We start from the raw sequence: 144,179 nt of genomic DNA, 5'->3' as shown, positions 1-144,179 counted from the left end.
AGCCCTGAAGGGAGCAAACACTTGTAGAATTTGCTCATACTTCTCTTTGTGGGTTTCTGTTTAATGAATTCCACGTTCCCAGGAAGTTTCAGTAACGCAACAGCTCTTGTTGGCTATGGGTGGGGTGCGGGGGGGGAGAACCGTGTAAAGCACCTGATTGACACAGTGACTAGGAAAAGGCAGTCGGACACCATTCCATCCCAGAATGTGCTGTGTTACCTGGAGCTGGTCTGAGTGGGCCAGCCCTGGGCAAGGGGGCACGAGAGGGCAGGAGCTGGAGGGGCAAACAGCTGACCCTGCCCTCATAGGCAGGCCTGGAGTTGACCGTGATCCTCAGGAAAGGCCCGAGCTTCCAAAGAGGCCTGAAAGGACCAGAATCATCTGCTGTCCCTTAGGCCCCGGGGGCTCCGCTAAATTGTCAGGATGGCCTGGACCACCAAGCCCACTGTCAATGGGCACTTAGCCAGGTTTGACCTGTTCAGAGCATGCGCGTCTGTAGATTAAAACCCTAAGTGCTTTGAGGTGGGCAGTGGCAGGTGTTGTGTGTGTCCCTAAAGCAGGAATTATTGAGAATACCTTTCAAAAAAATCTATCTGTGAGATATGGAGCCAATTGAAAATTTGGCAGCTACAGTGTCTTGCAGATGTAATCGAAGTAGATGAAGTATATTTTCTCGCCTAAATTATCCGGTATGGTTTTGAACACTGAATACATTAGCCGTGTAGATTTTAACTTTCACTTCTCTCTAAATTGTATGGATCCGCAGCAAACATTTGTTAGAGATGACTTGTGTTCTTAAACATTTTACAGGAAACATATATACACTTAATATATATTTGCTTCAGTTTTGAGGATTCATCCTTGCAGAATTTTACAAATGTTTTCCATACTCCTGGCCTGTAAAGCAATGCAGAATTTCCATTAAATAATGAAGTGCCTTAAGCGCACTGTTTAGAATGGTAAAGATGGACTTTATCATTGTGCCCATGTGGAAGAGGGTAGAGAAGGAGGAGGGTAGAGGAAGGAATTTGGGGAGGAGGGGGAAGAGTTCAGTGTCTCAGGCAGGCAGTGTAGATAGCCCCAGACAGCCAGAGGCCCCTTCTGAAACAGACGGGAGTGGGCAAGACCACCTTTTTTCAAGCCCATGACTGGTCTCCAGTTGTGGCTGTCTCCAGGTGTCTTTGGCAAAGAGCTACTCTGTCATGTGGGTAGCTGAGGCTCCGTCTTGTGCAAGTTACCTTTGGTGGTTTTACTCGCTCATAAAGGTAAAGGGGCCACCTGTGTCTGGGGCTCGTTTGTTCTGTTGAAGTCATGAATGACTCACATTCTCTCCCCCACCAGTGAGATGCAGACTTCACCGCCTTCACCTCTTTCTTCCAGTTGCCAAAAGAAGATCTGGCCTCTTCTGTGATTATGCGTTTGCATCCTTGTCTCAGCATGCCGTCTCTCCTTCTGGGGTTGACGAAGAAACTATTTCACAAAGTGCAAAGAAGTCACGGCATCCCCATCAAAGCCGTGGGGATTCTGGCAGATGGAAGGTGCGTGGAGGTCCAGGTTGCCCTGGGTGTTGGTGGACGCCTCTGAGTCCTGATGGCAGTGGTAGTGCACCTGTGAGAGGGGTCAAGGGGACCAGGAGCAGGGAGCAGAGGAGCCTGGGGGGTGAAACAAGTAAGGGGAGCATGGCTTGGGGCCATTCCAGGGCTCCAGGCACAACCGAAGCAGGAGACAGGCAATCTCCCTATGCTGAGCATTTGACCAAACCATGGTGGATTTTCTTTATATCATTGCCTTTCACTTCGACCACAGAGTCATACTCTATATATCGCCAAAAATATTATTAGAACTGAAAACATGTGATAGTGGACTCTCAAAGAATCAGGAAAATGAAATTTCACGTGCCATGTATGTTGTTTATTGCTGCACAACCAACTACCTCCAAGCTAGGCGGCTTAAAGCAAATATAAACATTTATCATCTCACATAGATTCTGTAGGTCGGGACTTGGAGAGCAGCTTGGCTGGGCTGACCCAGCTCCAGTCCCTCATGAGTTAAAGCTGGGGCTGCAGACATTCCAAGGCTTGGCTGAGGATAGAGCATCTCCTTCAAGATGATTCACTCACATGGCTGTCGTTGGTGCCGGCTCTTGGCAGGAGACCCTATCCACTGCCACACGGGCCTCTCCATAGCCTCACGGTGGAAGCTGCAATGCCTTTTATAATTTAGTGTTGGAAGACACACCCCATCCCTTCTGCAATAGCCCACTGTTTACATAGGATTGCTCCCCTATTTAGTGTGGGAGGGGACAAGACAAAAGCATGATTAGCAGGAGGTGAGGGTCACAGGAGGCCTTCTTGGGGAACAGCCGCCATACCAGGGAAAACTCATGTCTATGTAAGAAGACGACATATACACAAATACATTCTTGGGGAAAATGAGAACTGAAATCCTCAGAAAATCCCATTGTGTTCAAGTTTCCAATCTGTCCTGCATTTGAACCAGAAATACCTGTGGCAGACGTGACTGAACTCCACTTTCCTTTCAACTTTCTGCCCACCCCTGAGAGAAGAGGACTAAGGGCTTCATGAAACGCTCAAAGGTGAGACCTGCGGGGAAGAAAAGTGGCAGGAGCTCTATTCTTCTCTTTCCTTGCAACTCACTGGAACATATATTACCACACGCTTGAAAAGTGCCACCAGGGTAAAAGACTGCTCTTAATCAATAAATCAAAGTTAAGAAATAATTGAAACCCAGTGAAATGCAGTTCTAATATAAAGACCAAAGGGACAATTTGCTAACATGACACAGATGAGAAGTGACAGCATCAAACTCAGAGAAAGGAGCACAGACAGAGGATGAAACAAAATGTTTTGATGTTAACAAAGTCACTTCCACACAGTGTGATTGGGAATCCTAAGCCATGGTGGACAGAGTGACAAGGGGTAACATTATTATCTTTTGTTAAGTAGCAAGGCATTCAAGGAAACTTTCCTTTCTCTTAATTGCATTCAAGATTTATAACCCAGGGCTTCCCAGTGGTTAAGAATCCTTCTGCCAACGCAGGGGACACGGGTTTGAGCCCTGGTCCGAGAAGATCCTACGTGCCACAGAGCAACTAAGCCCGTGCACCACAGCTACTGAGCCTGTGCTCTAGAGTCCACGAGCCACAACTACTGAGCCCACGTGCCACAACTACTGAAGCCCGTGCACCTAGAGCCCGTGCTCCGCAACAAGAGAAGCCACCGCAATGAGAAACCCACGCACCACAACGAAGAGTAGCCCCAGCTCGCCACAACTAGAGAAAGCCCACATGCAGCAATGAAGACCCAACACAGCCAAACATAAATAAATAAAATAAATTAATTTTTAAAAACAGTTTTATAACCCAAAGATTGTGTGTGTGTGTGTGTGTGTGTGTGTGTGTGTGTGTGTGTACTGTGTTCATTGCTTGCAGAGGAGATCTGAAGACGAAGAAAACATGGTCCCAGTGGTTAGGGAGCTTATACTTTAGAGAGAGAAATAGACACACATAAATAAGTGAAACATGAGTGCCTGCAGGGAAGTAGAGGCAAGGGATTATGGGAGTGTTGAATGAAGATGACCTAAGGAAGGGTCCCCAGAAGAGGTGGCAAACAAATGGGGCATCGCAGGATACACAAGATGTTGATAGGCAGGACCAAGGGGGAAAGAGAATAGGCAGTAGAGCAATTCGGATAGAAGAGCTTGAGCAATGAAACAGAGGTTGGCAAATGCAGGATTTGTTTAGAGAACAGAAATAATCTAGACTGTAACTGGAGTGAAGGGTTGGAAGTGGTCAGGAGTAGAGGGTTGTCCTTGATGGGAGAAGAGATGAAGAGAGTACACTGGGACTAGAACTGGAAGGGCTGTTAATGCCATGACTTTACTTGAAAGCAATGGAAACCATATTACCAAGCTCAAATCCCAGCTCCGCCAATGCTTACTAGCTGTGTGAACTTGAACAAGTTACTTAAACTCCCTGTATCTCAATTTCTTCATTGGAGAAAGGGGATGATAATCGTACCTACTTCATAGGTTATGAGAATAAAGGACTTCATGTATGTAAAGCACTAGGACAGTGCCTGGAGCAGTGCTCCTCCGTCGTCATCATCATAATCATCACTGTTATCATTTGTTTAGGGAGATAACTATGGCAGCTCTGTGACTGGAAAGGAGGGGCAGGTCTGTGGAATGTTGCAAGAGTAGAATGGAAAGGACTAATAATCAGTCAGATGTGAAACGATGACATTATGACTGCAAATATGTGGTTAAGTTTACACTTCCAGGTGAACTAAGAGATTAGGGATGGTACTGCTCATGATAAGCAAAGTTAAGCTGAAGAAACAAACGACACCCTCCAAATCCCAGGCTTAATACAGGAATGAATTATTTCTCACCTACGAGACATATCCTCCATCGGATGGGGGGAGGTTCTGCTTCACTCAGACTGCCAGGGACCTGATGGAAACCCCACCTTCTGGAACAATAGCCTCCTTGGTCACTGGGACAGGGGATAGGATTGTAGATGCCCACAGACCAGAGCTAGGGTACGGCCCCTCCTGACTGCGGGTGGGCAGGTCTTTCAGGTGGAATTACATGGATATTCAGTGAGCAGTAAACGCCTCTGCTGCGGAATGAATGGCTTTGAACAGGGAAATAATACATTTGGCTTTGGATGTTGCCTTAGCTTGTATGAGTTTGCTAGGGCTGCCATACCAAAGATTGGATGGCTTACACGATAGGAATTCATTTCCTCACAGTTATGGAGGGTAGAAGTCCAAGATCAAGGTATCAGTAGGTTTGATTTTTCCTGAGGCCTTTCTCCTTGGCTTACAGATAGATGGCTGCCTTCTCACTGGTCCTCACATGGTCTTTCCTCTGTGCCCATCCCTGGTGTCTCTTTGTGTACCCAAATTTCCTCTTCCTACAAGGACACCAGTCAGGTTGGATACAAGCTAAGCCTAATGGCCTCATTTTAACTTAATCACCTCTTTAAAGTCTATCTCTAGATTATCACATTTTGAACTACTGAGGATTAGGGCTTCAACATTTGAATTTGTGGGGACACAAATTCAGCCCATAACAGATGTGTTGAGTTTGTCCCAACTGAAGGAATCATCTAAGGTTTGTCTTAAGAATAAATTCCTTTTTTTGTGTATGTGTGGTACGCGGGCCTCTCACTGTTGTGGCCTCTCCCGTTGCGGAGCACAGGCTCCGGACGCGCAGGCTCAGCGGCCATGGCTCACGGGCCCAGCCGCTCCGCGGCACGTGGGATCCTCCCGGACCGGGGCACGAACCCGTGTCCCCTGCATCGGCAGGCGGACTCTCAGCCACTGCGCCACCAGGGAAGCCCAAGAATAACTTACTTTTGTTAGATGTTGGAAAGTTTTACCCTAAGTCAAATGAGTCCATTCAGCTTGAGAAGCAGCAATCATAACTGTTATTTCTGTTCAGTTCAGAACCAACAAGTTAAATATCCTAAACATGAAACAAAAGGAAAAAGTCCTCTTCCATAAAGAAAGAAAAAATCTGACCTCTGGAATATGCAAATATTAACAAAGAATGGAACCCATTCACAGCTGTGAAGTAAGTAATAGATTTAACCTGACATTCATTAAAGAAATGGCAGCCACAGTGATGATCCTAATTAAAATAAAATTAATCTCCATGTCATACAGTAAACACGGACAGAAGGCAACACATCCATGATTATTTCCTTACAGCTTTCATTAACCGTGATTAAAATCTCTTATCATTTGCCATGTTTCAGCCTACATGCTGCCAACATTTAAAAGGACAGATTAAAATTCAATCCTACAAAGTAAGCAAAAAACAGACGATTGAATTTTTCTCTCTTCATACCCATGTTTCATCATCACAGAAAAATAGCCAGTAAGTACAATTAAAAGAAAAGGTGCCTTACAGACTTTCAGTGAAACCCCAATCAAGACAAATATGTTCTCACCATACTATTTTATGAAAACCAAACAAATACACTGGATATGTTGTGAGCTGCAGTTCTAAAATACAATATAAGGCCCAGGTGGTTCCTTCATAGATTTTTTTCCATTCTTGGCCCTTCAGGATGTTGTAAAATCTTCTCTAACAGCCTCCATCTCTGCCCCATACAATTCAGCACTTGGTTCTCTGACCTTGTACTAATGGTCCATGCATATAAGTTGCCTCCTACATTTTGAGAGAGATATATCTTACATGTTTTAAGTCTGTCACAATGCCTCTCACGAGACTGAACACAGCTGGCCCATGGGAAATCTTTATTACTACAGCATTAGGGGATAGTTTATATGTTATAAAGTACAGGGCTATTCTAGGTCAGCAGTTTTCAAACTTTCAAACAATGCTTTCCAATAGGCACTCAATTAAATTTTCCCTCTTCTCCCAGGGAGTCTGACAAAAATCATCTTTTTTTTCTCCCTAACCAGCAAGTGAGACAGGAAACCAAGGCTGGGTTATGAGTCAGGAAGGCCCTGCTGGAAAGTGACTTCTTGACATGCACCTTCCTGTGGTATTTGTATGAAGATTCTGTGTTGTAGGTTCAAAGTCAGCCCCAGACCTCCAACCACTGAACACATAAATGCAGCCACAGCTGCAGCATGTCATAAACACTTGCTTGTGGGAGGTTAAGAACAGTACTGAGTGTCTAAGAGCCCAGCTCCCGGAAGATTACAGGTGGGGAAACCATGGCAGGAAAGAGGAGCAGGAATCCCGTCACACTTACTGATGGACTTGGAGTCCAAAATGGGAAAAACAATTTTGTTAATTGATAGAAAAGCCTCAGGTCCCACCTAGACAACTTCTTTATTTTGTAAGTTGAGAATTACCAGACCGTTGACTTCTCATGTCATCCCCTAGTCTCTGGGCAGTCAGTGAAGTCTTCTCCGAGGATTGGTGAAAGAGAAGACCAAAGGCAGAGAAACAAGTTAGGAGGCCTTTTGTGGCTGCAACCCAGGCAAGAGGAGATGAAGGCCCGAGCTAAGCCACCCCAGTGGACAGAAAAGAGAGGACAGACTAGAAGATTAGAAGGAGGTAGAGTTGACAGGATTTCACAGCTGGTGGATTGTGAGGAGGAAAGGGAAGAGTGAGAGGTGACTCCTACCCAGTTTTCTGACCCCGTGGGTTACATTTGTAAGACTGAGAAGGCAAGAGGGGAAGATTTCAGTGTTGATTTCTGTCTTGGATAGGTTATATTGGAAATTCTTATTGGAAGAATTCTTAAAGGTAATAAAATAAATCGACCCTCATCTCAGAAGAGAGGCTGAGATGGAAATATAGAGTTGGGTATCGTGCAGATATCCAGAGTATAGATAGGATCTCTTGGGGAGAATGCATGCCTTGCAAAGCACTACTGGATAGCATTCAAAAGTGAAGCCTGCTGGTAAATCTTCATACAACTGAAACTTTGCATTCTCTTTCCTAGCTTTGAATAGTTATATTGAGGAGACCATCCCCTACTAAGATCTTTACTAGAAAAAATCCCAAACCAAGGCTGAGGCCAACATCTAAATATTTTCATTCTCTATCGCTATATTGACCCAAAAAATAACCGGGTGTGGTGTCACTGCTTCATCATCTCTTATTTACCACTTTGGATCCCCTCCACCTCACTTATCTCTTATTTCAGCCTTATTTCAGGAGCACCAGCTCTGGGACAGCCTAGTTTGTTTCACCTACACCTCAAGACTCTCACCACCCAAGCCAGAACCTCTTTGTTGACACTACAAAATGGGATGTCTCAGGAACCCATGGTGCCTGCACATCTCCAATCTGGAAGATGGGAGAGTTAACAACTTACAGGACAAACCTATGATCTACAGGGAACAGAAGTTAATGGACAGTCCTTTCCCCTTTCTTCCCCTGATGGACAGTTCTGAGATGCAGTTCATATGGCTCCTCAGGTGGTCCCACATGATCAAGGAATCAGTGACCACTGCTGCCAGCAACTCAATAATACAACCTTCCTCCTTTCCCTGGGATCACACTCCCCAATAAGATCCTCATACATAAATAAGACTTTTATTCAGCCTCTTCTTTCTGCAGAACCCAAGCTAAGATACAATGGAAATGAGCAAGTAAAAAAATAAAACAATCAACCTGATTTTAAATATTCACCTAAGCGGGAAAAGCAAAGAAAATGACATACTTTGGGGGGTATGTAGTACTAGCCCGTTCTGACAGTTTTTATAACCTACGTCAAATTCCTTCCAGCAGAGTCAACAACATGGTTTGTTTTCGATTTTATATTCTAACACTCATGATTTCAGAATGTATTTATCAGGAAACCAATTCAATACATCCTGCCTAATGACCCGCTTTATAGAATGTTAAGGCATCTCCAGTCATTGTCAGGAGTTTTCGCATCTAATATTCCAATCACTATTCACTGATACAGTAAATAGACTCCCCTTTTCCTTCACTTTGTCTTGTTCACAATAATCATCTAAGCTTTATTTTTCTTTCTCTGTCAATTTCTTCTTTCCTCTCACTGGTCATACTAAGAGTCAGCAGCTGCCACAAAGTCTCTGGAAATAGGATCCAGGTAATCACATATTCTGGGGGCCCACCTGTGAGGCTCCAGCCCCTGGCCCTTTGGGAAAGAAGCAGGTAAGGTAGGAACCCAGAAACAGGGAGACTGACCACCAACCAGCCCTGGGCTGGGCCCTGACCTGTCTGAGGATGCTCAGAGAGGACTTCTGGGCAGGGGGAGACAAGTCAGGACCCCTTGGTGACAGAAAGGTCATAGTCTTTCATTCGACAGATACTTTTGTGTACCCACCACGTTGCTTAGACAAAAATGACCAACATCTCCCTGTCTTGGCTAATGAGTGGAGGCCGTTTTTTACCAATCACAGCTCTAGCCTCCTCTGTTCTTTCTACCTTCTAGATAAGAATTATTAAGATAGCCAACCATAGAATTTCCCCATTTCCTGACAGCATCCAATGTGAAGCAAAACTATCCTCCCTCAAACTCTCCCTGATAGCGCTGAACACAAGCCCAAATCCTATCATTCCTTTCTCACACCCTCTTTTTTTCTTTTTTTTTTCTCACACTCTCTTAAGGACATGCCCTTGATTCTCTGTGGTGTGCGTCCTTCCCCACTGCAATGAGTAAAAAACCCAATCGACTCAACTATAGATGAGTTTCTGATGGTCTTTGGCTAAAAAGGGACGTGCTTGTCTGCTTGCCTTCCCGTGTCATTGAGAAGTAGCATAAATTTATTTATTTATTTTAAAAAATATGAATTACTTTATTTATTTATTTATGTTTGGCTACGTTGGGTCTTCGTTGCCGCGCACGGGCTTTCTCTAGTTGCAGCCAGCGGGGGCTACTCCTCGTTGTGGTGCGAGGGCTTCTCATTGCGGTGGCTTCTCTTGTTGCGGAGCACGGGCTCTAGGCACACGGGCTTCAGTAGTTACAGCACATGGGCTCAGCAGTCGTGGCTCGCAGGCTCTAGAGCACGGGTTCCGTAGTTGTGGCGCATGGGCTTAGCTGCTCTATAGCATGTGGGATCTTCCCGGACCAGGGCTCAAACCCGTGTCCCCTGCATCGGCAGGCAGATTCTTAACCGCTGCGCCATCAGGAAAGCCCCAAGGAGTAGCATAAATTTAGAAAACAAGATAAAACATACTTCAAAATTCAGAATTCATAAGTCAATTAATCCTTTTTAAAGATTGAGACTTCTATGTAACTATATTATAAACCAGCGTCTAACGGTGTGAGTGAAAAGGCAAGTGCTTTTACCTATGAACACATATTTCAATGAGCACCTATTTAAGCAGGCCCTACTTCTGGCTTTACATTATTTCATGATTAACATAAGATGATAGGCAAGTTGGCTGATGAAGAGTGTTCACGCTCGGAGGTCAGACCCAAGGAGGGGCATGCAGAGGGCCTGACCCAACAAATGGAAGGAAAATGTAGGTTCCCCACTGTTCCAGGCATTAACACAGCAGGAGCAGATGGACCAGTGGATTCTCACGAGGAGAGACAGATAACCAAGAAGCAAACAAATAAACAGGGGCTTCCCTGGTGGTGCAGTGGTTAAGAATCCACCTGCCAATGCAGGGGACATGGTTTCGAGCCCTGGTCTGGGAAGATCCCACATGCCGTAGAGCAACTAAGCCCGTATGCCTCAACTAAGCCCAGGTTCCACAACTACTGAGCCCATGTGCCGCAACTACTGAAGCCCACACACCTAGAGCCCGTGCTCTGCAACAAGAGAAGCCACCGCAATGAGACACCCATGCACTGCAACGAAGAGTAGCCCCTGCTCGCCGCAACTAGAGAAAGCCCACGTGCAGCAAGGAAGAACTAATGCAGCCAAGAAAAACCCAAACCGAAACAAAAACAAATAAACAGGATAATTTCAGGTAATGAAAGGGAAATTAGATTAAGGAATAGTGAGAGAGATGCTCCCTTCCATGGGGTAGGCTCATAAAAGGTCAGAAGTAAATAGCTGTAGTGTTATCAAAAAATGATGAGCTGAATCTTTTCCCTATGATGCATAGATACTGGCCAGATGCCACCAAATGTCTGGGAATTTCTATGAAGAATCAGCAATGCTTTTTAAAGCTGTGGCTTGTCACATGGCTAGTTTGAGCTGGCTACCCACTGGAAGCTCAGCTGGTGCCATCAGCCGGGGACCCAGACGGGTTGACCACAGTCCTAATACATGTGCTGTCCACCCCTCCTCAGAATGAGTATAAGAGATGATAGCATGCTGAACCGCCATAAGGTACACACATATTCGGCTGCTGGATAGAATTTATTGTAGCTACAGGATGGCTCACCGGGGGTGGCAGGGGTGAGGTCGGCGGGGGCTGGGAGGGAATAACACTTCAGTGCTCAGATGATTTGATCACGATGATCTGGGGCTGTATTTTTTCCACATATTTACTGAAAATCTCTTCACTTAGTTCTTTAGAAATCAGTGTGGAAAGTCAGGGTGATTGGGATGGCAAAGCTGCCACCCCAATATCAGGAACTATTTGTGTATGTTTAAAGTGTACGTGCTACCAGGCAATTCCTTAAGCTTCATGTGCAAGCTCTCCATGAACGGGGTTGTTCACCTTCCAAATGAAAAGAGAGTGAAGCATGAGCTGGGGCTAGCAGGATTCAGAGTAAATCACAACTGAGAAACTGTTGATGCGAGCAGAAGAGTGCATCATTTACCATCACACAGAACTGCCTTGCAGCATCCTTGACTATTATAACTTCTTTCTCATCCGTAGTTCTTTTCCCACAGCAGCAGCCACTGCAGCCTGAAGCAGGTTAACGGTGCCTGGTTCCAGACAACGTCATCATTTTCAGTAAGCAGGAGAGGGGCTTTGCAGTCACCCTAGACCAGATCATCACCCACGGTCCGCACACCACTTCTTCCAGCCGCCTACTGACAAGCCCAGGGCTGCCAATGGCTCCCAACTGACCATAAAGGAGTTCAAGAACCTCCACGCCTTGGCTCTGAACTTCCTCCAAACACAATTTTCTCCCAGTCCGTGTCAGGCCTCCTTTAGCTCACACATTTTCCTCTTATTGAGCCCTGCACTGCCCCATTCCGTGCTCTGGTCCGAGACCAAATCCCACCTGCCATTCTTCATGTCCTAGTCCTCAGGCTTCTTTCTCCCCAGGCCTTTGCTGTACTGTCCCAGCTGAGCTAGATCTCACCTTCTCTGAGCCCCATGGCACCGGCTCTGGATTTCCATCTTTCACTTATTACCATCTACCTATATTACATAATTCAGTTCCCCTAACAGACCCTGAGTTCTCCAAGTCTAGTTTGTGTATGTTTCATCCAGAGCAAACGCTGTCGCTCCTCATCATGGTAGAGTATTTAATAAATATTTATTGAATAAATGGGAGACTGTAAAGTCATTGCATGTGATAAGACACGTGATATTGGAGTAATGTATCTGTGTTCTCTCTTTACTACTTCTTTTTCCTTCTTTCTTAGTTTGTTTTGCTTATTTATTTGTTGTTGCCTGCCTTCTAAATTGAAAGCTTCTGTCCTCAAAGCTCCTCCTTTAAAGTCCACTTGTTCCAAGAAATCTGTTTCTTCTTCCTCCAGTTTGTTCCCTCCATATAAAATAACAATGTTTGACTAGAACAGACAAAAATATGAGGAATGAAAAAGGCACCACTCAGGAGGAGGTGTGATTTTACCAGGGCTATGTCAGGATGCCATGAACTTTACTAATAGTTTGCAAATGTGTTAAAGACCCTGGTAAGATTCCTATCAGTTCTAATGGGGTCTTTCTTTTTTTTTTTTTTTTTTTTAATTTAATTTTATTTATTTATTTTATACAGCAGGTCCTTATCAGCTTTTCATGTGCTTCTTGGCCATCTGTATGTCTTCTTTGGAGAAATGTCTATTTAGATCTTCTGCCCATTTTCGGATCGGGTTGTGTGTTTTTTTCATATTGAGCTGCATGAGCTGTTTATATATTTTGGACAATCCTTTGTCCATTGATTCGTTTGCAAATACTTTCTCTAATGGGGTTTCTCTACTGCTCAATGTCACCATCCTTTCTGAGGCCCCAAATCGCTCCCCAAGCTTTAATCTCTTTGCCAGTTGAGGTGGCTGAGACTCAGGCTGCATCCTCCCCTGACAGAGCAGCCCCTCCCCCCCACCCCAGGGCTGTTCTCCCCCAGTTTCCTAAGTCAATTCAACCATCCCCCTGCTACCTCCCTCCTCCTCTTTTTGCTGCCCAGGAAGCCTTTCTTTAAAAGTGTTCTCAAGATGGGAAAACAGGCACTAGCTAAACACAACACATTTACAGAGATTCCGGAAGTTGTACGGGGTCGTGGTCCCTGATCTCTAGAACTTAAGCTCCACTTCCGAGCTTGAGCATAAGGGTGAAGGGAGAAGTAAGCCTTATGCCCTTCACCCTTCACCCTTTCATGAAAGCCAGCGAGTCCTTTCCTCCACTGCAGCCAGTGTTCCTAAGACAATAAAGCAGCACAGGTGCGACCCCCCTCTATCAAGTGGGCAAAGCTTTGTCCATTTCTACCTGAGGAAACATAATTAGAAATGAATTCCAGATTGCCCGGTGGGGAAATGCGATTCACTATTAGAAATATTTACCCAACTGTTACATACCAGTTACAGAGAACAGTGGAATCTCCTTCTCTAGGAAGCTTTTCAAACTAGTCGAATTCCATCTGTCAGGAGCAATTAGCTGTATCTTTCCAAAGCCTGGGAAACAAAGGAACCAGGCGCGCAAAGTCCTCCCACTTCACAGCAGCCACCGTCTAGGCTGACGGTTTCCTCTTATTTATTTGAATATTCATTCCTTCTAGCCCAAGGAAGCGTCCTCTTCAACCACTAATTTGTCAGAACATGTGTCAAAGCAGTTGGGACTATTCCAAAGAAACACCTTTAAGAAACCAAGAGTCACAAAGCGATCAATTCACGCTGGCAGAGGGGCCAGCGGGTGGGCTGTCAGTTACTGGGGAAACCGTGCTTTACCTGGAAGGCTTCCAGGGAAACCAGGAAACCAGGCAGAAAAGCACAAAAGGGGGGCAGCCTCCACCCCTGAGAATGGGAGGCTCACCTCACCCCTGAAATGTGGATTAAAGGCTATACTTCCTGGGCTTCCCTGGTGGCGCAGCGGTTGAGAGTCCGCCTGCCGATGCGGGGGATACGGGTTCGTGCCCTGGTCCGGGAGGATCCCACATGCCGCGGAGCAACTAAGCCCGTGAGCCGTGGCCGCTGGGCCTGCGCGTCCGGAGCCTGTGCTCCGCAATGGCAGAGGCCACAACAGTGAGAGGCCCGCATACCGCAAAAAAAAAAAAAAAAAAAAAAAAAAGAAGGCTATACTTCCTGCCAGGTTGAAAGGAGAGAGGGGCTCTGTATGGTGAGGGTCAGTCTTCTCCCCTGTGAGCAAACATTTGGACATTGTTTTAGAAAAATTCGTCGTAGGAACAATGCATTTTAAAAGGAGAGAGAGCTTCAATAGCATAATACCTAAGAGCAAGAAGGCTTTGGACTCCAATACCCTTGGCTTGAATTCTGGCTCCAACTCTACTGTGCACCTTATCCCAGTGATTTAACCTCGGTAAGTTTCATTATCCAAGAATAAGACAGTACCCAGCTCACAGCATTGTTATGGGCCTTAGTAACAGAAATCCATATAAAGTGCTTAGCCCAGCTGCCGGCACATAGTCAGGGATAAATAAATGTTGGCTATTATTATTACCGTGATTGGTATGATTATGATTTTGTCATGTATATAATGCTCAAGTAAATGTAGACCACTGGGATTAGTATGATTGTTATGATTATTACTGTGTCATATATATGATGCTCCCAGGAAGCTCTGCCTTGTGGAGGGTGGTGAGAAAAGAAGGATTTGTCCCTGGACTAAACTGGGAAGTGGTAGTGAACTAAGAAAAATCGAAGTGGCCACATGCGCTCACGTACAGGTCACCGGTGTTTCAGTCCATACATTCCATAGACTTCTCAGGATTCGTGGTGTCGTCATGTGGCCATAGGAAGGCCTGGACAATAGCCCCAAACCTTACAAGGGCTTTCTAAGCCTTTTCCTCTCAAGGCACTAATTCTCGAGGTTTAAAACAATAACACAGTCCTTATGGAGCACAGCATTGAAAGACGTGCATTAAACTAGACTTCAAAGTCTCAATAAACAACCCAACTTTGCCCTACCCCTTTGAGATGCTAGCAAGCCTCGGATGAAGTAGCCGTCTCTCTCTCCAGGGTAAGCACCAAACCCAGCTTTGCCTTAATAGAAAAATAAGAACATTCTCTAACACCATATAGAAAAATAAACTCAAAATGGATTAAAGACCTAAATGTGAGACCAGATACTATAAAACTCCTAGAGGAAAACATAGGGACAATACTCTTTGACATAAATTACAGCAGTATATTTTTGGATCCCTCTCCTAGAATAATGGAAATTAAAGCAAAAATAAACAAATGGGACCTAGTTAAACTTAAAAGCTTTTACACAGCAAAGGAAACAATAAACAACATGAAAAGACAACCTATGGAATGGGAGAAAATATTTGCAAACAATGTGACTGACAAAGGATTATTTCCAAAATATACAAATAGCTCATACAGCTCAACACAGAAAAACCAAACAACCCAATCAAAAAATGGGCAGAAGACCTAAATAGACATTTCTCCAAAGAAGGCATACAGGTGGCCAATAGGCACATGAAAAATGTTCAACATCGCTAATTATTAGAGAAACTTCAATCAGAACTACAGTGAGGTACCAACTCACACCAGTCAGAATGGCCATGATCAAAAAGTCTACAAACAATAAATGCTGGAAAGGGTGTGAAGAGGAGGACACCCTCCTACACTGTTGGTGAGAATGTAAATTGGTGCAGCCACTATGGTAAACAGTATGGAGGGTCCTTAAAATCTAAAAATAGAGTTGCTGTATGATCCAGCAAGCCTACTCCTGGGAATATATCTGGAAAAGATGAAAATTCTAATTTGAAAAGACACACGCACCCCAATGTTCATAGCAGCACTATTTACAACAGCCAAGACATGGAAGCAACCTAAATGTTCATCGACAGATGAATGGATAAAGCAGATGTGATATATATATATATAATATTTTATTTTATATATAAAATGAAATATTACTTAGCCATAAAAAAGAATGAAATAATGCCATTTGCAGCAACACAGATGGAGTTAGAAATTATCATACTAAGTGAAGTAAGTCAGAGAAAGACAAATACCATATGATATCACTTATATGTGCAATCTTAAAAAAAAAGATACAAACAAACTTATTTACAAAACAGAAAGAGACTCACAGACATAGAAAACAAACTTATGGTTATTAAAGGGGAGAGGGGTGAGGAAGGGATAAATTAGGAGATTGGAATTAACAGATACACACTGCAATGTATATATGATAGAAGAAACAGGGACCTCCTCTTTAGCACAAGGGACTGTATTCAGTGTTTTGTAATAAACTATTATGGAAAAGAATCTGAAAAAAAGACATATATATAAAACTGAATCACTTTGCTGTACACCTGAGACTAACAGGACATTGTAGATCATCTATACTTCAATTTAAAAAAATTAAAAATAATAATAATAAAACAAACTCAAACAAAAAAACAATACAACAGTTGGACATGTGTAGACTTTCGGGCATCTTCCTCCCTGTTTCCTAGACTGAAAAGAGTTAGGGTGTCACTGGCTCCCTTTGGGACCTTGTGAGAAATATTTCCACATTCCACATCATTTTTGAAAGTTTAACTGTGAAGTGTGTGGGCAGATTGAAATGGAGACCCGAAACTGGTTGGTTTCCAAAGAAAATTACCATAAACTGGAAACCTGAATATAGCCATTCATCCTCTGGCCTTGGGATATGAATGGATCATTAATTAGAGCCAGAAAAAAAATGGTGCGGTCTCAGACAGGATGGCCAAAAGGAAAGACTCTTCCTGACCAGCGTGAGTTCCTTGCAGGCGAGAACTACGGCCAAGACATGGATCCCCGGTGCCCAGCACCGCTCCAGGCACACGGTAGATGATCCACAAATGCGGAATGAATGAATATAAGGCTGGTGGCAAAAGATTTGCGTTTGAAGCCCTGCTTTACTGTTCCCAGACAGCACAATCGTAGAAGAATTCTTTCCAAATTCCAGATTTCCATCTCTGGAAAGCAGAGATTAAAAACAACACACCTCTCTTCAAATCATTGTGAGAATTACATAAGCTAATTCAGATGACAATTTGTTACAAGCCACCAAAAGAGTTTCTCTAAGAAAGGGAGAGGAGAACTTAACATTCCCTTAGTACATGTTATTTGCTAAGCAGATGGACAAAGATTTTTTCATACCTGTGACCTCCTGTAATAGAATACAGTGTGGATTACTATTAGGTCTTCATTAATGAATATGATTTGATTGACTTTTTTTTTTTTTTTGCGGTACGCGGGCCTCTCACTGTTGCGGCCTCTCCCGTTGCGGAGCACAGGCTCCGGACGCGCAGGCTCAGCGGCCACGGCTCACGGGCCCAGCCGCTCCGCGGCACGTGGGATCTTCCCGGACCGGGGCACGAACCCATGTCCCCTGCATCGGCAGGCAGACTCTCAACCACGGCGCCACCAGGGAAGCCCGATTGACTTATTTTCTAAGTGGCTATGGTTGCCATCATCACTTTGCTGGTGAAGTGGGTTACTCTGGACTGATGTCACTCAAAACCTTCCTGTGGTTCCCACTGCACAAGATGAGCAGCACCCCCAGGATGAGGAACATCTCCAGGAGCAGGAGCTCGGGGGCGTGCTCAGAGCCGTGGGCCTTGCCTGAGCGTTTCATGCCCCTGAATGCCAGGAGCCCAGGAATGACACAGCTAACCCAATCCAAGGGAATTTCATCGTGGTTTATCCTAAGATGCTGAGCGTCCCTGGTTTATAACAGCCTCTTTTAAGTCCAAATTTGTCTTGAGTATTATGGCAGATCAGATGAATAGGTCAAGGTAACTGTTGACTAACAGTTCAATCATGAACCGAAAACAGACCCCCACATGACATCTTAGGCCCGGACAGAACTTTTATAAAGAGCTGTGTGGTTTCCTCCTCATCTCACCCTCTCCTCACCCACTCCCACAGTTCCCTTCCAGAACAGGGTAAGAGGATATGCCAACACATAAGATTCCTAAACTTATTCAAGAAAGGACAAATTCAGTATTGCTGTGAGAAATAAACTAGGCAACATAATTAAATAAAAATAATAACTCCCATCTACTAAGCACTCACCACGTGTCAAGCACTGTGTGAGGCGCCTTATTTGGGCTGCTTTGGATCTCTGTGAAATGAGTATTATCCCTGTTTTACAGATGAGGAAACTGAGGTCCAAAGAAGATAAATAATTTTTCCAAGGACACAAAGGTATATTAAATAGTAGACCTAGGACTGAAATCAAATCTGTCTGACTCCCAAACCTGTTCGTAACCAATACATCGCCTCTGTAGCCCACTGATTACCTCTTACGCTCACCGCCACCCAGTGGATGTCACACCTGCTCCCCTCCTTTGGAAATGCCAGCATCAGTGTGTGACCACTTATTGATCTAGTTGATCACTGCTCTACGTGTAAACCTATTTCCCATGAAGGCTTAAACTACAAGATTTGGCAGTCACTCAGATTCCAGTCCCTTTTTTGGGTATAGAAGAATAAATAACGGGTCTCTCACAGACCCAGTTCTAATCCTGATTCTACCTCTTACGGGCTGCATCAGTTGGGTTTTCAGTTGCAAACAACAGAAACCATCTTTAGCAGAAAGAGTCTGTTGAAAGAAAGTCTCTCAGGATAGAGGGCAGGGCGGGAGATCCAGGTTTACAAACTGCAGGAACCAGGCCAAGCAAGACCCAGCCAGGATCACCCCAGGAGTCGTCTGCTTAGGAAGCCATCAAGGAGGCCCACTGGGCCTTGCTCCACGCAGCTGCTCCTGAGTAATCCCCGACTCTCCCTGTGCGTGGCCACGCCATCCGAGTCAGAATCCCGGCGGAAGCATCCAGGCAGCAGGCTCAGGCCACAAGCCAGGGAGCTGGAAGAGAGACTCTCTGCCTTTATTGGTCCACTCCTCTCACTACGATGCTTAAGGGAGGACGGTGTTTGTGTGCCGTAACTTTAACTCCCTTCTCTCCCCTCCCCTTCCGGCCCCACCACCGCTGATGTCCCAAGGCTCACTAAGCCTACCAGATTCCTGCAAACAGCCCAGACACTGACCCGCCTCTGAGAAGTATAAGCTGGTTGACACATCGTGACACTTCACCCGCTCTTTGCTAGAGTGAGTGCTTTCCTATGGCCACAAAATGTAAGATTTTCATAGCCTCTGAACAGTTCTAAACCACCAGGTCACAAAAGATGTTAACACTCTGCTGGAAGTTTAATAATGGAAAGGCAGCAAATCAGTGCAGGTTGTAGTCTGAGAATTTGCTTCAGAAGTAACAAGGAGGGCTTCCCTGGTGACGCAGTTGTTGAGAGTCCGCCTGCCGATGCAGGGGACACGGGTTTGTGCCCCGGTCCGGGAAGATCCCACGTGCCGCGGAGCGGCTGGGCCCGTGAGCCGTGGCCGCTGAGCCTGCGCGTCCGGAGCCTGTGATCCGCAGCGGGAGAGGCCACAGCGGTGAGAGGCCCGCGTACCGCAAAAAAAAAAAAAAAAAGAAGTAACAAGGAATGCAGAGAGAGCATTTCATTGGACATCAAGTGATTTGGGTTCAAATCCAAGGTCTCGGGCTTCCCTGGTGGCACAGTGGTTGAGAGTCCGCCTGCCGATGCAGGGGACACGGGTTCGTGCCCCGGTCCGGGAAGATCCCACATGCCGCGGATCGGCTGAGCCTGCGCGTCCGGAGCCTGTGCTCCGCAACGGGAGAGGCCACAACAGTGAGAGGCCCGTGTACCGCAAAAAAAAAAAAAAAACAAACAAAAAAAACACACAAATCCAAGGTCTCTACGAACCAATGTGTCCCTGGGCCCGCCGCTCCACCTCTCCATGTCTGTGTCCTCACTTAAGAAACGGAGTAAACAATGTTTCCTGACCAACCTGCAACACAAGAACCAACTGGGAACCATGGGAAGAGCTGCCCAAACAGGAGTTTGGCTTTGTGAAGGAGAGACTGGTTGTGGGAGGGAAGGATGGAAAGGAGAAAGGCATTGAAGCTTCCATCTCAATCTTCTCGGCTCAGTTCGAAGGCAGATCCGGTATAGATTTCCCCGGCCATGCGCCCTCCCTACAAACAGTGGAGCCAGGACAGAATGTTGCCTCCTTAACCTAGATTCACTCTCTCCACGGAGCTTTCAATGGCTTGTTCGGATACATAAGCTCTAAAAAAGTGTATCCTTTCGGTATTTCTTTTCCTTTTGCTCTGGATATATCATACAGGGTCTCACTGTGGATAGTTAGTGCAGCTAATACATTACTAGAGAACTTTCGCTTAATCCCAGATGACCATAGGTACATTCTCATCCATTCGCACATGAACAGAGGGGTCATCCTGTAAGAAGAGTGAATTTATGCCCCCCTCCCCACCAGCTTGGAATGATGTAAACATGTTCACAGAAAAAAAAAAAAAGGCACAAAAATAAACTTTTTTAAAACTCACAATGTCAACGTGTGTTTCTTTCTGAAGATGGGAAGTAGTTTGAGAAAAATGAATGGCAGCTCAAATTTGAATTGGAGAAACAGCATGGTTATTCCTAAACACACATTGTAGTGGGGTAAAATATTTCTTCGCTTCTTCAGATAGTCCAGACCACCTTTTTCTCAGAAGTTGTAACTTTTAAATTTAAAAAGATAATAATTTATATACTCATCAACATTTCTTAATTCCAAGATGCCATGTTCATGCTTACATCCTCTCCTAAGTTTTCTACGGGAAATCAAATAACTGGCCAGTTGCATATCAGAAAGGAAATACAAAGAAAACAAAAAATCACAACTGTTACTGAATATCCATTGCCACTCAAGTGACTTTTTATAAACAACTTTTAACAATATAAATCTTTTCAAAACCCAGACTTTAAAGATCAACAATGACCTATTTCTGATAATGACAATATAGAGATGAAAAAAATCACTCATTGAACAATAATTTTATATAAATCATCTTCAGAGAAGCTCTACTATAAAACTTAGCTTTAGGGCTTCCCTGGTGACACAGTGGTTAAGAATCCACCTGCCAATGCAGGGGACATGGGATAGAGCCCTGGTCCGGGAAGATCCCACATGCTGCGGAGCAACTAAGTCTGTGCACCACAACTGCTGAGCCTGCGCTCTAGAGCCCACGTGCCACAACTACTGAGCCCGCATGCCACAGCTACTGAAGCCCGTGTGCCTAGAGCCCATGTTCTGCAACAAGAGAAGCCACTGCAATGAGAAGCCTGTGCACCACTACGAAGAGTAGCCCCCACTCTCTGCAACTAGAGAAAGCCCGCACGCAGCAATGAAGATCCAACACAGCTGAAAATAAAATACATTAAAAAAAAAAAACAGCAGCCCAGTAATTAAAAAAAAAAAATTAGCTTTATACATGGAATCATACTTTCAGAGCATAAAGACGCCTTGCTCCATCCCCTCATTTCATATCCAGATGAGCAAACTTGGCTTGTAGAGGTCAAGGGACTTGTCCAAGGTCCTAGTGATCAAGAGAGAAAAGGAACCAACCCACCTCTTCTGACACTGGTGTCCTTTCACTGCCCAACCTGTATATATAGCAAGAATTAATTTGTTACCACCCAACTTGCTACATGGAAGGTGGAATACATAAGAGGCACTATATCAGGACAAACAAAGCTTACCTAATAAAAGAACGTCAGGAAACATTTGGCAGGAAGAGAGTCCTTTCAGGTGGTGACAGATTTTAATCTAATTTGTTTTGGAGCTAGAAAGGTGTATCGATTCATCCTTTCTCTCAACCCAGTCAGGCCACTAGCTTTTCATCGTCACACATACCCATTTATTAAATGTTCTCGCCAACCATACATTTTGTTTATAAATATTTCATCAAGGGACTTTCCCTGGTAGCACAGTGGTTAAGACTCTGCACTTCCAATGTAGGGGGCCCGGGTTCAATCCCTGGTTGGGGAACTAGATCCCACCTGCATGCCACAACTAAGAGTTCGCATGCCACAACTAAGGAGCCCACGAGCTGCAACTAAGGAGCACGCCTGCTGCAAATAAGACCTGGTGCAACCAAATAAATAAATAAATAAATGGGTTGTTTACTTAAAAAAAAAAATTTCATCAAGATTTAAAACTTTGATTTGAATCCAAAATCATTATCATTATTATTACAACCTGAGCTTACAGACAGGTTGCATTCAAAAGTCCATTTGCCTGCCATTTTAGAGCCTAGAACTTGCTTTCTATGAGAAACAATTCCACCCATGGGAATTTGGCCCCCAGCTGGTTCTTCCCAGGGGTGTAATTCATAACACCCATAAAGCAGCTCAACAAACAGGCAGGATTCTGGGATAGGAGGCCCTTTCTTCCTTATTCCTCTGTCACTCCTACAGAAAGAAAACTCTTCCATTCCTTTCCCTCTCCCAACCCCCACTAAAAAAAAAAAAAATTGAAATTGAAACACTCTACAAGTAAAAAAAGAGCCAGCTCTGCAATTTTTTTTTCATTTAGATTTCTCATGCTGCTGGGTGAGAAAAATCACAGACCCTCCCGCTCAGACCAATGGGCTGTAGGCCTTTTGCAACCAAAATTTAGGAAAATTTTGCTTTATAAATCTAGCTGACATTGAAAGGTCCTGAAAGTTCTACCACTTTTCTCCAAATTCAAAAATACTTAGTGAAACAGACTAATACATGCCTCAGTGTCCACAGGTATACATACATGTACACATGCTTTGGAGTCAGACCAAACACTGGTTGAAATCCCTGCCCTACCACTTCCTAGAGGGCCGCCTGTGGAAGATATTTCACCTTTGGAAACTTTTAGATGTGGTATTCGGTGCTCCCCAAGGATGGCCCTGATCTCCTTTTCCAAGTTCACCTTCCATCACTTTCCTGCAGCAGCTGTTACAAGCCCTTCCCCAGACCCCCCGTGCCTGCTGGTATCGTGTCTTCACTCTGGCAGGGACCCCTGCCCCATCACATCTCTTATCCTCCAATTCCCACTTCACCTCTCCCTCCCCCGTGCAGCATTTCTGCCCTCAGATGTGATTTCAACAAGGTTCTGACTGCACTCTAGTTGTTGATGTTACCTGTGTTGTCTATTTACTAAAAACAAAAGCTCCTGAAGGCAGAGCCTGTGGCTTGCACATCTTGTACTTTCTGCTGTGGCTCCCACACAGCAAATTTATGCCAAGGATGCTCACTAAATATTTCTTGAATGAATCGTGACTCCTAACTTAGACCAGCTGGTAAGTGCCCTGTCACCCATAAATTCACTCCCATCAGGAAGTAGAGGAAGGTAAAGTAAGAAATACTAACCAAACGAAGAACAGTCTTTCAAAGATTTCTTCTAAGTCTCAACTGTTCACAGTCCCATGGGGCAGAGAGAAGCAGGTGGTGGCTCTTTCATAGGAAGATGGAGCAGGAATGAAGCAAACATTAAGCGCCTAAGGTGTGCTCACCACTGTGCTGAGTGCTGGAAATACAGTGCTGAGCAGGACTGACATGGTCCCTGCCCCCACGGAGTCCATGTCTAGTAAAAGGTAATGAATGATGTACAGGTTTGTAACTGGGAGATTTAACCATGTGCCAGGACTCAGAGCGGGCATCTCTCAGGAAGCCATGTTTTACACTGTTTCCTGCCCATCTGCTGCCCTTGCCTGTTATATCTACAATCACGGAGATTGGGAACTAGGGGCCCCATCTACCTGTATGTGTTAAAGATAGGGATGTATGTCAATAACATCCTGACCTCAAAGCCTGGCACGCGGCAGGAGCCAGAAAGTGAAATGAGTGAACCAGTTCGGTGTCCCAGTCCTGATTCGGGAAGTGACGTTAAAACGGTCACTTGGGGGCTTCCCTGGTGGCGCAGTGGTTGAGAATCCGCCTGCCAATGCAGGGGACGCGGGTTCGTGCCCCGGTCCGGGAGGATCCCACGTGCCGCGGAGCGGCTGGGCCCGTGAGCCACGGCCGCTGCGCCTGCGCGTCCGGAGCCTGTGCTCTGCAACGGCAGAGGCCACAACAGTGAGAGGCCCGCATACCACACACACACAAAAAAAACAAACAAAAACCAGAGCACAGAGAGTTAATTAGTATGAAATTAATTATGGGAAAAGGAAAGACAATTGCCAACAAATGAGCTGCTTTAAACTGGCCTATTCCTACACAAACCGTGTGTTTCTTCACAAGACCCTACTCCATCACGGAGCTACGAGGCTGAGCAACAACTTCAAAAGGGTTGACTGGGGGGCTTCCCTGATGGCGCAGTGGTTGAGAGTCCGCCTGCCGATGCAAGGGACGCGGGTTCGTGCCCCGGTCCGGGAGGATCCCACATGCCGCGGGGCGGCTGGGCCCGTGAGCCATGGCCACTGAGCCTGCACATCCGGAGCCTGTGCTCCGCAACGGGAGACGCCACAGCGGTGAGAGGCCCGCGTACCGAAAAAAAAAGAAAAGAAAAAAAAGGGTTGATTGGGTTGGAGCCAGTAGGGTCAAAACAAGTTTCTAAATATTGTCTCGGTGATAGTTGAACCCCTGCCAGCTGGGACAGGGCCAAGGCTGTTAATAGCTGTGAAGAGGGAGACTGGATAAGAAATTCCAGGGACACATAAGCCAGAATGAATTTCTCATCTGGGGACTTAGTACCTTAAAATATTATTTATTCATTCATGCACTGATTCTTTTATTCACAGATTTCTCGAGTCGCATAGGCACAGCTCCTAGTCTCTCAATCCATCTCAGGAGGCAGAGGCACAAATACTGGGGAGGAAAGAGAGAAAAGCACATGTGCCACATGACAGGAGCACCAGGAGGGTACCTAAACTGCAGGGCTCCTGGAGAAGGTGACACAGAGCTGGGCGTAAGGGAGGGGCAGGAGTTCACTAGCCAGAAGTGGGGCAGGCATTGCAGATTGAAGGACACACGAATAAGACACTTAACTTCTGTACTCCTCAATGTCTTTATCTATAAAATGAGAGGAGGCACAGCCGAACCTAATGAAATTTCTGAGAGCATTAAGAGCAAGGCACAGCACGGGGCCTCACAGCCTCCCACACTCCCAGGGCTTACACACCAGCAGATCTGGGTTCCCAGCAGTGGGGGGAAGGATTGACGGAGATTCCATCTTGCTCTTCCTCTTCCTAGGGGCCTGGGTGTGAATTTCTAGCTTCTACCAACCAGAATTAGGAGAGAGTCCGTACCCAAGGGACAAAACAAAACTTAACAGTGGAGGCAAATTGATGAGTTATGAACCACAGACCTTGCAGACAAAACAGCATTCAAGTACACTTGCCTGAAATTAGAATAGCTCATGGTAAGCCCACTTTCAACCCTTTTCTTTTTTTTGAATTTTATCTTATTTATTCTTTTATACAGCAGGTTCTTATTAGTCATCAATTTTATACACATCAGTGTATACATGTCATTCCCAATTGCCCAGTTCAGCACACCACCATCTCCACCTCCCTCTGCTTTCCCCCCTTGGTGTCCATACATTTGTTCTCTACATCTGTGTCTCTATTTCTGCCCTGAAACCGGTTCATCTGTACCATTTTTCTAGGTTCCACATATATGCGTTGATACACAATATTTCTTTTTCTCTTTCTGACTTACTTCACTCTGTATGACAGTCTCTAGATCCATCCACGTCTCAACAAATGATTCAATTTCATTCCTTTTTATGGCTGAGTAATATTCTATTGTATATATGTACCACAACTTCTTTATCCATTCATCTGTCAGTGGGCATTTAGGTTGCTTCCATGACCTGGCTATTGTAAATAGTGCTGCAGTGAACATTGGGATGCATGTGTCTTTTTGAATTATGGTTTTCTCTGGATATATGCCCAGTAGTGGGATTGCTGGATCATATGGTAATTCTATTTTTAGTTTTTTAAGGAACCTCCATACAGTTCTCCATAGTGGCTGTATCAATTTACATTCCCACCAGCAGTGCAAGAGGGTTCCCTTTTCTCCACACCCTCTCCAGCATTTGTTGTTTGTAGATTTTCTGATGATGCCCATTCTAACTGGTGTGAGGTGATACCTCACTGTAGTTTTGATTTGCATTTCTCTAATAATTAGTGATGTTGAGAAGCTTTTCATGTGCTTCTTGGACATCTATATGTCTTCTTTGGAGAAATGTCTATTTAGGTCTTCTGCCCATTTTTGGATTGGGTTGTCTTTTTCTTTAATATTGAGCTGCATGAGCTGTTTATATATTTTGGAGATTAATCCTTTGTCCATTGATTCCTTTGCAAATATTTTCTCCCATTCTGAGAGTTGTCTTTTTGTCTTGTTTATGGTTTCCTTTGCTGCAAAAGCTTTGAAGTTTCATTAGGTCCCATTTGTTTATTTTTGTTTTTATTTCCATTACTCTAGGAGGTGGATCAAAAACGATCTTGCTGTGATTTATGTCAAAGAGTGTTCTTCCTATGTTTTCCTCTAACAGTTTTATAGTGTCTGGTCTTACATTTAGGTCTCGAATCCATTTTGAGTTTATTTTTGTGTGTTAGGGAGTATTCTAATTCTTTTTACATGTTACTGTCAATTTCCTCTTTTACAGCTGTTAGCATTTGCCTTATGTATTGAGGTGCTCCTATGTTGGGTGCATATATATTTATAATTGTTATATCTTCTTCTTGGATTGATCCCTTGATCATTATGTAGTGTCCTTCCTTGCCTCTTTTAACATTCTTTATTTTAAAGCCTATTTTATCTGATATGAGTATTGCTACTCCAGCCTTCTTCTGATTTCCATTTGCATGGAATATCTTTTTCCATCCCCACTTTCAGTCTGTATGTGTCCCTAGGCCTGAAGTGGGTCTCTTGTAGACAGCATATGCATGGGTCTTGTTTTTGTATCCATTCAGCGAGCCTGTGTCTTTTGGTTGGAGCATTTAATCCATTCACATTTAAGTAATTATCAATATGTATGTTCCTATTACCATTTTCTTAATTGTTTTGGGTTTGTTTTTGTAGGTCCTTTTCTTCTCTTGTGTTTCCCACTTAGAGAAGTTCCTTTAGCGTTTGTTGTAGAGCTGGTTTGGTGGTGCTGAATTCTCTTAGCTTTTGCTTGTCTGTAAAGCTTTTGATTTCTCCATCGCATTTGAATGAGATCTTTGCTGGGTAGAGTAATCTTGGTTGTAGGTTTTTCCCTTTCATCACTTTAAATATATCGTGCCACTCCCTTCTGGCTTGTAGAGTTTCTGCTGAGAAATCAGCTGTTGACCTTGTGGGAGGTCTCTTGTATGTTTTTTGTCATTTTTCCCTTGCTACTTTTAATAATTTGTCTTTAATTTTTGTCAGTTTGATTACTATGTGTCTTGGTGTGTTTCTCCTTGGGTTTATCCTGCCTGGGACTCTCTGTGCTTCCTGGACTTGGGTGGCTATTTCCTTTCCCATGTTGGGGAAGTTTTTGACTGTAATCTCTTCAAATATTTTCTTGGGTCCTTTTGCTCTCTCTTCTCCTCCTGGGACCCCTATAATGCTAATGTTGTTGCATTTAATGTTGTCCCAGAGGTCTCTTAGGCTGTCTTCATTTCGTTTCATTCTTTTTTCTTTATTCTGTTCCATGGCAGTGAATTCCACCATTCTTTCAGGTTGCTTATCCATTCTTCTGCCTCAGTTATTCTGCTATTGATTCCTTCTAGTGTATTTTTCATTTCAGTTATTGTATTGTTCATCTCTGTTTGTTCTTTCATTCTTCTAGGTCTTTGTTAAACATTTCTTGCATCTTCTCGATCTTTGACTCCATTCTTTTTCCAAGGTCCTGGATCATCTTCACTATTGTTATTCTGAATTTTTTTTCTGGAAGGTTGCCTATCTCCACTTCGTTTAGTTGCTTTTCTGGGGTTTTATCTTTTTCCTTCATCTGTTACATAGTCCTCTGCCTTTTCATTTTATCTGTCTTTCTGTGAATATGGTTTTCATTCCACAGGCTGCAGGATTGTAGTTCTTGCTTCTGCTGTCTGCCCTCTGGTGGATGAGGCTATCTACAGTGTTTTGTCTTTGTTACTTGTTTTTGTTTTATTATTGTGACCCTTTAAGCTTTATATCAACAATCCAGATAAGGGTAAAAAAACTACACAACCACTCTCCCATGTCATGCACATCCAGAGCTGAAGATGAAATTAAGTAACATTTTTCACTTGGTTTTCATGAACGACTAATATCCTACTACTTTCACTGGAGGCCTCTTGCTCTCACTTGCTTTCTCACCCCCTAAAAAGACTATCAATATTTAGCTTTGCTTTCTTCCACCTCACTCTTTAACTCAAGTGCCCTCTGGTGTTATTCTTGATTTTAGCAACTAAAGTCATTGGCCTCTGAGTCCTGTTTAAATGTTGCTTCATGGTGGTAGTTTTAGCATCATGTTTCTCTTAAGTAGCATCTAGCACTAAACTGTAATTATAAGACTTTGTGAGAAAAAAAATAAATTAAAAATTAGAATGTCTAGGTGATAAATTCTGCAACCTACTTGATTAGTATGCCAAGTAATAACTTTTTTCAGTGCTTCACTTTCTCCAGTCATGGACTTGGAGATTGTTAGCTCAGAAACTCACCTTACAGAGCATGTAAGACAACGTCCTCATCTGAAAGACAAAAAAATCAAGACTCAGAGAAATTAAGAGACTTGCCAAGGTGACATAATGAGGGTTAGCCCCTAGATCTTTCACCACCACATGATGCAAAGAGTTAAAATTCTCTAAGTACTTAACATGAGGTCTATTACAGGCTTTATCTTATGAGCCCCACAGCATTGTATTGAAGTAGATACAATCGGTATACCTATTTTACAGACAGAGAAATAGAAGTTTGAGAGAGAGAGTGTGTGGAAATGGGTGTACTCCACGTCACACAAATACAGGTTTTTAAACCAGGCAGCATGACTCCAGAAACTGTGCTTGAAGTCACAACTGATCTTACTGCCTTTATAGAAATTGTATACATAGATGCAGATACAGAGGTATATAGATGGATATGTGTGTACTTATGGATATATGATATATCAATAAGCAAAATACAGAATTATTTTGAATATCTTAAAATTTAAAATAAATAACATAATATTTTAGAATGAAAAAAGAAGGGAGAGAAACAAGTGAAGGGGAAACCTATGGACTGAAATGGATTTGGAAGACATAGTTTTTTTTTTTAACGAGTGACTCTAACCTGTAGTGTCTAAGAACGTTTGCACTTGGGTGCCAACAAGGTGGTGGTTACTGTGGGATGGGACACTGATGGACCTGTTGGGGTGGCTACAAAATTCTGCTTCTTAACCTGGATGGTGGGTACATGGGTCTTTGCCTTATAACAGCTCATTGAACTCATTAAGCAGTACCAAAAAAAAAAAAAGCATCATAAATTTATCTACCTGGGGTGTATAGAGGAAAGAGGCACCTAACATTCATGCCATCCTCTTTCAAGTGTAGCTTTCTGTACTAAGGAGACATAGAAGCTAAAAACTACATTTCTCAGACTCCTTCCCAACCAGAGTCCTGGATGTGATTTAGCTTCTGTCAATCCAGTCCAGCAGGATTGGAGCACAACGCCAGGCTTCGATTGCCCCCGCGGGCAAGCCCAGCTGTGAAGACATTTGGTTTTTCTGCAGCAGCATTAGCAGAGGTTCTGGGCTCTGTTCACTGGCCTTGAAGTGTTGAAAGCAGGGCCTGTGGCATGTGGCATCCATTTGCGTGGACCACAGCCTGCCCAGTGTGGTTCTAAGAGCCCACAGTAGCAGCTGTAGCTTCTGATTGCGGTGACTTCCTGAGTATGGTAGTTTCCTGTTCTTGGTGGCTTTCAAATTGTGGCTGTAGTGATATGATAATAGAATCAGCAGCTTTTTGATGCTAGAAGAAACTTTTCTGTCTTGGTGCCTTATGCAGGCTTCGGACATGGGGCGAAGCAAACACATACTGAAGTCCAGGGCCTGCGAAGGGTGCAGGCCCTGGTAGCCCCCTGCTCTTTGGGTAGAGGTCCTGAGGGACTGCACCCTAGGGCAAAGGTCAGCTACAGGTAACTAGTCCTCAAACAGACTGCAGTCCCCCTTCAAAGCTCTACGCAGCCAAAAGTATCTAACTCCTGCAGTGTAGCGGAAGTGATTCTTGATTGATAGCTACCAAGTGCCTGATTACAAGCAAATGGAAGTTATTTCTGGAGGAAAGAATTATCATCTTAGACTTCTAATTCTTTCAACAGCAATTTAAAAAATGCAATACCCAGCACACAAACAAAGCAAGCATATGAGGAGATTAGACAGCAAGAATGAGAAATATACAGTAGAAGCAGAAAAGCACAGAGAAGGTCTAGACCAGTGCTCTAGAAGAAGTATAATGGAAACCACAAATGTGAGTCACATTTTTTAAAAATTTATTTATTTATGTATTTTATTTTTGGCTGCATTAGATCTTCATTGCCGCGTGCAGGCTTTCTCTAGTTGCAGTGAGCAGGGCCTACTCTTCGTTGAGGTGCGTGGTCTTCTCACTGCGGTGGCTTCTCTTCTTGCGGAGCACAGGCTCTAGGCGCGTGGGCTTCAGTAGTTGTGTCATGCAGGCTCAGTAGTTGTGTCTCCTGGGCTCTAGAGCACAGGCTCAGTAGTTGTGCACACGGGCTTAGTTGTTCCGTGGCATGTGGGACCTTCCCGGACCAGGGCTCGAACCCGTGTCCCCTGTATTGGCAGGCTGATTCTTAACCACTGCACCACCAGGGAAGTCCCGTGAGTCACATTTTAATTTTTAAATTTTCTAGTAATCACAGTGAAAAAGTAAAAAGAAACAAGTGAAACTAATTTTTAAAATATTTTAACTCAGAATATTTTAATTCAAGTTTTAATTTAACCTAAATTATTATTTCAACATGTAATCAATATAAAATTCATAATGGGATATTTGACATTTTTTATACTAAATCTTCGAAATCTGGTGTGTATATTACACTTACAGCGCATCTCAGTTCAGACTAGGCATATTTTAAGTGCTCAAGGAGCCAAATGTGCCTAGTAACTCCCATATTAGATCTTACAGCTTTAGATTTTAGAATTATCAGGCAGGAATTTTAAATTAACTATACTTAGTATGTTTAAGGAGCTAAAAAAATGATGGAAAATTTCAATAGAGAACTAGAAATTATACTTGATATGTGGAATAATAGTTGGATACTTGTTATGTGGAATAATCTATAAATGTAAAATTGAATAAGTAAAAATAAGAATTCAATAGATGTGTCTAATAGCAGGTCACACATGTCTGAAGAGAGAACTGGTCAACTGGAAGGTAAATCAAAAGAAATTATCTGGAATCAGGTACAGAAATTCCAAAGGGTGGAAAAATACAGAAGAAAGAGTAGGAGACATAGCAGGCACAGTGAGGTTTACCCCACATTTCACTTGAATCCTAAAGGGAGAGGTAAAATAAAACAGAGAAGTCATATTTGAAGACATAATGGCAGATAATTTTTCAAAACTGACTAGAAGTCAGTTGTCAATTTGATTGTCTTTTCATTAAAGATAATCTATATTTTATCAATAGTTGCTTTTAAATTTTTTCTCCTGTAAGTTTTTCTCTTTTAAGATCTTGAAGATATTTTGCAATTTCACTACATTGTGCCTAATAATGAATTTATTTTCATATATCCTACTTGGGATTTGTTGTTTCCGAAACTGAGAACTAATGTCTTTCATAAAATCTGGAAAATTCTTAGCCATTAGCTCTTTGAAAATTCCCTCTCATTTTCTTTCTCCTCAGCTTTTGGAAGTCCTATTAGATGTGGTTTGAACCTTCCCATTGTATATGCATATCGTTATACCTTTCTCTCCGTTTCAGAATGAAACTCTCTGCTGAATTTTGATTGATTTCTTCAGCTCAATCACCCAGTTCGGTGAATCTCTATGCTACTTTGTCTAATATGCTGGTTTGTCAGTGTGTTGAGTTTTTAATTTTAGCAAATATGTTTTTCATTGCTAGATGTTCTGTTTGGTTCTATCAAAAGATAACTGAAAAAAAAAAAAAGATAACTGGTTATTTTGATAGTGTCTCGTTATTTACAATGATTTTTATTCTTTCCTGTATGTCTTTATGAGTTAAATATATATATTCCAGTTTTATTGATAGTTCTAATACCTGTAGCTCCTACTGTGTTGGATTGGTTTGTTTCACTTCTTGTGGTTTGACTCTTGACGTGTTCTGTAAGTTTAAACCATGAGATTTTCTCTGGCCAGGCTTTATCTATGGGAAATGTCAGCAGCCTGCCTGAGACTGTGCTCTTCTGAAGGAGTATTATGTTTGATTCTGCTAGACACAGATGGATCTCTACTAGCAGGAATCATTTTTATGTTAACTTAGTGGCTTGGAGACCCCTGAATGGGTCACGCAGAGCAAATTCTAACCTTAAAGCCAGTCAAGGACAGCCTATAGTTATTAATTCTCAGGGGAGAGTTTCTTATCTTTGCTTTTATGCAGAGCACCCAAGCCAAGACAGAGGAGTGTGTGTGCCTGCTGTCTCTTTTTATTGTTGTCTGTCTGTGCCCCTGAATTTTTTTTTTTCTCTAATTCACCTTTTCACTCTATCTCAGCTTTATATGGTGTCTCAGTTCCAACTCCTCACCTTGATAGAGCCCATAGGCTGGTCTCTGGTCCCTGAATAGTAGAATCTAAACTCCTAGCATCCGGAGGCCAGCAACCTCCACCTGCCTTACCTGCCCTTCCACAGTGTTCCGCCTCGGCTTACCACTTGGCCTTTCAATTCTCTTTTCAGGTTTGGCCCTCGTAAGTTTTCCTCTCGTGTAAACTCAGCTTTGCGTTAAGAAAGGAGTTACATGTCCCTGTTGCTTTGGAGACTCAGAGCCCAAATTCGAAAACTAAAATATCCCATCTCTCAGTTAAAGATGGATAATTCATCGTGAATCTTAACCAGTTAGAACACATAGGAAGGGCAGCAGTGAATGGTTCTCATGTGTTCTTATCCAGCTCAAACTTCAAGAGAATAAAATCTACTCTGACCTGTGTCCACTGAGTGGGCTTTACTATAGCAACATAAACATTAGATGTTGCCCTGTATGTTTCCATCTTCCCTTCTCCCCATCTGAGCAGGTAGCTTTCTGGGTTCTTTCCCTCCTGGGAAATTCACAGCAAAATAGAAAATAGAAAAGACTCCTTTCCACCGCCACCCCCCTCCCCAAATCCTCAGCTCTGAGAGAAAGTCTTAGACAATGTCCTCAAGAAACATCAAGGGAAGATTCCCCCCACACTGGAGAGAGCCCATGGAGATGGCATTAAACCACTCAAAGAACTCCTGGGCAAGCATTCTTCACGTGAGTAACAGCAGTGCACCACCTAAAACCTGTTTTTGACTTACAGGATTCTATTCCAGGCTTCCTCCTCTTCTTTCACTTTTCTTCTCCTTCTCCTCTTCTGTTCCAGGGCATGCCTTGATTGTTCACGCCGCAACCCTATCCATTCCCTTTCCCACCAATGGCTACAGAACAAATGAGTAAACCTGGTTTTGTGAGAAAGTGAGCATTACTTGCAGTAAACTCAGCCATGAAGTGCCAGTGACCAGCTTAATGTTTTCCAGGAGGGGAAGCAGAGAAACTGAGCATTATAATCGCAAAGATGAATCTTATGGCTCAGAAAGAAGACCAGGAGGAGTCCTCACCAAAAGAGAGAGAGGTAAGGGAGAATTCAAATGACCTTGGGTAAAAGGAATCTTTCGAAGGAGACTTTGAGAAATCAAGCACATTCCTTTGAGATAAGGTTTACTTTTATGAAGAGTTAAGAAATATTTTGATAGTAATTAAAATGGATGGCATTCTCTGACAGGAGCAAATTTTTTAAGCATTCAATATTGTGGGAAAAAATAAGAGAAAATGTCTTGTAATGTACACAAAAAAACGGAAAACAAAATTATCGTCTGGTTAGTTAAATACAAGGGCAATTAAATGCTTAGCACATGGGGCTTCCCTGGTGGCACAGTGGTTAAGAATCCACCTGCCAATGCAGGGGACATGGGTTCGAGCCCTGGTCCGGGAAGATCCCACATGCCACGGAGCAACTAAGCCCATGCGCCACAACTACTGAGCCTGCGCTCTAGATCCCAAGAGCCACAAGCACTGAGACTGTGCACCACAACTACTGAAGCCCACGCGCCTAGAGCCCGTGCTCTGCAACAAAGAGAAGCCCCCGCTCGCCACAACTAGAGGAAGCCCGCGTGCAGCAACGAAGACCCAACACAGCCAAAAATAAATTTTAAAAAAAATGTTTAGCACATGCCTGTTAATAAAGCAAAACACTTTCATGAAAAGTGTGTATTACTAGCTTTCCATTTTCTGGCCATACACCTTTTTCTTCCCAGATAAATATTACTTCTTTCTATTGACAATTTTCATCCATTATTGCAGAAACCAGAGGTTTAAATGTTGTTCGTCTTTGTTGCTATTCCTCGTTTGTTCCTTGTTCCTTGTTTGTTAGTTCATTGGGGGTGGGTAGGTAAAGGTACACTTCTCCTGACTTAACATGTTTTCCTATGGTGCAACTCTGTATGTTAAATTCAAAATTAATGATTTCTCCTCAAAGGCAGAGTGTTACTATAATTCACTGTTTAGGTATACTAGAAAAATGTATTTTGAACTATTTTAAATTATTCATTAAGCTTCTGTGAGAGTCCTAAAACTATCTAGTAATATCTCATTAATTCAGCTGAGTTCAGTTTTTAAAGGATGCTGTTTTCTACAATGTGGCTATTTTTTATTTAATTATCAATATTTTTTTTAGTGAGTTAACCTCTTTATTTTTTCTTCCAGTTTTATTGAGATATAACTGACATACAGCAATGTATAAGTTTAATGTGTACAGCATAATGGTTTGACTTATAATACCATAAATGATGACCACAATAAGTTTAGTGAAAACACATAATCTCATTTAGATACAAAAGAAAAAAAGAAAAAAATATTTTTTACTTGTGATGGGAATTCTCAGGATTTACTCTCTTAACAACTTTTTGTTTTAAATAAATAAATTTATTTATTTATTTATTGCCTGCGTTGGGTCTTTGTTGCTGTGCACGGGCTTTCTCTAGTTGCAGTGAGCAGGGGCTCCTCTTCATTGGGGTGCGTGGGCTTCTCACTGCGGTGGTTTCTCTTGTTGCAGAGCACCGGCTCTAGGTGCGCGGGCTTCAGTGGTTGTGGCTCTTGGGCTCTAGAGCGCAGGCTCAGTAGTTGTGGCGTATGGGCTTAGTTGCTCCGCGGCATGTGGGATCTTCCTGGACCAGGGCTCGAACCCGTGTCCCCTGCATTGGCAGGCAGACTCTTAACCACTGAGCCACCAGGGAAGTCCAACAACTTTAACATATAACATATGGCAGTGTTAATTACATTTATCATGTTGTACATCACATCCCTGGTACTTACTTATAACTGGAAGTTTGTACCTTTTGGCTAACTTCATCCAATTCCCCCTCCCTTTTCCCCTCCCCATTTTCCCATCCCCTTCCTCTTGTAACCACAAATCTGATCTCTTTTTCTATGAGTTTGTTATTTTGCTTGTTTTTCAAATACAACTGACCTACAACACTATGTTAGTTCCTGGTGCACAACATAGTAATTGAACATTTCTATATATTTCAAAAAGATCATCACCATAAGTCATTAAGTCGTTACCATCTGTCGCCATACAAAGATGTTACATTACTACTGACTATATTCCCCACACTGTATTTTTCATACCCTTGACTCATTTATTTTGTAACTGCAGGTTTGTACCTCTTAATCTCCCTCCCCTACTTCTTTCATGCTTCCACCCCCTGTGGCAACCATATGTTTGTTCCTTTGAGTTTTAATTAAACATCAAAGTGTTTAATTAAACCTCAGACAGCTAAAGGTGAGGCAGGACTAAGGATGCGGCAGATGGAGGGGGTCTGGGATGGAGACCTCTCCCTCTGCAGCCGGGTCCCTCATGGGGAATCTCCGGGGACACACCTGTGTTTTTCTCTCATGGATGCTCACTCTCTCTGCCTCGACCTCACTGTCAGATCTCGGTCCAGACCTGGACAGCCCTGGTGTGAAGTCCAGGGCTCAGTGGACACAAAGCCTTTCCTCCAGTATGACAGTGATAGAAACAAGGTCAAACAAAACAAGGTCAAACCTTTGGGTCTCCCGGGGCAGGAGGTAAATGCCACCAAAGCATAGACAGAATTGCGCCAAATGCGGGGAGAAGTGGGGCGAGAGCTCAGGATGGTCCTGCGTGTCATCACACTGGACAAAAGGGAGACCAGGGGTAAGTATGGGAAGGGGGTGGGTAGCTGGAGACACAGTCAGCACGAGAGGGGAAGGAGCAGAGCACGTGCAGGGAAAGAGCTTCGTGTGAAAGAACGGAACACGGTCCAACCTAGAGACCTGGTGGACCTGATGGGCAGGAGAGGGCAAGTCATGGACAGAAGAGCACAGGCCTCTAGATGTGCAGAGACGCACTTGAGCTACGGGGGGGAGGACGGGCTGTGGACAGTCCAGGATGCTTCTTTGTGTAGGGGCACAGATCCGCCCCCCCTGCAGGTCAAACTGTGTTGTCAGCGCCGTGAAGCTGAGCGATGCGCTGGTGCATCCTTGCATTTCAGCATCAGCAGACACACAGCCCCCCCCCTTGCCGTGATGAGCGTGAACCGGACAGTCATCGCTCCTGGAGCCACAGGGGTCAAGGAGGAGTGGGAGAACAGCCAGGAACTGGCAGAGTGTTTTAGGAAGGTCTCAATGGGAGACTGCAGGCACTGGTTTAGAGAATTCCTAGCACACTGGGAGAACATGCTGGATGGAACCAGAGCCCACGGGTGACTGAGCAGGGTGTGGAGGAGATGGTAGCTCTCTTCAACGGTCTAGTGCCTTCCCTGTGTGGATGTGAGCACCTATGTGTGTGTGATTGAAAATATGGTGGATGGATGGAGTGATGGATCTCTTGGTGGACTTCCTGTCTGGAGAATTCAGTGACGGGCATAGCATAGGATTTCCCAGCATCCAACTCTCCTAGCCCACCTCCCTCAGCACAGGAAGGAGCCCCCTTCCCCGTTACCCAATGACCCAGTCCCCCTGCCCTGCTAGATGGTCCCCAGATCTATATACATATTGTGCTTCCAGGCCTTCTCTCCTTCCTGTTGTAGTGATCCTTTAACCAGCTCAGATGTCACTTAATGAAGCCCTCACCCCTCCCCAGACAGAATCCAGCACCCCCAGATGTGTCCTCCTCAAAAAGGACTCCCCACAGTAGACAGGGCCACCTGCCTGATAATCAGAGGGACACTTGCTGTCTCCCTCAGCAGTGATATGAGCTCCGTGAGGACAGGGCACAACCCCTGTTCATCTTTCTACCCCAGTGGTTTCACATAATGGGTCAGTAACTTTGTGGGGGGGACATGTGCTGTCTGGGGACGGTAGCTGCTGAGGAAGGTGTATTCTTAGGTTTCACACGGCTTTTGCTTTATTGTTTGTTTTAGAACCACCATTAAATGCCCCAGATAATGACCAGTCTGCATCCATCCAATTAATGGAATGGATCATCTGTTGATTTTCACCAGCTTCGTCCTAATTGGCTTCATTGTCATGAAACTTATGAAGAAATCAGGGACCACAGCAGGTGAGAATCCGGCTGGCCTCTGGCTCCTGGGCCTGTCCTGTTCTGGTAAGGACTTGGGAGAGGTGAGCCATGGGTCTCACCCAAGCGCCTGTCCACTGATCCATCTCTACGTAGAAATGCTGCACTTTCTCAGTCTTGGGCCCCCGCACTTCCCAGTAGGGCTGGGAATTACTCTGCTGTTGGGGTACAAGAGGCTGGTATGGGCAGCAGGACAGTGCAGTGAGGGGAGGGGAAACCAGGCATCCACTCCTGTGGGGGGGAGGGGGCGGGCCGGGTCTAAGATCTCAAAAGGCTGGCAGTGGGGGGGTGTTGTCTTGCTGAGATGGTACCCAGGCCCCCCCCCGTCCTCTGATGAAAACATTTTTTGTTCTCTGATGATAGAGTGATTTAGTTCAACAATTTACCTGATGTTCTAACAGCCGTTCCATCATCTGATGTTTCTTCCCCGGACCAGGAGAAGGTGGAAATGTTAGACCAACCCTTGGTGGAAAAAACTGACCCTTGATGACAGTCTGGCTGCTGATCTAATATATTATCTTCCACTCAGAGGTGGGCTTACCAAGAAGGTAAAGAACCCCTTGCTTTCCACGGCTGTTAATGAGCTCTTACGGCCAGAGTTAGGTGGAAAGGAAACGTGTCCAACCACCTTCCTGTACCTTTGGGAGGAGCCTCTCCACTGTATCTCATAGGCCTTCCCGTCAAAGGGAGGGTCAGCACCTGAAATAAAAGAGAGCTCTGTGTGCCCAGTTGTACCGGACCGTTACCTAACACAATACACAAAACTTCATTCAGAATGGACAAAAGACTTACATATAAGACCTAAAACTATAAAATCTTAGAGGAAAACATAGGACAAAAGCTTCACGACATTCGATTTGGCTATGATTTCTTGGACATGACACCAAAGACATAGGCAACAAAAGAAGAAAATAGACAAATTGAACTTCATGAAATTTAAACATTTTGCACGTGGAAAGGCAGTATCAAAAGAGTTAAAAGGCAACCCACTGAAAGGGAGGAAATGTTCGTGAATCATATATCTGATAAGGGATTAATATCCAGAATATATGGAAAACTCCTAAAACTCAACAACAAAAACACAAACAACCTGATTGAGAAATGGGCAAAAGACTTGAACAAATATTTCTCCAAAGAAGATATACCGTAGGCACATGAAAATTGCTCAACATCACTAATCATTAGGGAAATAGAAATCAAAACTACAGTGAGATTCCCCCCCACACCCATTAGGATGGCTTCCATTAAAAAAAGAGAAAATAGCAAAAAACGTAACGAGGTTGTGGAGAAATTGGAAACTTTGTGCATTTTTTGATGGGGATGTAAAATGATATAGCTGCTATGGAAAACAATATGGCAGTTCTTCAAAAAATTAAAACTAGAATTGCCATATGATCCAGCGATTCCACTTCTGGGTATGTACCCTAAAGAACTGAAAGCAGGGTCTCAAAGAGATATCTGTACACCTATGTTCATAGCAGCTTTATTCACAATAGGTAAAATGTGGCAGCAACCCAAGCAAGTGTCCACTGATGGATGAATGAATAAGAATAATGTGTTATGTAGACACAATGGAATATTTTTCAGCCTTAGAAAGAAGAAGATTCTAAAAAAAAAGAAGAAAATTCTGACATGCTACAACAGGGATGAACCTTGAGGACATTCTGCGAAGTGAAATAAGCCAGTCACAAAAAGACAAATACTGAGATCCTTAGAGCAGACAAAATCATAAGATAGATTTTATGAAAATAGAAAGGTTGTTGCCAGGGGTTAAGGGGAGGGGGGGATAGGAGTTAATGTTTAATGGGTACAGAGTTACAATTTTACAGTGATGAGATCTATGGAGAAGGATGGGGGTAACGATTGCACAGCAGTGTGAATGTGTAATATCACTGAGCTGTATACTTAAAAATAGCGAAGATGGTAAATTCTGTTATGCATATTTTATCACACACACAAAAATGTTAAGGGTGTCCACAGTTCCTGGCTCGTCCGTGGTGCTGCATTCCTGGCAGCGAGCCTCTTTCCTGACCCCTGCTACAGGGCTCTGAGTGAACCACTTTACAGCAGGACTGGCTCCAGAGAGAGGTGACGCTAAGATGACGATGAAGTGGGTGTCCATGGCTGAGCTGGGTTGGTAGGGTAGGGAAGGGTGGAGACAGCTCAAGAGTGCCTGCAACAGGGAACTGAAAATGTGAGCCTGGGACCTTACCTAAAGCTGGAAGATCCCTGTTCCTGGTGTGGATTCCACAATAGGTCTCCCTGGTCTTCAGAGCCTGAGAAACGGGAGGAGATTGTGTGACTGATACTTTGCCAGAACTCCCAAAACTTTGGGCAGCGGGGACTTCCATGGTGGTCCAGTGGTTAAGACTCCACGCTGCCAATTCAGGGGGCCCAGGTTCGATCCCTGGTCAGGGAACCAGATCCCGCGTGCCGCAACTAAGAGCCCACACGCAGCAACAAAGATCCCATGGGCCACAACTAAGACCCAGCGCAGCCAAATAAATAAATAAATAAATAAGTAATTTTTTAAAAAAAACAACTTTTGGCAGGGACTGGAATTAACTCTTGGTGGAATGGAAGAGAAAGATAGTACAAGTCAGTGAACAGAGAGGTGATGGGAAGACGAAGTGAGTCTCTCCCTGAAGAGGTAAGGAGTCCGGCTCTGGGCTGAAAACCTCTGTGATCTCTCTGGCCGGCCTCACAGCCTCACGTGGAGAGCTGCCCTGCCCACCCCAGACTGGTGACAGCAGGGCACTGCAGTCTCTCTCAGGGCCATGCCTGTTATGCTCTTCAAATATTCACACTCCCGGCCCCAGAGCCCTCCTTCCTAGGTCTTATTTTCTCAGGCCCTGGGCCAAGGTTTTCTTCTGGTGCTTCTGCTGAGGCCTCCTTAAATGAAGAGGACAGAGAAACCTGGAAGACCCTTGTTCCCCCTCTGACTCAGACCCAGGTCTCTCTCCGAGTCCTTCCCCTGCCTCCACCTCAGGGTCTTAAAGCTGCTGGAGCCTTTCACTCCGGTCTCTGAACAGTGAGGCCACCCTACACAGGCCATTCCATTGGGGAAAATGGAATAGGGGAGTTGGCACTGCCTCTGGGTTCAGACTCTGGCTGTGCTCTCACAGTAACTGATCAAAGGCTTAACTCTTTCATTGTAGGCTTGTCGCTTTAATCAGCTGGAACGTCTCCCAGCTCCGCTGAGCCCCTTACGAGGAGCTGTGGGGTGTGGTCTGAGATCTGGAGAGACTTGTAACAAGCCAACCATGTCATGATCTGACCCAGGTTGCCTCAGCTTTGAGACACCAACAGGAGGCAACACACGACTGGTGTGAGTCACTTGTGCCCCTGATAGCTGAGGGCCTTGGCTTCTGGCCATTGCTGTCTCCCCTAAGACCAAGAGGGGCTGCACACTCCCAGCCAATGTCAGAGGGCGCCATCGGCCAGGCGAGCTGGGCGCAGTCAGGCTGCGGCTTGGCCTGTCACAGCTGCTCCACTGGGCCTGTCCGGAGCTTCCAGGGCGTCCAGAGAGATTTCTCCCTGAACTAGCCCCAGCTTCACTCTCTCCGCTGGTGCTCATCCACACTCATCCGCAGCAGGGACTTCACTTCCTCCCTACATTACATGGCATACTGTCTTCCAGAGCGGCCGAGTAAATAACCATTTTACTGAAATAAAAATCGGGCCACAGTCAGAGGTGCCCACCCTGCCCTCACCACTCCTTTCTGGGTAAGCTGGCAGCCTCCCTTAACCTCAGTTTCCTCGTCAGTCGCTCAGGGAGAGAAGCAGGACACTGTCACTAAGCAGTGAGGAAAAAGTGAGATCACATTTGCAAAGCACTTGGTACCCAGAAGATGCTCAGCAAATATCAGTTCTCTTCATTGATTGGGGAAGGCTTCTGTTACTTTTAAAATCTCCATGAACCCCCAGAGAGAAGCCCTCTACTCCCTCTTCTGACTAGAGAACCCCAAATCCTTCCCTTTACAGAAATTCTGATTTCCTTTCCTTCACTATTTTTTTTTTCTTTATTCACCTTGGTGCTTTTTCTTCTTGGTGGACTTGAAATACATTATTATAAATATCATATTTTAAAATACTAAATGTGCACATGGTAACAATGCACTGTTTCTTTGTGCTAATAGTAGCTTTTATTTTATTTTTTTAATTAAAAAATTTTTTTGAAGTATAGTTGATTTACAATGTTTTGTTTCAGATGAATCACTGAATAAGTGATTCAGTTACGTGTTATATATATGTATATATACCATATACCATATAGATTATATGTATATATACCATATACCAATCTATATACCATATAGATTATTACAAAATATTGAGTAGAGTTCCCTGTGCTGTACAGTAGGTCCTTGTTTTATCTATTTTATATATAGTAGCATGTATATGTAATAGCTTACATTTTAAATGGAAACTCTGAGCTCAACATGAAAGAGACATAGTAATTTTTTTTTTTTTTGGTTGTGCCACATGGCTTCTGGGATCTCAGTCACTGACCAGGGTTTGGGCATGGGCCACGGCAGTGAAAGCACGGGATCCTAACCACTAGGCCACCAGGGAACTCTGGAAAATTTTTTTTTAATTGAAGTAGAGTTGATTTACAATATTGTGTTAGTTTCAGATGTACAGCAAAGTGATTCAGTTAAATATATATATATTTATATAACATACAATAACCTATAATGGAAAATAATCTGAAAAGCTATATATATATTATAGACATATAATGTATATATAGTTATATATAATGTATTTATATTTAGTTTTATATATATATATAGATTTTCAGATTACTTTCCACTATAGGTTATTACAAGATATTGAATATAGTTCCCTGTGCTACAGAGTAAATTCCTGTTGCTTATTTATTTTATATATAGTAGTTTGTATCTGTTAATCCCATACTTCTAATTTACCCCTCCCCTGGAAATGTTTTCTGGTCACCTTTTCTCTCATCCCTAAACTAGATTGGATAAAATTTTTGATATCTTTTAAAAATTAGCAAGTAAATAACACTTAAAATGTCTTTAGTTGTTAAACACAATTGGTTGTATTTTACATCCTCCATTACCTTACTACACTGTCCATCTTTGCCAGAACTCTTTTCATTGTTTCCTTTGCAATCCCTGTTTGCATATGTATAATAGTTTCTAAAAATAGGGGTACATGCAAATCAGTCTTTCCTTCCATTGTGGTTTTCAAACATGTATTTCCAACCATAAATAGAGAAACAAACTTAATATAGGTTATAAAAATGCAATTTTCCCTTTAAAAAAAGGAAGGAGAGTATGTATATTTTTAACAAATGGGATTCCACTGTGCATACATTGCTGCCTCCTCCCTGTGTCACTTAATGATGTATCTGGGAGATACATACACAATGCAAAGTATTCCACAGCATGATTATACCAAAATTTATTTAACCAGCTCTCACTTGTGTAGATTCAGGGTGTTTCCAGCTATTGCTTTTGCAAAAAAAATCCTGCAATAACCATCTTTACATACATCTTTCCAAACTTGTGTGAGTATATTTGCAGAATAAATTCCTGGAGATAGAATTACTGGGAAAATGAGTAAAATTTTTAATTTTAACAATTTCAAAAAAATTTCAAAATTGACCAAATATTATAAAATGTGAATCCTTATTTGGCGGAGTATGGAGGAGCTTTAGTCGGCAGGAGTAAAAACTGGTCCTGGAGGATAGTTTGGCAAGGCATATGAAAAACCTTAAAAATGTCCAACCCTAACCTACAGACTATAAGTTAATAAATTTCTGTTATTTTGAGCCACTACATTTGTGGTAATTTGTTACAACAGCAATAGAAAACTAGGCAGACATTATCAAAGGTGCTCAGACAACAGAAATGGACAAAAGCCCATCTAACTTTCAAAAGGCAGATTTTGCAAAACTTGTACCTAAGAACAATCCTGGACAAGATTCTACAAGTAGCTTTTAAGGGCCTATTTGGAGAACTCTGACAGGAAAACAGTGCTCATCGGGATGGTAAGGTAAGTCGCTTACTACATTTTCCAAGCAGTAGTGCCCATCTGTTTAACTGGGCGTTGTAAACTGGGAAGTAGGAGAAGACGATGTACTGCAACTCCAAGCTACTTGACAAGATCTCATGATATGTTTGCAGAAAAGATGGAGAAATCCAGCTGAGAAAGAGCACCTGGGTGGATTGATGACCTAACACTCATAGTCAAAGGGTTCAAATTAATGAATCCATGTTAACCTTGGGGTTAAGTCTTTAAAATGGGGTGCCTCAACACTCCCTCCTTGGCCTTCCCAGAGTCCACAATTTAAATCAATTTCTTGGACAAAGACGTAAGACAGGATCGTCACTTAACAGATGATACAAAGCCAGATGCAATAGAAAGTGTTAGGTTTCAGGGTCAAGGTCTAAAGGCTTCATGATAGGATGGATGGATCCGTGGACGGAGAGCAGGGCACAATAGCCAGCAGTTGTGGACCCTCTACCTCGTGTTTGCCATTGTGGCAGGTGCTTTCACTTAATCCTCATGGCAACCATGGGAAGTCAGGTTATGCAATTGATTCTGTATTACAGATGAGAAATCGGGGGCTTGAAGAGAGTAGGTGGCTTGCCCCAGGGTCACAGTGCTGTTAACACTGTCGAATTTCGCAGGCTGAGTTGCATGCACGATACAATGGCAGTTTTTAAATATATGAAGGACCATCCCTGGAGAGAAAGTGTAGCTTGCTCCAAGAGACCTCAAGAAAATGAACTACAAAAAATGCTCGGAAGCTGCAAAGCAGATTGTAACTGAATATAAGGAACAGAGTTCTCGTGAAGAGTTAAAGAGTTGCCCAAAGACGGAATCGCTCGGATGTGTGAAGTCTTGCATTCCCAGCCAGGATAACGCGGGGACTGGACTGGTACACAGTGTGTGAGGGTGTGGTAACTCAGTGCTCAGTGTTTGTGCAGAACTCGGAACATTTACTGGCATCCAAGCACAGCCCTTTTTAAAGCGTCTCTTACACTTGCAATAAAAGTGAATAGACGTATTTAGGCAAACGCTAGGCATTGCCTTAGTCAAGTAGAAGATAACTTCTGGGGCCTCCCCCCAGCTCCCCGTCACTCCCTCTCTCTCCTTCTGCCCTCCACGGGGGAGGAGAGGGAGGCAGTGCTCACAGCCATGCTTGTACCTCATGACCTCTGTACCTTAGTAACAGCCCCTGGGGGACACAGGACCCAGCTGCACTCATCAGACTCTTCAGAAAACGCCAGATCCTGAGAGAAACAGGAATCCTGTGACCAGAGGGGTGGAGATGCAAGACCACCTGGCTCGGAAGGAAGAAGTAGCACCTGGGGACCAGCGGCTCTGGGCCGAGGGCCTCCGCCCTTGGGTCCAGGCCCTCCTTCCGGCCCGGCTGCTCTTCCTGCCCTGCCCCCGAGTGACACGTCTCACGCGCCAAAGCACTGTGGCCCTTTCCCCTCATGCCACTGTGAGATGGGTTTCTGTTGTTTGCAATCCACAGAGATTCTACCAGGGCAACCCTCCATCACTCAGCTGCAAAAAATACAAGCCCGCGCAGAGCATCCAAGGAGGAGGCCAGGGAGGCCCCCCCGGGGAGCCGCTGGGACTGGAAAGTTGTCAGGCAGCCCCCGCCTTCACTTGCCCCCTCTCTCGGCGCCGTGTGTAACCCGCGCTCTGTGGGCCCCTGCCGCCTTCTCCTCGTGCCCCGCTGCTGAGCGGCTCCTCTGCTCCATCGCCCCTCGCGGGGCTCTGTGGCCCCCACCTGGCTTCCCAGCTTCACTTCCCTCACCGATGCCACTGTTCCTCGATTCTGTGTTCTGTGTTCCTGGGAGACAGGGGCAACGGCTGGGCTCGGGCCAGGTGTTCATTACAGTTCCATCAGCAGTGGACAGGCTGGCTCATCTGGAAGCTGGGGCTGCCCCTCCAGGGATGCGGGCAGAGCAGATGTCCTGAAGTGGGTGAGGCCGGGGAGGAATGTTAGTGTAATGACTGCTGGATGACAGGTTGGAGGAGACTTAGGCTTCAGCTGGTTGCACGTCTTCTAATCTTGTGGAAACTCCCTTATTGCTGTGGGGCCTGGGTTTTTTCCTGTAAAATTAAAAGGTGGAACAAGAAATAATAATAATAATTATCATTTATTGAGCATCTTCCACATGTCAGATGCCCTTGTAAGGATTTTACACGCACTAGTTTAACTTATTGCCTGTAAAGCATTTGAGACAGTCACTAGGAGGATGATCTCGTTCCAGCCTTCAGTAAATTGACATAGAATGTGCAAATCTCAATTTGCTGAACTTGTACCCTTAATGATCTTACAAAACAGAGACACATCTCCATCTGTTCGGATCACAGTCCTGACATTTGTATCCTCACATAAAAAGTCTCCTGTCCGTTCATGTTTAGGCTTTCAAATCAAAGATATTCTATTTCCAAAAAACTGGAAGGAGAAAGAATTAGCATTTAGAGATACATGATTTCCTTTATCACATCATGGTAAAAAATTCAACCCGTATAAAGTCTTATAAAGTAAGAAAGTGAACGCTCCACTGTTCCCATCTCGCACCCCAGAAATTACCACTCTTGATGGTAAAAAAAAATCCCACAACATTAAGTCATTTCCACTTTTCTCAAAAAGTCTGTGAAGTTAGCAAGCTGGGGAGACTTGGTGCTTGAAGGGCTTGGACACGATGGCCCTGAGCCATGCGGGCCCGTCCCTCTCCCCCTCGTGCTCCCCCCGTGGAGCAGGTGAGCTGGGCCTCACTCTGTGCTGACTTTCCTTCACTGTCCCTGAGACGGGAGTGAGGTCACCTGTCCATCTAACAGCTTTGTGAAGGCTGCGTGATACGTGTACGGAGGTGTCTGCAAACTGGGAGATCATATACAATCGTTAGTTATTATAGCATCATACATGTTTATTTTTAATACTAATAATAATAACCAGTTTTTAGAAGGTTTGATGATACCTTCTGGGACCATTCTTATGTGAAAATTTCTCCTCACAACAAGCTTTCTCAAGCTCTGAGGTCTAAGCAAAAGTGGAATTTACATGACTTCCAGGGCACCTGGAAGTGGCTGCAGTCAGTGTGGAGTAAACATCTCACAGTGAAAGAACCTGCAGCCTAAAGCGCTGCATCCCAGACACAGACTTTAGGGTTAAGAGATCATTGTTTTTCAGCCTCAGAATCACTCAGATACACACCCACAAAAACTTTAAAATTTCTCCTTTTCATGGAATGGCAAGAAATACTAGGTTAATTTTTTTTTCTTTTTTTTTTTCTTTCTATTTTTACCTTCTAATTTCACCTCCTACTCTGTTCTGGACCTGAAAACAATGGGTTCCTAAATGTCATCTGTGAAAATAAAAGGTATAGGAGAGACTGCTATTTTCCAATCCAGTTATTTATTCTTACCCTCCTACAAATTACAGACATTTTAAAATGTAAAATTCACAATGCTCGTTTCTTAAAAAAAAAAATAATAATGGATGTGCTAAAAAGAAGGAAATGTGATTCATAATCGTGAGAAAAATGAATCACTAGAAACGGACTCAGAAACAAACAAGATGCAGAAGCTGCTCACGGGTAGCTAGAGCTAGAACTCTCAGGTGCAGCCTTCACTGGATTGGACGTTTTCATATACCTTATTAAGTCACGTAAAACACGATTCCTCTAGAGCTTACAAGACCTCAGGTGAAGGCCTCTGCTCACGCTGTAGAGTGAACTCATCAGGTCCCCATAAGCAACTGTGTTCAGATTTCTAGTTAAGTTTGTGGAAAACTGAGTGAAGGGACTACTAGTTGTGTATTTTCCACAGCACTGCCCGCCTTCTGTTACCTAGGTGCATTTTGGGGACCTAAGATGGAAACAATCAGGGGCGCCGGAGGTGAAGGACTGAACGTGGTGCCTGGTGGTTCCCCAGTCGAGCGTGTCCCTTCGCTAGAGCCGGCCCTGAGGTCACACGGATTTGTGGAGACCCTTCCTCCCCTTCTCCCCAGGTGTCCGTACCCCTTTGAGCTGACAACTGAGCAGGTCTGGCTGGTTAATAAAGCCTGGCGCGCTTAGACACGATCCCCGCGCAGATGCGGAGGGCTCCGGGCGCAGAGCCCAGCTCTGGAGCCCGTACCCCCACTACCAGGCTACTTTCTGGGTCTGCAAATCAGGCGGGTGTGGGCGGGGTCCCTGCGAGCGAAGGGAGGGCCGGGCGGGGCGGTCCTGGGCGGTCCTGGGCGGGGCTTGATGCGCCCCTTCCTCCACGGCCTCTTTTCATCCCCAGCAGGTGATCCTTGTCCAGGTCGCCTCATCCTCGCGGAGCTCGCGGCGGCTCGGGGCAGAGAGTCGCCGGGCCGCCCAGAGGCCCCGGGAAAGGACGAGGAGCGGGGCCGGGCCGGGCCGGCAATGCCTCCAGCTGCTGCGGCGTCCGCTGGTGACCGAGCGTCCGCGGCTTTGGGGTCGCAGCTGGGCCCCGGGGAGGCCAGGCTTTGAGGCGCTGGGGCCTAGCGCCCGCTGCGGCGGCTCAGCAGGGCCTCAGGGCCCGCGCTCCCCCGCCTCCCTCGCTCTCTGCGGCCCCGCTTCGGCTCGCTTCCTTCGCCGCCGACCGCCATGGCCTCCGCCGCCCGGGAGAGCGCGGCCTCCGGGCTCAGGCGGTCGCCACGGCTCCCGGCGCTGCGCGGGCTGCTGCTGCTGTGCTTGTGGCTGCCCAGCGGCCGCGCGGTGGGGTCGGCCTCCGCGCCGCTGTCCGAGCTGCACGCGCAGCTCTCGGGAGTGGAGCAGCTGCTGGAGGAGTTCCGCCGGCAGCTGCAGCAGGAACGGCCGCAGGAGGCGCTGGAGCTGGAACTGCGCGCGGGCGGCAGCCCCCAGGAAGGCTGCCCAGGCGGCGGCGGCGGCTACAGCGCCATGCCGGACGCCATCATCCGCACCAAGGACTCCATCGCGGCCGGCGCCAGTTTCCTGAGCGCGCCGGCTGCCGTGCGGGACTGGCGGCAGTGCCTGGAGGCCTGCTGCCTCGAGCCGCGCTGCTCCGTGGCCGTGGTGGAGCTGCCCCGCCGGCCCGCGCCTCGGGTCGCCGCGCTCGGCTGCTACCTCTTCAACTGCACGGCGCGCGGCCGCAGCGTCTGCAAGTTCGCACTGCACCGCGGCTACAGCAGCTACAGTCTCAGCCGCGCCCCAGAGGGCGAGCAAGAAGGCCTGGAAGCTGGCACTCCGGCCACCGCCAGGGCCTCGCCGCGGCCGGGTAAGCACGCCCCTGGAGGCCCGGGCCGGGCCACTTGGGTCCTGCTGTCGCTGCCCTTGCACCTGTTGGTGGCTGCATCTGGGAGACCCGCCTAGGCAGGGCCGCTGGGCCCTTCTCAGTCAAGTCAGAAATGAAACACCCTCGATCCAAGTTAACGTAACTTAGTTGCGGGCACCCAGAAGAGTGGCTGTGATTTCCTAGTCCTTGGGATGGTTTCTGAGAAAGCCCAGTAGATGAGCAGAAGCGGGCACGATGGGCTGCTTGTGGAATTTTTCTAAGCTTAGGGAGGAATGCTTATCTGAAAGGATTCGCAGAAATTCGATTTAATGGAGAAGAAAAGTTCAGGGAGAAAATCTATTTTAATCTCAGAGGTTCTTATGAGGAAGGCATGGTTTGTGTCAGGTAATTACAAGAGCAAAATCTAATTAGCTGACGGATTGCTCGTAGCCTCACCCCTATTTCCTAGCTTGGCTCTCAGGATTCATGATTCCATCTAAAGTTGCTTTCAGCAGATAAAAATAGGAAGAGAAATGTGTCAGGTTATTTTGAAGTGGGTCCAACTGATTCCCATGAACTATGGTTCTCTTTTTTAAAGAGGGAAAAGAAGGGACTGGATTTGTTGAAAACAAAGTTTAAGGCACCTCTCTTTTGAAAAGGAGCTAAAAATGATGCTTTTCATTTGATGGTTTTACTTTCTGGGGTTGCTCAGAATGAGAAGACCCAAACAGGGGGCAAAAAAAAAAAAAATTGTAGCAGTTGAAGATTAAGGTCCCTGAGGGAATAAAACCTTGCTTGGGCCTACCTGTGGTGGGCTCCGTGTGTTTGCTTGCACTCTGCTGCTGTTTGCTTTATGAAAACAAGAGTGAAACCATAGCAAGATTAGAGGGGCATAGGCTCTGGAGTCTTCATGACCTTCACGTCCAAAGAGAAGGGTCTGGAAATCTGTGTCCACAATGGCCCACCTCCCTTCCCACCTCCAGGGGAATAAACATCAAAGGTCACCCTGCAACTGCTCAGCCTTGAGGCAGACACTGGGAAGGACCCCAAAGTTTTCTCCCTGAAGTGGAGGCAGGAGGCACTTTCACCTGGACCCTCACCAGCATCTCTGAACCCGCCCATGGGTGTTACACACACATCCGTCTTCTGCCCAAGCAGGGACGCAAAGATCCCAGCACCAAGGAAACAAAATTCCTTTCCCTTTTTCTCACTGCACATCTGGAAGAAACCCACATTGCCAAGGAGAGCATTCTTATAAGCCAGGGGAAACCAAAAGGAAATTAAACAAGGAAAGAATATGCCCATGGGAGAAAGAAACTTTAGTTGACTATAGAAGTTTCTGAATCATTTTTTCTTCTACTTTGTTTTTTTGACCTTCCCTTCCCTGGGGCAAGTTTGTCTAGGAATTCATTTTTGTAGATGTTCAGAGGTACACACAGGTACCACTGGGCTTGGTCCTGATTCTGGAAAAGAACTGCCTTGCCCACAGTTCTTTGGATCTCCAGTAGTATGGACACATGGAAGGATGCTTCTTAGCCCGGTGCGCCAATAAGCTGTCTGCAAGTAGGGCAAACGTTACCCTACCCAAATGTCTTGTGTTTTCCCTGCCCAGGTTCTTAACCTCCTGAAGTTCTCTGTGCTTCTGAGACTAAGTTTTAACTTCTTGAGTGTTTTTTGTTTTTCTGAATCTCGTGAGCATGTGTAGTTTAAGGCTAAAGGAGCATGAAAATGGTTTAGAGAAGCTCTTGCGGAGAATTTGTTAGGGGTGCATTTGAGGTGAATGAGAAGATCATGAAGAAATGGTGGAGGACCAGGTGGGATGGGACAGCACACATTTATAGCGGACCCCATCAGCCCCGTTTGTTGCTGATGTTTACTGTTTGATGAGAAGCACTATTAACAGGCTCCTTAGACAAGTGAACTCACTTTGTCTTCACAGCACCCCACATCTGGGTTCTTTCATAATCCTCAGCGTACTGGAAGGCTTGGTGAGAGAAAGTAACCTGCCCGAGGGTCTCTTAGCACCTAAGTTGTGGAGCTGTGCGTTGTGAGCTGTGTTCTGGGCCAGCTGGAATGTTTTTCTCCAGCAGCATCGGGCCACCTGGAAGCAGAGATACCCTTGGTTGGGTTTCCAGGGTGGGACTGACGAGGTGGCTGCAGGGGATGATGGAAGAATGTGCGAAGGAGTGGAGGATGCTCAGAGAGGTGTGTTGAAATGACAGAATCTGCCTACAGTTGCATGCAAAGGTCAGGGCTGGGGACTTGAGGTCCTGAAACCTGGGTGTGAGAGCCAGCTCTTCTACATGAGGGTCCCTGTTCATCCTCTTGGGACTTGAGTGCTTGCCTTGCCTTCCAGCCGGGCTGTCATGATGATCAAGGCTGGACATGCTTTGTGAATTATAAAGGTGGCATCTTTTTAGGAAAATGATCCATGCTAAAGAAAAAGTAAGAGCAAAGAAGTTTATTACAGCATTATTTATGATGGTGAAAAAAATTGCTAGCAAAATAAAATGTCCAGTAGTAGAGGTTAGGGAATCAAAATGACAACTGTGAAGTTTATGTAGTGACACAGGCAATGGTAGGATATATGAATGAATATCAAAAATAGAAAATAAATTAGTAGGTTAAATTCAGGATGTAACTTTATATTTACTGTAACCAGAATACACATCCAGTGCCCCCAAAGTATAGTGGGAAGGACAGAGCCTTTCAGTTTGACAGATCTGGGCTGACATCTGAACTGAAAAATTTATCACTTGTGTGGTCTTAGGCAACTAAGTTAGCCAGTCTGACCCTAGTTTCCTCATGAGTATGATGCAGGTGACAACAGTACCTCAGAGACTTGTGAAAGTTGAGTGACTTTACGCCTCAAAACACTAATAAGCATGGTGCCTGGTACAAAGAAATCACCCAACAAATGATAACTATTAATTATTATTATCAGCAGCTCAGATGGAGAAAGATAACGAGTACACACCAGAAATGATGATAATCATATGGGAGTTGTGAATCATTTTTTTCCTAACGTGCTGCAATTAAGAAAAACAATGGAAGAGAAAAGACCACAAAAGCCAACAGAAAACTCAAGATGGGTTTTGACCTGTAGTATCTAAGCCTCTTCCCTTAGTCTGGCCCTACTTCCATGACCTCAGCCTCGCCTGTATCATTTGTACCCCCTCAGCAAGACCCAGATGCCAGACCTCTTCCTTGCCGTTAAGGCGTTGGTCAGAGCAGCGTGTTGTAAATCAGCGTAGCTAACGGTATACTTCTCAGTATGAAATGCCACCTTGATGTGCTCCATCAAAATTGGTATGAGTTTTATTTTGCCTCTGTGGATCTTACCAAGTGTGCTTATTAGTCTTCAGAAGAAGAAATCAGTGTTTCCATAGTACTTAACATTGGCTTGTTACATTTTTATAACAAAAATTCCAAGTTACATTTAATCTTGTTCTTCATCGGCAAGTCAAATTTTTTGAATGATAGCACACTCCTTTCCTCTTCTTGTCATTTGTTTATTTTGAAGACCTGTTTCTGGCTTCAGCCAGCTTTGCCTGGACTTGAACTGAGGAGGAAATATAGCTCTATTATTTCAAATACAGTGACCAATTTAGAGGCTATGAGGATTTCACTGTGTTCATGAATCATATCTTTAAGCTTACCTAAAGAAAAGTATCAAGAAATGACTAACGCGATTATTTTTTTCTTCCGGGAGGGCCAGGATTGATTATTTTTATAATATGTGGGCTATTTCAGAGCTTACCTGATTTTTCCATCTTAAATCTTTCTTGGTTAAATCTTTAAGTGCCTGGGACTTCCCTGGCGGTCCAGTGGTCAGGATTCCGCGCTCCCACCGCAGGGGCGCAGGTTCAGTCCCTGGTCGGGGAGCTAAGATCCGGCATGCTGCACGGCGCCGCCAAAAAAAAATTTTTTAATTAAAAAAATTTTAAAAGATAAGAGAGTGTGAAACCTTAGTGGAAGGTCAAAAAAAAAGAAAAATTAAAAGCAACATTAAAAAAAATCTTTGAGGGCCTAAAAATATATTATTAGTATCACTGCTGTATATATCATATAGGTGTATTTTAGTTTGTTTACTTAAAATGGTATTTTAACCTAAATTTTAAAGCCAATAGCTGCTAATTATAATGTATTACTGCTGAATTATAGGATTCCAGAATTATGTGACTTCTCTGGCTGTCCAGTGGTTAAGACTCTGTGCTTTTGCTGCAGAGGCCATGGGTTCAGTCCCTGGTTGGGGAACTAAGACCTACAAGCCGCATGGTGCAGACCAAAAAAAAAAAAAAAGGTTCCAGAATTATAAAGTGGTAAAACATTGTGTGGAAAGTGATGAACCTCCAGAAGCAAAGGAAATTCTCTATAAAACTGTAAAAGGGCATATTAGTAATGCAGTTGTGATGGCTCCCCTTACCTGGAAAGAGCAGAATAAAGTCAGCAGGCACTGGATCTTTGCTCAGGTGGAAAAAAGCAGATCAGATGTCTTCTAAGGCAGGGGTTGCTTATGTAGCTTATTTAATTCAGTTACTAGTCCTCACTGGTTTTTTTTTGTTGTTGTTTGTTTGTTTGTTTTTGCGGTACGCGGGCCTCTTACTGTTGTGGCCTCTCCCGTTGCGGAGCACAGGCTCCGGACGCGCAGGCTCAGCGGCCATGTCTCACGGGCCCAGCCGCTCCGCGGCACGTGGGATCCTCCCGGACCGGGGCACGAACCCGCGTCCCCTGCATCGGCAGGCGGACTCTCAACCACTGCACCACCAGGGAAGCCCCTCATTGTTTTAAATGACTGTAAACATGGGACTCACCTTCTCAGTGGACATATGTACCCTTTGGCCATAGCAAGTGTGCGTATTCCTTGTAAACTAGCTCATGAAAAAAAGAAAGTCATCGCTCTTGGAGGCTTGCAGCCCCATTCTCATTCAGAAAAGCCACAGCTCTAAGACCTGCAAGCCCCTAATGTCCTCTGTTGCTGGGCGTTGAGAGGAACGATAGATGAGAAGATAGAGCTGCACAGGTAGGTCAGGTAGGTCTCTGAACAGCCCCTGAAGCAAGGAAATGACCCAATCAGGTTAGCGTTGCGGAAGAGTCCTTCCAGCTGCAGTAACCACCCTTTGTTGCCTAATAAGAAGCTATTAGGTTTGCCGCTAGCCCCAGACCTCAAGCACTGGACGTCTGGATTGGCCCTTAGAAGTTTCCTTGGGAGGCACCTTCGGCTGCGCAGAAAGAGAGCAATGTCTTAGCAACATCATTCAGAACAAGCTAAGGAAGTCCAGGCCAGAATTCAGACCGTTTTGGAGCTGGAGGAGGGAGGAAATAGTGGATGCCAAAAAAGATGTATTACAAAAACCTGTAGGGTTTTTTCCCAGCTAAGTTACTAAGTTTCTTTAAAATATATGTGCATTTGCGTAAGCTTACTAATAAGATGCTTAAATCCATTAAAATATTCACAATTCTGCTCTTAGAAATATTTTCTATATCTAATGGCTTCTGTCAGTCACCGCTGGAGCAGTGGTCAGTCACACATTAATATTTAGTGAACACAGTGAGCCTTAAATTTAGTACCACGAAGAACAAAAGGTAAATACATACTCGTTCGCTATTTTAGGACATCTCAAACTCTGTGCCGGCTTCTCTTATAAAAACTAGTTAGAACCTGTGAACCTCTTTGTGTTTTCCTAGACGAAAAATTGGATTCCAGAAAATTTCTATGGGAGTTTTATTTTATGTGAATCCAAGAACTTGCCTTAACTTTCCAAATTTAATTTATTACATTACAATGAAAATAAGAAAATAACTTTCAGTTGCTATTCATCCTCTTGGCAGTTCTTTGCTGGACTACAGCTATTCTAGCAAACAAGTTACCTCTCAATAAATTAGAAAAAAAATAGAATAGGGAACATATGTCTTGTGAATTATTTATTTTCTTTCACAGAAAAGGACGAGCCTCCACTTAGCAAGGCCGGGCAAGATGTTGTTTTGCATCTGCCCACAGATGGAGTGATTCTGGATGGCCGTGAGAGCACAGACGACCACGCCATCATCCAGTATGAGTGGATACTGCTGCAGGGTGACCCGTCAGTGGACATGAAGGTAATTCATGTCGTAATTGTAATGAAAACTAGTGTTTCAGTGCAGTGGTCTTTCTACTTATGTTCCCCAAATGTCTGTAAGTTGGCAGAAGTATAAAATGGAGAAAGCATAAAAATGATGGCTGAAAAAATGTTATATGAATTTACTTTTCTACTGAGTAAACAGTGATCCTGACCACGTGTTTTTTTATTTTTATTTATTTTTATTTTTTGGCTGAGGCTCGTGGCTTGTGGGATCTTAGTTCCCCAACCAGGGATCGAACCTGGGCCCTTGGCAGTGAGTGCATGGAGTCCTAACTGCTGGACCACCAGGGAATTCCCTGGCCATGTGGTTTGAAGCTTACCCTCGTTCTTGCTGCTTTTTTGTTGACTTCTCCAGAACACAAAAATGCTTCAAGGAAAAAGAGTCATGCTTTGTTTTGTTGACTCAGATTACTTAAAAAATTTTTTTTTACGTCTTCTTTTTTCAGTTCAAATCCAAGTAGAAAATTTAAAAAATACAAAGGAGCATAAAGAGGAAAATAACAATAGAATGAACTTATTTTTCACATGATCCAGAAAGCAACCATCTTACCTCACGTTAGGCCTGCCAGAGATAGCTGAGTTAATTAAGTGAGGTGGGGTTTGGAGTCCAGGGCTCCTATTCAAGCACTCCTCACTGATTTTCATCAGGCTTATCTGGGCTGGAATTGCTGCCAATGGGAATGTGCCACTTACCCAGTGGCTGCCTGTACACAATTAAGATATAATTGACATGTAACATTATATGGGTTTCAGGTGTATAACACAGTGACTTGATACATGTATATGTGTTGAAATGATCACCACAGTAAGTCTAGTCAACATCTGTCACCACACATAGTTACAGTGTGTTTTCTTGTGATGAGAACTGTTAAGATCTACTCTCCTAGCAACTTTCAAATATACAGAAGTGTTATTAACTGTAATCACCATGCTGTATATCATATTCCATGACTTATTTATTTTATAACTGGAAATTTGTAACTTTTGACCTCTTTCACCTGTCCCTTACCTCATCTGTTCTCTGTACGTATGAGCTCAGGTTTTTGGGGTATTTTTGTTTTCTCAGATTCCATAATAAGCAGAAGATCATACAGTATTTGTCTTTCTCCGTCTGGCCTATTTCACTTAGCATAATGCCCTCATGGTCCATCCATGCTGTTGCAAATGGCAAGATATCCTTCTCTTTACCCACCATATTTCCTTTATCCATTTATCCGTTGTTAGACCTTTAGGTTGTTGCCATATCTTGGCTATTGTAGATAAGGCTGCATTGAACATGGGAGTGCATATATCTTTTCGAATTAGTGTGTTTGTTTCCTTTGGATAAAGACCTGGAAGTGGAATTGCTGTATCAACACAGGGAGTCTTGAGTCGTGAGGAAAGTGGCTTTTTATTAACCCTGCCGGGACGCTTTGTAGTATTTCCTGGCTTAGGCAGGTAAACTTCATCCAAATCGCTTCAGTCAGAGGAGGTGGGGAGAATCTGTGTTGGTTTGCCAGGGCTGCCATAACAAAGTACCACAGGCTGGGTGGCTTAAACAACAGAACTTTCTCACAGTTCTGGAGGCTAGGAGTCCAAGATCAAGGTGTCAGCAGGGTTGGTTTCTTCTAAGGCCTCCCTCCTTGGCTTGTAGTTGGCTGTCTTCTGCCTATGTCTTCGCAGGCTCTTCCCTCTGTGCGGAAGCACTGACTTCTATTTTCTTGGGACAAAGACAAGAACAATAATCAGCTAGTCCCTCAAGACTAATTTAAACACACTGACTCACCCAATGACTAGACAGTCTTAGAAGTGGACCAGGGCTTCCCTGGTGGCGCAGTGGTTGAGAATCCGCCTGCCAATGCAGGGGACACGGCTTCGAGCCCCGGTCTGGGAAGATCCCACATGCCGTGGAGCAACTAGGCCCGTGAGCCATAATTACTGAGCCTGCGCGTCTGGAGCCTGTGCTCCGCAATGGGAGAGGCTGCGATAGTGAGAGGCCTGCGCACCGCGATGAAGAGTGGCCCCTGCTTGCTACAACTGGAGGAAGCCCTCTCACAGAAACGAAGGCCCAACACAGCCAAATATAAATAAATAAATAAATTTAAAAAAAAAAAAAAAAAAAAGAAGTGGACCAGACCCTTGATCAGCATCTCACCCAGCCTGCTATCCATACCAGATCTCCTGCTCTCACATCCCTTCCAGTGGTCATCCAGTCTCTGCCTGGTATTTCCAGAGATGAAAGCTCATTATTTCACATCACGTCACATGACATCTTTAATCAGCTCTAATTGTTGGGCCAGTGGGGTGTTACTTCTATCCACTGGTGTTGAATCTTCTTTTTGGAAAAGCACTGAACACATCTTTTTTTCTGTGTATCAGCCGTTAAAGTTTTTTTTTTTTTATTTTTTAAATGAATGTCAACACTTGGGATGGTCTTCTCAGAGCTAAACACTCTCAGTTCTTTCAGATGTTCCTCTTATGAATTGATTTTTAGACTGTCCACCATCCAGCCTTTTTTGGATTATCTCAGATTCATCCATGCCCTTCTTTTTTTTTTTTTTTTTTTTTGTGGTATGTTGTGGCCTCTCCTGTTGCGGAGCACAGGCTCCGGATGCACAGGCTCAGCAGCCATGGCTCACGGGCCCAGCCGCTCCGCGGCATGTGGGATCTTCCCGGACCGGGGCACAAACCCATGTCCCCTGCATCGGCAGGCGGACTCTCAACCACTGCGCCACCAGGGAAGCCCATCCATGCCCTTCTTAAAATCTGACACCCCTAATTGAAACCCACACATAAACCGTGGTTCTTCCTGACACAGCCTGTTACATCCTGTGATCCAGACATTGTCTCACTTCTATTAATGAAGGTTCATTTACATAAACTAACTTAGTAGCTGCTTCACACCGTAGGTTCATGTTGAGTTTTCCATTGACAGGATCACCTAAAACCTGCTTCACCTTTCTACATGAGCTGCTGTCCTGATGGCCTCCCCCATCTTCTGTTTGCATAATTGATTTACTGAACCGGAGTGCAAGACTTTATGTTTACCCTTTTTATATCTCAGTGTTCAGGTTTTCAGCTACAACAGAAATAATTTTGAACTTTGAGTGTCATCCATCATATTTATTATTCTCCTGTGCATTGTGTCAGCTGTGAAATTAATGTATCTTTACTGAAATCTCTGAGAACTAAGATTGATCAGGAAAGGCGCATGGGAAGCCATTGATCAGCCTGCTATGAGAGTTCCCTTGAGATGGACACTGACTGTTAATTAATTGGCACTCGTGGGATATATTTCTTCAGGCAGCTGCAACATGAAAATGCATAATGAGAAGGAGCGACTATAAATTGAGAGTTATGCTTTTTTTTTTTTTTGCCGTACACGGGCCTCTCACTGTTGTGGCCTCCCCCGTTGCGGAGCACAGGCTCCGGACGCGCAGGCTCAGTGGCCACGGCTCACGGGCCCAGCCGCTCCGCGGCATGTGGGATCCTCCCAGACTGGGGCACGAACCCGCGTCCCCTGCATCAGCAGGCGGACTCTCAACCACTGCGCCGCCAGGGAAGCCCAGTGAGTCAGTTTAACAGTGAATGAAAGAGATCAAATAGGTAGTACTTCTAGCACAGCTTCTACTTTGCTTTGGTTTTTGAATCCTCGCTTCACCACTTCCTCTGTGCAAGGTGGGAATAACCAAAGCCCTCCTCTCAAGGTGTTATTACTGGGATAAAAGGAGGTAATGCAGATAAGACCCCTGGAACAGTGAGCAGCACATAGTAAACAGTAAAAAAGTACGTTACCATTCAGTTTATTCTGAGATCATCTTTCCTTTGATGGTGTCCATGAGGTCCCTGGTAGCCTTGTCTTGCACCCAGGTGGGTTATGTTGGTGGCTGGGTAATGTTCTCTTAAAGATTCTCCCAAGGAACCCCAAACCCCCAATACTTATTCCATGTGTGCACCAGTGCCCAGAAGGCCTTTAATAGGGCACAAAACCTCACTCCTCCAGTGCCTGCAGAGGAAACCCTTCAGAGTCCGGTCTGAGTCAAAAAAGGACTTTTTAAAAAAATGTATATTTTTGACACTGGAAAACCAGAGGGTCTAGTTGTTTCCTGGAGGCGAGAGCAGAAGGAGAGGGGGAGAAGCAAGAACACCCCCCCACCCCAGGGCACCGAAACGGATTGGAACCTCCGCAAGATTTCAGCTACCTCGCTGCCCGTCACTTATTTCAGTCACCTGACGCTTTGAATAAAGGACAAAAATGTATGGCAGCCCACAGAACGTTTTTGAGACACAGAAGGTTATCAAGGCTGCAAATTTCCTGAGTAATATCTGGGGGTAAGTTGGTGCATATGGGGCTTCCCTGATGGCGCAGTGGTTACGAATCCGCCTGCCAGTGCAGGGGACGTGAGTTCGAGCCCTGGTCTGGGAAGATCCCACATGCCTCAGAGCAACTAAGCCCGTGTGCCACAACTACTGAAGCCAGCGTGCCTAGAGGCCGTGCACTGAAACGAGAGGCCACCGCAATGAGAAGTCCACATGCCGCAAGGAAGACCACACTAGAGAAAGCCCGTGTGCAGCAACGAAGACCCAATGCAGCCAAAAATAAATAAATAAATTTATTTTGGAAAAAAGTTGGTGCATATGAATGAATATTTCGTTGTGGCCTTAAGTATTTCTTTGTATCTTTGCTTCAAGAATGAAGGGTGTGGACTTTCCTGGTGGTGCAGTGGTTAAGAATCTGCCTACCAGTGCAGGGGACGCGGGTTCAAGCTGTGGTCCGGGAAGATCCCACATGCTGCGGAGCAACTAAGTCCGTGTGCCACAACTACTGAGCCTGCGCTCTAGAGCCTGAGCTCTAGAGCCTGCGAGCCGCGACTACTGAGCCCATGCACCTAGAGCTCGTGCTCCGCAACAAGAGAAGCCACCGCAATGAGAAGCCCGCGCACTGCAACGAAGACCCAACGCAGCCAAATAAATAAATAAAAATAATTTTTTGAAAAAAGAATGAAGGGCGTTATTAGGAAAAAAAAAAAAAAACAACAGCAAATCCTAGAACTGTTTCAATTAAGCAGGAAGACACATGAGAGCATAATAGATGAATAATTCATACCAGTTGTGTTTCAGAATTAACCATGAGCCTTGATGTAGACTGCCCTTTAAGCATGAATTCCTTTTACGCAATAGCTCAGGGCCTTGAATGTTTAACTGCATTTTTTTCTTTAAGAAAACTACTTATAAGGAAATGATGAAAAATAATCTCCCTGGGAATAAAAAAAGTACCTACCTCATGAAAAATAAATCTGGGTAGAATGAGTTGTGAAAGCTCTATTCCAATAGCAACAGAAGCTTTGGAGTCTTTTTCCTGTTCAGAAACACTCAGCTTCCCAGACAATAAATTTATAGCACAATAGGCTTCCAGCATCACAGGAATCTGCAGTCAGTCTGGGCTTTCAGGTCCCCTTGGGTTTAAACCTGACTTCCTGTCACTGTCCCTTCAAAGGTCCTGGCACTTCTATTTGGGGGTGGGTAGTAGGGAAGGGATGTGGGCGGGAGAAGCGCTTTTAGAGGTTTTAAAGGACTTTGTGTGTATGAGGAAGTATCTTGCTTTTTCAGACCACAACAGCTAGCTGGTTTGTGTATAAGCTGTGACTCAGTGCTTTCTAGGAAATGATTCTTGGAATAAGGACCTGGAAGGCCTAGAGCTCTGCTAACTTGGAGGTAGAATTCTACAGTGGCTACGAGCATGGAATTTGGAATTATATGGCCTGGATTCAAACCCAGTTTTGCCAATTCCCTCGTGGGGTGAACTTGGGAAAATTACTCCATTCTTTAAACCTCAGCTTCCTCAATTGTGAAGAAAATAATACTACCTGAGAGTGTTCCACTGGGGGTTAAGATGGGAAAATGCAAATAAAGTGCCTCGCACATTGCACAGCACAGAATGAGCTCTCGTGGAGAGGTAACTGTTATAGCTAATTCTAAACATCTTGGGATGTAAACTATTTGTGGAGTCTCTTTGACCAATAGTTTTAAGTGAACTACAGTCAGAAAAAATTTACTCACTTGTATATAAACAAGCAAACAAAAATTATGAGAGCCTTCTACTGGCAAGGAGCAAGGGAGTAAGGCCCTATGAAGAATTTGTAGGGTATCTTGCCCTCAGGGAGCTGCCTCCCATTGAGGAGATTAGATGTGCCCCTAAATAACGATAATACCAAATAGAAGGTGGCAAGGCCAAAAGAGAATGTAGATAAAGTGCCCCTGGAATTCAGAGGGAGGGAGAGATTATAATCTAGCTGAGGGACATCAGAGAAGACTTTGCAGATGTGAGCCCTGTGGTACATGTCTCTGTACTCTTAATAGTTTGACAATAGGACTCATAATTATATTGACGTGAAAATTTCGGATTGAAAAGATCCATATTCTCTAGTGCAAAAATTTTGAACATGTGTGAGGGCTTTCAAGTTCAATGTATATCCTCTGATTACAGTAACCTAGGGCCATGAAAATCAGTATCCTTTTATTTTTTTAACATCTTTATTGGAGTATAATTGCTTTACAATGGTGTGTTAGTTTCTGCTTTACACCAAAGTGAATCAGTTATACATATACATATGTTCCCATATCTCTTCCCTCTTGCGTCTCCCTCCCTCCCCCCCACCCTATCCCACCCTTCTAGGTGGTCACAAAGCACCAAGCTGATCTCCCTGTGCTATGTGGCTGCTTCCCACTAGCTATTTTACATTTGGTAGTGTATATATGTCCATGCCACTCTCTCACTTTGTCCCAGCTTACCCTTTCCCCTCCCCATATCCTCAAGTCCATGCTCTAGTAGGTCTGTGTTTTATTCTTGTCCTACCCCTAGTCTCTTCATGACATTTTTTTTCTTAGATTCCATATATATGTTAGCATATGGTATTTGTTTTTCTCCTTCTGACTTACTTCACTCTGTATGACAGACTCCAGGTCCATCCACCTCACTACAAACAACTCAGTTTTGTTCCTTTTTATGGCTGAGTAATATTCCATTGTATATATGTGCCACATCTTCTTTATCCATTCATCTGTTGATGGACACTTAGGTTGCTTCCATGTCCTGGCTATTGTAAATAGAGCTGCAAAGTATCCTTTTAAAATGAGAATCAGGTTTGGCTTTCCCGGGAGGACAGTTGCCCATTTGCCCAGTGGCCTGTGCGATAACATACTTTTACACGCTTCCTTGGTTTGGAAAGAAGGGAAGGGCAGTAGGAGAAGAAGCCAGAGGGCAGCAGTGCTGATCTTTGGTCTGTAGAAACTGCGTACAGCCGGGTGCAAGAAAATTGGCTCATGCTCTCAGGGAATGTCCTGCTCTCGGTGGGAAGGATGGGAACTTTAGTGTTACTCTCTTTCTCTGCCCTTGTTCCAGCTCTCTCTCATCTTCTTTTTTGTTATTTGCCATTCTGTTCACTCTTTCGTTCATTCATTAATCAAATATTCACTAAGTTTCTAGTCTTAGAACTTAGGTTCTAAGACTGCTGGAGGTAAGAAGAGGAATAGGACTTCCTGGTGGCGCAGTGGTTAAGAATCCTCCTGCCAGGCTTCCCTGGTGGCGCGGTGGTTGAGAGTCCGCCTGCCGATGCAGGGGACGTGGGTTCGTGCCCCGGTCTGGGAAGATCCCAAGTGCCGCGGAGCAACTGAGCCCGTGAGCCATGGCTGCTGAGCCTGTGCGTCCGGAGCCTGTGCTCCGCAACGGGAGAGGCCACAACAGTGACAGGCCCGCGTACCGCAAAAAAAAAAAAAAAAAAAAAGAATCCTCCTACCAATGCAGGGGACACCACGGGTTCAAGCCCTGGTCCGGGAAGATGCCACATGCCACAGAGCAACGAAGCCCGTGCGCCACAACCACTGCAGACCGTGAGCCACAACTACTGAAGCCTGCGTGTCTAGAGCCTGTGCTCCACAACAAGAGAAGCCACTGCAATGAGAAGCCCATGCACCACAACAAAGAATAGCCCCCACTTGCTGCGACTAGAGAAAGCCCGTATGCAGCAACGAAGACTCAACTCAGCCAAAAATAATAAATAAATAAGATAAATAAATTTATTTTTAAAAAATGCATAATAAAAAATTTTTAAAAAGAATAACAGAAGTAAAACATGGTTGGGTTGTAACAGGAAGAGTAAGTTCCTTTTTCCTCTCTGTACTTCCAGAGGCTTCTAATCATGGCTAGTTTTATAAGTGAACCACTATTTACAGAACACATTTTGAGAGAATTTGAAAAGTAGGAGAAAAACCCCAGTCCAAAAATATTTCTCCCTTTGATTCCTGAAACCTCAAGATAAGCAATGTAATTCTATCTTAATTACTGCCTTTTTGGTTCTGTTCTTTTGAGAATGATCCTCCTCTGGTGAGGATGATGAGAGAAATCCCCAACTCTTGAGGAAACGCTCTTTTTTTTTTTTTTGCTGTACGCTGGCCTCTCACTGTTGTGGCCTCTCCCGTTGCGGAGCACAGGCTCCGGACGCGCAGGCTCAGCAGCCATGGCTCACGGGCCCAGCCGCTCCGCGGCACGTGGGATCCTCCCGGATCGGGGCACGAACTCGCGTCCCCTGCATCGGCAGGCGGACTCTCAACCACTGCGCCACCAGGGAAGCCCGAGGAAACGCTCTTAAAATCACCTTCCTGCGCAATTGAGAAAGATGGGCACATCAGAGGTTTTTTTTTTTTTTTTTTTTTTTGGTGGTACGCGGGCCTCTCACTGTTGTGGCCTCTCCCATTGCAGAGCGCAGGCTCCGGACGCACAGGCTCAGCGGCCATGGCTCACGGGCCCAGCCGCTCTGCTGGCATGTGGGATCTTCCTGGACCGGGGCACGAACCCGCGTCCCCTGCATCGGCAGGCGGATTCTCAACCACTGCGCCACCAGGGAAGCCCAGACACATCAGAGTTTTTTGTGACTATGATCTAACTCCATTCATTTGAGCATATATAACTAGGAAAGTACAGACAGTTGAATTCATTTTGCTTCTTTTTTATGGAACTTTGGGTCATATTCATGATGAAAAGTAAATAGAAAAAGGAACATATAACTGAAGAACAGAACCTAAGCATGTTCACCTGAAGTACCTAGACAGTTGTGGTGCCAGTTTCTGTTCTGGCCTCTGCTGATCAGGACAGCTGCCCCGTGTGTCTCCTTCACTCTCTGTGTGTGCGCAGGGAGACGGCGTTGGATTATAACAAGGATCGTAATGGCCTTCAAACCACTATAGAGCTCTCATCCGGTTTTGCAAGCTGGCTTAGTTGACACGAGGCAGAAGGCTAGACTGCGTTTGGGTTCATTGGTTCAATGGAGTTTCTCACTGAAATATTTTGTGCCACGTTATCTTGTCACTACTTTGTAACTGACATGCCCAATGCGTTATATACTTTAGAAGCAATGATGGGGGTAGGGGAATAGACAGGTAGTACTCATTTTGTAACTCAGTATATATAATAATCATGTATGTATGTGTGTGTGTGGTATAAACCCAAACGTGTATTCCTCGCCACTAAATTACTATTTTAGGGAGGTGCAGTTGAGCCGGAATGCAGAGCGAGTTATACATTGATTTAGCCAGAGGCCAGCCATCAAAAGCTCTGTTACTGCTGCACAGGAGATCTTGGGCAGAGATTAGAAGCTCTTTGTTTTATTAAAGGTAATATCTCTCTCCAAGTTACAAATTGGGTATGTTGCATGTACATTTGTGTGTGTGTGTGTGTGTGTGTGTGTGTGTGTGTGTGTGTGTTTATCCTGACACTTGGGAAATGTTTGTAAAATACCTTAAATCCTTTCCAGTGTCATGTAAATGTGAAGAGATGTCCAAAAAGATGACCTGGGTGCTTGAAGGGAAAACGTCCATCTTCCAGTTCTATATATTCTAATATCTGATATTGAGGAAAGATAGCCTTTGTTAGCCAAATACGTAAACTAAAGAGGGCCAGGGAATTAAAAGTATAAATTACTATGTTTGAAATAAATAAGCTACAAGGATATATGGTACAGCACAGGGAATATACCCAACATTTTATAATAACTATAAGTGGAGTATAACCTTTAAAAATTGCTTGAGTCACTGTGTTGTACACCTGAAACTTAACGTGAAATTGTAAATCAACTATACCTCAATTAAAAAAAAAAAAAGGACATGCCAAGCTGTGTTATGACAGGGATTAAAAAATCAAATCAGATTAATGTTTTATCTCTTATGGCTTCAAAACCTGAAAGAGTTTTCTGCATCCAGGAAATAAAAATAGAGGGAAAAAAATATCTTGAAATGATGAAATCCAAAAATCAAAGTGTTTACTTCCTTTTCTCACTGGCTCTGGGAGACAATGTGAAACAGCAAAAGCCTTAAACAAATTACTTCAGAAGAAGGGGAGGGGAGCCTTTTGTAGAAGAAATTTTACAGGAGATTAATAGGATCTTATTGACTTTCAGTTATCAAAATAAGCCTCAAGCAAAGACCTTGGTATTAAGTTACTGTACTTAGTTTCTTTTTTTTTAAACATCTTTATTGGAGTATAACTGTTTTACAATAGTGTGTTAGTTTTTCCTTTACAACAAAGTGAATCAGCTATACATATACATATGTTCCCATATCTCTTCCCTCTTGCATCACCCTCTCTCCCACCCTCCCTATGTACTTAGTTTCTGCTCAGAGAGGCGAGGCCTGCAGATGTGGACCGGTGCCGAACGCAAAGCCCTCTTCGGAGGCCCTTCGGGCAAGATCCATTCTCTGTCGGCGGCTGTCAGCATCTCCCTTTTCTGTTGGTGTCCAAATCCAGCAGCTCTCAGAGCTCTCCCGTCGAGACAGTTGATAGTCATTACACCCATGGATAGCTGAGCCGCAAAACCTGACAGAGCTATCCTTCCCCTATCAGCAGATTGTTCAAACTCTATTTATCTTAAAACGTTTTTGAGACAAACTTCTACACACCTCGGCTATACTTGTTAGCGTGCTTTTACCCCACGAGGGCCAGGTGGAAATTTGGCTCATTGGAAACCATATTAATTCTGTCAAGTGAATAAGCGTGACCAGAGTGGCCATTTAATAAAGTTCATCAGCCAACTCCCCCCCCCACCAAAAAAAAAAAAAAGGCACCAGGGAGGGGATATTTAATTTGAAAAGACCTAAATTTGAGTGCACCCAAGATGTTGAAGGTGATTAGCACGGTCTGGCTCTGGGTACGGTGTTTCCTGCATCAGAGAGGAGGTACCTAGGAAGGCTAGAGGGAGGCATCCAAAGCCCAGGTGGAGGGACTGGCCCCTTAGACGAGGGATGCTCCATCCTTCCAGCCCCAGCATTGGAAAGAGGAGCTTCCCAGGGAAGGCCTGGCCACCGGAGGTTTAGTTTGACACTGGCATGCTGAGTGTTGACACCCAGAAGCCCAGTGCCTCACTCGCCTTCCCAGAGATATGACCGGGGCCTGGGGGAGGACGTGTCTTGTGTGCATGCCCCCCCCCCCAGCCTCCAGCCTCAAGGCTACCCTGGCCTCTTAAAAATCTCCATTAACTTCATCTCAGCCTCACTCCTATGGCCACACTCAGCATCCCCCCGTCGCACCCACCTTCAATCCCTCCTCTGAGTCAGTCCTACCATCTCCCCTCTCCTCTCATACCCCCAGGGCAGCACTCCCCAAGGCTGCTGGCCTTCGGCAGTCTTAGGTCTGTGTTCTGGCACACCAGCTGGGACAGAGGACAGAGATGCGCTCTCACGCCGCCCTGCTCGAGGCTGCAGGGCTTCAGGTCGGCACGCTCCAGTGTGGTCATCATCTGCTCCCACGTTCCCAGACATTCCTGTCTGAGTCCCAAGAGGCGATAAACAGTGGTGTCACCTGTCGCAAAGCTGCCACCTTGCACAGCCTGCCTGACTCTGAGCCAGAGGCCCCCCCTCAGCTTAGCCTGGCACCCCTGTGGCCATAGGAGAGGTCATAACTGACCCTTCCAATGCAACCGTGTGGATGGGCGTGGGAGGGGAAGTTTCCAGGAGAAAGGGGGTGTCAGGCCCCAGTCCCACTGGAGCTCAAGTCTTCTGACCAAGCTGCCAGAATTGTGTGTGATTAGTATCCTGCAACCTTGGACCAGGAGTGGAGACGTGGGTCTTGGGACTGCTCCAAGGACGACACTGATTTCCAGTTCAGGATGATGCTGGAGTCTGTGCCTCAGGTTCTTGACTAAATATGATGTTTCCTATTTGGGTATCAGGTGCCTCAGTCCGGAACCCTGAAGCTGTCCCACCTGCAGGAGGGGACATACACCTTTCAGCTGACGGTGATGGACGCTGCTGGGCACAGGAGCTCTGACAACGTCTCGGTGACCGTGCTTCCCGTGGCCTCCTCCACAGGAGGTGAGAAGAAAGTCCGTCCCTCACATTCACAGTGGCCAACAGAAACCAGGTTATCGATGGAAGGATGGTATTAAATTGGCATTTTATATTCTGACTGTGCATTACAGGGGCCCTTTCATTTTATTTTGGCTGTTGTTGAGTGGGAAAATCTTTACTAAACATATGATTGCAAAAATAGGCTGCATTATATTTTGGGCTAAGCGACACTGCTGAACTGGGGTGGGGGAACACTCCACACCCCAGGAGATGAGAGTAGGCTGTGTGAGCCACGGGACCCGAGGGCTGCTCCGTCTTCCCGTGACTCAGTTTCGTAAAGGACATCTGGCTTTTCCAGGAGAGGATCTTGTTTAAAGGAGGGTGGTCTATTTGATATGTATGTTCAAAGAATGCAGCCAAGGAGTGCATTTAAAACAAATTAAAAGATATGCAGTGCATTTGTCAATTTAAAAGGACTATTTAGGGCTTCCCTGGTGGCACAGTGGTTGAGAGTCCGCCTGCCGATGCAGGGGACACGGGTTCGTGCCCCGGTCCGGGAAGATCCCGCATGCCGCGGAGCGGCTGGGCCCGTGAGCCATGGCCGCTGAGCCTGCGCGTCTGGAGTCCGTGCTCCGCAACGGGAGAGGCCACAACAGTGAGAGGCCCGCGTACCACAAAAAAAAAAAATAAATAAATAAATAAAATAAAAGGACTATTTAAAAACTTTCATGGACACTTTACACAGATGCACAGATACATTAATAACATAGCTCGACATATATATAATGCTTCTCACATTCTGTTGCCCAGTGTAAACTCATTTCTCTCATTTACCTGTTTCTTACTTTCCCAAACATCTACATTTCTAAGATTAGCTCATCAAGTTAAAAAAACAACTTATATGGAACTCAGCAGCGCTAAAGATATGGGGGTATATGGCAGAGGGAACCCCTCCCCCCAGTTCACTCTGGAGAAGTGCTGAGATAGTGTATGTGTGAAGGTCCTGTCACCCGGTCAGCAGATACCTTCCCAGCATCTGCCGTGAACGGGAGCTGTGTGCAAGGCGTGGGCCTGGGTCCTGTGCTCCACAGACCTGATCCCTGTCCGTTGTGTGCTGACCCTTCACTAGCTGTGGCTCTAGCAGACTTGTAGCCTGTCTCCTACATCCTTGATTCCTCAGTATTTGGATGGTAATCAAGCCAGCATTCGGGAGAATAAGAATAAAAAGATTGGAGTTACTTGTACTTTGACTGATCTTCCATCAAAGACAGGGGTCAGTGTGCATATCGGACATGAGGAAGGAGACTTTAGAATCCTAAGAACTCTGCCACCTTGGTAATTTGCCTTCCACAAGGATACAGCGCATTAAGAATGTTCATAGTTAGGTTGGCTGACTCCTGTCCAGCCAAGGTTTAAGTTGACCATGAGGAAGGAAGGGTGACCGCCCATGGACAGGCCAGACCCCAACTCCGGTCCACTCACCGCAGCACCGTGAGTCAGCCATGGGGAGTGAGCCAGGCCTGCAGCCCGGCCCGCATTCAGGCAGCCCCTGCTTGTTGATTTACTGCAGCTGCACAGAAGAGCACACCTTGGAAAGGTGTGCCAGGGCCGCTAGAAACAGCAGAAATCATCAGCAGTGGAAAACTCCTGGGCCCCGTGGGCTGTGCTCCCGGGAACAGGGCTCCCTGGGCAAGGACCAAGTCAACTGCTGGTTCTGGGAAAAAAGTGCTCCTGGGAAGCTGTCATCCCCCGCAGAAATTAGAAAAGGGTTGTTTTTGTACAACTGAGGTGCGTCGGAGGGAGAAACAGCCTGAGCTGATGGAGGCAAAGGGCTGACACCTCACCAGCTGCCCGTTGCTCTGGTTTACTTGCTCAGGCCAGTTTTCTGGGGCTCCCAAGGCCGGTTGCCAGGTATACATTTCCGGCCTTTCTCAAGATGACGGTAAAGTGTATTTGAAGCTGCAGAGAGTGAGTGATGTGATTCACCTTTGGTTACTGAAGGCCAGTTGGGTATAGGTCTTACGTATGTAACTTTATACAGAAAATAAAAAGAATGCTATTGTACTAACCGCTGTCTGGAATCACTCACTGGTTAGACTGGAATAACAAATTATGAATTAAAGTTAATAAGATGCTACATCGACACATTGAAAACAAGAGGTGGAGATTGAGAGAGTTTCTGTTCCCTCTATTATATATACAGATCTTGTGGTTAATGACTAGCTTTCATGATAACCAAGGGTGACACTTTCTGGAGTAAAGAGAAAAGCACATACCCCTGCTTCTGTGATAAGTTGGTTCAGTTTTGGATAGAGAGGCTGCATGTTTTCCAGCTTTGCAAAATATAATCTATTCACAGAGCAAGCCAGCAAACACCTCTAAGATGATCCAGATATGTGGTCTCCATAGAGAATCCCAAACAGACAGTCAAAAGACATTTTTTTTTTGCGGTATGCGGGCCTCTCACTGTTGTGGCCTCTCCCGTTGCGGAGCACAGGCTCCGGACGCACAGGCTCAGTGGCCATGGCTCACGGGCACAGCAGCTCCGCGGCATGTGGGATCCTCCCGGACCAGGGCACGAACCCGTGTCTCCTGCATCGGCAGGCGGATTCTCAACCACTGCGCCACCAGGGAAGAAAAGAAAAATAAGACAGAAAAGAAAATACCAGAACTATATATTTTAATTATTTACTTATTTATTTATTTTTGGCTGCATTGGGTCTTTGCTGCACGCGGCCTTCTCTAGTTCCGGCGAGCGGGGGCTACTCTTCGTTGCAGTGTGCGGGCTTCTCATTGTGGTGGCTTCTCTTGTTGTGGAGCATGGGCTCTAGGCGCGCGGGCTTCAGTAGTTGCGGCACATGGGCTCAGTAGTTGTGGCTCGCGGGCTCTAGAGCACAGGCTCAGTAGTTGTGGCGCACAGGCCTAGTTGCTCCGTGGCATGTGGGATCTTCCCGGACCAGGGCTCGAACCTGTGTCCCCTGCATCGGCAGGCAGATTCTTAACCACTGTGCCACCAGGGAAGCCCCAGAACTTATATTTTTATTAATTTTTAATCTTCTTTAAATTTTCAATCTATTTTATAAGATGTATAATATGTTAATATGGTGGCACATGCATGTGATTTATAGATTGGAGATAGGTATAGTCAAAAAGGTTTGGAGACCACTAATCTAGAAATAGATGGGTAGATTACTAACATGTGTCTAGCTCCAAAACTACCAAGGAGTAAGGAAAACCTCGAGTTAGGATTTTCATGTCATGAGTTTAAGAAATGTAAGCAGAGGCTGCATCCTGCTTGGTGTCCACAGAGTTTCCCTTTACTTTTCCTCCCAACCCCTTCCCTGTGTCCGAAGCAGAGTCTCCTTTCTAGGCCCAAGTTCTCAGCTGTAACTGCTGGTCTCCTGCGTCCTCTTCTTTCTGCCACCATTTCTTTTCTTTACCTCTTCTTCCTCCATAATCAAGGTATCTTTGTATTGCCTTCCCCCCAGATGGACTCCTCTCCCAGCATTTTCATTGAACTTCTTTCCAGTAGAATGTTTCCAAGACTCTCTTGGGCGTGTATACTATGCTTTGCCATTTGTCTCAGAAATATCATCATGTACCACTCTCCCATGAGCTGAGACAATTGTCTAGTCCATCTGTCCCTGGAGAATTACAGAATCCTTAAGACCTACTTTTAGCCTGATACCTTTAGTCTGCATCACCAGTGTCAGCAGTTGTTATGTAGCTAACAAATATAAAGTAAAGCTGGCTTAATCTGGAGTTGGGGGGTGCAGGGGATGTCTTTCAAGAAAATACATGTAGCTCTGAGGGTTAAAAACTCTTAAGAGCTCCAAAATGAAGGGAATTTCATTATTTGTAGAAAATAAATTCTCACCAGCTAGTAGCTAAAGATTCTGTTTATTCTTTACAGCACCACGGATCTATGGTAGCCAGCAAACAGGGTTCAATAGTAGAAAGTTGATCTCAGTAAAAATTATTACTTAGGAAACGTGAATGCAAGAATAGCATATAGAAAGTGGTGTCTCTGATAAAACACAGTCAGCCAGCCAAGTACTGTGCAAGGGGTGAACCAGTGTTAGGTGGCCTGCTGAGGAGCTGATGGATGAACGAATGAATGCAGAGTGGGTCACCTGAGGGAGGAAATCCAGGGCTGGATGGGGAAGACCAGAGCTGCTGCTTCTCTGTTCTCACCTCTTAAGTATCATTGGCTTAGAAAAGGGCCCTAAGATGAAGAGCCGGGGAGGGGGAAGGGTGAGCTGGGACGAAGTGAGAGAGTGGCATGGACATATATACACTTCCAAATGTAAAATAGATAGCTAGTGGGAAGCTGCCGCATAGCACAGGGAGATCAGCTCGGTGCTCTGTGACCACCTAGAGGGGTGAGATAGGGAGAGTGGGAGGGAGATGCAGAGGGAGGGGATATGGGGATGTATGTATATGTATAGATGATTCACTTTGTTATACAGCAGAAACTAACACACCATTGTAAAGCAATTATACTCCAATAAAGATGTTTAAAAATAATAATAATAAATAAATAAATACGCTGGGGAAAAAAAAAAAAAAGACGAAGAGCCCATGGTGATTCCTAAGAATTAAGTCAGGAAGGTCAAGAAGAAATCCCCTAACCTTCCCAGAACCTATTGCTCCAGCACAGAGACTGTTAGGTGTTCCCTCGTTATCTGCATCTCTTTATCCAAATGCCTTTCATTATATGTATAGTCTCCGTTAATCTTGACACGGTGGAAGTCTCTCTTTCCTGCACGCCTGTGACTTGAGACTTGTTTATGAACAGGATGCTCGAAGGTTTGCTCGCGCTACCACTTCTTTTGTGATGACGGCTGTTGCATTGACATCACGCTGGCTTGTGATGGAGTGGAGCAGTGTCCTGACGCGTCTGATGAAGCTTTCTGTCAAAATCGTGAGCTGACTGCATCACATTTGGGGGTAGAAGGGATGTCTGTATTGTCACAATAAATGCAATCTCAGTAGTGCTCTTTTTCTGCCTTGTTTCAGATATAACTTCATGTGAATGAGCTATGCCTTAAATTAAATGAGCATGTACTATGTCTTTAATGCGAGTTACAAATGTCAAATTTTGATATTACTTACGTTTTTAAGAGATTGTTTTCAGTTTTCTAAAAGATTCTTCCCCATCCTAAAAATGCTGTTTAGCATATGCTTTTTTAAAAACTGAAATGAGGGACTCCCCTGATGGTCCAGTGGTTAGGATGCCGTGATTCCCATGCAGGGGGTATGGGTTCAAACCCTGGTTAGGGAACTAAGATCCCACATGCTGCACGGCCAAAACAAAACAAACAAACAAACAAAAAAAACTGAAATGAGCTAAAGTTTTCTTTTGATAGATTTTTTTAGGAAATTTATGACATGAGGGTGTGGTTAGTCAGAGCTGTAAATCAGTCTTAATAATGCCACGTATATAAACGCTCACCGCAAGAAAGGAAGAAGAGCTGTGGAAAGTTTAACAAAGTACTGGTTTGAGCAAGGATGACGCATCTCAAAACCTTAGGTTTAAGTTGTATCTTTGTCTCTTTCTTTATGTGAACTTTCAGAAAGCTAATTATTAGAAGAGAAGTGATTACTCATTTGAAAACAAGAACAAATAATTTTTATGGGGCTCTGATATATCTTAGATGAAGAGGTTATCATACCCAAATGTCCATGACTTTAAATCTACTGCAAATTTAGTGGTTTTCACTAAAGTTCAGAAAAGAAACCCAACAACTGATAGTAGCTCTTTCACCCTCAGTGAGCCTTGACCGCAAGATGGTGACCCACACGGCTATGGCGCAGCCTAGACCCACCGGGCCAAGCAAAGATGCAGGCAGGGCCTCCTTGCGGGAAAAGTCCCAGAAAACCACCGCCCCCAAACAGCCACCTGCATCATCAACCATGGAAAAGAGGAATCATTCTGCCTTTTGGGGACCAGAGAGTCTCATTGATCCTGGGATGCCAGGTAAGGACTTGAGGCAGATTTTCACAGAGTCTCATTTTCTATAATGACACTTGGCTCAAAATAAGGTTCAATTTGAAGAGTGTTAAGGTAATATCTTAAAAGAAAGGATGCAGTTAAAATGAAGAATTTGGCCAAAAAGAAAAAAGCTTGACATTTTCTCTGATTATTTATAGTAAGGAACACCTACCAAATACGTTCATACATACGTACATATATACATACTCCAGAGGTATCAATACATTTATTTGTAAATAAGTTAGAGTTTAAAAGTTTCAACATCTATGTTAAGGAAACTAACGCCCTAAATGTTAAATTTTAGGTTATTTTGAGGCGAAGCAGCGTAACCCCTACCTATTTATATAAATCCTCTTCACACCAAACAAGTGAATGTGAAGAAAATATTGTATTATGTTGAAATGGTTGCATGTGCTAATATCTCAGTATTATGCCTCCAGTTTAACTAAATCTATCATCTTTTGCTTTTTTAAAAATATGGCTAATAATATTTTAAAATACATGCATACTCCTAAAGCATTACAGGATTCAATTGTTTAAAATTTTTTTACACCTTTATATTTGCATGATTTATGACATAGGAGACAGAATATAGATGATCACATTTCTGTATGCTTTTGTGAATGTCTTTCAGTACTCAAACTCTGCATACATTTTACTGAAATAATCTGTCACTATTTCAATAACTACTTTATGAAACTTTTTTGTTCATTATAGAAGATACAGAAGTTGCAAATAATAAAAAAGGAGATGACTTAAAATACCACCCCTTTATTGAAAACAACTTTTAATATTTTGGTGTATTTCCTTCCAATCTTTTGTTTATCTACTTCGTAGATTTTATTTATTTTATTTTTTATTTTTTTTCACACTTTACAAAGAGCATCCTTTATTGTGCATAAAAGTCACTGAGAAAAATAAGGATCAGAGTCCCTGGGATTTTCAAAGAGATGAAATGCACATAAACATAAAAAGGAAGAAAAGCCATCAAATATGGTCTCATATTTCTGTTCTTTAGGAACTATTCTGTTTCTGTCCAAATCAGGAAAGATACTCTAAAAACACTTAAGTAGTAGACATTTTTGTTCCTATATATATTATGTTCTCAAGGCATTTTGTCCTGTTTGATTTAAATTACATATCATGATGTGGTCAAAAACAGACATATTTCTATTTTGAATTTTGAAAGTTAGCAAGGTCAAATAATGTTCAAAAAGAAGCAGGTCAATAGCAGAGTCAGGACTCATAATTAACATTATTAATTCTCTATCTCAAAGTTTGACCATGAATGTTATCCATTATAAAATTTGAAAAAAATACAGTTGCCTTAGGTTGTCCTATTTAAAAGTTAGATCACAAAAATGACTGGTAAAAATTGAGCATTGAGGATGAAATGTAAGATAATTTTATTTCTTCACATTTCTGCTCTTATAAGAGTCATCTAAAGTGAGTATTTCTACAAGTCTCCATTCTGACCAGGGCACGTATTCTGGATAACGTCCCTATACATATATCCACTATATGGTTGTATAACTTACTATTGATTTAGCATTTATTTAAATGTAAGCAATAAAGTACTTTAAATTGTTATAGACAAAAGAAAATCAATAAGTAATCACCAAAGAAGAATATCTGTTCTACTCCCTGAAACAATATATTATCTATAAAATGTATTTATGTTAGAAATCGAAAACTTGAGATGCTCTGTCTCTTCTAAGCTTCCTGTAAAATAAATGTATTAAATTCTTACTTATATTTCCCAACACATGTGCATGCTCACATACAGATGCACTTACAAACATTCAATAAGTAAAGGGGAAAATCACCTAAATAATCACATAAGAAAGATCTTTTTAAAGCCCTCAGAGGGATTCCCTGGTGGCGCAGTGGTTGAGAGTCCGCCTAACGATGCAGGGGACGCGGGTTCGTGCCCCGGTCCGGGAGGATCCCACATGCCGCGGAGCGGCTGGGCCCGTGAGCCATGGCCGCTGAGCCTGTGTGTCCGGAGCCTGTGCTCCGCAACGGGAGAGGCCACAACAGTGAGAGGCCCGCGTATCGCAAAAAAAAAAAAAAAAAAAAAGCCCTCAGAATGTGTACTATCACTACACAGGTTTGTGATTTGTTAAAAATGGATCTAAATTCACCAAGTAAGCAAGATAACTTCATGATCAGTCCTCAGAATACTTCTTAGAATTTAAAATTTCCTATAAATAAAATGACTTACAGATCTCTTTGTTACCCACATCACTTTGTTGTTGGTCAAATCAGTCATACAGTCAACGGGGTCATTCTATCATTGGATGACTTGAATAATTTTATTTTATTTTTTATACAGCAGATTCTTATTAGTCATCATTTTATACACATCAGTGTATATATACATGTCAATCCCAATCGCCCAATTCATCACACCACCACCACCACACCCCCGGACTTCGTAGATTTTAAAGTGCTTCGATACAAATATGTCTACAAAATATCCTACAGAAGGCTTTTCTTTTAGACAGTTTAGGTTCAGCGCCCTTCGGATGCCTGCTTTTGTTTATTCCTTGCTGGTACTGCCACCTAATGGGAGAATTTTGCCACTCCTTCCAAACCTTGGGATTTGTTTGAATCCATTTTCTCCATATGGAATGTCTGTATGGAGAAGACAGTCACCTAAGAAACAGAGTAAGGGGAGACCAGGTGTTTGGGGCAGCAGGGATGAAGTTGACAGAGAGAACTGAGTTCTCGGAGGCCACAATGGGTGAACACTCTTGCTCCGTCACTGTGTACGAGAGGCACACATGAACTTGAATGAATTAGCTGAAGGCAGAGTGGAGACCAAAGGCCAGTCTCCTTCGTTAGGTTCTAGTCATGGCTCTGCCTTTAGAGCTCTGAGTAGTTGCTTCATGTCTCCGGACCTCAGTTTCCTCATCAGTTAATAAGAGCTTCAACCAGATGACCCCTAAGGCCCTTCTAGCCTGGTACCTGTTTGGGGGAATATGAAAAGCCTGACGCTCACGCAGGCCTCCATCGGCCCTTGTCCATGCTAGATATTGCTCTGCGATCCCAGCTTTATCTCCTGGGGGTTGAGGACTCAGCCTCAGAACCCTTTTGTAAATAATGCTCCAGGCTGCCACCACCGGTTAATGATAGTTGACACCCAATCTGAAATATTTTTGCATCTCTATTGTTTTTTTTAAAATGTTTTGGCCTCACCGCATGGCGCAGCAGCATGTGGGATCTTAGTTCCCTGACCAGGGATCAAACCCGTGCCCCCTGCAGTGGAAGTGCGAAGTCCTAACCACTGGACCGCCAGGGAAGTCCCTGCATCTCTATTTTTGTTCTTTTTGATAATAAGCCTTTGACTTGGGCTATGAAGATGTAAAGAATGGGTTTCACAGATGCAGAGAAATTAATATCCAGTTATTATTTATACTATGTATTATTTTTCTAATCACTAAAGTAATATGTATTTACTGTAGAAAATTTGGAAAATATAGAAAACTATAAAGAAGAAAATTTAAATCATCTAGCAAGACTCACCATTAACATTTTGTTGCATTTTCTTCCAGTTACTTTTACTAATATACATACACACATACATTTATTTACTTTCAACAAAATTAGGATATTATTTTTACAAAACTTTTATTTTTCTCACTTATGAGTATTTTCATACGTTGTTAAATGTCCATCAAAACCACAAATTTTGAAAGTCCAGGGTAGGAATTCCCTGGTGGTCCAGTGATTAGGACTCTGCACTTCCACTGCAGGGGGCACGGGTTTGATCCCTGGTCGGGGAACTAAGATCCTGCATGCTGCGCGGCACAGCTAAAATATTACAAAAAAAAAAAAAAAAAAAGTCCAGGGTAAAGAAAGTGGGAAGGAAAGAATAGAACCTTGAAAATGTTAGAAAGGGCTCCTACAACACGTGGTTTCTGTTTGGACAGCATCCCCTTCTCCCTCTTCTTCTGTTATCCCTGAGACCACCAGACTGGAATCCCCAGCCTCCAATTTCATGTGATTTGAAATTATGTTATATTCAGCATAACATAGTAGACTTAAAATGCATTATTGTTTGTGACCTATGCCTGAGTTTTACAAGGATCGTCAGCTAGTACAGTAAATATGAACAAGTTAATTTTTCTGCTGCCTCCTTCCCCCGCAGACTTGTGTGGATAAATAACACTTAACTCATTGAAGAGACGCTAAAGAGATACTAAGGTTAATACTAATAATGTGTACAGGAGGTAATGAGATGCAGTTTTTCATGTATCACATTGGCAAAGGTGAAAACATAATAATAATGCTTATAAGAGTACAGAGAGGGAGATACTGGTGGTCCAGTGGTTAAGAATCCATCTTGCAATGCAGGGGATGCCGGTTCGATCCCTGGTCAGAGAACTAAGATCCCATATGCTACGGGGCCGCTGAGCCCGCGAGCCACAACTAGAGAGAAGCCTGCGCACTGCAATGAAGAGCCCATGCGCTGCAGTGAAAGATCCCACATGTGCCACTAAGACCGGATGCAGCCAATAAATATTTAAAAAAAAAAAAAAAGAAAAGAAAGAGTACGGGACTTCCCTGGTGGTGCAGTGGTTAAGAATCTGCCTGCCATTGCAGGGGACACGGGTTCGAGACCTGGTCCAGGAGGATCCCACACGCTGTGGAGCAACTGGGCCCGTGTGCCACAACCACTGAGGCCCGCGCGCCTAGAGCCCGTGCTGTGCAACAAGAGAAGCCACCGCAATGAGAGGCCCGCCCACCGCAGCAAAGAGTGGACCCCGCTCACCGCAACTAGAGAAAGCCCGCGCGCAGCAACGAAGACCCATCGCAGCCATAAATAAATAAATAAGAATTGACCTTTAAAAAAAAAATCTTTAAAAAAAAAGAGTACAGAGAAACAAGTCTCGCATACTTTTTGTGGGATTCAAATTAGTATAGTCTTCCAGAGGGCAGTTTCTGAAGCTTTGTATGTATGCCTTGACCCAGTTATCCTGCCCTTGGGAATTTATCCCAAGCATGCTACTAAGGATGAAGTTAAGGGTGTGTGTGCATATTCAGTTCCACCAGTGGACAACACTCCGCCCTCTTAGAATCTTCAGAGCAGATCACAGTGTCGCAGCGGGCTTGCGCTTCTGGGATGCAACAGCACAGCAGCTGTGCTGTTGAAGATGGTTGCAGTTGCAGGGCCTGTTGCCCGTGTGGCCCAAGTCATCCATTCACAAGGCTCTGTCCCCTTGTATCTGACCCAGCCGAAGGAAGGAAATCTGGTTTCCAGCTCTGCAGAGTGCTAGAAAAGTGGCGGTGTATCCACACACACACTGAATCAGCTTTTTGCTTGTTTGTTTGTTTTTGTTTTCGAAATGAGAATTCATGTTCAGCCCAGCAGGTTAGCCAGATTCTTTAAGGATCCAGATTAAGGCAGATTCAGGCATGGACTTAGTAGAACAGACAACCTTCTGTATGGAGGTGAGGGTTTCTGCCTGCACTCTCTCGGATTCCCATGCTAAATATGCCAAAGCCTCGCTGTTTGGCTTATCTCTGGAGGTAATGAGCGAGCAACTTCTACCTTTGCGTTACTATGGAGAGTATTTTATTCAGAGAGGACATTCTCACAAAGGATATTTAAAGGGATTTTTTCACATGCCCCGTATTTCATATTTTCATTCCGTTGAACTATCTTTATTCTAATTGAGAAACCATTTTGAAACTATATAGCAACCCTTCTGTGAAGGTGGTTTGAATGTGTTGAAGCCTATTAAGTTAAGCAGCACAGCTGAATAGTCTATTATGTTCCAACATGGTGGCAGGAATCAACTGGATTCTCAAATGAATGGAAATCCAGTTAAAGGAAATGTACTTACCACAAATGAAGGTAATCAGATGGTTATTTCCACAAACTTATTTTTGAAGGGAGTCGTCCTCTTTCGTTGACCTACTCACTTCTTTGGACAATGTCATCTAATGAGCTATAATCAGCAGATGCCTCTAAGCATACCCAAGTATTCTGGGCACTGAGAGAAACGTTGGTCTTGGAAAAGGCACCTCCTACCTTCTTAGCTTTGGTCACTGTAGTGGGGACTACATAATTTTATTATTTGAAATCTATAGATGGTTTATACAGTAAATTCTATTTTGTGACATCTGACCCACTCGGGTCAGTCCCAAGGAACCACTTGGTTTTAAACAAAATGACATGGTTTATTTTATCTAGAAGTTAGTTGAATACCAGCTGAATACCAGTTAATCCAGCATTCTGCTAGGATTAAAATGTTACCCTCCAGCCAAATACAAATATGTTCGTAAACACTGATAGTTTTCTTAGCCTACCTCCAAGAATGAACTTGGAACTCCTTTAAACTCATCTTTGACAAGCTGTAGAGGCTTTTTCAAGGCTGCCTCGTACAAATAATATGAAAACGAGCAAAGAGAATGCCGGTGAGCTTCATGACTATAATGAGGCCTAAATAACATTTGCAGTAGGAGCAGACCAACTGTCACTGGTTAGCTGTGATCTCGTCCTAGGACAATCCAGAGCATTTCCTGAAGAGAGCTTCCTCTTACCTGTTTTGCACACATGCAGTGTGGTCTACCAGTGAATAGTGAGAAAGGACAATTCTGTGGTCTGTGTTAGTTGGCAGGGGTCACAGGAAGCTATAGAACATTCTGGAAGGCAGGCCCATATGGTTGCCACTTCCCCTGCTGGTTTTCCAACTTCCCTCTGGAACATGCCTGCCTGTTCTATGGTGACTGAAAATGAAATTAACATAACTTCCATCCAGCTTCCAACTCTCTCTGTGAATGCATAGCTATGCATGATAAACATAACACAATAGATCATTCAGAAGAGGGGAAAAATAATTTCTTAACCCTTCTAAAAGGATCATTACCAAAATGAATTATTTGCATAAGTAAATGATGGCATTTTCATGTTTTGTTCTGACTGCTGCGTTGGTTAGAGCCTATGATAGGATGTGTGGAGGTGAGGCATTTTTCTGTGCCATTCCGTATGCTGATGTCTAGGAAGAGTGAATCAGGCAGTCTGGGAAATTACGGTCAGTTCCTTCAAAAATGTAGAAAACAGAAATTCACATTTCAAATACCAGGAGGGCAGGGCAAGTCCCCTAGGAAGTTCTAGAGTCCATAACGGTGTCTTCTGAAGTCTCCTGTGTGCTCTGCTCTCTCCCTAATACCTGATCTCTCCCAGATCCTGTATCACTGGCTTTCTCTCCCCAGGGAATGAAGGCATTTAAGAAAATACTTTTCAAATGTGACAACTGAAGATCCAAAATGAACTTGTATAGTTTTTTAAATGAACCCATCTCCAAGGCAAGGTCTCCTTTCCAAGAACAATAAACCTATTTCTCTACTGCGTCCCTAGTAGAGCCTTGTCCCAGACCTTCCTAAGGATACGTAAATTTGTGATTTTGCCTAGATTTTAGTATTAATTTGCTAAGACATGAGTAAATAAATATGGTATCGACTATAAGTTCTCAGAGCTGTGACTTTGAGAGCAGTATGGTTCAGTGGGAAAGCTCCTGCTTTGGATCAGTCCTGGGTTCTAATTCCAGTACCACTGATTACTAGCAACCAGGTAATTAACGTCACTGAACTTCATTTCCTTACCTGTAAGAGGATAATATCTTCTCACAGTGTTGCTACAAGGATTGCATGAGATATTATGTGTAAATACAATTTATGTTTCTCAGTAACTGCTAGCGCTATATGAATTTTTGCTAGAACATTCAAGTCCAGTGGCAAGAGAGCTACAAGCCTATAAGACCGTTAATTCAAATCAAAAATGGAAACAGTGTAGGGGTGGTCCCAGTCCTGAGTTCCTCTCCAGAATTTAGATGAATGATCTCTCATCTTCATTGGAAAGAGACAGAGGGGGGAAATTGTGAATGCAGTTATAGGCATACCTCGTTTTGTTGCACTTTGCAGATACAGCACTTTGACAGATTGATGGGTTCATGGCAACTTTGCGTTTCCAACAGCATTTGCTTACTTCGTGTCTCTGTGTCACGTTCTGGTAACTCTTGCAATATTTCAAACTTTTTTTGTCATTATTATTATATTTATGGTGATCTGTGACCAGTGATCCTTTTTTTTTAGTTGAAGTACAGTTGATTTACAATGTTGTGTTAACTTCTGCTATACAGCAGTGACTCAGTTATGCATATATATATACATTCTTTTTTTTAATATTCTTTTCCATTATGGTTTATCATAGGATATTGAATATTGTTCTCTGTGCTACACAGTAGGACCTTGTTGTTTATCCATTCTTCCAATATATATAAGAGCTTACATGTGCTCACCCCAACCTCCCACTCCATCCCTCCCCCAGCCCCCCCCCTCGGCAACCACCAGTCTGATCTCTATGTCTGTGATTCTGTTTCTGTTTCATAGACAGGTTCATTTGTGTCATATTCTAGATTCTACATATAACTAATATCATATGGTATTTGTCTTTCTCTTTCTGACTTACTTCACTTAGTGTGATAATCTCTAGTTGCATCCGTGTTGCTGCAAATGGCATTATTTTGTTCTTTTTATGGCTGAGTAGTATTCCATTGTATATATGTACCACATCGTCTTTATCCATTCGTCTGTCGATGGACATATAGGTTGCTTCCATGTATTAGCTACTGTGTATAGTGCTGCTATGAATATAGGGGTGCGTATATCTTTTTGAATTGTAGTTTTGTCCGGATATATGCCCAGGAGTGGGATTGCTGGATCATATGGTAATTCTATTTTTAGTTTTCTGAGGAACCTCCAGAGTGTTTTCCATAGTGGCTGCACCAACTTACATTCCCACCAACAGTGCAGGAAGGTTCCCTCTTCTTCACACCCTCTCCAGCATTTGTTATTTGTTGGTTATTCTGACTGGCGTGAGTTGGCACCTCATTGTAGTTTTGATTTGCATTTCTCTAATAATTAACAATGTTGAGCATCTTTTCATGTGCCTCTTGGCCATCTGTATGTACGGCCAGTGATCCTGATGTTACTATCGCAAAAAGATTTCGACTCACTGAAGGAGATCAGGTGATGATTAGCATTTTTTAGCAATAAAGTATTTTTTATTAAGATATGTACATTGATTTTTTAGACATGTGCTTTCGTACACTTTAAATAGACTACAGTATAGTGTAAAAACAACTTTTATATGCACTAGGAAACCAAACAATTCATGTGACTCGGTTTATGGCAGTAGTCTGGAACTGAACCCATAATATATTCGGGGTATGATTGTATTTTATATTTTTCCATTGGATGAAAGACAAGCCAGTTAATCTTCTGAAAAGAATTGGAGACTGGTAAATTTTGGTGTTTTTATTTCTGGCTCATTATTTTTAGAAAATTAGACATGAGTTCTCAGCCATGTGATCTTTCCACGTTGAAATTCATTACTGGTGACAGTAGTCACTGAGTGCCTGTCACTGTGCACTCCTGTGGTCATTCCAGCAGCCTGATGATGTGTTCACATCGTTATCCACATGTTCAGATGAAGTCAGTGAGGCACAGAGGGTTTAAGACCTCAGACAAGGTCACACAGCCAGTAAATGATGAAGCCAGGATTTAACTTAACAGTCTAACACCAGCCCCAGCGGGAGGATGGCTTGTGCAGGAAGCCTTGCTGTGTGCTCGAGGACCTTCTCTCTTAGCTACAGAGCCAGGAAGCAGCTACAGCTCCGTTGAGCCCTGCTTGTATGTACTTTCTGTTAGGGCATTAGAAACACAGAAGAAAGAGATCCATGAGCACTGGAGTAGTTGGGTTGGCTACTTGTTGAGCTGTACTATGACCTTCTGGGCCCTAGGCACTTCATGGGCCCCTTCCTCCATTAAAAAAAAAAAAAAAAATATATATATATATATATATATACACACACACACACATATATACGTATATATATGTATATGTATGTGTGTGTGTGTGTAAAATTACTGTGTTGGTATAGAGATGAATATGACATGGGCTGGATTCACTATTATATATTTATTATTATTATATTCCTGGTTTTTTTTTTTTTTTTTTTTTTGCGGTATGCGGGCCTCTCACTGTTGTGGCCTCTCCCATTGCGGAGCACAGGCTCCGGACGCGCAGGCTCAGCGGCCATGGCTCACGGGCTCAGTTGCTCCGCTGCATGTGGGATCTTCCCGGACCGGGGCACGAACCCGTGTCCCCTGCATTGGCAGGCGGATTCTCAACCACTGCGCCACCAGGGAAGCCCTATATTCCTGTTTTTTGTGATTTTCTTTTTTTGGCCGCACTGCCCTTGGCGGTGAAAGTGCAGAGTCCTAACCACTGGACTACCAGGGAACTTTCCTGGTTTTTGTGATTTTAAAAGATATTAAAGGGAATTCCCTGGCGATCCAGTGGTTAGGACTCGGTGCTTTCACTGCCGTGGCCTGGGTTCAATACCTGGTCAGGGAACTAAGATCCTGCAAGCCTCGCATCGTGGCCAAAAAAAAAAGAAAAGAAATTAAAACCTTTTTGTGGGCCCCTAAAAGTAAGAGTGCCCTGGGCTCTGAGCTCTGTGCCCGTTGTGCCTAGGGGACAGGTCAGCCCTGGCTTCGTGATGGTTGTAAGCATTCAGTCATGCTCCAAGGTATGGGTAGAAGGAATCTAAATAAGTGGAAAGCCAGGATTTCAACTAATGGCGTGAGCAAATGGAATTGGGAATGAAAATTGCTTAAGCAGGGCACCCCAGCTGTCCAAACTGATGAGTGCTTGTCAGGAAGAGAAGGCAACGTGGAGAGCCTTGAAGATTTGACCAAGGGATCTTGTACAGGCTGAGTCAAAAAGGATTATAACAGAATTTAGCGACTTCAGTACCCAAAGCTAGTTGAGAAGGAACAGTACCATCCATGATAAAGCTTTCATCCACCCATGACAAAATGAGAAAAATAAGCACAATGTAGTGAGTTTTTTATAAGGCTAAATTTATTCAGTTTAAAGAACTATCCTTTTTTTTTTTTTTTTTTTTTTTGCGGTACGCGGGCCTCTCACCGCTGTGGCCTCTCCTGTTGCGGAGCACAGGCTCCGGACGCGCAGGCCCAGCGGCCATGGCTCACGGGCCCAGCCGCTCCGCGGCACGTGGGATCTTCCCGGACCGGGGCACGAACCCGCGTCCCCTGCATCGGCAGGCGGACTCTCAACCACTGCACCACCAAGGAAGCCCAACAATTATCATTTTAAATCATTGCTTTTTCTGGCTCTAGGAGGTATCTGGAATAACTTTGCAGTTTTCCATTTTGCAGTTGATTTTGTGATCCTTAGTGAATTCATGTATACTTCTTATTACAAATTACCAAAGAATTTTAGGTACTACTTTTGAGTAGTCTTATTTTAGTTGCAGGTGTTATGAACATTTCTGTTGATGCCATATTTGTAAAGAAGCTTTAATTTTTTTGTTTGTTTCTTCATAAAATTCCTCATGTCAGCAGATCACTTCCAGTTCATTTCCACTAAGCAATATATTTTGCAAAAATCTCACTTGAAATTATACTACGGCCTGAGGGTAACTCCTTAATTATCATACTGTCAATATAATAAGCACACAAATGCTATGAATTCCTAGATGGCAAATAGTAGAATGACACAGCTATGGCTCATCAGAACCTGAGATAAAAATCCTGAGATTTGATCTTTCTTTATATTTGCTCTCAGTACTATAACTGAATAGAACAGGTAAACAATTAACAACCTGTCATTAAATCGGAAGTGCTGGTTTCCACCAACAAGCAGTTAGACACACCTGAGTTTAAATCTCAGCCCTATGACCCAGTGACTACTTGAATGAACCCGGGTAAGCGCTGAACCTCTCTGAGTCTGACCAGAAAAAAATGCAGCTATTAATGCCTGCCAGCAGCGTTGAGGTAAGAAAGTGAAGTAGCATGTCTGAGTGCCTTATCGTTTGCTCACTGTTCATTTTCTAAAGAAAAACGTTTCTGGACTGTTTCTGCATTCCATGGTATAAAGTCCAAGACTACCCTTGACTTCTCTAGCTGAAGTCTTTCCTTCCTTCTCTGGGTCGGGGAGGAAGTTCTGGGACAGTGTGCTTTTCCCCCCATCTCTGTCCAGTGGTTTTTCACTAGTCTCACACTCTGCTTTATTAAGTTGGTCACATTAGTTCTCTCTAGTTTTAGTATCAAACATAGGCCTATGTTTATTGGGGAAATAAAGCCCATAAGTCCTTTCTTTAAGTCCATCCTTCAAAAATAAATAAGGATCTATTTTCATGTCTGTTCCCTGAACTTTCTGACGTACCTTCAATACGTTTTATTTATTTTCCACAGATAGTGGTTCCTCAGGGAAGCACAGAAAAGAGGAAAATTATATTTTTGAGTCAAAGAGCAACCGCGGAGGAGGGGAACACCCAGCCCCAGAAGCAGGTAAGCGTTTACCTTGGAAATTCATTGCAGAGTAGAAACATTTGCAGAACCACATATCCTGTAGCTGAGGTTATTAGATGAATCTGCAAGAGCTCATGACAAGGACAGGGATCTGTGGGTGAGAAGAACTAGGCTATTCTCATCTCCTATATCATGCTTCATCTTGGGACTCTTGAACTAGGATCTTCACATCTTTGGACCTCAGCTTCCTCTTCTATAAGTTGATTGGACGGGATAATCTCTACAGTCCCTTCTTCCAGTTGTAACACTGTGTGGAACGAGTGATACTCAGGACATGGTGGTTAAGAACCAGATGCCAAGGTTCAAGTCCTTCGTCCGTCACTGACTCGATGATCTTGGGCAGGTTATCTTCTCTCTCTGGATCTCAGTTTCCTCATCGGTCGATGAACATGATAACTATACCTGCCTCACAGAGCCGTTAGGGAGAATAAATGGAACAGTCATTATAGAGCATGTAGCATATTGCTTGGCTCATGCAATAAGCCATATAAATGATGGCTATTGTGATTGTTATTTGTGATCAACAAGGGCAGAGGTCTTAGAGTAGCCAGTTCTCTCTCCAAGTGCTCCAGTGACAAAGACAGAAGACAACAGGAATGGTGAAAGGGTGTAGGTGGTACAGGGGGTATTTAGTAAGTGGAAGAAGAATACTGTAATTTCATAATTTTGGTGATTTTTAACTAGAAAGAAAATACTTTCAAGATAGTCCTGTAGAAAGGTAAGTTTTACTCCTAAATCTCATAAACTAATTAGTAAAAGAAGATTTAGGAGAACAAAATATGATTATTAAGCTATGTATCTAAACATTGAGAAAACTTACTTTTTACACTAGAAGTAGTCTTTGTAATATCGGGAACAATAGTCAAGTGTAATTTTTAAATAATAGGTGGCGAAAATAACCCAGGTATCAAGTACCTAGATGCTGCCCAGGCTGCTGGCCTGCTGGACTTAGCCTGTCCCAGGATGTTTGAATAAAAACACCCATGCCCTGTCGACGTACAGAGAGAACCGGGCCTGCCCCTTACCCCCATGCCCACATGTATCCAGAGAGCCTCAGTTCTGATTGCCCCGTGCCTGTCCTAATTGTTACATATTTGAGTGTCACTCCCAGTCTCAGGAACAGAAAACCCAATTCATCCCCTTAGCTGGTTTCTAAGAAAACTATCGTGATGTGTTTTAGAAGGGGTTGGGAGATTTTAAATCTCAAATTACCTAAACTAAAAACACGAAAGAAACTATGCCAACTGAGTAGTTAAGAGTCAAGAATAATTTTCAGTATCCTAGCAAGTACTTTATGGGAGACTTCATCTTCTTTGTCCTCAAAGCATTCATCAGGAATCAGATTTGACAGTTCAGCAACCTCGTATCTGACTTCGGCAAACAGAAAGCTCCCCTAGACTGTATGTGGCTTTATTGTTGCCACAGCTGCCTCTGAGCCCCAGACTTGAGATTGGGGTCTCCAGCCACAGCTCCCTCCCCCTGCAGCCTAAACGCAGGTGTTTGCAACAAGTTGCATGCGCTTAGGAGGGCAGCCTCTCATCATTTCCCTACCCTGAACAAGCAGAACTGGAGCTGGTTATTGGGTTCCAGTTGGTAAGAAACGGTTTGGGGTCCCCAGGGTTTCTTTGGGGGTTGACCAAAGTCTCTTTTGTTGTCTCCAATTCCTTTGTAACATACCCATCTTCTGTGGCCAGTACAGGAAGATGCAGGGCGAACTGGCGCCCTCAGGTCCAAACGTAGCCCTTTCACAGCTTCTTTCCTCAAGGTTGCCATCAGGAAACTGGAATGTATGCGTCAGCTCTGGAATCAAATTATAGACTGTTGGTTTATCACAGGTTTTTATCTTTCATAATTCTCTATGGGAGTACTGGCCTCGCCCCAAAGACTGTCTTGTACCAAGAGTCGCTAATGTAACTTCCTCCTCCCACCCTCCTGAACCCAGACTGAACTCTCCGACTGTTCCTGAGAATCTTCTTCAGGAGTTTGACCTAGGATTCCACAGATAAACCAGAGGTCGAAATGCCATTAGTACGCACTCAGCTCCAGGCCCTCTTGCCTTGGAGAGGAGGCCAGCTATACCTGGGACTGGTTTTCAGCTCAGAAAATCAAAGCTATCAGGAGTGAACTTCCTCAGTTATTTATCCCCAAATGTAAACACCTGTCGGTACCCACACTCTCTTCTTTTCCTCCAGCACTAAAGGAAGAGGTGTCCCCTCTTTCCAAGGTCAGTCTCTCCCCCTGACCTTGATGCAGCTCCTTATCTCCTCAAGTCTGTTTCTCCATCATTTATTAACTCCCAGTGTTTATAATCTCTACTGGTTCATTCCCCTAGACTGGTTCGTTTCCCCTAGAAATTCAGATTTCTAAAAACATATAAAAAGCAAAACAGCATCCCTCAGCCTTCAATCTCCCTGTAAATGAATTCCCAGCTGCTAAGTGCAGCGGCCTCTCCAGGCTTCACCTCACTTGACCTCCCCTTAGGATTTGATTCCGCTGACCACTTTCCTCTTGAAATAGCCTCGTCCCTCTGCCTCCAGGACTCCCTTCTCTGTTGGCTGCCGGCCGTGTCTCTGACCTGTCTCTTCCTGTGCTCCTTGGCTCTCCTCTTTGCCCGCCCTTCTGAAATCTTGGTGCTCCCCGGGGCCAGGGGGCCCCCTTCTCCCTTCCTCTCTGGTGGTCTCACCCACTTTCGTCTCTGCAACCATCACCTTAATGCTGAAGGTCCCCACGCGTTCAGGCCCAAATCATCGAAGAGCCTAGAGAAAATTCTACCTGGGTTGGCTGTCGGCATCTCAGTTTGAAACTGCCGAAAAAGAATCATCTCCCTCACCCACCCCAAGCAAGCTCCATCATACATCTAAGTCACTCGAGCAAAGATCCTAGGAACCAGATACATGGACCACTCCTTTTTATAGCTCTACTTCACATATAATTCTACCATAGTAACTGTAATACTTTATTGTATCTTTTCATGTAAATGTCTATCTACCCAGACTTGAAGTCATGAAAAAACAATCTCATTTAACTTTTGGAGGCGTGGTATACCACAGTAGTTCTGGAACAGTACCGTCTGGGGCCATATCCTGACTCTCCCATATACCGAGAGAAGCCAAGTCACTTAATTCTTACTGCCTCAGTTCCCTCATTTGTAAAATGGGGATAATAAAAGTATGAACTCATATGGTGGTTGTGGGAATTAAATGACTTAATCTATAAAGCGCTCTTTATTATCTTTGATTACCAGTGTCAGGCACACGGCTGTTAATTTATGCAAAATGAATAAATGAAAGAAAATGTTATGAAATCAGCTTATGCAATGGAGGTTTTTGCTCCTCTGGTGCCACCAGTTGGCAAGACCCCTGTAGCTAAAAATAGTTCCACCATATCATCTCCAAGCCTGGCCTGACTGGTCAGACAGAGCAGATCAGACTAAGAATAGACGCTGCTGAGCTTGATAAGAAAGACTGATCTGGGGTACACACTGTTCCTTCCTGAAAGGCTCTAAAAGCTGCTTCTAGTCTAGGTGTCTAGGATCAGTCCCACAGGGAAGAAAACCTCTGAAGGAGAACTAGAGATTTTTTTTTCCTCAAGTTTTCAATCATGGTTCTACTGGCTGAGAGTAGGTTCTCTGGATTTAGGAAACAAAAATTGCTTAAAGCCCTAACCAGAGCCAGAAATCAGGAGTTAGTCCATACTTATTTTAATGGTGAGTGATCATGTATGCATCCATAGATGTGAGCTCTGACTGCAATGAAGATACTTCCTGTGGTCACAATGTCTTTACAGTTGTCTATTTACAGAATGTCTATTGCTGTTGGATATAAGGGTAATCTGACTGCAACGTTTGTACCCACTGATGGCATATCAATTTTATAGGAACCTGGTACACAATTTGGTTTTAAGGAACTCTTGGTTTGAGACCTAGACCTGCAACTTACAAGCTATGTGCTCTTAGGCCAATTACCCAATCTTTCTGCACCTCAGTTAATCTGCAAAATGGAGGTAATATAAGTACCTACTTGAGTTGTTCAGATTACATAAAACAGTGCATGCACAGTGCTTATCATATAGTGGATTGTGGCTGTTACTGGTATTAACCACTGACCTACCCTGTTCATTTCCGACCTTTGCGCAGGTGCAGTGCTACCCCTGGCCCTGGGTTTGGCTATCACTGCTTTGCTGCTTCTCATGGTTGCTTGTCGACTACGGCTGGTGAAACAGAAACTTAAAAAGGCTCGTCCCATTACATCTGAGGAGTCTGACTACCTCATAAATGGGATGTATCTATAATAAGTGTAATTTAAATAGCTGAGGGCAAGGACATGTTTCACTTATAATTTGTATATATTTTGGGTTCTGATATTTATAACCTCTTCTGTTTTTTGTTTTGTTTTAACCTCTTCTGTTTAACTAAGAAAACTACTGAAAACCCTGAAGATTCTGCAAATACTAAACCTTTGTTTTTATTTATTGATTTTCCTTGGGAAGTATGTGAAATATGTTGAAATTTAGAGAGGAGTCCATATGATTAAAGACCTTTACAAATCTAATTCTGATTTACATAAGCTGTCCCTAAAAACAGAAATTTGCAATTAGCCAAGGCAGAAAATTCAGAGTCTCTAGAGGTTCCTGAGAAAGGCAGTGTTAACTCTTTACTTTCTAGAAGCCAGCCATTGGCACTTTATACCACCCCACTTCCCTTGTCCCGTGGCCCCCCCATGTCTCGCTTTAAGCTTCCAGTGTTCTCCTTTCTCTTCTCCTCTTCAAAACCTATTTCCGAGGATGGAGCTCAAGTGAGTGTACACCTTCAATGAGACGTTATCCACGGCAGGAATATTAAGTTATAAACCTAATGAACAGGTCAGTAAGGCCTAGGGAAGGTGAATATGAGTTCTTCCCAGTGCCTGACCTCGTGTCATGTGGGTAGCTGCTTCATTCTCCCAAAGGAGAATGACTCAGACTTTGAATTACAAATAGCTCTAACATGGTCGTGGAAGCAGAGAACGGGGCAGGTCAAAAATTTTCACAGAGACCTGGCTGAGGGAAAAATGAGCAAGGAGGATGATTAGTTCTTGTATCTGCTCAACACTGCCCGATGGTCCAGAACACAGCAGCTCATTTATATAGTCACTGGTTTTCAGCATTAGTAGGTGTTGATGGAAGAGAAAAACTGCATTCAAATTGAAAAACAGAACACTGAATGGGTTTCTGGGTACAGCTTTTGTAAAAATGTCACATGTTTAAGTATCAGCGGTTCTTCCATTCAGTGGAGTGGTGCAGTTTTTCCGTTATTTATTTAATGCTCTAAAATGTTACAACGTGCACGCAGCTAGCGCCAGGCTTAGGTACTCCCAGAGCATAAGGGAGTTTTGCACAAATCCATCTTTACAGAAAACCAGCATCTAGCTTAGCATCTTTTACCTTTTAATCTGTAGGATTTTAAAGGCATATTATTTCCACCATTGCTTGATGCTGGGCCTATGCACATTCTAGAACTTATTCTACTGAGAGGAATGTATAATGTGATGTTCCTATTCACAGAATAGGTTTTTTGTGGTTTTTTTTTTACCATAAGTGGCAAATCTTTTAAAATACTTGAAAACCCTCTAGAAAACTATTTTTAGACTGAACCTGATGTAAGTTGTTCCTTTAGCAAAGACTTAATTTGGGTCGGAGATATACATTAACAAATGGATAGTTAGTTAGTTCTAGGAAAACAAAGAAATTGGTTATTTTTATTTCCTAAGGAACTCAAGCATGAATTTTAGAATTGAGCAAAGATTTAAATTTCTCCTTAAGGAGTTTAGAGAAATGACTGTGTGAATGAACCTAAGATGTCTGTACTCTGTGTGTGATGCTGTGCAGTTTGTTTTTATATAGAAGGATGTCAGCCTGTAGCCGTATATCCAATAAAATAAAAACTGATGAGGCATGTGCCTTTCAGCACGTCTTTCATACGTGAAGAAACGAAACGCACTTTAGTATTGCTGTGGTATTGAAACACTTGATAAAAGATGTCCCATATCTATGTGTACAATATTCTTTAATAAATTTTATTATATTCCTAAGCCTTTTTTACAACTTTTAATATAATCATAGCTGCTAGTACAGATGGTCCCTGACTTACGTTGCTTCGACTTACATTTTTTTTTTTACTTTGTGATGGTGCAAAAGTGATACATTCAGTAGAAACCATCCTGGAATTTTGAATTTGGATTTTTTTCCTGGGCTAGTGATATACTTACTGTACATCCTCTCTCGTGATGCTTAACGGTGGCAGCACAGGTCTTTTTCCCTAGAAAATATCCTTTTTACTACTGATTTAAAACGGATACAGTAGTGTTAACAGGGAAATTCTGCAGGCTCTTTGATCCATAAGGTAATTTCTAGGCAAAATCCTGACAGGATAATCACCTAAAAATGGAAATAAGCAAATAATGCCGGCAAAACAAATTACTCAGTGTGATGCAGTCCTTCAAAGGGCACAGTAAAAAGTGTTCCGGGCATGGCATTCAAATACAAAGGTCCTCAGCTGCCCCAGGCCCTTGGACCCTGCCTCTTATGCTTAAGGTGCCCTTTGGCCGACGGTGTTACTCTGTGATGCGCATCCCGCTGGGACACTCCGCCCAAGTGAGAATGAGTTCTTGAGACGCAGCAGCCACAGCACTCCCTCTCGCGTTAGGAGAGGAAAGAAGGGAGAGGGAAGAGAGGAACAGGAAAAGGGGAAAGAGAGCACGAGGAAGAGGGGCGGGTCTCCCTGGCCCAGCACGGCACTCTGTAGGCACGTGGGCGAGGGAGCGCGTCTCAGAGTCCTGGCCCGGCCGCGCAGTCAGTTAAAGAGATAAAGCCTAAAGTGGGGGACCAACAGCTACCGCTGTAGCGATGATACGAGACGGGTTAAACAAACGGAAATTATCAGGCTTTTTTTCCTTCTTAGTGCATTATAATACATAAACACGAACTGCCTTGGGCCCCACGGGCCAGCCAATTCTCTTCAAGCAGGATTTTTTAGTGGCACTCGGTTTGGACCACCCTTTCAGTACAACAGGGACAAAATATTGTCATCTTCCTGGAAAGTGGTAGGAGAAATTGAGACAGGAATCTGAAATCTGATGAGAACTTGTTTGTCTTACTGAATATAGTTTTTTTTTTTTTTTTTTTTTTTTTTTGCGGTACGCGGGCCTCTCACTGCTGTGGCCTCTCCCGTTGCAGAGCACAGGCTCCGGACGCGCAGGCTCAGCGGCCATGGCTCACGGGCCCAGCCGCTCCGCGGCATGTGGGATCCTCCCGGACCGGGGCACGAACCCGTGTCCCCTGCATCGGCAGGCGGACTCTCAACCACTGTGCCACCAGGGAAGCCCCCTGAATATAGTTCTTTAAGAACACAGTAAGCTGTAGGAAATGATTTATACCCTGAAAGAATTTTACTACTTACCTAAAATAAGTTATTAGCCTTTTGAACCCATTTAGAACATTAAAAAAATAACCCATATTTGTTATTTCATTTGCAATACTAATTTTCAATTACCATAGTCATATGAGTTATTTTAGTGCTATACAAAACTATTAGAAAATTTGTTAACGTTTAGCTGAAAATCAGAAATGGCTACCTCTCCAACGAAACAAAATTAAAGGACCTTTATTCCTTGCTGACAATCAGATGCCAAGAATACCTTCAAAGAATTCATGAGTATTAAGTTATTATTTTAAAATGTTATTGTATTTTAAAATACATTGAACTTTTAAGATGCTTTAGTATAAGTAGCTTATAGTCAATTTAAAAGTGTAATCAACTTTGTTTTTGAACAATGCAGATTTCAAAAATTAGGGCAAAATGGGATTTAAAATATTTGTACAATGTTAATGTATACTTTTAACCCAAATGTCATCTTTAAATACTACTTGGGGAAAGGTTGAAACCCTCGTTAGGAAATAGAATTCTTAATTTAATTCTTAATTGAGAGCTAGATTTGGCTTTAATAAAATCAAATCTGTAAAAATCACCTTGTTTCAACAGGACCTCGCTAGACTGGAACTTTAAAAAATGTTTTTATTGTTGTCCTTCATATTATGTAACAAAGTCCTTTTAATAAGGAAAAATGAAATGATAAAATATTTTAGAAATTATGAATACTAAAGATTAAAGAGACATTTCTTCTCTCTGACCAAAACATATATTAATTCAATTCTTTTCAAGAGAAAAGTTCATAGATAGAATTAAAATTCATTATTTCCATCTTTACCCATTTATTGATGCTCCCCTAAAATCCATTCCTCTTCATTCAACATTTAAAAAGAAAAATTTTTTTTTTTTTTGCCACTCCACGCAGCATGCAGGATCTTAGTTCCCTGACTAGGGGTCAAGCCCGTGCCCCCTGCAGTGGAAGCTTGGAGTCTCAACCACTAGACCGCCAGGGAAGTCCCTAAAACTTTTAATTCAAAAAGTTTAAAGTCCAAGAGCAATGCTTGGCATAGCATTTGTCTGTACCAAGCAGATGCCACTTAGTTTGTCTTATCAGATTTATAAACCGTCCCCTCAACCAGACTGCAAACTTCTTGAGAGTAAGGGCCTTTTTCTATCCCCAAGACCTAACAAAGGGACTTACATAGAGTAAAATGTTGATAATGGCTAGGAAGGATACAGACTAGTGAATAAGTTGAAGAATTCATTTAAAGTCCTAAAGAATATTTGATGTTTGAAACTACCGCCCGCAAATGACAGAGTCCTGGATCAAAAGGGTTCATGGCCTGAGTCCAGAAGCACCACTAACAACAGCAAACTGAAGCCAGCAATGAATTCACAAGTTTTGGCCACCAACTAATGCAAGTTTCCTGTGCCTAAGACCCTGCCCAAGAAGAGACACGGGTAAAAACATGCATGCATAATTTTTTAAAAGCCACTTTCAAAGAAGTAATGTTTAAGACTTTAACTTAAGATGTGGGGCAAGGCGCCGCATCCCCTCACTAAGGATCTGTTTGCCAGGATCATACACACTTGCACACAGCACAGGGAAGGGCTTTGCTGGGCATGCTAGTTCTGCTAGCTCTAGAGCTTATATCTCTTCAAGTTCTAGAACCCTTAGAAAAACTAAGATCCCAATATAAAGGTATAAAATCACAACATTTAAGCAAGATCCCAATGTGTTACTGCAAGATCCCAATGTGTTACTGCCTTCTTAGAAACTCATTTTACAGTCGTTAATATTAATAAATCTATTCATAGGTAATGGATGGGTATTGGTAAATTTATCCTCAACCCTGTTCTTTCTTGACATTAAGCCAGTGCACTCGTTCATTCTTTCATTCATTCAGCATTTATTGTACATCTACAAGAGGCCCTGTGTGAAGCAAAGAAAAATAGTAAATGAGGCGTAGTTCTTGTCCTTGAGAAACGTACTCACATTCCACAAACGTACAGTTAGATTAATGCTCTTAACCTGCTCCGATTTCACAAAATGGAGCATCAGAGAAACAACCTTTTTCTCTGTGATCTTGGCATTGTGCACCCAGTGGACACGCGACTCTTCTATATTCAAACACCGCCAGTGCCTTTCACTTTTAACTTTATTTGGCAAAGCAGCACTGCATCAACTGTTCAGTGACTAGGATGCAGCTTACACAGCATGTTAAATTCATATACATTATGAGCAGCAAATCAGAAACAGAAAAACAATACTGAGCTACAAGTCTCCTAGAATTTTTAAAGAGAGAAAGGAAGAACTATGTCAGTTATGTCCAATCTGAACAGCTGTTTTAAGGGACATCACCTGTCATCTTCTTAAATTTTAATATTTACAAATGCTTAGCTTTAAGGTAACAAAGCAGCCGATTGTATCTACAACATGCTATTCTATGACACCACATCAAAAGCTTTAAAAAGGAAGCTCATCTCTATTTACTTAGTAGCATCTAACATACACCCCAAAACCAAGAATCTTAACTTATGAGTGGTGGTGTTACCTGATGCACAAAAGCAATCTGATAAATTAACATCTGAACAGAATTAAGTGTCTTAAGAAAAGAAAAACCACTCCTCAAAATCAATACACAAACTGTGTTTTCCATTTTGCAGAACCCTTTCTTTTAACATTTAAAGTAAAACGTGGGCATGTTAAAGTAATAATATACAAATTTATATTTGCATCCTTCTACCAATTTGGCTTCTGTGCCTCTTTGAAGAATTAGAAACCCCACAAAACCACACATTTTCATGCTGAAAATAGTGTAAGAAAGTCCAAAACAAGCTGTGATGCTGTTGATTTTCAAAAGCTTTGAGGACTGAGATGAGCAATCCACGGTAATATGATATACTGGTCAAGCTGATGTTGCTTTTACAGTTCGTCTCTGGTGGGGGAAAAGGAGAGAAATATATAAGTAGGAGTTACATATTACAAAACTTGGCTTTCTAATAGTTTAGGTACAACTAATAAATCAGTAAAAATACACTGATCCCCAAGCATTATTAAAAACAAAAACAAAACTGAGCAAATGATCCAAGTCAAAGCAAAAATGGAAATCAGCCATTTCAGACATCCTTCGTGCTACTCCAGAACGAAGACTGAAAACTAAAGGAACTGAATTCTTTATATTTTAATTCAAAAGTAACTTTCTTCCTTCAAGACCAAATATTCAGAGAAATGATAACTTTTAGATCCAGGATCTTGCTAATACTATTTATTGTAAAATAATAACGAGTAGTTAGAGTTCAGATAATTCTTTACAGCTACCTTCACAAAATTGGACAAAAATTTAGTCTTTTGTTTAGGGTATCTGTTAGCAATTGTCGAGTGGGTCAATCGCAACCCAAACTCTTTGTGAGAAAAAGCATCATCTGTAGGTATAATATACCTGGTCAGCTGATTTCATAAGGCAGCTTTATCAGCTCCAAAAGAAACCATTCGCTCAGCCAGGTGCAGCACTGTACCAGCAACTGCCAGTGAGAGGAAGGAAGGAATAAAAATGCAGTCTAAAATAAATTGTATGGTATATAAATTATACCTCAATAAAGCTGTCAAAAGTGAAAAAATAAAGCTACCAGAAAAGCCTAAAAGCTTCTTATTTAAGGGTAATCTCAGTAACAAAAAACATTGTTAAAGACTCAAGTACTTTAGGGGTAAAGAAGTATGATGTTTGCAACTAAATCTCAAATGACTTAGGAAAAAATGTTACATATATGTATATATAGAGAGAAAGAGGGAGTGAAAAGGAATGTGGAAAAATGTTAATAATCGGTAACTCTGGATGAAGAGATTCAGGAGCTCTTTGTACTATTCCTGCAATTTGTCTATAATAAAAATTTTTAAGTTTTTTAAAAGCTGTTAAAATAAATTTGAAGGGAAGGTAAATAAAGAGCTAAAATTTCCCAGGTAAGTGGTGAATTAAGGGATTATTGGCCAGTACAGTATTTTTAATAAAATATGAATTTTATAAATTGTGCAAGAAAATATTTTTAAAATGACTTCTCCCATAAGCTGTCTTTGTCATACAGCACTGGATTATCTGTTAAATGATAAGTTATCAGTTCTTGTTCATCTTAATATATTCTTCCAAATAATTTAAGTACTGTAATTCTCATAAAACAGCTTTTACTTAAATTCATGCAAGCATTAAAGTACTTAATCTTCAGAGTTCACTTGCAAAGTGCTCTATTCATAAATTAAATTCACTTGTGCTTTTTAAAATATGGATTAAAGATACTACTGTTGTTTTTTTAAATAATTTTACATTTTATTTACCTGTTGCAAAGCATTAAGGATTCTGTCAATAAATATCCTTATTGCCCAGCAATACAGTACATATCCTCTCCATTAAAAAAATTTTTTTGAAAAGGGAAAAGGATAAAAACTCTCAACAAACTGGGTATAGAGGGAACGTACCTCAACATAATAAAGGCCACATATGACAAGCTCACAGCTAACATCATATTCAACGGTGAAAAGCTGAAAGCTTTTCCTCTAAAATCAGGAACAAGACAAGGATGCCCACTCTCGCCACTTTTATTCAACATAGTACTGGAAATCCTAGCCAGAGCAATTAGGCAAGAAAAAGAAATAAAAGGCATCAAAATCGGAAAGAAAGAGGTAAAACTGTCTCTTTTTTGCAGACAACAACTCACTAAAATTAGCTGTTTCTATATACTAATAATAAACTATCAAAAGAAAAATTAAGAAAACAATCTTATTTACAATTATATCAAAAAAAATAAAATATCTAGAAGTAAACTTAACCAAAGAGGTGAAAGAGTTGTACACTGAAAACTAGTTAATGAAAGACACTGAAGATGATACAAATAAATGTAAATATATTCTGTACTCATGGATTGGAGGAATTAATGTTGTTAAAATATCCATACTACCCAAAGCAATCTACTGATTCAATATAATCCCTTTCAAAATTCCAATGTCATTTTTCACAGAAATAGAACAATCCTAAAACTTGTACAGAACCACAAGAGACTCCAAATAGCCAAAGCAAACTTTAGAAAGAACAAGACTGGAGGCATCACACTTCCTGATTTCCAACTATATTACAAAGCTGTAGTAATCAAAACAGTATGGTATTTGGCATAAAAACAGACACAGAGACCAATGGAACAAAGAAATAAACCCATGCATATATGGTCCATTATGGAGCCAAGAATATACAATGGAGAAACAGTCTCTTCAATAAATGGTGTTGGGAAAACTGGAGAGCCACATGAAAAAGAATGAAGCTGGACCCCTATCTTACACCACACACAAAAAAATTAACTCAAAATGGATTAAAGACTTGGATGTAAGATCTAAACTTATTGTGGTGATCATTTTGCAATATATACATCTATCAAATCACTATGTTGTACACCTAAAAATAATACAATGCTATATGTCAATTATATCTCAATAAAACTGGAAAAGATATTGTTAAAAAATGTTTAATGATATGGGACAATGTTGATGACATTTTATTAAATAAAAAGAAATTACAAAATAATGCTACCATATGATCTCAGGATTACAAAAGAGATTTATATACATCTGTGGATAAAAGAAGAAAAAATCTACAAAATGTTAATAAGAGGATTATGGGTGACTTATACTCTTTGTATTTTTTTCCTATTTTTACAATGCATATACATTACTTTGGTAGTCAGGAACAGTACTGTTGAAAACAAATAGAAGGCAATTTATAGCACACCCCCCACCAAAACAAAGGAAAAGAAATTAAGTTTACAGACCTGAGTTTGTAACATTTAGGGTGCCAAGGAAAACCAAAAATTTGCTGCCATGGCAAGTATAACCTTGTCACTTCCTAAGACTCCAAAATCCATTAACCTTATTAATTTTTCCTAATATTTAAAATTCTACATAACCATATTTTTCTTTATCTGACTTACATGCATAGATCATTTACAATAAAAAAGAGTACATCCTAAATTTCTAAAAAGGCTCTTTAAAATTGTATATATGTGCTAATATTTCATTAGATTAATAACTATATATTTGTTACTTTATTGTAATAAGTAATTATATATAATTTAATTATTAGGTTAATAACTCTAAATTACTAACATTTAGTATTATATATTCTTTATCAAGAACAACTGAAAATATGTACTACCAGGAAATATCAAAATCCATGAACATTTTCTAATTAATGGGCTTTCTGAGGTAATAAAAGCTTTGTACAATTAACTTTGTACAAAGCATTATGAGAGACATAAAAAGAATTCTAAAAGCAACAGAATATATTCCTGCCTTTAAGGATGCAAAATATATCATAATGCGGTAACAAATGTAAAGAAATTAAAAAGGGACAGTATAGAACAATATGGAACACAGGATCGGCTGGATATCCTCGGGCCTAAACTGTCAATCCTAGAAATGCCAGTCAATTCATAATATTTTTTCCATGTGTACATGGCACTTTAAGAAGACATCAATAGACAAAGTGCTTATGGAATGAAGAACCCTGAAACATTCCTCAGTTTCACAAACCAGAGATGGACTTATGCCTCTGACTCTTGTGGCTATTAAAAACAAAAATAAAATAAAACTTACCAGAAGATTAACAAAATGTTGATTTCTAGATATATAAAATAAATATACTTGTATAAAATAAAATACAAATTTAAAAATCATTAAGTTTATAAAGCAACTAATACAACTATTACATATCCATAGTCTTGAACATAACACCACAGATTCTAAGTATATAGGCCTATCTCTCTGACATTCTCTCCCCTTTTATTAATCCACTAAAATTGCAAGGAACATTTTTCCAAGTATAAGGGGACAAAAGTCTACATTTAAGTTTTTGGCTTTATTTGGCACTAGCATTCAGCATGCCCACTAAGTTCTCTTTTTTTTTTCCATCTAGTTTCTATCACACCTTCCGAGAAAAAACTGTATCTCACTCTCACAGAGCACTCCAACTAGCTCTGGAAAGCTGGTGAGAAACAAGAGAATGTTCGTAAGAAAGCACTAGGATGAGTTCTTGAATTAATCCTGAAGAAATTCTGAAAGAACAGAAATCATCTAGCCTGGCAAGAAACTGACTAGGGAGCTTTTTACATAATTCCCATGTGAGATGAGAAAATGTAGGCAACGCTTTTTAACCACATTCTATCCTTACACCACTGCCTTAATTCAGGCCACCATCACTGTACCCCTGACTTGCTACAGGTACCTCCTATTTCTGACCCTAGTTTTGTCCCTTTCCAGTCTACTCTCTACCTCACTGCCAGAATTATCTTTCTGAAATGGAATTCTGGTTGCTTCACTGCCTGGCTTAAACAATCGCTCCCTACCGCCCTCAAGGCAGAGTCAACACACCACACTCTAACTGCCCGTTTGTCTTGTCTTTGGATTTTTTTTTTGGATCCTCTACTTGACTGTAAGTTCCACGAGAATGGTCCGTTTCAAATTCACAGCTGTGTATTCCTGTCCCTAAAGCAGTGCCTACATAGTGGGCACGCACACACCTGCTGAATTAATGATGTATTAAGAAGGTCCTCACACTGAAAAATATTTAACAAATTTAACAACAGAACAAATTGCCAAAGAAAAGTATTAGATGTTGCTTTTCCAAAGGCAATTTAAAATAAAGGCTACTTTCTTTTTTTTCCTGTCTAGGACAGTTTAAGCATAGATTAGCCTGACGGGGATAGACGTAGGGCACACAAAAACTAGATGTCCTCTCAAATCTATTCCACATCTAAATTTAAAAAGCAGCAGAGGGGGATGTCCACGGTGGTGCAGTGGTTAAGAATCCGCCTGCCAGTGCAGGGGACACAGGTTTGATCCCTGGTCCGGGAAGATCCCACATGCCGCAGAACAACTAAGCCAGTGCACCACAACTACTGAGCCTGCGCTCTAGAGCCCGCGAGCCACAACTGCTGAGCCCACGTGCCCCAACTACTGAAGCCCTCGTGCCTAGAGCCAGTGCACTGCAACGAGAAGCCACCACAATGAGAAGCTCACGCACCGCAATGAAGAGTAGCCCCCGCTCACCGCAACTGGAGAAAGCCCAAGTGCAGCAACGAAGACCCAACGCGGCCATAAATAAATAAATAAATAAATATTTTAAAAATAAAAAGCAGCAGAGGTATTTGCTGCATGGGAGGAAAGGGGAAGGAAAGAGGTGGTGAGAGCTGACTTCAGACTACATCTGGCACAGGGCCTCTTCCTCTCTGACTTCCAGTTAAGTCTGCCCCATACGATGCCCTGGCAGAGAGAAGAGGGCGGGAGGAGAGAAAATGAGGTGATTCATAGATGTGGGAGTAGCTGCTTCCCTCTATCACTACAGCTCCTGTCAGGGACCACACCCCACCCCCGCTTCTGCTGTCCCTGCTCTCAGTAGGTTCTAGTAAAATTGTTTCCTTACCTTTAGGTCTAGAGTGGTAATAGCTTCCTACTGTCACCCTGGGAACCCCTGGGTATGTCACATTCTTTACTGGTTCCCATAACCTTTCCCATATTTCTTTGAATAGTCCCTTCATTAAAATCACTTCAAAATCCTAGCTGAGCACACTTTCTGTTTCCTGCCTGTGACCTTGACTGATAGTTTATGAACACAAACAGAAATAGCAGATTATGGTCTCTTAAGATTTTAAGTTAACTGTTGATGTTTTACCCTTTCAAACATCCTATTTTCTAGTAATTTCTTTCAGTACAAATTTTTTTTTAACGTGGCAGTTGTTTTTTTCCAATTTCGTTTCCAGATTTTGTTTTACCTTTATATTCTTTAAACTTCATGATTTACAACTAAGTAACTGATTATCTCTGTAATTAGAACTACATCTTTGGATATAGGAAAATGTGTTTGAACAAACAAAATTTGCAATAGAAAAAATTAGAAAGTCCTCCTAGTACAGCTAGAGAAAAGTTTCCAATGATGCATACATGTAAAATTGCTCAATGTTTTAAAAAGTTGAAGGCCAAAAAGAAAACCAAGTATATATATATATTTAAATATTTGGTAAATGATTGAACAATTGTCCATAGATTAAAAAATTATTCTAAATTTAATACAAATAGTTTAGTCTTATCAAGGGTAAAATACAGGTGTGTGGAAGCCTGAAGCTTAAATAATTGGGTAAGGGGGAAACTTCTTTATGAAGGAAAAAAAAAGGTAGACTAAAAATAAGACTACGCATATAAAATTTGCTGTAAGGCCATGAAGGACCCAAAGCAAGTGAGGGCTCTGAAGCTTAAGTTTCATTAGCTTCAAGCTAAATCCGCCTCTGGTTATAAAAACAAAATCCTTTTTGTAATTCCTTCATCATTAAATTATGGTACTAACAACGTGTATAAAAGGAGAAATTTTAAACTTATTAATGAAAATCTGAACTCTTACTTGATACCAAATTTCAGTAATTTCAGTGATATGTTTGCCCTTTTTATACAGCAGCAATCATACAATTATGTAGTTATATAACCACACTAGAAGCAAAATGAACTTCGTAACTATATCTGATTCTAATTGACAAGACTGATAGCTTTTTAAAACTTTTTTTTTTTTTAAAGAAGTGGCTGTGCTCCAGTTAGAATTCAAAGAAAATAGCTATAACTACATTAGGTGAAGAACTAAAATGCAATTCCTAGTAAGGTATCCCAGAAATGGCCAATCAAAATTAGTCAAAAGTAAAACTCAGTTTTGAACAAACTGAGTTAGATTCATTACCATTTTTGCCATTACCATTCATTCAAAAGGTGCCTTTCCTCTTTCCAGAAAACAAAACTGAGAGGTCTATTAAACCTATAATCACCAGTTTACTTATTAAGAAATCATCTTAAAATAAGTAGCTCTGTCAAATAAAAGTAGATTCTAAAACAAGGAAGCAGTAACGCCTTTCTTATTTTGGCATTTAATTTCAAGTAGTCTTGGCTAATGTCACTCTTACTTACTGATCTCACTCCCTCCCACTGGAGGGAGTGGGAAGGGAAAGAAGGAAGAGAGGAAAAAGAGAAATCTTGGCTTCAAACGAAATATCCAGATTATGCTGAGACATAGAAACAAAAGTGGGTGTTAAAATGAGCCATGCTGTACTGAAGATGATGCTGCATGCTGCTGGCCCTTTGGGAAGGTGTGTGAGACCTGGGCACTCACTTACAGAATCCCCTCCCCTCCCCGGGAACTTAGAGTAGCTTAAAAATTGGCCAGCCTGTTCTATAAAATGGTGAGTTTCTTCCTTATAGTGGTTCTGAAACAAGAGTGGAATGTAAAACAGGCACAGGTTGTCAGACGTCTATGAACCTGATTGAAAGAGAGAAATCAAGCTGAGACGAGAATGTCCTCTCTGGGATTCTGACACCTTGAAAACTGGGACAAGAGTATCTTTTCGCTTCCTTCTCTTTACAACAATGGTATAATAGAGATGAACTGGGGCAGGAAATGATGACCCATTCTCTTCAGATGACAGCCTTTGTTTCCATGACCATACAGCAGCTATAAAAATGAGTTGCAAATATAGAAACAGAGTGTGATACTAAAATAGTCTTAGAAAGTGTGGCTGAAAGCCTCTTTAAAAAGCAAACACCTTTGTGCCAACCAAGTCTCACCCCCCTTTCCCAAAGACGAATTAAATCAAAAGGACAGACCATGCAAAATTTTTCTACGTTGTTAATGTAGTGAATTTCTGATGTGAAAATGGAGCAGCATAAAGGTGACAACCAAAAAAGCGGCTCTTGTAGTCTAATCTCTTAAAATCCACAACCTTTCACCTTGCATGTGTGGAAGAAGAAAGAGCAGAAGATAAAATCACTTCCACCTGGACCACTGCTTTTCTTTGTCTGTTAAAGGCACGTATATCACCCCCATCAGAGGCTTCATTTTGACGCTGCCGTCCTGTAGCTTGTCATACTGCTCCAGCATCTGGTTTCCACCCGCAGGACCGACCGGCAGTATCAGTCTTCCACCAGGCTTTAGCTGGTCTATTAGCTAAAAGAAGAAGAGGAGCACATACACACCAAGCTATAGGTCTTATGTTAATAGTCATTTTACATCACTATACACAACTTTCGGTGTCCACGGGCAGAAAGCAGAAATGCACTTTATTTAGTACACATGTACTTCCATTGTTAAACTTGTTACTCAATTACCCACTCACTCATTTACCTACCGACCTTCCCTACTACAGTACAAATGCTCTGACGACAGGGACTGTGTCTTATTCATCGTTGTGCCCTTAGCATCTAACACAGTACCCGGTACAGCTGCAACGCTCGAAATGTTTGAGCTGAACCACATAACGTAGGACTGTCCTCTTGGGAAGGCCAAAGGCAAAAGAGGAAATTTCAATTCCTATATGCCTATTTTGAATCGTCATAGTTTGGAGGGGAGGAAGGGAAGCATAGAAAATCAGCAAGGAATCCATATCCTATCTAAGAATTTAAGGCATCACTGAACCAAAAAAAAGGGAACCTTGGTTTTATGACTAAACTTAGGATTGCTGGCACCATGACACGACGAAGGAAGGCAGGGCTGGAGTCTCTGCGGCATTAGAACAAGGACGCCCTGTCAATGAAGAGCCAAAACGACTCAGTGAAAGCCCCTCTGGTCAGAAAATGTTTAAGTTGTATGTCACAATTTGAATGTAGCCTGACAGATGACCACTGATCAAAAACAGTAAGGAAGAAACCTTACTTTGGATAGTATTATCCCAAGGAAGGGTGTCCTTAAATAAAATTTTTGTTGTCAGCAAGTCTACCTTATTTTATTTTCCCTTTTAATTTTTCTAAATGTCAAGGTTTTTAATGAAAAAATAACAGACTACTTCCCACTACTCCAATCTTGCTCCCTAAATCTACTCATTTTAAATCCTTTTAGCTGTCTTCTTTTGTAGTGCTTACTTCTAATGCATGTCTTTTATTTTTTTAACTGAAATATAATTGGCATATAAATATTGTATTAGCTTTATGTGTACAACATAAAGATTTGATAAATGTATATAATGTGAAATGATCACCACAGGAAGTTTAATTAACATCCATTATCACACATAGTTACAATTCTTTTTTCTTGTGATGAGAACTTTTAAGGTTTACTCTCTTAGCAACTTTCAATTATATGGTATAGTATTAGTAACTATAGTTACCATGCTATATAATATTTCCTTTTTTATTTAAAATTATGCGCTAGATGAGGACTAAGCTCTCATACATAAACAGCTGTCCCTCGGTATCCAAGGGGTATTGGTTCCAGGACCGTACCTCTGATACCAAAATCCGCAGATACTCAAGTTCCTTATATAAAATGGTATAATATTTGCATATAACCTATATATCCCATATACTTTATTTATTTATTTATTTATTTATTTTTTTTTTTTTTCGGTATGCGGGCCTCTCACTGTTGTGGCCTCTCCCTTTGCGGAGCACAGGCTCCGGATGCGCAGGCTCAGCGGCCATGGCTCACGGGCCCAGCTGCTCCGTGGCATGTGGGATCTTCCCAGACCGGGGCACGAACCCGCGTCCCCTGCATTGGCAGGCGGATTCTCAACCACTGCGCCACCAGGGAAGCCCTCCCATATACTTTAAATCATCTCTAGATTACTTATTATACCTAATACAATGCGAATACCATGTAAATAGTTACCAGGTGTGACAAACTCAAGTTTTGCTTTTTGGAACTTCCTGGAATTTTTTTTTCTGAGTATTTTCGATCCATGATTGGTTGAATCCTTGAATGTGGAACCCTCAGATACAGAGGGCCAACTGTATTCTGCTCCTTTCCCCCAATCCAACCAATATCATAACTTTTTATCAAAACCATTTTCAGTTATGACTGTGTAAATGTAATTTGCAGCTGAGCCAAGAGGTACCCAATGATTGTTTCCTTTCTTATATAACAGCTGTTTTCCCTGCAGTTAAAAACTGAAGGTTTTTCTTTTTTCATTCCCTTAATTTTCTTTGTAACTGTTTCTAAATCTTGGTACCCTCCCAGCTTCTTAATGAAATTTTCACGCAGTCAAATCTATCTAATTAGTGTCTTCCTTTTTTTTTTTTTTTTAAACTGCTCTTTTTTCTTTTTTGGTAGGCTCGCTTCTAGTACCTTCCCTCCTCTGCTCTAAATCTGGACTGGTTATTCTCCAGGCCTGCTGCATAGCATTCATACTGGGACTTCCTTTGCAATAATCCTGGAATCCTGGGAACTCTTACCACCTCTCTCTTGAACAAGATGTCCTACCTTCTTAGATACCATGGCTGCTTCTTTTCGGTTTTTCCTACTCTCTCTCTACTCTGTCATTTTTTGGTGATATAATTAAAGCAATTCCTCCAGAAGTATTCTGTAAAGCAGTATGTGGAATATTTTTAAAGATGGAGATTGAGATTGGCAAATCTAAAATTATCTTTATTCTATGTATTTAGTGACGTGTGGGTATAGAATTCAAGATTGGAAATCACTTTCAATTCAGAATTGTGATGGTTTGCCTCTGACTTGTTCATTCTAATGTTGCTTTTCTATAATCTGATTCCTTTCTGATTACTGACCCTTAAACGGATTATCTATTTTGTTTTTCTGGAAATTTTTGGAATATTCTCTTTATCTGTAACATTCTGAAATTTCATGGTGATATTGTGGCTCTTTTTTTTTTTTTTTTAATTCATGGTACTAAGCACTCAAAAGATCCTTTCAAACTATAGAATCATGTCTTTCAGTTCTCAGAAATTTTCTTAGGGCTTAGGGCTACCTGTTCCTCATAAAGAATTTCAAGTAGCAGCACCTCTTTTCAGGCCAAAGTGTTATCTCTGGTTTCCAAGGTCCTGATGCCTCCAATTTCTAAGCTTTTTCTGAGTTCTGCAGAGCAAACTGCTTCTGCATTGATACCCCTCTCTTCAGTCTCTTTGGTTCAACTTCCTTCACCCTTCCAGGTCAGTTATTACTCCAACTGCTTTCTGTCTTCACACACTGTAGAGTTCAGGATTGCAGGTATAATCTCCTAGATAACTGAAAATGGAGTTAGTGTTTCCGTTTCTTGTTTTTCTAGTTGTTTTGGGGTGATATCCAAAGGAGGCATAAACATCTTTATTCTCTTAAAACTGGAAAGCCCCTTCAGCATGCCTATCTTCAAATTTAATCAGATGTAAAGAGCCGCCTCCACCCGATAACACTTCCCAGTGCTACTACAAATGTGCAAATTAATTCTGAGCTAAAGCCAGAAATACCTTTCGAGATCATCTTAAGGTCTTAGTGGGGAAGATGAGCCCTGTACCCCAAGACCTTTCATTTAAACACAGTTCTGTTTCAGATTTTAGTTGTTCCTACTAGGCTGCCAATATTTAAAAAAAAAAAAAAAGTTAAAAAAGTTAAAAAACTTACTGATCATGTGTTCATACATGAAAATTCATTAAGTTATTCATTTATGACTTGTACACCTTTCTACATCATGTTAATACTTCAATTAAAATATGTTAAAACCACTGGTTTGGTCTTTTTTTCAAACAGATAACAGGGCCAGAGAAAATAGCTGATTTTCCTAAGGTCATTCAGCCAATGAATAACAAGTCAGTGACCAGAACAAACCCCCTAACTTTCAGCTTCTCATAACTGTGTAAACACACAGAAAACCCACTTGCAGGCTGGGGAGTAGATGAGACTGGGCAGAAGAGACAGTGTCACTTTTAGCCCCTTGCCATCTAGTCAAGAACTATGAAAAAATCACATGTAATAGAAACCTAAGCCAAGGAATATTGGGGCTGACATAAGTTTATCAGAATCTTACTAAAATGAAAACTCAATTTTGTACTTAAATATTTCCTTGACTATGTAATATATACTACTGGAATATCCCTCCCTCTCACTGCAACTATGCAAATCCTACTATTCTTTAAGATTCAGTTCAAATTCCATTCCTATAAGAAGTCTCCTTGACTATTCTATGCAACATACTCTCCCTCCCTTGAACTCCTACAGTACATATTTTCTTTTCCCTTCAACATCTATCATACGCTGATACAGGTATGACACAGCTCTTCTAGATCATAAGGTTTGTGAGGATAAATGTACGACAAATACTTCCTGGTCTTACCCATGCACCTAACATAGTCTTGCACATTCCGGTATTTATCAATACACCAAGTGATTATCAGATCATGAACTCCAGAGGGACTGTCCCAATTCTATTGGTGTACTAGTTCTTAGCCGAATCAATTAGTGCTTTAAATAAGACAGCCATGAGCTGGGGCTTAGCAATTTTCATGTCATTTATACAACTGTCTGCATGTGAAAAAAAACTGCCTACTAACTGCAACTAAAATGCACAGCGTTTCAGTTTTTAAAAAGTTGAGCATAATTATCAACCAAAAAGAAAAAAAAAAGCACAACGTAACATAGATGATATTTTGAACATCAACAGAAGTCATTTCCTATACATTTTTAAGAGCTTTAGTTGAATAAAGCATACAAACACAGAAAAAAACCAACTCACTGCCTGGGGTACAACTGGGGCTGCAGCTCCTACATGAATCGCATCATAAGGGGCTTCTTCGGCATATCCCATTCTTCCATCCCCCACTGAAAGAAAAAAAAATGCTTTAAAAATCTGCTCAGATAGAACTACCCAGTGTGAAGAATTATAGGAGATTTAAAGAAGGGAAAGGATAGATTTTTAGATAAAAGATGCTGGGACAACTGGATATTCAAAGAAAAAATAGATACTTGGACCCCTACCTCACACATACACAAAAATGAACGTCACAAAGATCAAAGGTCTAAATGTGAAAAGTTAAAATGATAGTGCTTCTGAGAACTAATATAAGGACATATCTTCATGATTTCAGAGTGTCTTCAACAGGATACAAAAAGCACTAGAAAAAAACTGGTAAGTCTGACTACATTAAAATTTCTATTTATCAAAAAAGTACAGTATGAGAGTGAAAAGGCAGTTCACAGAGTGGGAGAAGAGATTGATAATATGTACAACTAGACACAGGGCTACTCTACAGAAGTCCTACAAATCAAAGAAAAATATAAGTAACTCAATATCTGAATAGGCATTTCACAAAAGAGGAAATCCAAATGGCCAAACATATGAAATAGTGTTCAACCTCACTGATTAATAGGAAAATACAAAATTAAAATCACAGAGATACTGCCATACATTAGGTGGGCAAAAGAAAAATCTAGGGCTTCCCTGGTGGCGCAGTGGTTGAGAGTCTGCCTGCCGATGCAGGGGACGCGGGTTCGTGCCCCGGTCCGGGAAGATCCCACATGCCGTGGAGCGGCTAGGTCCGTGATCCATGGCTGCTAAGCCTGCATGTCCGGAGCCTGTGCTCCGCAACGGGGAAGGCCACAACAGTGAGAGGCCCGCCTACCACAAATAAATAAATAAATAAATAAATAAATAAAAAAAAAAAAAAAAAGAAAAATCTAATAATACCAAGTACTGGTAGAGATGTGAAGCAATAGGAACCCTGATATATTACTGTTGGGAATGTAAGTTGGTTCAGTCACTTCAAAAACGTTTTTGCAGTATCTTTGGTCACTCTATGAACTGTAACAACACACCTACAGAAATGAATGCTTGTATGATGAGTGTATATAAGCATCTGGACTTACGTACATTGTGAATATATCTCCAAATCAGAAATAACCCAAAATATCCATCTACAGTAGCATTAATAAACAAATTCTGGTAATGTTCCTATAATAGAATGCTATACAGCAATAAAAATGAACTATATGCAAAAAGAAGGATGAATCTTACAGACATAATAATGAATAAAAGAAGTCATTCATCATAGAATATATACTGTATGGTTCCATTTAGCTGAAGTTCAAGATTAAATTAAACATCATTTATGGAAATGCAATTAGGTAGTAAATGCATAAAAGTAATAATACCGCTAGGGAAAAGGGAGGTAGTCATGATGAGGAAATAGCAAGCAGAGAACTTTCCAGGTACTAATAATGTTTCTTTTTTCTTTTTTTCTTTTTTTTTTGTGTGGTACGGGGGCCTCTCACTGTTGTGGCCCCTCCTTTTGCGGAGCACAGGCTCCGGACGCGCAGGCTCAGTGGCCATGGCTCACGGGCCCAGCTGCTCCGCGGCATGTGGGATCTTCCCGGACCGGGGCAAGAACCCGTGTCCCCTGCATCGGCAGGCAGACTCTCAACCACTGCATCACCAGGGAAGCCCAATAATGTTCCACTTCTTGATCAATGTGGTGATTAAACAGGTGTTTGTTAAGCCTCACATTTATGTTTTATGCATATTTTGATGTCTGTTATTTTTCACAATATAAAATGTGCTCACATGCAAATGTGTTCATGCATACTGCTGAATGGAAAAAAGCAACCTAAAGGACAATATGTAGAGTATGAGTCAATTTAAAAACCATGTGTTTGTGCAGTTTATTCATATGTACATTTATATGTCTAAAAAACTTCAGGAGGAAAAAGAGGGGCTTTCTTTTTTATTTTACACATCTCTGCACTGTTTAAATTTTTTATATTCGACACTTGTTACTTTGATACTACTTCTTAAAAAGCAATGAAGAAAGAACTCAACATGGCATTTTCTGAAATAGTTAAGTCATGTCACCCATGGTCAAGGTAGAACCAGTGTAACATTTTAGAGTAATTGCTTTTTCTTGCTTAGTACTTAAAAGTGAATGTAAAAAAAATGTAATAATTAGCTCTGAGTATTATTTAGCTTGCATGCGATTTTTCTGAAAATAAAAATTCTCCAGAGAGGAAATTTTTTAAGTTTTCTGATACTTACCAACCAGTTGCACTCTCCCTGAAGACAAAAGCATTGGATCATCCTTTCTGACATTATTTACTGAGTCGTCTACTAGCTCTTTAATGTGGTCAATTCCTATGACTTTTCCACTAGGTCCAACCTGGAAGTGAAAGAATAATTCAGTAGTTCACTGGTCTAAGTTTATTTTTCTAAAGCGTCATTAAAGTATTTCTTTACCCAAAGTCATATTCTGTAATGAGAAAACAGGACAAATAAACAGCTTAAGCCTCCAATTAGATTGTTAAACACTCAGTTTATTATAAATTATTTGGCAAATACAACTTTCTCAACTATAACCCTTAAATGAATAATGATATTTCAGTAATTAAGAAGCTAGAATAAATTACAAAAACTTGTAATACTAAGAAAAATGACAGCTTTCTTCAATTTCTAATTTTTATTTTATTTTATTTATTTTTTTTTTTTCGGTACGCGGGCCTCTCACTGTTGTGGCCTCTCCCGTTGCGGAGCACAGACAGGCTCCAGACGCGCAGGCTCAGCAGCCATGGCTCACGGGCCTAGATGCTCCACGGCATGTGGGATCTTCCCGGACCGGGGCACGAACCCGTGTCCCCTGCATTGGCAGGCGGACTCTCAACCACTGCGCCACCAGGGAAGCCCAATTTGTAATTTTTAAAACCAGGATCTTGAAGTGGGATTTAGCTACCAATATTAAATGGTACTTTTAGTGCAACCATTTTTAATTTAAATTCCATTTAAAAGTGTGACTTTAAATATTAAAATGTTACATAAAAAATTTTTATAGGGATTTCTATACCTGATTCTACTGCCACATGTGGGAAATATAAAAGTACATAAGGCCCCAAGTATAAATATTAATTGTAAAATAAATTCAACACAATAAAGACTCTGAAGTCAGACCACCTGTATTCACATCTAGGTTTCACCACTTACTTACAACTATATATTATTCCAGCAATCAGGTTCCTCAACTGAAAAATGAGGAGGAAGGGGGTACATACCTCATAAATCACGTGAGGAGTAAATAAGAGAACACAGGAAAAGCACTGAGAACACAGACTAACACATGGTAAATGTGTGAAAAACACTGATTAGTATCATTTTCAAAAAGATAACTCAGAAATCTAATGATATTATAAAAAATGATTATGCCTCTGAAACCATAAACATGTCAAGTATAGAGAACAAGTCATTAATTAAATACCATATCTAGTATTTAGATACATCCCATTAGTGAGGGTTTAACTTGTACAGAACAAGTCAAACAACTGAAAAGAAATATCTGAATCCTTATTGTGTGCCTGGCACTGTTCTGGATGCTTAGGATACATCAATGAAAAAAACTCAGACAAAATTCCCACCTCTCTGGAGCTTACATTCCAGTAGTCTGCCAATTATATATGCATAGCAAATTAAATGGATTCTAGTCCTAAAGGATCCATAAATCCTAACTTAAATAAACCATACCCTTCCAAGCTGGCCTATAGGTACAAGATTTTTCAGAATCAACCTGATTTGATTACCTGAACACAGATAAACCTTTACTTCAAGGTGCTTGAGTGGGCCTCCAGACATACTCTGGATAGTCATTTATCAGATAAGCCTCTGATGATAAAATCTGAAGTATAACAAACAATGTGTTTTTATAAGAGCATTTTTCTTAATGTAAAAAAAGCTCTCCTTTAATCCCAATAAACCTGTAGGAGCGTTTGGAAATCAGGCTGTATTTTGTTCTGCCAGAAGAGTGCTGGGAAGATTGAAGTTTGGGAGCTACTGGTTGCCTCTTTGTGATCACAGAGCAGAGCTTATCAGAAAATGAAGCCAACATGTGGAGGAAAGCAAAGTCAAACCAAGAACCAGAGAGAAACCCATTGTCCATAACAACATTTGATCTTCTTCTGAATCCAGCCATACAAGAAGTCAGATATACCTCTAGACTTTTCCATTATATAAACCAAATAAATTCCCTTCAAGTTCTGCCACTTTGACTGAATGTTCTGTCACTTTAACAACAACAAAAAGAAATCCTAGGTGATACATATTCTAAATACTATCTTAATATAATTTAAAAAGGAACATAGAGGGCTTCCCTGGTGGCGCAGTGGTTGAGAATCCGCCTGCCGATGCAGGAGACACGGGTTCGTGCCCTGGTCCGGGAAGATCCCACATGCCGCGGAGCAACTAAGCCCGTGAGCCATGGCCGCTAGGCCTGCGCGTCCGGAGCCTGTGCTCCGCAACGGGAGAGGCCACAACAGTGAGAGGCCCGCATACCACAAAAAAAAAAAGAAAAAAAAAAAAAAGGAACATAGAAAACCTTCGAAAACTGCTAATGAAAAAAATACACAGCCAAATCATATAATATGCTTCTGTTGGGGCCAGAATGGTAAATAAAGCTCTTACCATACGTGCAAAACATGCAGTAAGGATTCCACTTCCAGATCCTACATCAAGAGCTTTAGCTCCTTCATGCAATTGATCAAATAGAAGTTCTAGTGCATATGCATGCTGCCAAAAGAAAACAAAGTATTCATTTTTTTTCAAGACTCTATAAAGTATATATACCATGGCATACAAATAAAGTTGCTAACATGTCACCAATTTTTCTACTATTGTCATCTACCAAAACAATGAAAACATAACATATTATATACTTATATCTACACAGGAATTACATATAAGAAAATTCTTGTTTGATTAAAATTCTTGTGTTTTAGATAAAGTGTTCAGTAATTTTAGATCTCCAGTGTGTGAATTTTTTAAATTTAATTAATTCAAAGTCAAAAGCTACAAAAAGATTTACAGTGAAAAGTCTGCATCTCACCCCTGTCCCCAAACAGTCTCACTCCCTAAAGGCAACCAATGTTACCAGTTTCTAGTGATTTCTTCCAAACATATTCACTTTATGCATATATAAGCAAATACATATGCATTTATAAATTTATTATAACTTGAAGGAGCTTCCTTATCACTAATCAGTGTGTTCACTCTTTTTTAAGGCTGAAGAGTATATTTTTGTATGAATGTATTGTAGTAATAAATATACCTGATGAGAGATATTTAAGTTAGCCTCAATCTTCTATAACAAAAGAGATAAAATAATCTTAAAAGGTGTACCTGTAAGACAATGTAATAACCTTTTCAATAATCTTATAAAGTATATCTATAGGACAAATTCCTACAAGTGGAATTAAGGGGGCCAAACGATATATATTTTTATGTTTATAGTATATATAAATGACAAATCAAATAAAATCATGTTGGTTATGCTTTGGACCAAACCAAGAAATAAAGCCTTCTCTACTCCATCCTCTTAATAAACTTATATTTTAGTGCTTTTCCAAAATATGAGGTTAGAATTAATAAATGTTATCTCAAAAGCTGTCCTTAAATGCCTGGTATATTCATTATTAAAAATCATCAGATCCAGTAACAACAAGCACATTCACTATCAGATACTGGTTGATAAACATACATATCCATGAATCCACAGTGACAGTAAGTAAATACATCCTTCTATACATACATAAATGGAGAAAAAGGAGAAACTGTTCTCAACTGTTTTTAAATATAGATGAAATGATAAACTTAGAAAATTGCCATTTGGCAACCATTTCAGTAATAACTGATTGAGGCAAAAATCACAAATGGATGCTAAAACTAGTGTATTATCATTTGATGAATAACAAGATATTTACATACTCTCAAAGTGTTTGCCCCAGACACTTACTAATTACAAAAGGAAAGAGTAGTAACTTTACAATGGAGTTCGGAAGTTTCTTGGTGGAGAAACCTGATTGACATGACCTCAGTCAGATGATTAAAGTTGATATCACCAATAACGGGACACTCTGACATCACATGACATCTGCTAAAATACATCGCTTCTGGGATATTCCAGGCAAAAATGCCTAACTCATTATCTAATCAAGAAGAAACATCAGACAAACCTAAATTGAGAGTCATCCTATAAAATAACTGGCCTATAACGTTCATAAACATTTTCAAGACCATAAAAGAAAAGACTGAGGGATTGTTCCAGATTAAAAAGACAAGGCAATTGAATGAAACTCCTGATCTGCAACTTTCTTTTCCTATGAAGGACATTACTAGAACAACTGATGAAATCTAAATAAGGTCTGTAAATTGGCTAAGTGTTTAATCAATGTTAATTTCCTGATGTGGACAACAGCACTACGGTTATTTAAGTGAATGTCCTATTTTTAAAGGAAAAGAGTATTCTGCCTACAAATTACTCCTAAAGAGTTCATAAAAAAAGAAGTATATATATATATATGGGGGAAGGGAGAGAGGGAGGAGAGAGAAAGAATAAATGATAAAGCAAATGAAGTAAAATGGTAACATTTGGTGAATATGGGTAAAAAGTATATGGGAATCATTTGTACTATTCTTAGAACATTTCTGTAAGTCTGAAATTATGCCAAAATTAAAAAAAAATTTTTTTTTAATCATCAGAAACAGGTAACATTCAAAATGGAGGATAGAATGGAAACTCCCTATTCTGGAAAACTAACTTAGGTGATAAAAGCTAGAATACTGGTTACCTTGAGGATAGAGGTTGACTAGGAAAAGAGGTCTTTCTGACTGAGGGGGCCTTTTGGGGTGCAGGAAATGTTCTGTATCTTGATCTGGGTAGTGGTTACATATATGTACCCACATAAACATTCATCAAAGGTGTACACTTAAGATGCGTGCACTTTATTGTGTGTATATTATAATTTAATAAAAATTTTTTGAAAATACTATTTATTCCTATCACTAAAAGTGGAGAATCAGACATTTATGTACCTCCTGATGTGATGAACAGAAGAACCATTAAGGAGTTTTCTTGAAAAGAAAAAAAAAGGAACAAGTTAAACACCACTAGGAAACATTTAACCAAGTTCAGAATATGGGAAATTCTATAGGATAAATGGACAAATTTTGTCAATTAATAAATGGCATTTTAAAAAGGGGGACTGTTAAAATTAAAAGAGACTAAAAAGACTAAAAAGGTACACTGTAAGGCTCTTGTTTGGATCCTGATTTAAAGAAATCCACTGTAAAAGAATTTTTTGAAACACCTGGCCAAGTTTGAACATGGACTAAATATAAGATAATACTAAGAAACATTGTTTGTCATGATGTGGTATTGTAGTTGTGCTTTTAAGTCTTTCAGATTTAAACTATTTAGGGGTAAAATAATATTAGGTTTGGGATTGCTTTAAAATATTTCAAAGGAGAAAAGGAGAAACAAAGGAGAAACAATTACATAAGATTAGCAAAATTTTGGTAATTACTGAAGTGGGGTGATGGCTACTTGAGGGTTCATTATATTATTCTATTTGCATGTGTGGTGTTGAAAATTTTCCATATTGAAAAGTTAAAAAGAAAAGATGTTAAGACTATCTTTTCTCACAATTAACATAAAAAGGGGAGAAGGCCATTAATAGATGTAGCCTCATATAATCCAAGGATTTCCAAACCATGTCCCAGAAAGTCATAAAGGTTCCACAGAACCCCTTTAGGAGTAACACACAAATGTAGACTGGTGGTTGGTGTGTTTGGTAAAAGGATAACAGAGAAATAACTAAAATTATCAATTTTTCATATAGATTCTTTTGCAAAGAGCTTCTTGCCTAATGAATGGAAACCACTAGTACTATGAAAAAGAATCCTGGATTAAGTAAAGTACTGGATTCAACTGGTTCTGCATTTATTACCCCTTGACTTTGGAAATTATTTTTAGCTGACTGTTCCTCAGTTTCCGCATCATTAAAATGGAGAGAAAAAAGTTGTTCCTATTCTGCCTTCTCCATAGCAGTACCACTGTGAACAAAAGTGATGAAGTATGAAAATACTTTATAAATTCTAAAGGATTTACGAACAAAAGGTATAATATTCACATTAATGAAAATTCAACCATTACACCTCAATGACCTGATGCTGCTATTCTTTAAGGTACTTCGAAGTCATTTGTAAAGGTAAAATTAACAGTTAAATTGATCTTTTACTTCCATTTAGTGTATTTTTGGAAAACCTCTCTCTTAGGAAATCTTGCATATAACTGTCAAATAATCAGGCTTCCAAATTTTGCTTGGTTAGAGAACAAAATGACTTGGTTAATCAAAAAAATCTGGTTACTACCCTCCTTTCCCTTTTCTCCTGGTATCCTGTCCCATCCATTCCCTTTCTGAACAAGTCGATCCTAAAGCCATTATGTTGGGCTGAGTGAGGTAGCTGCCCATAACCAGGTGGCAGAGAGGGTAGCTGCAGTGTCCAGTTAGAAGTGTCAGAGCCCAAGCAGGATGAGGAGGGCATCTGTGTTCACACAGGGAAGCAGATCCAAACAGGAGTCAGAATCCACGCTAGACGAGGAGGATTTCTGCACAACACAGTGGACCAGTGCCAGGTGTCAGACATAAATGATGGAGGATGGGGTGGTATGAGAAGGGTGGGGGGAGAAAGTGACAGCAGCGAGAAATTGGCTATATACAGTCGAATTGATCAAATAAATAAATATATCAAGGAAAAAGGAACCATGCTTTTCACTGTTAGAAGTTAAATATGGAAAGGGAAAAGACAGGAAACCATGCATACTGATATAAATAAATAAATAAATAAATAAATAAATAGGGAAAAGAGACATAATCTCAAAGTACCCCCTCACAAAATAACTACTAATTACAAAAGCCAAAAACAGTAACTCTACAGCGGAGAAGGCTGGCAGACACCACCTTAATCAAGTGAACAACATCAGTAATGGGACAAATCAAAACTGTATTGTGATACCATGTAATGAAAACCCAGCATCACTTCTGTGATCTTCCCACCAAAGAGGCATAACCTGAATGGAATCATGAGGAAACGCTAGACAACCCAAACTGAAGGACATCAACAAAATAACTGGCCTGACTTCTTCAAAAGAGTCAAGGCCATGAAAGACAAACAAAGGCTGAGGATCTGGTTCAGATCGAAGGAGACTAAAAGAGCAGTGATTCAGCACTGGATCCTTCTGCTATCAAGGACATCATAGGGACAACTGGAAAAAGTGAAAAGGAGTTTGAAGACGAGATGGTAGTAATGTGTCAGTGTTCATGTCCTGGTTTTGATGGTTATGTTGTGGTTGTATAGCAGAATGTCCTTTGCAGGAAATAAACTACACCCTGAAGTATTCAAGAGTGATGGGGCATCATTTCAGCAACTTACTCTCAAAAGGAGTAAAGAAAGGTTCCTGACAGTGTACTTGCAACTTTCCCGTAAGTATGAGATTGTTTCAAAAATTAAAAAAGTATCTGACTAACCTTATCTTTCTTTGATGCTTCAAAATGATACAGTGGAATATGATCTCTGAATCATCATTATGAACATCAACCAGTGGAACAAGAAAGTGTTAGTTAATGAGGTTTCTATGAGACACACTGGATTAACTTTTGCTGAGGAAACTACTGGGGACATTTTATTTCGTCAAAGCTATTGCTCTTAGACAAGAGGCTTAGCCTGAAGGATGGAGTCTCTAATAAGACAGAGTTTGTGAACTTTTTTCAGGAAGAAGCTTTTATCGGATATTTCTAAATGATCAGTATCCCCTGAAAGTTTAATAATTTCCATTAATAAAATAACAAGTATCATAGTTGTATGAAGTAATCAAAGAAGCAAAGTAACTCCTGTAGCACCTGGGCTCCCCTGAGTCCCAAGATGAAGGCACTAGACGGGACTCCTTTAAGGTGCCACTCCCTAATCTGTAGACAGTACCGTCCCTTTACAAACTTAATTCCAAAAGAAGCTCAGGAATTTTTTTTCAGTACTACATTTGCATAAGATTTGGTTTTTTAAAGAGGGATATGCTAAGTTATTATTAAAGTCCCATTCAGATTTAAAATGTCAAGGCCTTCAATCACAATTATTAGCTTTTTACATGCTTTCATCACTATAGCTAATATTCTTCTGGATAATCCAGGCTCATTTCTAAACCTAAAAATTAAGTTTTTTAAAAGTTCATTTTCATAATTATGAAAAATTTCAAACCCACAGAAAATACAATGGACATCCTTTTCTCCTCATATAGTCACCAACTATTTATATTGTGCCATACTATTTTACCAAACCATCTGAAAATATGCTGTGGACATCATAATACTACACTCCTAAATACTTCAGCACGTATCTGCCAAAAAGGCCAAACTAGGACATCTTCCTTTGCAAGCACATCACCATTACCACACTGAAGAAACTCATTAATTTAGTACCATCCAACATAAACACCACACTCAAATTTCCTCAATTGTCTCCCAAATCTCCTTTATAGCTGTTCCCCCCACCAATCCATTCGAAGTTCATGCACTGCGTGTGCCAATCTAGAATATTCTCCCCCAACTCTGTTCCATCCACCACTTTCCTTTGTCTATCAGAACACTGACTCCTTTTAAAAGACCTGTCCAGTTGTCCTACACAATACCACAAACATTCTAGATGTGTCAGTGTCCTCACGGTTAGATTTAGATCAAAGAACTTGAGCAAGAACACCACACAGGGCTTGCAGGGCACCTCCTATTGCATCACATCAGGATGTACATAACATTGGACGTTCTCACTACTGGACTTGCCAAGCTCAACCACTCAGTAAATGTGGTAACCACTAGATCACTCTATTTTCAAGGCATATTTTTCTCTTTGTAATTAACAAGTAATATGTCGAATAATAATTTGAGACTACATGGATATTTTTGTTCCCCAACAACTTTCCTCTTAATGGTTTTAGATTAATTGATGATCTTTGCCTAATTCAATTATTACACTGATAATTACAAAGACCTGATTTTTTAAATTCTATTATTCCTTCCACACATAATTGGTATTCTTCTGTTTTTCATTTTTTCCCCCATCTTTCTATTTTATTTTTAAATCCCTATGGACTCAGAGATTTTTGTTTCTGAATTCACTGGGCTATAATCCATTATCTTCACTACCATTTTTTGATTCTCAAATTGTCTCCAATTTGGCTTCTGGGAGTCTCTTTAAACCTGCTCCTATGTCCTCCTGACATTACCCCATTAGCCTCTGAGTACTTCTTCACTTTCTGGAATTTAGTCGCTTTTCCATGAAGCTCTAGTCTCTTTTAGCAAGAAATGGAATTTGGGGTTCAATATCTGGATGCTAAATATGTTCACTGCTACCAGGATGCCATTTCACATTTTTCTGTAAGTAAGACTTTGGAAAATATTCCAGGGTTGTAGTTACTTCCAAACCTGTGATTTTGAGGTTCATTAAATGCAGATACAGAAATGGTCAATAAGCACGTGAAAAGACGCTCAACATCATTATCACTGGGGAAATGCAAATCAAAACCACAATGAGGTACCACTTCATAGCTACCAGGATGGATAAAATAAATAAAACATACAATAACAAGCGTTGAGAAGGAAGTGGAGAAATTGGAAACCTCATACATTGCTGGAGGGGTTGTACAATGGCGCAGCCACTTTGGAAAATAGTTTGGCGGTTCCTCAGAATGTTAAACACAGAATTACCATATGACCCAGCAGATTCCACTCCCAAGTATATACCCAAGAGAACTGGAAACATATGCACACAAAAACCTGTAAACTAATGTTCATAGTAGCATTATTCATAGTAGCTAGAAAGAGGGAGGAACCCAGATGTCCATCAACTGATGAATGAGTAAACAATGTGTGGTATACCCATACAATGTAATATTATTTGGCGATAAAAAGAAATGAAATACTGAAGCATGCTACAACATAGATAAACCTTGAAAATATTGTACAGAATATAAAAAGCAGTCATAAAAGGCCACATATTGTATTATTCTATTTATGTGAAGTGTCCAGAATGACACAGAAACAAAAAGCAGGTTAGTAGTTGCCAGGACCTGAAGAATGAGGGATGGGAACTGACTGCTAAACAGGTATAGGGGTCCTTTCTGAGGTGATGAAAATGTTCTGAATTGAGATAGTAGTAATGTTTGTACAACTCTGAACAGACTAAAAACCACAGAACTGTATACTAGAAAGGGATAAATTATATCTTAAGAAAGCTATTATTTTTGTTTAAAGATGCACCATTTGCCATAGAGTCAGTGCCACGTCTCATGTGGTAGTGAACTGGACACTCAGCACCACACTTTAGAGAAAAGAAATATTTCATGCAGTACTTCCCATTTATCTGAAAAATACCCCTCCAGGCAACTTCCCAAACGTGTTGAGCACCAATTCTCTAAAATAACTTTTATAATTAAACGAATACTTCTATATGAATTTTTCTTTTTAAGTAGCACTTCAAACCGTATTCAGGGATCTTAAGACTACAATTTTTTTGTTAATCATTAATTTCTTTGAATAGGTAATGCGTACAAAAACCATTCCTACTCCATAACTAAAAGAAAAACTCTAAATACTCTTCTGCACTCTACTTTTATGATGTTTCTTGAAGATCTTGCCATATTTGCATTTACAGAACTTTATTCATTTCACTTCACAGTATTTCACTGTATGGGTCTACTATAATTTATTAACCATCCACTATTAGTGGACTATTAGTGATTACTGTTATTTTAAATAATGTGCCAATAAATATCCTCAGTTATTTTGTACTTGTGCAAATATTTTATGGGATAGATATCTTGAAATAAAACTGGAGAGTCTAAGGTATATTCATCTCACATGTTTTAGCTATTGTCAAATTGCCTTCCAAAAACACTATCAATTTACTATCCCAACAAAAAAAATAATTTGTCAGTTTCCCTTTTCTAATACAAAGTAATAAACTTTTAATTTCTGATGATAGGAGAAAAATGGTACTTTATTGTAGTGCTAATTTGCAATTCACTAAATATAAGTGAAAATGACATCTTTTCATTTGTTTAAATGCCAATGTCATTTGTATTTCTTTTTCTATGAACTACATTCTTGTACTTTACCTACTTCCTTTTGGGCTTAGTAGTATTTTATTTCTTAATATATAGGATACACACATACACATGTGTATATATGTATTCCATATATGTAAATATATGGAGATTTGCCCTATACTGTCATATGTATTTCAAATATTTCCCTCAGTTTTTCCTCTTTTGATTTTGTTTATATTTTCCATCTACAGAAATCCAAGATTTTAATGTTTCAAAACACTGAATATATCAGGTTTTTTAATGGCTTCTAGGTCTTCTGTTATGTTTAAAAAGTCATTTTTATTGAATATTTATAAATACATTGTCTATTTTTTCTTCTAGTAAAATTATTAGTTCACTATGAATATACGTGTAGAATTTATTTTAGTATAAAGAAGGTTTTAAGTTTAAATAAGAGTCTCTCCAACCCCAAATACTTGCAGAGAATCAGAAAAGCTATTGTTCTTTTCACCAAAAACCACAGAGTACTGATTCAAATAACTGACATTTAAAACCCAAGAAAATTCGCAACAGATTAAAAGTGCTAAGTAACTTAAAACAGGTCCTTCTCAGAGTTATACAGCTTCATAACTGCTATACGTGACCAGTCCCCAGTGAATCATCCAAATAAAATATGAAACATTATTCAACTTGAGATTTCTTTACTGTCTATTATATTTTAAAAATATTCTCTCCCTTAATTAACTCACCTCTAAGTAAATAACCTTTTATATACAATTTTTTATATACAATTTTTACATGATTAGATACTGACAACCACCAAAAACTTTAATGAGTTTCTACCAAAAAGAGTTCCTTCTACACATCTTGTGTTAAGAATAAGATTATTCTTATTAATTCATTACCAATTTACATAATTCATAGATGATAAAACTGATATAATTAAAAGTTAAAAATGTTCTTTAAACTGTTTTTACTGAAGAAAGCACTCTTAGAGGAAAAATGTGATCCATTTGTACCCAAATGACCAAAGTTAACTTACCATGTGTGGAGCACTGATTGTTGCTTGGAACCCTGCAAAAGAAGAAGAGAACTACTGATACATTCAGCTGTAAAAACATACGAAATACTCTATGTAATTCCTTTTCTAACATCCATAAGTTGTTTTTCATAATAATTATTTTCACTTTTATGATCTCAAGAAATAAAACTTTTACCTTGTACTTTACAGTACTGTCATGCACAGTTAAAATTAGCAAATATAATCATGCCAAAGGCTAGCATGCTCAGTACAACAGTCCCACTATTTCCAAAAATTTCTTCTCCCATATAGTTAGTTAAGGAAGAATTTCATTAAGTTGAGTTGATAAATTTATGATGTTTTTTCTTTAGATTTATACAAAGAAAATAAGCTTCCATATATCACAGAGTATGCAAAATCCTTGCAAAATTAAACTGCTTCATATTTTTGGCACCTTAAAAAAAAAATAGAACTGGCAATCAGAGTAGCTTAAGAGACTAATAAGCTACTTCAATTTACACTATCAACTAATGTTAATTAAAACAATCTTTTCGGGCTTCCCTGCTGGCGCAGTGGTTGAGAATCCGCCTGCCAATGCGGGGACACGGGTTCGTGCCCCGGTCCGGGAGGATCCCACGTGCCGCGGAGCAACTAAGCCCGTGAGCCATGGCCGCTGGGCCTGCGCGTCCGGAGCCTGTGCTCCGCAATGGGAGAGGCCGCGACAGTGAGAGGCCCGCGTACCGCAAAAAAAAAAAAGAAAAAAAAAAAATTAAAGTAAAAACAATCTTTTCTCCATTTTTAGCTTTTAGTTTTTTCTTTCAGTGTTGCTTTCTCAAAACTGATTTACCTGCTTCTGCGTCTGAAGCAATTTTCACTGAGCGGTGGTAGCAGGTGCCTTCGGGGTTCAGAAGCTCCCCAGGACCTTCTCTGTTGACTGTTAAAGTGCTTCAAAAGAAGGCAGCACGGCAGCTGGCCCACAGAATCCTGAGGCACTTCTAAGCCTCAAAGGCGCCCACTGCCAAGGCTCAGCAGTTCAGCAAAACCTGCTTCAGGAGAAGGAGTTAAATATGGAACTTTCTAAAAACAAGCACAAACCAAAAAAATTCAGGGCAAGTGAAGCAGAGTAGTCAGTAATAACTTAGTTACACATTCCCTTTAATAATGATTTTTAAAATTGATGCCAATGCAAAAACCAACCTTAGTCAACACTGAAGACCCTAAAGAAAACTCAGCACATAGCTTAAACTGTAAGTTTTCATTTAAAGTATGTTTTAAGAATTTTTTATAGAATTCTCATAGGTATCGTTTAAGAAAATAGAAAAGACACTTCATATACTACATCATTTTATTAAACTGGGTAAGTTTGGGATTATGAAACTTACTAAGGCATAAAACTCAAATTAGCAAGGTACGAGATACACATCTGGGTCCCAGCCTATTTTTACTTACAAAGATTACAGAGTAAATGAGTAAAATTTGTGACGTTTTCAGAAATCCAAAGCTTACCTATTGATTGTGGAGAATCCATATAAGGGTTACATTTTGCATAATGAGAGCGGTCCGTGGCCAGCATTACTTCAAATACTTTATCTGTCTTGATGATTCCATTTTCTGAAATGAATGAAGCAATATTTTAAGCTGGAAGTGGCATGATCAGACATATTTTAGAATAATTATTCTGGTTACACTGTAGAGACTAGATTGGAAGAGAGCAAAATTGAAAGTTGTTGCAGTGGCTCAGGTAATCACAACCTGGTCTTTAATAATGAAAGTAAGGATGAAGAAAAGTAAAAGGATTTGAGTTATATTTAGTAGGTAATGTATACCTGACTAGATTTGGAGGTGGGAGGGGGGTAATGGTTGAAATGCTGATGTCATATACTGATGTGCGAAATCCTAGACAAGGATCAGAGCTAAGGAGAAAAAGGACAAGTTATTTATTCAGTTAGGAGCTATGGACCATACACATGGAGATACACAGCGGTCAGTTGGACAAATGGATCTGGGGCGCAGGAGAAAAACCTACAACAGAGATATAAATTACTAGTTGTATAGATGGCAGCTAAAGCAATGGAAGTGAACTAAAGTGGCCAGGTAAGAATACACAAAAGTGTACACTTAGGAGAAATGCAAAAGAAGTAGAGCCTTCAAAGATTATGATGAGGAGCAGACAACAGAGGTAGATGAAAATCAAGCAGATATGCTGTTACAGACCCCAAGAGAAACAAATTTTTCAAGAAGGAAAGCAAGGTCAATATGGTGTTCCCTCAGTGTCCATAGGGCGTTGGTTCCAGAACCCCAGCAGATACCAAAATTTGTGGATGCTCAAGTATCTTATATAAAATTGCATAGTTTTTGCATATAACCTACGCATCTCCTCCCATATACTTTAAATCATGGTTAGACTACTTATAACACCTAATACAATGTAAATGCTATATAAATAGTTGCCAAACATGTGGCAAATTCAAATTTTGCTTTTTGAAATGTTATGGAACTTTTTTTTTTTTCAAATATTTTCAATACACAGTGGGTTGAATCCATGGAGATAGAATCCATGGGTATAGAAGGCTGACTGTATATATTTGCTCCCCCAACTAGTAATTCTTTAAGATTAAATATAATATGTTAAACTTCAATAACCCTTATTAACCATGCACACAGTAATTATTCAATAAAGGCCTTATTAACTCACTCAATAAGTTTACTGTCTGTCTAATACATACCAGACACAGTGCTACATACTTAGTGTGATAATAAACAAAATTGCATAGTTCTTGTCCTTACGGCTCTAAAATCTGTAACATTAAATGTATCAACTTGACTTTAACAATCCAGAAATAAATTTTTTTAATCAAAACATGCTTTGCTTAATTTGGCTACACTCTGAACAACTTTTTTTTTTCAGATTTCTTTTGTTAAAATTGAGGTATAATTGACATGCAACATTATATTAGTTTCAGGTATACAACATAATGATTCAATATTTGTATATGTCAGAAAATGATCACCACAATAAGTTAACATCTATTACCATACAGTTACAGAATTTTTTTTCTTATGCTGAGAATTTTTAAGATGTGCTCTCTCAGTAACCTTCACATATGCAACAGAGCATCAGTAACTACAGTCACCATAGTGTACATGCCCATGACATTTTTTTTTTTTTTTTTTTTTTTGCTGTATGCGGGCCTCTCACTGCTGTGGCCTCTCCCGTTGCGGAGCACCGGCTCCGGACGCGCAGGCCCAGCGGCCATGGCTCACGGGCTCAGCCGCTCCGCGGCATGTGGGATCTTCCCGGACCAGGGCACGAACCCGTGACCCCTGCATCGGCAGGCGGACTCTCAACCACTGCGCCACCAGGGAAGCCCCCATGACATTTTATAACTAGAAGTTTGTATCTTTTGACCACCTTCACCCATTTTGTACCCCACCTGCCTCTAGCAGCCACTAATCTGTTCTCTGTATCTATGAGCTTGATTTTTTGTTTATTTCTTTAGATTCCACATGTAAGTCAGATCATACAGTATTTGTCTTTCTCTGTCTGAGTTATTTCCTTTTGCATAATAGCCTCAAGGTCCATCCACGTTACAAATGACAGGATTTCATTCTTTCTTATGGATGAATAATCCTCCATTGTTATATATACATCACAGCATCAATATCTATTCATCCATGGATGGACATTTAGGTTGCTTCCATATCTTAGCTATGGTAAATGATACTGCAATGAACATGCGGGTGCATATATCTTTTCAAATCAGTGTTTTTGTTTTCTTTGGATAAATATGCAGAAATGGAATTGCTGGATCATATGGTAGCTGTATTTTTAATTTTCTGAGGAACCTCCATACACAGTTTTCTGTAGTGGCTGCAACAATTTATATTCCCACCAGTAGTGCACCAGGGTTCCCTTTTCTTCATAATCTTGTAAACACTTGTTATTTCTTGTCTTTTTGAGAACAGCCGTTTTAACAGGTATGAGCTGACAGTACCTCATTGTGGTTTATGATTTGCATTTCCCTGATGATTAATGATGTTGAGCATCTTTTCATGTACCTGTTGGCATTCTGTATGTCTTCTTTGGAAAAATGTCTATTTAGATCCTCTTCCCATTTATTTAATGGGATTGTTTGATTTTTTTTTGCTATTGAGTTGTATATACTTGGGATATTAACCCTTTATCAAATATATGATTTGCAAATATCTTCTCCCATTCAGTAGGTTGCCACAGCTATTTTAAAATGAGACTTAAGCATCATGAGAAGTTTAAAATATTTATGCAAATGAATTTAATGTATTCATCAACTGTGGAGCCTCCAGGTTCTACAGGGTAATGGTGGCCACCAGAATCTGAATTTCTCCACATAGCCATTCAAAAAACACCTAAATCTAAGATCAAGAAGGGGCATAAACAAAACCACACATGACCCATGCCTTCACATTACTAGGAGATAGAGAATATCCAGACTTCATATTACTTATCAGTAGAAAAATTAACAACACATTCCAACAAAGCTTCTGCTATTGCTGCAAGCCTGTGGGTATAGAAAGCAAAGGTAGGGACTGAAGTTTAAAAGACTAAGTAGAAGGAAGTAGGGAATGCAGATGAAGCACAGACAAAATTATTCCCAGAAAGAGAAAATACAACACTAAGTACTAAAATAGTGAACACAGGTCTGGGACTTAGAAGCTCACTGTACTGGCTACAAGGAAGGAACTTAACCATCAGTAAGTTAACAAAGATCCCAATGCCATTCAATGGCGAAAGAACAGTCTTTTTCAACAAATGGTGCTGGGACAACTGGATAGCCACATGGAAAGAATAAAGTTCAATCTTTACCTCATATCAAATACAAAAATTACTCAAAATGGATCAAAGATCTAAACATAGAACTAAAATATTAAAAATCATAGAAGAAAATACTGGAGTAAGTCTTCATGACCTTGGATTTGAAAGTGGATCCTTAGCTATGACACCAAAACCATGAGCAATAAGAGAAAAAAAATGGATAAATTGGATTTCATCAAAATTAAACATTTTTGTGCTTCAAAGAACATTATCAAGAAAAAGGTAACTCACAGAACGAGAGCAAAATAATTTGTAAATCATACAACTGAAAAAGGACTTTTATCTAGAATATATAAAGAATTCTTACATTTCAATGTAAAAGGACAAATAACTCAATTGTAAAATGTGCAAACGATCTGAACAGACATTTCTCCAAAGAAGATATACAAATACCCAATAAGCACATAAAAAGATGCTGGACATCATTAGTCATCAGGGAAATGCAAATTAAAACCACAATGAGATACCATTTCATACCCACTAGGATGGCTATAATCAAACTGTCAGATAATAACAAGTGTTGCAAAAATGTGAAGAAATCAGACCCTTATGAACTGCAAGTAGGAAAAGTGAAATGGTGCAGCCACTTTGAAAAACAGTCTCGCAGTTCCTCAAATGGTTAAACAGAGAATTACCATAGGACCTAGCAATTCTACTCATATGTGTATACCCAAGAGAAGTGAAAACGTATGTCTATACAAAAACTTGTACACAAATGTTCACAGCAGCATTATTCATAATGCCCCAAAAGTGGAAACAACCCAAATGTCCATCAACTGATGAACAGATAAACAAAATGTGGTATATATCCATACAATGGAATATTATTAGGTCATAAAAAAGAATGAAGTACTGATTCATTCATCCTATTATGTAGATGAACCTTGAAAACATTATGCTAAGTGAAAAAACTCAGTCACAAAAGATCGCATATTGTATGATTCTATTTAATGAAATTTCCAGAATAGGCAAATCTATAGAGAAAGAAAATAGATTAGTGGTTGCTTATGGTTGGGGGAATAGGAGGGCAAAACAGGGTATCTTTTTGAGGTGATGAAAATATTAGATGACCATGGTAGCAGTCGTACATGTCTGTAAATACATCCCAAACCACCGAATTTTACAATCTAAATTAGTGAATTACATGGTATGGAACTGTACTTTAGAAAAGCTATTTTTTAAAAAACATTTAGTGGGACCAGGGGTGGCAAACACAAGAAGCACTGCTTCTGGGGGAGAATCATACAGGCAGGGAAAGGATGGTGCCTCTTGATATGGAAATGAAGATAAAGAAGGAAGAAAATTAAGGATCCTACAGAAACAGAAGAGCAACAAGATATGCCAACTCCCCCCCTTTTCTCACCCCTATTACCAATATCATTATCCATTAAAGAAACTGCAAGTCACTATACTGACAGAAGTGCTCTTGAACTGTGTCCACAAAATGCCTAAAAATAGGAAAAAGAAAAACAAACAAACAAAAACTCCAGTCAAAGCTACTATAAAAAGTGTAAAAAGAAAACAACACGGGGCTTCCTGGTGGCACAGTGGTTAGAAATCCATCTGCTGCCAGGAATAAAGACACAGACGTAGAGAACAGACTTGAGGACACATCAGGGGTGGGAAGGGTAAACTGGGACGAAGTGAGAGAGTAACACTGACATACAGACACTACCAAATGTAAATTAGATAGCTAGTGGGAAGCAGCCGCATAGCACAGGGAGATCAGCTCTGTGCTTTGAGACCACCTACAGGGGTGGGATAGGAGGGGTGGGAGGGAGAAGCAAGAGGGAGGGGATATGGGGATATATGTATACGTAGCGCTGATTCACTTTGTTATACAGCAGAAACTAACACACCACTGTAAAGCAATTATACTCCAATAAAGATGTTAAAGGAAAAAAAAAAAGTGAACTACCTTTGTAGGCTAGAGATTAAAGCAAAATGACTGTTAAAAAAAAAAAAAAAAAAAAAAGAATCCACCTGCCAACGTAGGAGACACAGGTTCCAGCTCTGGTCTGGGAAGATCCCACACACCGCAGGGCAACTAAACCTGTGTGCTACAACTACTGAGCCTGCGCTTTAGAGCCTGCGAGCCACAACTACTGAAGCCCACAAGCCACAGCTACTGAGGCCTACGCGCGCCACAACTACCAAAGTCCGCACACCCTAGAGCCTGTGCTCCGCAACGAGAAGCCACCACAGTGAGAAGCCTGCGCACCGCAACGAAGAGAAGCCCCTGCTCTCTGCAGCTAGAGAAAGCCCGCGCACAGCAACGAAGACCCAACGCAGCCAAAAATAAATAAATTAATTAGTTAATAAAAAAAAAGAACACTGTGAGAAAGGGAATAACTTTAAAAAAAAAAAGAAACCAATATGCAAATCAAAACATTTCAGCTGGGGGGTCCAGTGGTTAGGACTTGGTGCTTTCACTGCAGGGGGCCTGGGTTCGATCCCTGATCGGGGAACTAAGATCCCACAAGCCGTGAGACATGGCCAAAAATTAAAAAATGGAAAACTATCAGACTAAAACAAGGGAAAAAATGTCAAGTCTCAAGGCCAAAAACATCAAATTATCTAATAAGAGTTAAAAAAGAGGCAACCATTAGCTTTCTTAAGAGCGAAGTTCAAAGCAAAGCAAGAATGAAGCAGCAGCGTTTTCAAGAAATTCAAGGAAAGAAAGTGCAAGTTAACAATTAAAAAGGAGCAAACTATTGATATACCCAACAACAGGAACCAATCTCAAGAGCACTAATCTCGGTGAAAGAAGCCAGGAGATTTTACACTGTGTGAGGCCATCTAATATCAAATTCCCGTAAAGTCAAACCCATAGTGTCAGAAGGCCAATCTGCAGTGGCTAGGAGTCAGGGATGAAAGGAGATCAATTGCAAAGGGGCACGAGAAAACTTTGTGGGGGAAAGAAATGTTCTATATCAGAGATCAGCAAACTTCTGTTAAGATCCAAACAGTAAATATTTTAGGCTTTGCAGGCCGTATAGTCTCTGTTGCAACTATGCGACTCTGCCATTGAAGTGCAAGAACAGCCACACACAAGACATAAATGAATGGGTGTGGCTGTATTCAAATAAATCTTTATTTCTAAAAACAGGCGGCGGGCCAGATTTGGCCTGTGGGATGTAGTTTGCTCACCCCTGTTTTACCTCACTAGGGTGGTGGTTACACACCTATATTTGCCAAAATTTTCAAATCATACTCCTAAAATTGGTGTGTTTTTACATAAATTATATCTCAATAAAGCTAATGTTTTAAAAGTGTAAGCCAAGGATTTTACACGCAGCCAAAACTGTTCTTCAGATATCAAGGTTATAGGAAAAAAAGTCTTGAATGTGCAAGAACTCAGGGAATGCTGTACACACAAGCCCTTCCTAAGGAATCTTGTAGAAGATGTGCTTCATCTAACCAAGCGGTTACTAGGGATACATCAGAAAAGGATACATATCCAATTTTAGAGCAAAGACTAAAATTAAAAGGGTGGATTGGTCTGCCTTCAGCAAGAATCCTGTCGAGTTACGTTAGCCAGAATCCCCCATTAGCCCTGATGTTTCCTCTTAGTAATTTTCCACCCACTGATGCCCACCCTGCTCCTAAGCTATAAATCCCCACTTGTTCATATGCTGTATTGGGAACTGAGCTCAGTTTTATACTGAGGTCTCTCTTCCCCTATTGCAACAGTTTCTGAATAAAATCTGTTTTTAACTCTTTTAAAATTATTTTCTACTATTTTTAAAATAGTTAATAGTTTTTTAAACTAGTTTTTTAAAAAACTAAAAGGGTAAAGACATCGATGCAATAATAATACTTAAACGTTATTTGTTCTGACAAAATAGAAAGAAGGCAACTAAAAACAATGGGAAGAGTAAAAAAAGGGGAAAGTAGAATTAGATCATTGAGTCATATAGGTGACAGGAGGAATCAAAGGATACCACTTAATACTGACTGACCAGACAGTAAATAGTTACGAAAAGGTGGCTTAAGGACACTATAAAAGGTATAAATACAGACTCTCCAAATAACAAAAGAATATTTAAAAAAATCAGCAAACAAGGCACACCAACTAGAGAAACACTTAAATACTCACAGACTAGGTTATATTAATAAATCATCCGTCCACTTGAAAATATTACAAACTTTGGATTAATTAACCCAAATAGAAAGTACTGTTTCTACACAAATAAGTTTAGGCAAGCTACCTGTAAAGGTCATTAAAATAAAACAGTGAAAGCATTTAAAAGAAAGTTTTAAAAGCTGCATAGTAAGAGAGATATTGGACTTCCCTGGTGGCGCAGTGGTTAAGAATCCGCCTGCCAATTCAGGGGACACGGGTTCGATCCCTGGTCCAGGAGGATCCCACATGCCGCGGAACAACTAAGCCCGTGCACCACAACTACTGAGCTTGTGCTCTAGAGCCTGTGAGTCACAACTACTGAGCCCGCGTGCCACAACTACTGAAGCCTGCCTAGAGCCCGTGCTCCAAAACAAGAGAAGCTACCACAATGAGAAGCCTGCGCCCCACAAGGAAGAGTAGCCCCCACTTGCTGCAACTAGAGAAAGCCCGCGCGCAGCAACGAAGACCCAACACAGCCAAAAATAAATAAATAAGTAAATTCAAAAAAAAAAAGAGAGATATCATTTACTAAATATTTGTCATGTGCCAGACAAAATCCTAAACACGTTACATACACTATCTTTTGAGATACGAACTTAGGAACTATGAAACAATCTTATGCTGTCTCTAACAATCCTATAAAGTAAGTACCTATTATTACTCCATCTTACAGATAATAAAATTGAGTTCAGAAAGACTAAGTTGTTCCAGATCACAGAGCAAATAAGGGGTAGGGCCATTCACATTGAGATGTTAGATTCCTGTTGACCAGTTCACTGTACTGCTACTACCATATTCAAATAGCTTAGTGACTTCTACTAATTCATTTCCCAAAATACTTCTTGAGTGGTTCATTTGCCCTGAATTCAATTCAAATTCCAGAGGGGTGATTCATAGACTCTCAAGGTCAGAAGGGTCTCAAGTCTAACTTCTTCATAAATTGGTACCACAATCTCTACTTAAAGAGTTGCACTGATATGGAACAGCTCTTTGCACATTCAGACCACACTAATTATCAGAACACTTCCCTGTATTAAGAGGAAATCTCCCTCTTTATAACTCACTTATATAAACACTTAGTGCTACTCTCTGCAGTCACAAAGAATATGCTGAATTTTCTATCCAACCCACACATTTTACACACCTGAACATATCATGACCATTTCAAGCCTTATCTTTTTCAGGTTAAGCAGCCTCACTCAATACATCCAATTACCATCATATTCACTTACTCATTCTTCTCTAGATGAATATTTGTGACATCTAAAATCAAACATATTGCTATAGGCACAGTCTAAAAATCAAGTAAATTAAAGAGGTTACTTCCCTTAAGCTAGATAATATACATCTACCAAACTCATGTGAGTTTCTTTGGCTGATTCTTACTCTGACACAGAATTTACTAAAAACCCTAAATAGTTTTAAAAGCATGTCACCAGTCATTTATTAAGAAGCTGAACACATAAGGCTCAGGATAAAGCTTCCTTAGACCATTATTAGGTGGTTTCCAAAATTTTCACTACAAGGTTCTTATTATTTGCTTTTTCCCAGGATTCCATATTTTGAAAGATGCCTAAAGCAAGCTACATTTACTAAGTTATTAAACCATTTTCCCATTTTTGACAATCTGACATATACAATTGCCAGTGCCCTGAAATATTTCTAGCAGACAGCAAAGTAATTTAACATTTCACTTTGGTGTATAGCCTAATTATTAGTAAACATGCAATTACCATTAGGCTTTCTGGATTAGTGAAGTTTTAAAACTACCCATGCCCAATTTTCCTGCACCCTAAGGACCAAGGACTCTAATTAAATAATTATAATAATGGCTAATGTTGATCCAAATATGCAATGGATCCAAATGAGAAGTTAGCAGAATTTAAAAAGAATGCAATAGAATCCAAGCTATAAACCAAATAATTAAAAAAACTTGAGGGCTTCCCTGGTGGCACAGTGGTTGAGAGTCTGCCTGCAAATGCAGGGGACACGGGTTCGTGCCCAGGTCCGGGAAGATCCCACATGCCGCGGAGCGGCTGGGCCCGTGAGCCATGGCCGCTGAGCCTGCGTGTCCAGAGCCTGTGCTCCGCAACGGGAGAGGCCACAACAGTGAGAGGCCCGCGTACCACAAAAAAAAAAAAAAAAAAAAACCTTGAAAAAATTAGAGCCACATTAAGAAGCTATCTGTTCCTGTTCTCAACCTTAGGAGTGGGAAGGGGGAAGAGGGAGATAAATTCCAGGAAAAAGACAAAGATACTATACAAGAGTCATGAGTTAGATAAGAAGAATACTAAACTGTGACGTGATTTCAAGCAACTGATGAAGTGTAAAAAATGGAAAAACAAGGAATTCCCTGGTGGTCCAGTGGTTAGGACTTGATGCTTTCACTGCTTTCAATCCCCGGTCAAGGAATCAAGATTCACAAGCCACGCAGCCAGAAAAAAAAAAGGAAAAACATTTGACTATTCCTCCTCAATACTAGAGGAGTCTGTGATATTAGAAACAAAGAGCAGGGAATAAACTCTTGCACGCTACATAGCTCATCAAAGTGTTGACCCAGTTATTAATGTTTGTGATGATGGTTATGAATTTTCAACACAAAAATCAAAGTGCAGAAGATTTATTTATTGCTCAGAACAAGATGAAATGCTATCAACTCTGACAATATAAAAGAGCCCCATATAAGTTGGAAAATGAGTATCGTTTCTTACAAAGTGGAAGGGTTAAGGGATAGTGTCAGTTCATAAATTATGGAACAAAAAATTGAGGTTAAAGTATATTACTCAAAGTTACAAAGGTAACCACAAAAGAGGAAGCAAAAATTATGGTATAACTATATCTGGGGAAGGGAGTAAGTTTAGAGGGTGTAAATACTCATCCATCTTGGCAGGAAGTCAGTAGATGATGTCTAAAGTTGATAAAGAAATAGCAGTTTAAGCATATGCTTTAGAGACTGAAGTCAATCACCAGAAGACCCAAATATGTAGTTGAAAGTGTTCACTCGAGGCAGTCTGGGAGCAGGGAGGAGCAGGGCAAGCAATTGTTAGTTTTCATCATAAACCCTTCTGTATTATTTTATCTTTTAAACATGCACACCTGGTTACTCGACTAAAAATTAATCTTCATTGTCCTAACTTTGTTATCACAGATGGATAGTACCTATAGAGATGTATATACAATGTGTATTTGCTCTAGTGAGCAACATGTAAGATGTGGCAGGGACTCCTCTTCTTTTAATTTATTTATTTTATTTACTTATATTTGGTTGCATTGGGTCTTCGTTGCTGCATGCAGGATTTCTCTAGTTGCGGTGAGAGAGGGCTACTCTTCATTGCGGTGCGCAGGCTTCTCATTGCGATGGCTTCTCTTGTTGCGGAGCACGGGCTCTAGGCGCGTGGGCTCAGTAGTTGCAGCTTGCAGGCTCTAAAGTGCAGGCTCAGTAGATGTGGCACACAGGCTTAGTTGCTCCGTGGCATGTGGGATCTTCCCAGACCAGGGCTCGAACCCGTGTCCCCTGCATTGGCAGGCAGATTCTTAACCACTGCTCCACCAAGGAAGCCCCAGGTACTCCTTTTCTTTCACAGTGGTAGAATTGGGTGCATTATCTAGCCTCTCTGTAGTTATGTGTAGCCTATGGTTACGTTCTTGTCAATGAAAACACAGGCAGAAATTATGTATGCAACTTCAGATAATGCTCTTAAAAGGAATGCACGTTTTCTCCTTTCCTCATTTTTCTCCCCACCAGCTGGAATATGGAAATGATGGAGGTAAACTATCTTCAACTTTGTAGATGAAGGAAAGACTTTAGGAAGCACAACAAGAAAGAAGGAGCCCAGGTCCTCAAGACCATGGAAACACCATATTAGTTTTGAACTGCTTATACTTGTATTGTTACAGGAAACAAACTTTCATTTTGTTTAAGCCATTGTTATTTTGGCCTTTATTACAACAGACGAACAGGTACCCTAAAACACAAGGTATCTGAGGAGTAAAATGAGATCAGTTTGAAGAACAGGATTGGAGTTGGAGCATGGCAACAGGTTGCAGAAGACCTTTAAAAGGCCTGAAAGCTAAGCAAGAGGTGTGTACAACTGATACAGTAAGCAACAGAAGTCTAGGCAGAAAAGAGACATAACAGAAAGCAGTACACTATGACAATCAGTATAATGTGTGGAATGAACCTGAGGGGAGAGAAATTGAAAGTGTGATGACCAGACACTTGAAGGCATCTCACTCCAAGTGACAACCAAGAACCTAGGCTAGGACAGTATCCATGAAAATGCAGTGAAAGGGATGACTATGAAAGCTATTTGTAGCAACTGTTGAGTTAATTTGGGGACAGTCTGAAAGAATCAATAACTATTCCAAGACTTTTGATCTGGGAGCAATCCTGGCAGAGATGGAGAAAGAAGAGACCCTGTGCTGGTATGAAGCACTGAAAACACAGGTAAGAAAATAAGCTGCAGATGGATTTCAAGTCATGTAGAAACATTCTCTAAATTTCTGTAAGTAACTTGTTACAAAGTTACATCTCAATGAAAGAAATATTACATAATTATATTAGTTTTATGACTTGAGTGGTTGTTAATCATCTACTCTCTATTTCTTCTCCACTAACAAAATGCCAGGGAAAACAGTAAGAAATGAACAAAATGGTCCCCTCTTATTTCCCATCTAGAATGATTAGGCGTGATAAGAGGTAAGTGGAGCCTGAGACACTCTCCATACAGAAAATCTGAAAGGGATTAGCTTTAAATTCACACTATAATCAAAGAAGAATTTTAAGTGATGTCAAGTTATGATAAAGCATATCATCTAAGAGCAGAGATTACTCAAAAATACGTCTTTCTGAGGGGAGGTTATGAATTGGGAGATTGGGATTGACATATATACACTATTGATACTATGTATAAAATAGATAACTATGGGTTTCCCTGGTGGTTCAGTGGTTAAGAATCCGCCTGCCAGGGCTTCCCTGGTGGCGCAGTGGTTGAGAGTCCGCCTGCCAATGCAGGGGACACGGGTTCGTGCCCCGGTCCAGGAAGATCCCACATGCCGCGGAGCGGCTGGGCCCGTGAGCCATGGCCACTGAGCCTGCGCGTCCGGAGCCTGTGCTCCGCAACGGGAGAGGCCACAACAGTGAGAGGCCCGCGTACCACACACACACACAAAAGAATCCGCCTGCCAATGCAGGGGACACGGGTTCGAGCCCTGGTCCAGGAAGATAGCACATGCTGCTGAGCAGCTAAGCCCGTGCGCCACAACTACTGAGCCTGCACTCTAGAGACCGTGAGCCACAACTACTGAAGTCCATGCACCTAGAGCCCGTGCTCTGCAACAAGAAAAGCCACTGCAATGAGGAGCCCGCGCACCGCAACGAAGAGTAGTCCCTGCTCACCGCATCTAGAGAAAGCCCACGCACAGCAATGAAGACCCAACACAGCCAAAACTAATATATAAATAAAATAAAATAGGTAACTAACGAGAACCTACTGTATAGATCAGGGAACTCTACTCAATGCTCTGTGGTGACCTAAATAGGAAGGAAATCCAAAAAAGAGGGGATATATGTATACGTATAGCCAATTCACTCTGCTGTACCGCAGAAGCTAACACAACATTGGTAAAGCAACTATACTCCAATAAAAATTAATTTAAAAAAATACATCTTTCTCTAAACCATTATCAGTCTTAATAAATACATGTAATTAACTATCTTGATTGACACTATTTCTCAAAGGAGGATGCTCCTTGCACTCCTCACATCTTTGACAACTAAAATGTTATGCAAAACTCTAAAATATAGGTAACCAAAAGTTAACTTCTGTGGCTCTCTCCTAAAACACACCCACCCACCCATCCCCCAACATACACACCCCACAGGTGATTTCATGCAAACCATGATGTGACTAAACTGACAGGATCTTGGACTTGGAAGGGTTCTGAGAGGTCTAGTATACAGTGAAAGCAGATGACAAATCTCTTCCACAATATCCCTTACAGTGAAATGGTCAACCTTTCTTTGCTTCAACATATCCAGTGACAGAAAACACTACTTTTCAAAGCCAAACCTTTGACTGTTAGGATAGCTTTGTGAATACTTCCTTATAATGAGCCAAAATGTGCCTCCCATTTGTCCTGGTTTTACTCTCTACTACATGATTTCCTTCAAATATTTAAACATTACTGCTCTCTGTAACTTTCTCATTGCTAAATCAAACAACCTCCACCTCATCAAATCATCATATAAAATGCTGGTGCTCTTGTCATCTTGACCACTCTTGTCTGATAATCTTCGGTTTTTCACTGCTATGCTTAAAGCATGTTGGCCAGAACTAAATGCAACACTAATAAAAATATGTAGAACAGCACAATGGAACTAAGATCACATTGAATAGAATGTAATACAACCTATTATGCAGATTTAGTGCTGCCCAGTAGAACTTCTTATGATAATGGAAACGTTCTACATCTGCACTGGCCAGCAGGTTAGCCACTAGCCTCGTGTGGCTACTGAGCTCTTGAAATGTGGTTGGTATGACTGAGGAACTGAATTTTTAATTTTAGTTATATTTAAGTAGACACATTGATATTAAAATTCTCCCTCAAAATCTTACCTATTAAATCTTATTCAATGTACTGTAAGTTTACTTACTAGTATACACCCATTAGACTGACTTGATATAAGTTAAAATGAGGAAGTATTTTCTGGATTCTAAATGAAGCCCAAATTTCTGAAAAGAAGTCACTTAGGATTTTATTACCTGACTATCTTTGGCCCATGAATGCACATGATAAAACTAATAGAATATTCTCTTTTCCACTATTTATGCTACTAGTTGATAAGAACTGACACTCTAAATAGAATACGAATAATTTCAGTTTATTTGCAGAGATAAATAAGGATACAAAAACTATAAATTATCATAATGCTTACAAATTTAAGTGCCTACTGAAGGTCTCCACTTTAATGTCTTATAAGGAACTCAAACCAAACATCTCCCCAAATAAACCCCTGCTCTTCCACACTTCCCTGCATCCCCTCCCCCAAAATCCCTGCTGCTTACTCACTTATTTCTAACTCAGAAAATGGCAAATCGTTCCCATTTTGCCGAGGTCTAAAACCTTAGTGTCATATCCTCGACTGCGGTCTTTCTCCTACACCACAAATACAAATCTAGCACGTTCTATTTTCTCTGTCTAGAATGCCTGTTCCCCAGCTCTACCTGCATGGCTTGAATTTCTTCCCCTTCACCAAATCTTTACTCAAATGACACCTTAGTGAGGCCTTCTTGCCTACAACTGCAAACCTACTACGCCATACTCCCTGTCCTCCTTCCTTACTTTGCCACTTATCATGTGAACATCTATTTTATTTGTTTGCTCCCACAAGTAAGCTGCAACAGAGAACAGATGTTTGTTCCTCATTGCTGTGTCCCCAGTGTCTTGCATATAGAAGACAGTCAAATATCAGTTGACGGATTTGACAAATTCTATATACATTATACATGCAAAATGACACAATCAAGGATGCAAAGGAAATATAAGTAGAAATAACTGATGGATTAGGGTAGTGGACTGAACTTTTTTTACAAAAATAAAATAGGTAAAAGAACAATTGTTAGCTTTGTTTTATGTGGCCACTACAGCATTTGAAGTCTGTTAAGAGTTAACCTTCCACAAACACTCTGGTTTGGACATCCCTGCTCTCTAGGAGAGCTCATCCACTCCTGCCCCCTCCTTTTCCTTTTACCATGGTGTGAAGTTATCCCAACAAAAGTAGAAAATAAACTCTAATATAAACATTACTTGAATTGTCCCATTCCCTGGACTAAGTAGGCTCACAGTTGTTTTGAATTAAGTTAATTTGTTTCATGAGTACCTTATCAGCCTATAATTATAAAATAATACTTTTCATTTCTAAAGACCTGTAATGTCCAACATGTGGCTAGTAGTTAAAGTTAATTTAAATAACACAAAAATCCAGTTCCTCAGTTGTGCTAACCACATTTCAAATGCTCAATGCCTCATGTAGCTGGCGGCTATGGCATTGAACAGCACAGATACAGACATTACAAACAGCTCTGTAGGGCAGGACTGCTACAGACTTTTTTCCTAAAATTTTATTTTAAAGCATAAAACTGATTCAACTGAAACACTGGCAGGGTTTAATCTTGTAATTTTCAGTTCTCTATGTCAGTGATTCTCAAGTGTGGTTCCCAGACCAGCAGGAGAATATTACTTAGGAACTTGTTAGAAATACAAATTATCAACAGCCCCAGCAATCTGTCTTAATTTGTTTTAACAAGCTCTCCAGATGATCCAGGAGATTTTGAAGCATGCTCAAGTTTTAGACCACTGTTCTCAGTCACTTGAGCATTTATCATCACAACATAAGCTATGAGATATTATGAGATGTACCATTAGAGTCTAAAGTAATCTGTAAATGATATATCAAGTATGAAATCATAAACAATCATATTTCTATTACATCTTATAAAAGAAAAACCTCAGTAGGTATTTTCAATAAAATTATTATAATAATATTAAAATGAAACCAATCGTGAATTTTATTTCGTTTAAAAAAACATTAAAACTGTAATTTGCTTCCTCTTCCAATTTGCAGACCCTTTTTCACTTCAATATCAGCATAATCACATTTTAAACTTTTTCTAAAGATTTAGTTAGAAGTCTTAGGAAGAATACACAAGGGTGGAATAACCTGTTAAGAGTGAGAAATTTTCAATTTGTGCCAATTGAAATTTTCCTTTGAGCAAATAATACTGTTATAACAAACTAATAAATAAAAATGAAATCTATTGGCTAGAAACAATTCAGCAAGAAGTTGAAACTAAAGTTGCACAAGTGTTACAAAAGAGGCTAAACAATTTGAGCACTCTTATTTCCTCTTACCAATCATAGATCTAGTATAAAACGAAACATCCACAATATCAACATCCATGTATGTTAAATATTTCTCATTAAATTTTCTGATAGGAAAACATCCTTAGAAATTTCAGCTAAGAATAGTAATGCAATACATTAAAGTAACTATAAAACCACTGGGAAAAGATCTAGTTTTGGCTGACTACAAATTTGGCCCAGAAAGGAGAGACTTTAAGAGCCTGATTGATTACAATTTCTGCCACAGCCAAGTGTCTACTGCGATAACCTACCGGTGGAAAATTACTTAATCACAATTCAAGTACAGAATGTTTCAGGTGTGTATCCTGTACTAGCAGGCACTAGATCATTTGAAGAAATTTTATTAAAATATTTACAACATATTGAGCTTCTGCTCGACTCGTGGGAACCTAAATCACACTTAATATTGTCTCAGCACATAAATTTCCACTTCCAATCAAATATCCTTCCATAAAGTGAATACTGGCAATGCTTGACAGGGTCTTTAAATCTAAACATTCATTACTAAACGCTAAGGAAACAAGTTTTAAATACTGTTAAAAAAAAGTCAAATGACTAATATTAAGTATTAATACTAACCATGTGCCAGCCAATACTATTTATTTCTCTCACTAATCTTGGTATTCCTAGTATAGATCCAAGCATATAATATATATTTAATTGGCATTTATTAAAAAAGGAATGATTATTAAATTGTTTGAGAGGATTCAAAGATACTAAAAAAAAAAAGCCCCAGCCCTCAAGGAGGTTACAAATAGAATTAGGAAACATGACAAACACATAAAAAGCTAAATAATCCATAACAATTAAAAATACCACGTGGCAGGATTGTGATTATTTGCAAAGTCAGTGGCAAAGAGTGCTATAAATTCCGACCAGAGTGAGAGTATGATGGACTGCGGTCCTTCTGGTCTCCCGACCAGACGGTGACACTACATTTCGATTAAAATAAGAAAGTGACACAGCACTCGTCCCACCCTAAAATTATCATCAGAGGAAAGAATACAGTAACTAAAGATAATGGTGTAAAGAAACTTCCAGACAAGACTTTTAAAGCATATGGTAGACCTGAAAAAAGTTAGAACATTCCACATACACAATCGTTTGCTGGATCCCAGGACCTCTAAAGCCTCCTGAAATACGATGTCCCTCAGGAAGAGCATCCCCTAGTTATCTCTTCCTCCGCCTCCCACGAAGCTTTCCACTGGACAGCCGCCCCAGAAATTTCTCCCAGCATCCGCAATGACATTACTCTGATCTCTCTCTCCCTCCCCTCGCCAGTATCAGACGGTGGCATCTCCCGCCAGAGGAAAAAACGAAGGGCGGGGGAGGCAGAACAGGGGAGAAAGCTTGCAGCTAGGTCGACTGATATGACAGACGAGGAAGTGAGAAGACGCGGGGGTCGAAGGCGGGGTCCCCTCAGTTCCAGCCCAGTCTCTACGAGCCCTGGCCAACATCCCACTCCCCAAGGCACGCCCCTCGCCCGCCGGACCCGGACAGGGAGGTGGCGGACTCGAGTGACAGCCCCATCACCTGTGCCGCGCCCCCTTCCCCAGGCCCGCGGGGAGACGCCTGCCCCTGCCCCACTAGCAGCGGCCCCTGGCTCCTTCTCTCTGGTTCCTGTGCACGTCGCCGATGAGTGACAGGTCCCGGGGGAGGCAACTGCCAGCGCTTGCCGTTCGGGACCGCTGGTGCAACCGTGCGCCGAAGCCCTCCAGCAGGCACAGGGGTAGACGGAACGTTCCGGAGGGCCCAGGAGATCCGATCCAGGCCTGGCCTTCCCCAGTTGCCCCACACCGGGCGGGGGTGGCACTTACTGCGGAGGTTGTGGATTAGCTCCGAGTGGCTGGCGCCGCCGGATTTCCAGGCCATCGCTAAGCACACCCGGAGCAGGTACAGAACCACCTTCAGCGCGGCGACAGTGCCCAGCAGCTTCCCCAAGAGTGAGACCACCTCCCACACGGTCACCGCCCCGCTCGCGTCCCCTCTGTAGCCGCCGCTGCTACTGCCGTCGCCGCCGCTGCCGCCACTGCGCGCTCCCGGCATCCCCCGCGGCACGCATGCGCCTTATGACGGCCGCGCGGACTCGGGTGCGGCCGGGTGGGGCAGGAGGCGGGGGTGGCCTCATGGCCTGCAGCCCGCGCGAGGGGCCGCTGCCGCCGCCCGGGAGTGGCGGGTTGGTTCCGCTGAGTCAGCGCCACCGCCACCGTCACCGCCACCTCTGAGTGGCCTTTCTGAGGCCTCGGGCTTCGCAGCGCCTCCTTGCTGAGTTTGTCCTGCGGTCAGGCGGGGTGGGCCCTGGCGCGGTCGGTGGCGAGCCTCGCACTCTGGTCACCGAGCGCGGTGGCGGGATGGCAGGGCGGATCGCGTAACGCTGCTGCCGGTGGCTTCGCAATCGCAGCTAGATCAGCTGTTGAGAGCGGCGGGTCTGCTCCTATAGCTGTCCAGATTGTTAGACGGTGGGCTTCCTTCGTCCTGCCTCACCCAACCCAATGAATGACTAATATTTAGGTCGGTTGGAGACAGAGCTCCCTATGGTGGAGCCTCAATAATCTTAATAGAACTGGAGGGCAAAGGTCTTCTCTAACCCGAGTACTCCAGCTTCTGTCTTGTGACAAGTACGTTAGTGTTTCGTTAGTAGAGACTTTGGGACCCTGGTTTGTTCTGAACTCTAAAGCACAAATTCGGAGAGTGGAAGAATACCGAGACCTGGGGTGGGGGGTTGGAGCGTGGGGAATCCTTTGCTCCTTAGGACAGCGCACTTGGTTAAAAATACTACAGTATCCTATGGCGAATGTGTTACTCCCCCAACACAAGTGTGCGTTGTCAGCTGTTTAAGCCTCACAAATTCCACCATTGGACTGGACGCCAGGTTTGTTGCTATCAGCTGTGCAAGACATTGCGTGAGAAGCTGACAAGGAACATTGCCTGTAGCATCCAACTTGCTGACTCCTGATCAGAACTGAGACTGGAAGAATGCAGTCACATTTAGTCCAATACACTTTTAAGGAAGGAAACAAAGCTATGTCAAGACATCGATGCTACTGCGTCAGCAACAATTTTCGTATTCTAACCAGACCTTAGCAAATGTGGTATCTACTTCCAATCCTAAATATACTTATATATTAACTATTTCCCTGTGTTCTGCAATAATAAATGAAACAGTTTTCTTTACTTCAATATTGGGAATAAAATTGTCAGTTTGGGGCTAATAATTTTCTATTTCATCTCTCTGCAGTTCCCTAATAGTCTTCCAGTTAAAAACAAAACAAAACGACACCAGTCAATTTTCAATAAGAACCTGATAACTCTCTCTAAAGCTGACCTAGATGAACTGCATTTCCATGAGGTGCTTCCAGAAGCTGTGGCTAGGAAATAGGACTGTCAATATCAGAAACAAAATCATGGCCCCTTTTAAAGAAAACAACCAACACAGTTATGAATATAGTATAAAGGAGTTTTTTTTAAAAAAAAGATGAATAAGTCATACCTCTTGTGTGTAATAAGATTTACATTCAAATTGGGGAGCTTTGCATCAAAAGAAAATTAGCAACAGGGGGCAAAATATAAGTGCTATTAGTGGTCTAGATATTAAGGGACATGTTTATTTCGATCATCATGGGCTGGAGTAATAGGAAAAGATAGAGGAAAGAACTGGTCCTTGAAGGATGGGCAAGATTCTGAGAGACAGGAATTTTTTTAAAAGCGGGGGAGGGTGTATCATAGGTCTAATCAAAAGCATGAAGGAACCTAAGGCTCTGATTCCTGAGCTGTCGACGTTACAATTAAAAATCATTCTTAATTACACACAT

The 144,179-nt window shown here is 41.6% G+C and overlaps 3 protein-coding genes across 17 annotated transcripts; 2 read left to right on the top strand and 1 right to left on the bottom strand.

Moving 5' to 3' along the window:
- Positions 1-35,544: 35,544 nt before the first annotated feature.
- On the top strand, positions 35,545-36,474 carry LOC131767972 (retinoic acid early transcript 1E-like). The gene is given in 2 exon segments (XM_067011203.1): positions 35,545-35,923; positions 36,182-36,474. Coding segments are annotated over 2 exon segments (672 nt in total).
- An 11,011-nt stretch (positions 36,475-47,485) lies between these two features.
- On the top strand, positions 47,486-112,557 carry LRP11 (LDL receptor related protein 11). Of its 8 annotated transcripts, none has more exons than XM_067011001.1 (8): positions 47,527-48,532; positions 54,471-54,628; positions 66,849-66,990; positions 71,765-71,890; positions 72,740-72,946; positions 85,256-85,351; positions 108,634-108,674; positions 112,280-112,557. In XM_067011001.1, exons 1-8 carry the CDS (start codon positions 47,902-47,904, stop codon positions 112,334-112,336), a joined length of 1,458 nt encoding a protein of 485 aa, XP_066867102.1. In that variant the 5' UTR covers positions 47,527-47,901; the 3' UTR covers positions 112,337-112,557. The 8 variants fall into 8 exon arrangements, with proteins under 8 accessions (XP_058939452.1, XP_066867102.1, XP_066867100.1 ...); XM_067010999.1 differs by lacking the exon at positions 112,280-112,557 and adding an exon at positions 109,847-110,825; XM_059083469.2 differs by lacking the exons at positions 108,634-108,674; positions 112,280-112,557 and adding an exon at positions 89,508-91,440 and having other exon boundaries at positions 47,486-48,532.
- On the bottom strand, positions 94,919-142,770 carry PCMT1 (protein-L-isoaspartate (D-aspartate) O-methyltransferase). Of its 8 annotated transcripts, none has more exons than XR_010836085.1 (10): positions 142,185-142,429; positions 123,971-124,075; positions 122,486-122,517; positions 112,977-113,081; positions 110,574-110,694; positions 108,282-108,367; positions 103,623-103,792; positions 97,249-97,392; positions 96,221-96,302; positions 94,919-95,716 (listed from the first exon to the last, which is right to left on the bottom strand). XR_010836085.1 is itself a non-coding variant. In XM_059083488.2 (9 exons), the coding sequence occupies exons 1-9, from the start codon at positions 142,411-142,413 to the stop codon at positions 95,704-95,706; spliced, it is 1,005 nt and encodes a 334-aa protein (XP_058939471.1). In that variant the 5' UTR covers positions 142,414-142,429; the 3' UTR covers positions 94,919-95,703. The 8 variants fall into 8 exon arrangements, 4 of the variants coding, with proteins under 4 accessions (XP_058939471.1, XP_058939472.1, XP_066867110.1 ...); XR_010836087.1 differs by having other exon boundaries at positions 103,576-103,792; positions 142,185-142,428; XR_010836088.1 differs by lacking the exon at positions 96,221-96,302 and having other exon boundaries at positions 103,569-103,792; positions 142,185-142,428.
- Between the last annotated feature and the right edge of the window lie 1,409 nt (positions 142,771-144,179).

Source organism: Kogia breviceps, chromosome 13 (genome assembly GCF_026419965.1).
Source record: "Kogia breviceps isolate mKogBre1 chromosome 13, mKogBre1 haplotype 1, whole genome shotgun sequence".
Lineage (NCBI taxonomy): Eukaryota > Metazoa > Chordata > Mammalia > Artiodactyla > Physeteridae > Kogia > Kogia breviceps.
Note: the sequence above shows the minus strand (reverse complement) of the source record. Positions and strands in the feature narration are given on the sequence as shown.

Bases quoted from the DNA above. Each gene is read 5' to 3' on its own strand.
- LRP11 (XM_067011003.1), top strand. From the start codon at position 47,902: ATGGCCTCCGCCGCCCGGGAGAGCGCGGCCTCCGGGCTCAGGCGGTCG. The intron at 48,533-54,470 runs GTAAGCACGCCC...TTTCTTTCACAG, and splicing joins CAGGGCCTCGCCGCGGCCGG to AAAAGGACGAGCCTCCACTT. The intron at 66,991-71,764 runs GTGAGAAGAAAG...GTTTATGAACAG, and splicing joins CGTGGCCTCCTCCACAGGAG to GATGCTCGAAGGTTTGCTCG.
- PCMT1 (XM_059083488.2), bottom strand. From the start codon at position 142,413: ATGCCGGGAGCGCGCAGTGGCGGCAGCGGCGGCGACGGCAGTAGCAGC. The intron at 122,518-123,970 runs GTAAGCTTTGGA...CTTCTTTTGCAG, and splicing joins GGATTCTCCACAATCAATAG to GGTTCCAAGCAACAATCAGT. The intron at 108,368-110,573 runs GTAAGTATCAGA...TTTTTCTTTCAG, and splicing joins AGGGAGAGTGCAACTGGTTG to TGGGGGATGGAAGAATGGGA.